Source organism: Melanotaenia boesemani, chromosome 23 (genome assembly GCF_017639745.1).
Source record: "Melanotaenia boesemani isolate fMelBoe1 chromosome 23, fMelBoe1.pri, whole genome shotgun sequence".
In the NCBI taxonomy this organism is placed as follows: Eukaryota; Metazoa; Chordata; class Actinopteri; order Atheriniformes; family Melanotaeniidae; genus Melanotaenia; species Melanotaenia boesemani.
Window position 1 is genome coordinate 11,533,874 of NC_055704.1, and position 110,875 is coordinate 11,644,748.

The 110,875-nt window shown below is 37.9% G+C and overlaps 6 protein-coding genes and 1 non-coding gene across 12 annotated transcripts; 1 reads left to right on the forward strand and 6 right to left on the reverse strand.

Moving 5' to 3' along the window:
* Positions 1–41,858: 41,858 nt before the first annotated feature.
* asb13a.2 (ankyrin repeat and SOCS box containing 13a, tandem duplicate 2) lies at positions 41,859–48,080 on the reverse strand. Its single transcript, XM_041977157.1, has 6 exons — positions 47,964–48,080; positions 47,218–47,405; positions 46,796–46,952; positions 46,566–46,700; positions 45,661–45,852; positions 41,859–45,195 (listed from the first exon to the last, which is right to left on the reverse strand). The coding sequence occupies exons 1-6, from the start codon at positions 48,004–48,006 to the stop codon at positions 45,068–45,070; spliced, it is 843 nt and encodes a 280-aa protein (XP_041833091.1). The 5' UTR covers positions 48,007–48,080; the 3' UTR covers positions 41,859–45,067.
* Positions 48,081–48,293: 213 nt separating this feature from the next.
* asb13a.1 (ankyrin repeat and SOCS box containing 13a, tandem duplicate 1) lies at positions 48,294–50,491 on the reverse strand. Of its 2 annotated transcripts, none has more exons than XM_041977155.1 (6): positions 50,360–50,491; positions 49,471–49,658; positions 49,105–49,261; positions 48,897–49,031; positions 48,624–48,815; positions 48,294–48,507 (listed from the first exon to the last, which is right to left on the reverse strand). In XM_041977155.1, exons 1-6 carry the CDS (start codon positions 50,400–50,402, stop codon positions 48,350–48,352), a joined length of 873 nt encoding a protein of 290 aa, XP_041833089.1. In that variant the 5' UTR covers positions 50,403–50,491; the 3' UTR covers positions 48,294–48,349. The 2 variants fall into 2 exon arrangements, with proteins under 2 accessions (XP_041833089.1, XP_041833090.1); XM_041977156.1 differs by having other exon boundaries at positions 49,471–49,677.
* Positions 50,492–51,061: 570 nt separating this feature from the next.
* gdi2 (GDP dissociation inhibitor 2) lies at positions 51,062–62,367 on the reverse strand. The gene is made up of 10 exons (XM_041977151.1): positions 62,211–62,367; positions 55,529–55,636; positions 55,242–55,341; positions 54,893–55,027; positions 54,611–54,809; positions 54,325–54,456; positions 53,431–53,530; positions 52,742–52,913; positions 52,418–52,617; positions 51,062–51,890 (listed from the first exon to the last, which is right to left on the reverse strand). The coding sequence occupies exons 1-10, from the start codon at positions 62,253–62,255 to the stop codon at positions 51,738–51,740; spliced, it is 1,344 nt and encodes a 447-aa protein (XP_041833085.1). The 5' UTR covers positions 62,256–62,367; the 3' UTR covers positions 51,062–51,737.
* ankrd16 (ankyrin repeat domain 16) lies at positions 55,992–67,009 on the reverse strand. Of its 3 annotated transcripts, none has more exons than XR_006009239.1 (8): positions 66,553–67,009; positions 65,475–65,695; positions 65,331–65,373; positions 65,118–65,226; positions 64,880–65,041; positions 63,435–63,513; positions 62,851–63,314; positions 55,992–56,002 (listed from the first exon to the last, which is right to left on the reverse strand). XR_006009239.1 is itself a non-coding variant. In XM_041977154.1 (8 exons), exons 1-7 carry the CDS (start codon positions 66,888–66,890, stop codon positions 63,154–63,156), a joined length of 1,113 nt encoding a protein of 370 aa, XP_041833088.1. In that variant the 5' UTR covers positions 66,891–67,009; the 3' UTR covers positions 62,414–62,995; positions 63,134–63,153. The 3 variants fall into 3 exon arrangements, 2 of the variants coding, with proteins under 2 accessions (XP_041833087.1, XP_041833088.1); XM_041977154.1 differs by lacking the exon at positions 55,992–56,002 and having other exon boundaries at positions 62,414–62,995; positions 63,134–63,314; XM_041977153.1 differs by lacking the exon at positions 55,992–56,002 and having other exon boundaries at positions 62,413–63,314.
* Positions 66,360–66,447, reverse strand: trnay-gua. Its single transcript is given in 2 exon segments — positions 66,360–66,395; positions 66,411–66,447. It is a non-coding gene; the product is annotated as a tRNA-Tyr (tRNA).
* A 682-nt stretch (positions 67,010–67,691) lies between the features above and the next one.
* Positions 67,692–75,860, forward strand: glt8d2 (glycosyltransferase 8 domain containing 2). 3 transcript variants are annotated; one of them, XM_041977777.1, is made up of 11 exons: positions 67,692–67,903; positions 69,244–69,286; positions 71,984–72,073; positions 72,192–72,393; positions 72,528–72,645; positions 72,748–72,832; positions 73,794–73,906; positions 74,085–74,251; positions 75,018–75,130; positions 75,328–75,518; positions 75,613–75,860. In XM_041977777.1, the coding sequence occupies exons 2-10, from the start codon at positions 69,265–69,267 to the stop codon at positions 75,504–75,506; spliced, it is 1,089 nt and encodes a 362-aa protein (XP_041833711.1). In that variant the 5' UTR covers positions 67,692–67,903; positions 69,244–69,264; the 3' UTR covers positions 75,507–75,518; positions 75,613–75,860. The 3 variants fall into 3 exon arrangements, with proteins under 3 accessions (XP_041833711.1, XP_041833709.1, XP_041833710.1); XM_041977775.1 differs by having other exon boundaries at positions 75,328–75,495; XM_041977776.1 differs by lacking the exon at positions 69,244–69,286 and having other exon boundaries at positions 75,328–75,495.
* Positions 75,861–95,749: 19,889 nt separating this feature from the next.
* On the reverse strand, positions 95,750–105,815 carry adm2a (adrenomedullin 2a). The gene is made up of 3 exons (XM_041977642.1): positions 105,739–105,815; positions 105,211–105,467; positions 95,750–98,899 (listed from the first exon to the last, which is right to left on the reverse strand). The coding sequence occupies exons 2-3, from the start codon at positions 105,306–105,308 to the stop codon at positions 98,503–98,505; spliced, it is 495 nt and encodes a 164-aa protein (XP_041833576.1). The 5' UTR covers positions 105,309–105,467; positions 105,739–105,815; the 3' UTR covers positions 95,750–98,502.
* Positions 105,816–110,875: the final 5,060 nt, after the last annotated feature.

Here is a 110,875-nt window from a genome sequence, read left to right on the forward strand (position 1 = left end):
TACTTTCATACAGTGACTTGTAAGCTTTACCAGAGCACAGGGTGCTGTCCTGACTCATGTGGGAACTCAATGTGCTAAGGATCATTCATGGCTGTCAGCTAAGAAATTCTGGTCTGGAAGTCATCAGTGAAGCCAGTCTAACTGTTTTGCAGAAGAGGTGAAGAGAATTTCCTCCCCTTACCCTGCTGCTTTTTAAGGTTTAACCATCCATTCTGTGCCTCTCATCTTCAGCTGTCTTTAGTTGTTGCCTTAGTTTGCAACACTTTGAGTTATTTGGATTGAAGCATGCAGAAAATTTAAAGGAATATACTTTATAAAAAATAAAACTAACAAAAAAATATAAGCCGCAAAATCCTTTTTCTTCTTAAGATTGAAGCTATAACAAACTGTGCAGGTGCAGGACTACTTCAAACACTGTTGCCTGACAGTTCTGCACGTGACTGTCTGAAGGGAATTAATGTGATAAGGAGTACTTTGCAGATCCAGGTTTTTTATGCTATTTTGTTCTTGCTTTTAAACAACAATTGGACCAGTTAAACATCTGAAAAGAGTACAGTAACAGATTTTAAAAGCAGTCTGCGCAGAGGTCACTAGAAGAATCTTTTACAGTAGATTAAAGTGTGTGTCTCAGGTGGTCTTTGATGTGGTGACGGTGTGACTCCTGCTGGGTTTAAGCCACAGGGAATTAGAGAGGAGAACAACAGCTGCTGGTCTCATCATGAGGATTGCTGGAACACACTGCTGCTGCAGATAGCCACGGTGTACATCGTGCTGTGGTGCATTAACATGCAAGCCCATGTTGTCATTGTAACCTGATTCAGCTGATTCAGTCAGGATTCCAGTCATTTTAGTTGGCAGGTAAACACTTCTGCAAGCTTATCTCTGATAAAGTAAACATCACAGCACTGCTGGGACAGAGATTAAATACTCATCAATCTGTTTTTTAAGTAAACAAAAATTGCTCGATAGTCTCTATTTTATCAACCAGCTTCTGTGATGCTTTACCTTAAATAAGGGGACATGTTTACGATTCAAACTCCATACACGTTGAGATGCAGTGTAAAATGTCAATTATAACTAAATGCAATGATCTGTAAATCTCATAAATCAACATTTTTGTCTTTATAAAAAAATATATAAAAAGTTTTACAATTTCATTGGCTCATTTTAAATTTGACAGCAGTAACACTTCTAAAAAAAAGTTTCAACATGATCATATTTCTTTCTTCTTTTAATAACAGTCCATATATATCAGGAGACTGAGACCTTTGTGAAAGGAATGTTGTTCCATTCATGTCCGATATGAGACATTGCTGCATACTAATCCTGGATCATGTTCACACATGGCTTCTTTTTTTTTTCCATGATAGAGCTTCAACCTCCATCTGATCTGTGGATGTTACAGTGAACTCTGCTCACAGACAATGATTTCCATGCAGTGATTTATATGACTGAATCATTCCTGGTTTTAATGCAGTTCTTCTTGAGGCCTAAAGGTCAGGATCATCCAGTACTGATTTCTAGCCAAGTCCCTTTACACACAGAGATGTTTTCATTTATGTACTTTAGATGATGGAAAAGTCAGTCTTCACAATTTTATGTTAAAGAATGTTATCCTAGAAATTGTTAAACAATTTCTAGGCATTGTTTTGCAGATTGCAGAACCTCTGCCCATCTTTACATCTGAGAGATTCTGCCAGCCCCTCTAAGGCTCTAAGGCTGTTTAACTTTGCATTTGTGTTGCAACCACCTGCATTTGGAGCTTAATCGTTCACACACATGCTTTCCTAGACTTCTTACCATAGGATACCACTAGGGGGTGCATTAGATAAACTAGACCAGATCGACTTGCTGAATTTATTTGACGTAAACAGGTTCAAGGTTATTTTATTAATACAGGTGGGTAGATTTGTTTTGTAGAAACAATGATAGCATTTGGCATTTCAAAACAAAACACGCACACATTAAACGTCACAAACAGGTACGTGATCGAGTGAAAAGTCAAAACAATAAAGTGCTCCATGTTCCACCAATATAACAAGAATAAGCGAAAAGATCCAATAAGGTACATGAGAGCAAGATAGATAAGAATAAATAAATAAAAACACAATAGAAAACCTATGGGAAATAAAAGCAATCTCTGGGATAAAAGAGGGGAAAGGAACATAAAGAATATCAGCTTGTTGCTGTATTTCGTAGAAACGAGAGAAGCTGTTGTTTGTAAAATGCTTCTCGTACTATTTTGTAGAAAGTTAGTTTAAGTAGATCAGTGGTAACAGTCGTAATTGTGGAATGGCCCTTTAAGGACACTTTGGTTGTCCACTAATAGTGATGTCATCAGACTGCACCCAGCAGATCGGGATGTGCCCTCATGGATGATGGATGGACATTTTATGAGCACGCTCTGCTCATGCCTGCCCAACCTCATTGTAACATGTTGGTTGTGTAGCTTCTATATTTTCTCATGTATGATAAGACAGCAGCCGTCCAACTGGGCTTCGTAAGGCTGACAAGCACTAATAAAACAAAGTACTGTGGAAGCCCTAGTACCAGTGTGTTCATGAACTAGTTTTCACCATCACACACGACCTGTACCTGTTACAAGTAGATGAGGGAATTATGGCGACAATGCAGTCATTTGATAATCGATAGTGTCCCTACTCTGTTCTTCATTATCTTTACCTCCGTGCACAAACATAATGGTCTTGGACTTGTTTCCACATCTTTTTGCACGTCTCCACATCAACATCTAAAATAGTTCTGATCTCTCTCCACAAGCATAATTGTTACTGTGTAGCAGCAATGATACATCATAAAGATGCGAGTAATTTCATACTTGGTCAGTAAGCTTATTTTTAATGTCCCTACACTGCCCCTAGTGGTTATTTTTATAATGCAGTTCGTGAACATGTAATATTAATTTTTGAGGACGTGTACAAATGAAGCTTCAAACAAATACAAAATATGCGTACACACAAACAACATCAAGTACATTTTAGGCCTAAAGTATTCTTTTTCAGTCTTAATCATGTTACAAACCTGTTCCAACCTAATTAGTTGCACTGATTAGTTAATTAACGGTTAGTTAATCACAGACTTTTCCAGCCTTTTCTTTTTTTCCTCCTTCTTAATGTTTATACACATGTTGCTGCCCTGAAATTCGAGATGAGCAAATATTTTGCACCAGTCAAATGTTTCACTTTTATCTTTTGTGTTTTCTGTACTGAACAAGACTTGCAAATCATTGCACGCATTTTTTTTTACAGTTCGAGCATCTCAATTTTTTCTTGTTTAGTACCGATGTACATTGGAATTAAAAACAAAAACAAACTCAAAAAACCTTCTGCACAACAAGGTGTTCCATAATTTAATAATCTTGAGCAAAAAAGGGCAGTAAAGACTTTCCATTTCTCTCATATGGGAGAGCATTAGGGTCACTGAAGAAAAACAAAATAGAATTCAGAGAAAAAAGTCAGAATTCTGACTTTTTTCTGAGAAATTTCTTTTAATTTTTTTTCAGTGGCCCTAAAACTCTTCTGTACTCTCATTTTATGGATGCATTTGCTATGTATTTCTAAAGGTAATAAAGTAATAAAGCCCAATAAGTACTGTATAATCTGATGAAAATTAAAAAGGAAAAGTAAGAACTCCAGGGACTGTGATGTCATTAATGTTGATGGAGCATCTCAAAGCTTTTTCAGTGTTATTATTCAGCCAGTAAAGAAAGGAAGTCACAACTTGAGAGGAAATTAAATTAGGCTGATAGCTTGTATCATACATCATCATTACTTCTAGCTTTTTCACTTTAGAATACAGCAAACAAAATACAAGAAACCTGATTGTAAATAAGGATTCATTCATTCATTAATCTGACAGTTGCAGGCATACAATGTGAAAAATGTTGGCATTCGCCTTTAACACATCTATGAAAACAAGGCAAACATAATAAATCTTTCCGGACGACCGTTGTCAGTAACTCTTACTGTTAGCAGCCGACCACAGAGTGTGGGCTTTGTGTGTTTTGTTCTGATAAAGCTTTAACACATAATACATCTCGTGTCCCCTAAAGACAGAGAACATACTCAAGGAAAACTAAACATTTGTATTAATAGAAATCAGTGATGCTTTGTCAGTCCAGGTGACCTATTTTTGGTGCCAGCAATTTGTAAATGTTGCGGTGTGTTTGTGTGTGTGGGTTGGATCTGTGTTAAACTGTGTCTAAAGAGGTAAAGCCACATGGATCATGGTGTCTCAGGTACAGGAGGGAAGGTGGGGGATTGGAAGTGAGCAAACTCTGACAGCAGCAATCTGATGCATACGAGTGGGTGATTAGTGTTGTGTAGTTTAAAATGACACATTAAATCCACAGTTGTGTCAGCTCTGTTTAAACAAATGTGTCATTGTGTATTCACTACACTTAGTGGATTCTCTGCTACCATATTTAGTCAGTTTGTGTGTGTGTGTGTGTGTGTGTGTGTGTGTGTGTGTGTGTGTGTGTGTGTGTGTGTGTGTGTGTGTGTGTGTGGTTTATCTTAAACAAGTCATACAACAATATTTTATTTACAGCAAAACACAGAAAACAATGTTGAAAGTTATTTATTTTTCATTGTTATGAAAAATAGCTCATCTCAAAATCCATGGCAACAACACATCTGAATAAAAGTTTGGAAGAGTCATGCTCACCAATCTGAAAACAGTCTGTAAACATCTAGGAACTGAGGAGACCAGCTGCTGGACCTATAAGAGGGGAATGATGGTTTCTCCATTTTAATAAAGGATTTAAGCAGTCCTGGTTATCCTTTTGGGGATTTGGGGTTTCAGAATGGATTAAATGTTTTTAACTGATGAGAGATGTGCAGGTCAGTCCAGCATGGCTTCTTTTACTTCAAAGTAGGGGGCTCTTCCTGCTGGGTAGAGTGAAGGAAGCTAACCCTGGGGCTAACTGCAGTTTCAGCCCAGGATGAGTCACCATCACTCTGCATCTTGACCTCAGTTTGGAGCAAGCGGCAACCTCTGGCAGTGAAATGTGAAGCCTATGCGGAAGTGCAAAAAATTGCAGTTCACCCCTCATCCGCTAGGGGCTAGCTCCAAAACAGAGCAAATCCCCAAACATTCATCCGTTTGGATGTTATTTAATCTTGAAATTTGGCATAATTAGGGGCGTGTCCTTTTGATTGACATGTCTCCTATATCTGCAGAAAGAACAGCGTGTAGCACAAATGCGGTTTTTAGCCGGCTAACAGCGCGCCCTAGCTTTAGCCAACCTACCTCCATTAGCCAATTAGCTCACGTTAGATCCGAGTTGGCTCAGTTAGCTCTTTGCTACAGGCAGCTCGGAGTTTGATGGGTGTCAATCATCCACCCCCACACTCACAGCCCCCCTCTCAGCTCCGCCACTTTGCCCATTTTTGTATTTTCCGGGAGCGTCAGCAGGCGTGACGCTGCCAAGATGGTGACGGTAGGAACCGCCCAACGAGCTTCACTTTTGCTCTTCAGAAACCTACGGCTGACGTCATAGAGGTTCTGTCCATGTTTTATATGCAGTCTAAGCAGGAAAGCAAATACCAAAGCAACATGGTCACTAAACCGTCAAAAATGTTGCACTTCAGGCGCAAAAAACAACAGACTGAAAGTTTCTGGTTTTGTTGTTTGCTTAGTGTTTAGTTTACCTGGAATAGCAGCGGCTCCATACACAGGCTACAGCCTCCAGATGCAGGCAGCTTGTGTGGAGAACACACATTACACAACATTTTACACACATTTTACAATTTCCCAATATGGATAAGGTATTTTTTATTTAATCATTGATGATGTCACAACTTTAATTGGCCTGACTGAACGACTTAAAAAGCAAATCCCTACAATGAAGCCATGCTGTTGTAATCGATGCAGTATGTGGTTTAACACTATATTGCTAAAATATGCAATGCCTTCCTTGAAAAAGACACAATATGAATGGAAAAATATTTTGCAGTAAAACCTGTTTACACCTTTTGGCATTAATTGTGCCTTCTCAAGAAGTCCAAGCTGCCAGTTCCATAGGTGCTAATGCACGCTCCACACCATTAGACATGTAAGCTTATAAAAAGCTTGATGACCCCTTCCTTAAGTTTTATTAAGTAACTTTTTTAACCTGCATTTGTGGATGGCATGGTAAATTTCCTGACAAGTTCATGTGTTCATGTAGTGATTTCCATGCCAGAATTACAACTTTTTTTAAATTATGTCCAAAGATCACAAGTAGGTCATACCAATCCCTTGCTCACAGGTTTCTTTCAAATATCTGAATCTTTTTTTAATCAATGAAAATATTTATTTTTTTACTAAATATTAATTTAGGCCATTGAAGGTGTCTCTGAGTTTGAAGCTAGAGTTTCAGTGTGTAACCCAACCTGCTGGTGATACATGTATGAAGTCACATGTTTGTTTTATGTGAACAGACTCCAATGACAGTCATAGCATATCAGTTATGGTGGCACCTGATGTGTTTTCTTTTAACTTTTTCTCATGGGAAAGATGATAGTGAATGACGCGCACAAACACACAAATAAGAAAAAATTTAAAAGAGAAAATACATGCCTCTAATCCTACAGCCCCACAGCAGGAGAGGTGATGTCATTTACCTGCGGTGCCTTTGGATGACAAAGCCTCTTTTGTGCTTGTGCTAACACACACACTCACACACACTCACTTTTCTTCCTGAGTTCAGCTCACGTGAGCAGAGCACATTGAATTGAATACACATGTGGCATCTCCCTGCAGGGGCAAACGGGGTATTTATCATTTGTTTGCTGTCTCATTCATCAAGTCTGAAACAGGGTGAGAGCCGTTCCTCTCACTTTGTAAGCTGAGCTAACGAGACAAATCAGGCCAGGTCACGAAGAGGTTGCCAGGTTTTCGTTTTCCTGACATTTGAAGAATTTGGGTTTCTGGCTGAAATAGCTGCCCCATCATAAGAGAACCTGGACAGTTGAAGAGCACACATAAACATTGTATTACTTGAAAATGTACAGAGGAAAACATACTTTCTTTCTATTTTAGAGTAAAGCTCTGCTAATGATTAGAGAAGATAATAAAAATTACTTTTGAATTCTTCAAAGCTGGAGCTATCAGGTTTTTAGGACGAGTCTCAGTCACACATGTAACATATAGATCTTTAGTATTAATAGTTAATTACTAACATTGTAACTCATTAGTTTGATTTTCTGTTTTACAGCTTTAGAAAGGCCAATAAATAATGTTTAATCTTATAAATCATTACCCCAAAAACCATATCTAATGAAAATAATACACCATGCGGTTAGAGAGTAGATATCTTTCTTAGAATTTTTAAGAAAACAAAACAGATCAAAGAGTGCTGAGCCTGTATTCAAAACAAATAAATATGAATAGGCTCTATTTATGTGTAAATTAGTAACGTTTTTGCCATTTTTTAATATTTGCTTTTTAAATTTTTGATGTATGAATTACTTCGGAGATGACAGCATTCAAATCGCTCTCATGTTGTAGAAGCATAAAAGATGATTAATGCATGTACAACTCAAAGTTCATACAACTATAGCGAGTGCCATTGTTGATTTTCCCACTGGTTCACTCAGGGTCTCAGACAGGTATTTACAGTGCCATTATATTATCTGACCTGTAGAACATCAGTCAGTATGCATGAACAGCTGAGATGACCTTTCACGTTGCAAGTACTGCATGCTTTGCTGCATGTTGTGGTGTCTTTCATCTTCATCGACTTTTGTGTAATATTGTCTAATTTCTGGGTCAAAGTCTAGGATGGGAACTACAAACAATGCACAAGAATACCGAAACTGGTTTAAGTCTAGCTGGGATAATGCATGCACGAGTAATGTAACCCCCAACCGCATTACCTGGGTGTGTTGGTCTGGGTTAAAAGCTTCGATTTGGGACTGTTGTTTACTCATATTCTGAAAGACTGGTTTTGATCTGACTGACACAATGATTCAGTTTGTTCAAGCATCTTGTAAACATGCTTCACTTTGCACTTAAAATGAGCAGACACGCTACAAACAGTAAATAGAACAATGACTGTACACTACAGGCACAACACACATGCACGTCATTCAGTTGAATAAAAAGTAGTGCCAAAGACAAACACTCGGTTAGATTATCAGCTCTCCTCCCTGCTTCTCCAAACTTAGTGCTCTGACTTCTGAGTACTCATAAATACTAGTGAATTATATTTAAAAAGCAAAAAATGTATCAAATATATATATATCCCCATAAAATCAGTGTTGCTTCACAATCCCATTTTTTTGTAATACAGTCTGCATGTGGATGTTTTTTTAAATTTCCTTTAAGATATTTGTTGATTTAACGAGCAGGAAAAGGAGGGAAATTATTCAGTTGGCTGCTCTTGGACGTCACAGAGGGTGTTGTAAAAGAAGTCACACCTGCCCAATCAAAGGTGATATTATAAAACAGATGCAAAGATAAGCGCAGTATTGTGTACAGTGAGAATGTGTGGCTGCACGTACAACATGGTCACACTTGAATATGCACGTCTACCAGGAGGTCAAGACTGTTGGCTTAATCAGAAAGCTAGAAAAACTGCAGAAGTTTTTAGCTTGTGAAAGAATTAAAGTGACACTCCAAGTTTACCAAATTCAGATTATCTGAATGTAAATAATTAGCAGTTTCTAAACTCAACTGTTAGAAATTAACCATGTGTATTAGTTGCAACACTGTTTATATATAATTTACTTTTTTACATTTTTTTAAATCTCTAATAAAAAAATGCCCTTGAGTCAATTTTAATTATTTGACAGCCCTAGTTTTATTTTATTTCAGACAGCATGAATCTAAGATTGTCTTTTCTCCTTTTCTTAATGTCATTTATCAATATACAACTATTTTTAGTTTTTCAGGCCTGCAGCACATGCCAAATTAATACAAATGTTTTTTAAATCCTTTTTAATCATGATCGGTACAAAAGTAGGCTCTATGATGAGCAGATCTCCAGTGTATCACAAATGTGTGAGAGAAATGGAAGGAATGAGCATATTATCTCTATTATGATACCTTTTATGGAAGAAATGGATGCCTTGTGCTCTGGACCAAAGACTTTTATCAGCAACAAGTTAAAATGCTAAGATGGTATCAAGTTGTATCAGTACTCTTGGCGAATGGTTCTTGCATTTTTGTGATTGTAGCATAATGACACTGAGGTGACACAATGCATTTTGCATGTATTTTTTTAACAAGACAATTCATTAATGCAATATTATTTTGGAAGGATGATATAGATAGTGGCCTGGCAGTCTATAAACAAATTAAATTGATAAGATAAAAAATGAAATATCTTCATCATGCACACATTTCAGAAGACCAAGCTACTGCAATCGGAGTGGCAAAGGTGGAGGAGTGAGACTGTATATAGTCTGCTATGGTAAATAAAGCCATCTACCATGATATAAATGTGCAGAGTCAGTGCATCTGTTAATGGTGGCGATGCCTTCTTTAAACAGTGATGATGTCATGTTTGTTAGTGCAGCGCTCAACTGCCCTCAGTACTTCTCACCCTCCTACATCTGAGCCAGCAGGTCAAGGTTTAGATCAGCTGAAAAGTATGAGCTCATGTAAACTGGAGCTCCATCACATTGTGTTTATTATCCTGAGCCACAGTAATGAGGGGTTAGTCCAAACACTGAAAGAGAATAAGCAGAGAGAAATGCCCCCTTTGTGTTCGAGTGCTGGTTAACAGGTTCACAAAGCTTGACTGGGTTTCAAAAAACCTTAAAAACAATTGGCCCAGTTAAAGGCAAAAAAAGGAAACAAGGGGAGAATTTAATGTTTCCATCAATTTGCTTTAACTTAACTTTTACATGTTAAAATTTCCCGAATGTTAGATCTTCACGGAAACTTAGATATAATAGATTCCCAAGTACTGGAAAAAGCTGAAGCCCTTTTTAGTTGGGCTATATTTAATGCTTGTATTTGAAGTCAAGAACAAAGACATGTACTGTTTAGTATTTTAATATGTCACAGAACCAGTTAGTTTGAAGCAGATCATTTTACTATCTGTCTACATGCTCACTGCATATAAATACCATGCAGAAGAATTCATAAGAAAACTTTTGTTGACATGTGAAGAATGCTTCTCACTGTTCAAGCACTTTGTTTTTACCTTGAGAGTATAAGGACAAGGTTTCAGTATCACAGAGAAACGAACCTGTTCGCTCTTTATCCTCTTATCTTAGTAGGCCAAAGGCAACCAGGTTTCACAGCAGAGGCAGCACCAGAGCTGAACTTTTCTTAAGGAGTCCAAATACCAACTGGAAGATATAAAGTTACAAAAAGGCTTCGTGGTTTTTTTTTTTGTTTTGTTTTTTCTTTCCAAGCTGTCCAGCAGTGATATGCATGTTATTTCACTTACAATGCATCAAAGTACTAAGTGTATTGTTGGCAATGTCTCTAATGATGTCAAATCCACATTGAGTTATCACCTGACTAAACTTTTTTATCTCAACCATGATTTTGACTTCTCATTTTGAAATACCCAAAGATATCTATCCAACAAAAAAAAAGGAGTTGTCTCAGGACTCTGGCAGTGAATTTTCAACAGTTTTTAAAGAACAGAAACACACGTGTTCAACTTTGTGAAGGGCTGTGGTATCTTATTTTTAATCTTGCATTGACTGTTTATACTTTTATAAATAGGGTGGCCAGAGGGAGATATGCCAAGACTCCATCTGGACTATAGACTGTATATCTATACTTAAACATATTTGATTGGTTCCCAGTCATCTGTTTGGGTTGATGAAAAGTGACTCTTCAGGTGAACACTAGTGAGGCTCAACATAATGTGTCAAAGTCCCAGAGCTACGATCAGTCAAGTGCATGACTGGGCTTCCCTATTTGAGTCATAGTGATGCACTGATGATGAAGTATGATGTTACCAAAGCAGTGGAGTCAGAAACATAGCTATTAAATGAAAAGACTTGTGAACACAGACTCCAAGATTCAATACTTCTGTCACTATAAAAGCTCAAATGTCACCGCTGTGGGTTTTAGTTTACATTTGTCATCTTTAAGACCAGATAATGTTAACATGTGTTTAATTTAAACATATTTCATTAAAGCACTTTAGTTACGGGTAATGCTTGTTCTCGTGTTAATGCACTCAGTCTTGGTCACATATTTGAGTGTGTTTTCAAAGAAATGACAGCAGTGGGTGGTTGCACATACATTAGCAGCCCTCGCTGTGATAAGCCGCAGGCTAATCATCCAGTGTGTTTTTAGGCACTGAGTTCACGGCAGGCTGCTATTGATAGAGTCTAAGCACTTTGGAAATGAAAAGTGCATTTGAAGCCCTCTTATGAAGCCACAATCCTGACTAAGGCCTCCAGATCTCTCTTGGCGAATCAGAAAAAAATAGAGACAGGGAGGTCCAAGCCAGAGGAAATCACCTGAGCAAAAGAATCATTCGCTAGTCATGTTTATATATATATATATAGTGCATGTTGTTGATATCAAGTAAGAGCATAAATCCAGAACTTTCCCTACAGCTAAAAAAAACACTATAATTTAACCTGACGACTGCATGTTTAAAATTGTCTAGCAGAACTGTAAAGGTTGCACCATGCTGTCTTTTCAGCTGTTGGAGTCTCATATTTGTGTACACAAAAGATGCTCATTTGTTATTATATTTATTTTCATTCATAAACACACACACACAACAGGAAATGCATTGTGTGCATTGAATTGTGTCATGTTGCCATATCAATCCCTCCATGTTTAGCTTCTTATCAGACCAAGCAGCAGATGCAACGCCTTAGAGATCCTTGTTTCATATCCTTTACCCTGCCATTTCTTTCAGCTCTTCCGGGGGTCACCAGGGCATTTCTAAACTGTATCAGACACCGAGGCATCCTGCCAGTAGGACTTGTCCACAACATGTCTGGAAAATTACCTAAACTAGATATCCAAACCACCTTAACAGGTTTCTTTGAATGTGGATTGACAGCAACTCACAATGAAAAAACTCTGAGCCCCTCCCAGGTGACAGAGTTCCTCACCCTACCCCTCGGCTAAGTCCAGCCTCTGTTCATAGCAGGATCATCTCCACTGGTTGTTTTCATGATTTCAATCAGCTCATAACCTTTAGGTAAAGACTGCAATACAGATATCCACATTTCGCTGTACAGACTAGTGCATGATCACATCACCGTTCCATTCCACCCCAAAACTCACTCTCAACCTGGAGAAGGAAATCCACCCCTTTCTAGCTGAATACCACGGCCTCAGACTTGAAGAATTTTCTTAAAACAAACTGTTCCACTGCTTGACGGAAATCTCTCCCTGCAGAACTGTTTGGTTCAAATAGGCTTTTCATGATGCAACAAGCAAAAACTTTAAAATAGACAACATCAAGGTTGATATAAGTCACCTCCAAATAAACCTTTTTATCTGCAGGACCATCAGCCAAGGAAGGTCTGAGACAGTCTTCCATCTAGGCCATTAAACAGAGACCAGTCAGGATTCTACACTAAAAACTGCTCAACAAATTGCTCATACCTTTTTTTTGTTTGTTTGTTTGTTTTGTTTTTTAAGGCCAAGTTCAGTGAACCATGATTTTGAATTTGTTCAAAAGAGCTGCCTTAATGGCTTTGACACAGGATCCTTGCTTTTATCTGTTCAGCTCATTCTTTCCATCTTGTCCAAGCCTAACAATGATACTCTTGCTGCCTGTGATGTTGACACAGCAAAGCCTGCTTTTGGTTTTCTGTCAAAGTGGGTGAAAGACAAGAAAGATTACAAAGACAACACAGGCTAAAGACGGAGGGGAAGGGTTAATGGGTTGAAGGAAGGGAGTGAACTGCAAAAGCGTCAGGAGGGTCCATAGAAGAACTGATAGAGATAGAGACAAGAGGAGAAAAAAATTGAGGTGTAAGTGCATTTTTATTGCCGATACCTGGGGGGCTTAGCAGTTGAACATGAAACCACCCAAGCAGCAATGCATAAAGCCCCAGAGTGCAGCTCGATTCGTTCGCAAACACATGACACTCCCTTAAACAAAGTCAGGAAAGACAGATGAACTTTTTTAAAACCCTCAAAGCCTGTAATATACAGAAAACTATGTAAACTGTGAATGAGGCTGTATCCAAAACATTCATCTGAACTTTAACCAGAGTGGTACAGAAGTCTAACTGTATGTTTCTAGACATATCACAGAAAACAAGAGAAGTATTGGCAACCAGCTTACCATATTCCAAATAAAGGATCTATAAATATGATTACCTCTGCAACATTGCTCCTAGTGCAAGGTGGGGATGCATGTCAGTTCAAACACATTAGGTTAGACTGACTGACTTTTTTTTTACAATACATGTGCACAATCAGACTTAAAGCTAATGGAGGGACTAAGCATTAGAGTTTTTACCTCATGCTTTCATATCAATCTGTCAAAACTGTTACTATGACTTGTTATCAGTCATGTCAATTAACATCCTAAAGCTGTGTAAGACCAGAGTCCTGCCGTTGCTGAGAGTGCTGACACAAAAGAGGAGTGCCAGATCTGAAAGTAGTTCAGTGCAGAGCTTTAGGAAAAGCTCGGTCAGCGTTTTTCACTAAGCCCTGTCTAAAAACCTCACTGGCTCCTGCACCTACAGAGCTGTTGTGTAACCTTTACGCTCACCAGAGCACAAATGCATACACACTCAGTGGAGCCATGTGATGAGGAAACCTTCGGGGTGGGGAAGGGAGAGAGGGTATTTTAAACAAGGGGAAGCCTATTTGGAGAGTCACCCACCACGGGACTCAATTAACACTTCATCTGAAGGCTGGAGCATGGGGTCAGCGTGCTCACTCCCTTCCCTTGTTTTCTGGGGAAAAGCTGAAGTAAGTTGACCGTGCAGCACAGCACTTTGAGCCTTTCTCTCAAGCTAGAGGATTTCTTCCTTTGCTTTTTTTCCTTGAGTTGTAAAGCCCTCACACAGTTGTTTGGCCTAACTGCTAGTCCTCTTTCAGCCTTGCACTCTAATTTCCTCCACGCTGCCATAAAAGTAGACCACATTTGGCTGACTGAGGTACTGAGCCTTCATCTCTCTGCTGTGCCAAAACCTCCATATATTTAAACTGTGCTCATATGTCTTAGATAATGGTTGTGATGTCTGACCCTCATTTTTGTCCACTCTGTGATGCTGTGAAGTCTGGCAATTGGTGGATTGTAATGGGATTCATACAAATATGATTTAGTCTGTATCAGGATTATAACAGGAATGAAACCCCCAGCATCAGATCTTTGTGTTTCAGGTTATACAATGACCATTCCTTCAATGGGCTGAAAGCTGAAGTTAACATGGTGGTGCTGAAAGCTGCAGCTATGCAAATGGACTTTTGATGTTGGCCTTAAAATGAGTTCATTTCCACAAAAACCAAGTTAAAGTGCTCAGCTGTATGGTAAAAATAAAAATGTAGATTGTTAAAAACTTTTTTGAAGTCTGGTTTAAACTTCTCTACATGACAGCTATACTTGGCCTAAATTTTTTTACAACTCAACTTTTAATTTGTATTTAAAATTAAATAAGGTTTCTTTTTATGAATTAACTTTAATTAAAAATCTGTAGAAGGAACAGGCCATCATGATGTGACAATGTGGACAAGAACTGTAGATATATGGTGGATCTGGTCTGATTGTTGGAAAAATATAGTCATTGCCCAGATTTGATCAAATCCTTTATCATTACACACTTAGCTTGCAATGTTGTCTACTAATAAAACATATAGGTTTAATCTTTTTGTTGTTGTTTCTACAAACCAAAGATGCACATGGTCTGAATCAGGGATCATCAACTTTTGTTGGTTCTGCAGGTTTTAGGTGTTTCCCTGCAGCAACATACCCGACTCAAATGAATGGGTCATTGAACAAAACTTGACAACAAGTTTTAAGAACCATTTAATTTGAATCTGGTCTGTTGCAGGAAGGAAACATCTAAAATCTGCAGGACAATGGCCATCAAGAACCAGAGTTGGTGGGCCCTGGAAATGTTTCTGTTGCAAAAGAGCCTCATTTCACTTTTTAACTCATCACATAAAGATGTTTTGTTAACAAGGCTGGTTGTTAATCAGATGGTCAAAACGTGGTGTCCAGTGTGAAACCAAATGAGAATCAGTTATGTTAAACATCGTTTGTCCTGATGTCTCCAGGAAGAAAGATTAATTTCACTACTACCCTTCCAACCTCTTGATTCCATGTTTACTTGGTAATGTGACAAGCATGTGTGCATGTTTCTGAAACATTTGTTGTCTCCAATGTCTTAAATACTGGAGTGCCTTGTGTTTACTGTGGTTTGCAGTAACATAGAATATGTTTATTTCACTTTATTGTAATAGTAAAATTCATGAATGAGCAAATAAAATGTTAAACTACAGAGTCGAACATGTGAACGTTCATTTTGTCCATTGTGGCTCTGAATTAAATTTTATTGACTTTTAACTGAATTTACCATACAGTACCCCCTTTATCTGGTTATTTTCCTGAAATTTTGGAAAAGAGGTCACGCTGAGCACGCTGAGGTAAGAAACTGCTTAAATAAAAGGCAAAAGCAAATGAAGATGAAAATCTTTTTAATGCAAGTGGACACTGAAGTTCCTTTTTGTCCTCAGGACAGAAAGGTTGAGGAGACTAATTTGTTCTGGCAACTTGCTCTAGGTGGGCAAGTTTGAGTTCACATATCCAGAAGCCTGAAGCATGTTTAGACTGCAGAGCAGTGTGAAGCTCTCCTCTCTATGCTGAGCATATCCAGATCCTTGTGTTCTGCGTTATTATGCCGTCTTGCCTCTCTTCTTTGTCACAGCCTGGTGTGTGTTTGACAGTTTTAATCCGGCCTAGCTCAGAGCTATGATATGTGTGTTTTTAGGATTCTACCTCTTTTTCTCTCACGTGCCGTTGTTGCAGCAGTAATTCACGTTTCCTTCTCATCTGCAGGAAGTGTGTGTGGATCAGCCTCCTCAACAGGTTGGGTAAACGTCTGCCCCCTCAGCTCTCTGACCTACCAACTGCACTCTTGGATTCCCTCATCTCTCCATGACCACAAACATAGCCACACACACACACACACATTGCCTTTGTTCACTCAGATCACAACCACTCATTTGCGGGAGCGTTTAAAAATTTTAGGCTCTGCTGCCTGTGATTTCCCTAAGGACTGCATTACAGGTTGTTTTCTCAGGTTTAACCCTCTCACCTCTGCCTTCAATCTTCACCGCACCTTGCTATCACTCCAGTGATTCACAGGGATATAATGAAGAGCAATTACCTCTGATTTATCAATTGCACGAAATGTAACTTGCCAAAAAAAAAGTCCAGGGGATAATGTCTGGATACAGCAGATGCAAAGCTCAGCATATTTTCTGTTCACTGGTAGCTCCTCAGTGGAAATTGAATAATTATATGTCAGGAGACTTTTTTAGGCAGGCTCCGTCTGAGCAGTGTTTTAGTCAGAGCTCATTATGGCTGTTCTTTTATTTGATTTGCAGTAGATTGTTCACAGATTATTTAGATTTTTAATATACAATCTACAATCTTTATTTAAGGCATGACCTTTTTTTTTTATATAACCTGGGAAAGCCATAGTCATCATAAGTCACAGCTCAGTGCCTGACCTCACTAGTTTCACATGGTGAGGCTACTCTATGATGCTGTCTGGTACATAAAGACAGACTTATGCTAATATTTTCTCTATGCTTGTGTTTGTAGGAATTTTTTACTTAAAAAAGAAAAAAAACTAACGAGCTTGGCAAACAAGCTCCAACTTTTCATTTGAATGCATGCTAAGCCTTTACAATGAACTTTTTTTTAAAAACACTGCATCAGCTGTTTTTTAAAAGGTGGGACATGGGCCTTTTTACAAATGCTTTACTTTATTAAGTTAGGTACTTTATCGGGTAATGGGTCAGGAGTTGATTCAGAATGTTCTTTCTCTTTTTATTCACCCTAGAAAGAGGAAGAATTAAGAGTCTGACTGATTCAACAAAAAGAAAACATGTTACTTACAAGGTATAGAGACGAAATTGTGCTCCTGTCATTTTCATTTTAGTGAGGACAAAAGTTAAAGTGTTGCAACAAATGTTAATGCTGACAAACATCTTGCTTGTTACGACGTTGTGCAGTGATATAGATATTTAAACTGCACACAAGATTAATAATCATTTTAAAAAACAATGATTAGAAGTATTCTGTTGCTTTGTTTTGGTTTCAGGGCTTCACATTATGTCACTGTGTTGTCTTGAAGCTTTCATTTTTCCCTCTTTTATTCCTCTCTATATAGAGCATTTGAACTTTTCCCCAAAATCAGCTGCTAGGAAGTTTGGTAGTGAACAGACTAACAAAGGCTAATAAAAACAACCTAATTTAACCAACTGGTATTGAGATCATGAAGGTTGTGTAACATATAGGTGTGCATTAAGTGGATATGATTGTTAACATCTTTCACTGTTAAAAAAATAACATGTAATTACAAAAGTATGGAAATGAGACATGATTGCTAACAGGCCAGATTAGCATTTTGAAGTGAAGCTAGCTAACCTTGCATGCAAGCTTTCTGAAAGGAATACAAACACAGCTCAAAACAGCAGTCAGGTAGAACAGGACATTATTCTATAGATATGTAGACTATTAAAGCTGATCAATGTGTCTCTTTATAGATTAGCATAAAGTATAAATACATTTTAAATTTAAATAAAAGTTTAATAAACCTTCTTCTAAGATGGCTGCTGTGCAAACTAAATTTACTGTAAATGTGTCTTTGAAGCTGATGTACCTAAGATTCACGTTAACTTCTTGAGCACAAGTTTTTGTGTATCTGTGCAAAAATCTGGCAGTCAGAAATTACAGCTTTATCTGATAAGCCACATTAGTCCATACCATTTTCCCCCTCTCTTGCTCCACTTTCCTGATTCCCATAGAGGTTGTAAATGAAGCAAGAAGCTCAACTCCCTGAATAAAATCCTCCCTTTGTGCACAGCTGAAGCAGGTGAGCCAGTGCTACCATTTGTCTGTCATTGCAGAGATTGTGGTCTGCCAAAATACCTTCTTCAGAGAGCTTGTGGAGGAGTTTGCTCCGACTTGCCTCAGCACATACAGCAGATCAGGCTCAGCTGTAATGTTATAAACCAAAACACGTGTAGAATGGCCCTTCTGTCACCAGTGAAGGTCAGTGTTGTTTTATTACAGTATTTAGAAGTGATAACATCACCTTGGAAACTGTCTTGTGCTACAAACTGTATCAGAAGAATCCAGGTCTTGCAACATGTTTTTTCCACCTGCCATGAAATGCTACCAATCACCAAGATAATCAGGGTCAGAAATATAATCCTACATCACCTGATCAGCAAATAAGCTGTTTCCAACTCTTCACCCTGCCATAGATGCATTCACCGGTAAATTTCTGCACCCTTTTATAATAGTTTTTTGCTTATTTGTTTTAGTTTATTTGTATGTTTGGAGACCATTTCAGTGCACAATTTTTTTCCATTACAGCTAGACATTTTGCAAATTAGGCTGTTGTGATTCATAAGATTCAAGACTGCGCTCATGCATTATAACATACAGGCTTCATAAAACCCTGAACTACATAAAGGATTAGCTTTGTGCTTTGTACACATCTGCCTTACCTCTGTTTTCAAGCACAAGACGACGTTATCAAACAGAAAGAGGGGAAAAAAAGACAAGAGGAGGAGATAAGACAAGAGTCAACATTGGACTGTCTTTCACTGGCTGGAGAGAGCTCAGAGTACAGGAATGATACAACATGGATGCAAAAAAAAAAAAAAAAAATTGTATACTCCCATATTTAGCTAGCTTTCGCAGGTTTGTAGTTTTTATGCTTTATTTTGTCTGTGAAGCACAACCATGATCACAGGTTGGTGCAGGAAGTTCTTTGTGCTTTTTGAGACTTCTATAAACAAATATCAAAACAGTATCCATGCATAGCTATTCAGGTATCATCAGCAAATGTGCACATAAGTGGAAAAAGTGGAAAAAGAACAACCACAGGTGAGTACAGTGAATTGCTCAGAGCAAGTATGAAGAGAAAGACTGAGAACTGTTTATTCAATGACTGCTTCCTGGTTAGGAGCCTTAATGAGCTCAGAAGGTTTGTGTCTGATGCAAAATTCTGACAAAGGACGACCATTTGGACCATTGTTTTCCATATCTGGTTTAACCCACTCTGGGTCCTGGGAGAGCTGAAGCCTTTCCCAACTGCCACCTGTCTATTTAATTTTACCAATCAACCTAACATGCATGTTTTTGGTTTTTAGGAGGAGGTTGACGTATCCAGAGAAAACATGCAAACTCCACAGAGAAAGGCCTGATTCAAACCAGGAACCTTTACACTGTGAGATGACAGCGCCAACCATCCTACCACTGTGCAACCCAAAGAAGAATTCTGTCATACTGACAAAGAATTTTGGGGATAGAATATATAAATGGTTTGTGGGGTTTCTCATCATTGTATCAGCCACAATACCCCCCAACCTACGATATATCCACTATTGATTCTAATAACAGAGTGTACTGTATGTTGTGTTGTGGTTTGCGGCCTCTAAGAAAACCCAAAATAAATCATTTTGGTCTTTTGAAAGAACAGTTTTGTAGTGGAATCTGCATCCTCAGGCTATTTGGAATAGCAGTCACACAGAGTAGTAAGATATCCATGTTAGCCACAACTAGGATCCAAATTAAGTTAGTCTGTTGTCCTTTTACATTGTTCATTTCAACTGCACATAGCTCAGCTCAGTGAAAACCTGGGAATCTTATTAAACACAGTACACTTAGAACTTCTGAGTTTGGTTTCTGGTTACAACAGACAAATCTCAGCCGGGACTCAGGCCTGCGTGTTGCTGTGTTAATAAGAGGAACTTTCAAGTAGTGTTTTTTTTTTTTTAAAAAAAACCTTCATGTAGAGATACTACATGAAGTTTCTCAATCTAAAAGAGCAACTTTGTGATATGTTGGAACGGGAAGATTTTTCATCATGCATGTGCAGCCAACAAATCTGTAGCAACTGTGTGATGCTATCATGTCAATGTGGAGCAAAGTCTCAGAGTAATGTTTCCAACACCTTGTTGAATCTATGCCACCATCAATTAAGGCAGTTCTGAATGTAAATCAAATGAAATTAAATCAAACTTTATTTATAAAGCACTTTTCATGCTGGGGCAACACAAAGTGCTTTACATGAAAAATCAATTTATGCATATTAAAAACAAAACGAGCCTTTGCACACATCAAAAGAGACTACATAATTTTTTTTTTTTTTTAAAAGTCAGTCTTTCATACATTTGCTTGCGCAAACATGCATATATACATATATCACTTTATATTTTGTGTTTTGCAGCATGCCAGTTGCAGATTATTTCAGCTTGTTTTTGCACTTCTCTTTGTTTTTCTTTCTGTCCAGCACACCCTGGATAAACACATTTTGCACTAGTAAGCCTGACACAGCCCCGTTTCACTGGTCTTCCATGTCCTCCTTCTGAGGACAAACACACACACACACACACACACAAATTCAGCTTGTTATAACAGGATTTTTAATTGGCCTCATTTCTAATGCATGCAGCAGACTGGTTTTAAAGGTCCTGGCAGTTCCACATGGTAATATGGCTTACAGCAGTCTCAGAGGTCTGGGTTTCCTTCTCCACTGACTGCTGCTAGTGAACCCACACTTTTGCGGCATTAAACACTCAGTTGACAGTCTCATGATACTTGCTGCCTGTTTGTCTTGTACAATGGGTGAGTGCCACACCGCAACCGCCGCTCAGAACTTTCTCCTCTTTTTACCAGCCATGCCTTTTTCCAGCGTTAGCTTCCAGTTGAGTTCAGTGCAGCAGAAAATAACCACAAAAACTTCCCTTTGCCACACTGTTGAGCCCCTTCCTCACAGAATGTCCTTGTCAGCTTAACAGATGTCCCTGGTTGTCACGTCCCTGAATAAAAGCCAACGTTTATACCCTTTATTTTTAGTAAGTGACTACCAATGCAAACTTATATCATGGACTTGACAGTATTTATTCTGTATTAGATAAATGCAGCTAAATCTACTGATGTGTTGTACACAAATCTTTCACCACTGTGATTATCTTATTCTTAACACCTTCTACTGAATCTTGTCTGATGCTGACAAATTTACAAACTTAGCTCTTCTAATTTAATGCTATCAGTAAGATTTAAATTTCTTAAACAAAGACTGGTGCAGACTAACACAGCCTGATTTACAGTATGTGTGCAGTATGTGTGTACTTAGTTATCAAGAGGGGCCTTATATCCATAACACAGCAGCCTGACCATCACTCTGCTTGCTATGATGTCGGACAGGACAAGTTAAGGGTTCTTAGTCTTGGTAGGCTGCAGGGCAATGAATGTGCAAATCAGAATCACAGAGTTTTAAGGTCGGAAACTTAAGTAGTATTGTTTTAAAATAATATTGTGTTGGCTATTTAGACTTTTTGCTGTAATTTGGTCTCTGAAAACATTTGTTGATAAATGCTCTATCCTACATGAAAAAAAAAAAAAAAAAAACAGACAGGGAACCAACAACTGCGCCAACACAACCAAGAGCAGCCCACAGCTCTAACTGTTTGACATGTTTCTGAGACTGCCCCCAAGGGGCTACAAAATGCCACAACATGTAGGCTTGCATCTGCAGAAGGAAGAGTTCGCAGAAGTGCCAAAAAATGGCTAAATCATTTAGGATAATCAAAATGAGTGGTTCCTTTAAATGAACAAATTGTAACCTGATTAACTTTTAGAGGAAGTCTATCAAGTATGCTCACTTTAACCCCTTAAAATCCTGTCATTTTAACCAAAAACATGTCTTTATATGTAAAAAACTTGTGGACAACCTGTTTTGCTTGAATACTTTTACTGGTCCTTTGCTGATGAAACAGGACTGTTTTTGTTGCAGTATCATCTGGTACTGGATCATAATATAATTTCAAAGATGAGATGCATATAATTTTGCTTTGCGACTGGTCTGAAATAGGTGTCTACTGAATCTACAGTCAGTACTTGGACAGGAGACAAAATAACTGAGTGTATGTCTGAATTGTTATGTCCCACCCACAGAATGTCTGGTACCAGCAGGTTAACCATTTCTTTTTTTTTTTCTTGTTTTTTTTTTATCTTGTACCGTTAAACATATTCTTTCTTTGGCAGAGTGAATATAGTTGCCATACTTAATCCCAATTAAACCTTCTTTTTACACTTGCATTTAAGTTGAAAAAACTAAAACAAGCAGTTCATTTACATTTAAATAAAATCACTTCAATTTCACACGTTGTTCTAATTATTTGCCCAAATGCTACGTAAAGAAAAACAGGGACAATATTCTAGTCAAATGCATCTTAAATTTCTATACCCTACTTGTTCTGACTGAATTTTCATGGTCATGATTGTACATTTCTGAGTGTATTCTCTAGATCACTGTTGTTTTACCATTGATGTTAAACTCTAGACAGAGGTGGAAGGTCTGAATAGCCTCCTTTGTCTCGCAGCCTCAGACCTTGACCAGCATCATGTTTCTAATGACATCTACTGAAAGCCAGTGTGTGTCTGACGTAACAAGTGAAATTAAATGTCTAGCCAAGGCAGATGTTGGACAGACGATGTGTGAGGGAGGTGTGAGAGAAGAGGGAGAAATGGGTGATTTAGCTTTTGCCTGGAAGTAAAAGGTTAAACAGGACAGGCAAGAAAATAAAGTGGTAGATGCATGCTTGTGCACAGGTTTGTCTAGCAATTCATCATTTGCAAGTAGACACATTTGTCTGCTGGCTGGAGGGCTAAGGGAGAGGAGAGTCATATCTGCTCTGCCTTTTTAACATCCATTAATCCATTTTCTATACCCCGCTGACCACAGACACTGCACAGTCCAATTCAGAAAGCATAGATGAAAAAGTAAAAGAAGTAAAGAACTGATAGTGGTTGAAGGGCATTGGCTCAAGTCTTCCCAGAAAACATTGAATGGATGGTCTTTTTTAGGTGTGGTACTGCCAGTTTGGCATAATTTTATGTTCCCTTTCAGCTGCAGCTTGGTCAAGTTTCTGCACCATAACCTGTGTTTGGATGAGTTTGGTCATTATCAGAGTTGGATAAATATTCGCAAACTATTTGGAGAACTATGATAAAAATCAGTGTCCAATCTCCTTCAAATGAATGAATCTCCATCCTTTATAAAGAGGTGAATGTTTTGTCATCAGCACCTGGGTTGGGTTACGTCACCCTGGCAACCAACCAGGTCACAGTAAAAGACTGTGACCTGTAAAAGACAGTAACTTGTTTTGTTCAGTGTAAGACATGCTTGGTTCCAGTACCAATTTCTAAATGGTAAATGGTCCATATTTATATAACGGTTTACTGTACCTATGATGATACCCAAAGCGCTTTACAATATACATCACATTCACCCATACGTTCACGGCGGAAGCTGCCATGCAAGGCGCTCGACCACGACCCATCAGGAGCAATTTGGGGTTCGGTGTCATGCTCAGGGACACCTCGACATGAGCTCGACAGGCCGAGGATTGAACTCGCAACCCTCAGACTACAAGACGGCCACTCTACCCACCAAGCCACGCTGCTCCCTTTAAGACATTATGTCAAAGGATGCCCTGTCATCTCATGTATCGATTTGAATCTCTGTTTAGTTCTTTGGATGAGGTGTAACTGGAATGATCAACGTTGAGGCATCCTGATCTCGGCTGTTTTACATAATTGCAACAATTTGTGGTTATTTATTTTTTAATATGCCATAGGTAATATAAATAAAACTTACATTCCTTACACAAACTAATTACTGCAACTCATCAGTATCACAAGTTGTTTTTTTTCCTGAAAATATTTTAGTTTCTAAAAATTTCCAAATGGGTATTATCATAAAAATGTTTTAATTACTTTAAAGTACTCATAGTGCATAGTTTGCAACCCTGTGTTGTAAGAAGGTGCAAGAATCAGACTGAGACTTGGCATTATCAAATCCTAAATCTTACACGACTTGGATCAGTATCTCAGACATAAATTCCTGTGCAGGTAGTCTCTAATTATTTCCCATCACTCTCCTAATTTTACATAATCTGTGGGATCTGACTGTGACACAGTTAACCCTCCTCCAAAAACCTGTCAAGTCTTCAAAATGAAACAGACTTAATCAAATTATGCAACAACTCACAAAGAAATGATAAAATAGTTGTGTCAGAAAAATCGTGCTATTTTACTGCCTGTCCGATGAAGTCAGATATCAAAACAACATTAGGTCTACGTGTGGATGTGGGGAAATCATCCAGGAAGAATTAGACCAGACAGCATGAATCTATAAATTAATGGGCAGGTGTTAATTCTCCAAAAAGAAAGTGCTATGTTTTTTAAAGCCAAGTTTCTGAGTTCATGTCTGTGTGTGTGTGTGTGTGTGTGTGTGTGTGTGTGTGTGTGTGTGTGTGTGTGTGTGTGTGTGTGTGTGTGTGTGTGTGTGTGCGTGTGTGTGTAGGGTCAACACACCTTGAGCATATGTTGTGTATTAGGTGCTAAATTCTGGATCAAAGGGTCCGGGTTGCAATGGATCTGTCTGCAGTTTGTCACTATTTCCGTCCAGACAGCAGAGATTGTAAAGCTGAAGTTGAGGCCTGTCGAACCAAGGGAGTCTCCCAAAAGTAATGGCATGCTGGGAAATTCAGGAGACAGCCAGCTGTTTTCCATCTTTAATGTATGGACACGGTGGAAAGAGGGCAGATTGAGCTGTGGAAATACTAGATCAGACAGAGTGAAGGGTGTGAGGGCCAGGAAGGAAAAATTAGTCCCAGCAGGCATTTGGTATAAGGTAGCGAACAAAGGAAGTTCAATGTAAACAACAGACAGCAAAAAATTCCTAACTTTTACTTGTTAGCTTGAAACAAGAATCTGAACAGACAGTAAAAGGGAAAACGATTAAAAGTATAAAAAACAGAAGGCTTAAATTTCCCATCTAGGTCAAGCAGATATGTTTGGTACAGTTGCTGTAGTTGCAAGTATAAAGTGTTTCCCTCAATCAAAAAGTTGAAAGTTGCATCCACTAAAATACATTTTGATTTATAGTATCAGTTGAAAGAGTGCATTTCTGGATCTGTAATGAATTTGCACTTACAGTCTGGATGTAGTTACTGCTTAAATTCTCATCACTGTCTTTACTTGGATCCTCCCTGATTGCATCAGTATGCTTTAGATAGCCCCACTTTTTTTTTCTTCTTTTTTAGAAAGTTTGCAGATTTAAGACACTGGTTTCACTTTTCAGAACCTAACGTTGCAGCTACCCTTTATGTATACACACTTTAGTTATCTTTTCATTGAAACTGTTATTGTACTTCACCATTTTGTGTTCTGTAACTTGAAATCTACAGTATAAGTATGTAAGGAGTCATATCACCAATTGTGTAAAAAAGAGAGCCAACATGACAATGTAGACCAGTAGTCTATGTGAACACTTTGGGATGTTGTTTGGTTTGAGGTGAATTAGCAGAGACAGTATAATGAATGTAGACTTCACCATAGGGGGTCATTAACTAAAAAAAGTTCATTATGTTCGTCTCTCTAACACATATACTAACATAACATGACGTGATCACTGTGGTTACATTAGAGAGACATGCTACATAAAACTTCTTTACATTAATAATCTGGATCCACAAGTGGTAATATCTGTAATACGCTCATAAGGTTAAAAGAAAGGTAAACTGTTTGTTTGACATAATATTACTGGTATCAATGGCCTCTCTTCCTAGCAGTTCTGGCTTACTATTAGGTAATCTTTGTGTCTGACCACAATCTAACCCAATCCACTTTATTTATAAAGCACATTTTAAAAACAAAAACATGTCAATATCATATTAATTGTCAATATCAATTAATAAAATAAAAACAATAACCAAGTGTAGCTCTTATTAAAACAAAAAAAACAAGTGAAAAGATCAAATAAATGAAGTTAAAAGATGAAATAAATAAAAGGACACAGAGGACCACACATCTCAGGTGGTGTTAAAAGCCAGAGAATAAAAGTGGGACTTTAGACGAGACAGCGATTTGCATGGTTAGCTTCATGTTTGGGCTGCTGACAGCAGGGTTGGGGTTGGTCTGGGCCTGAACTGTGCCCTTCCTCATTACCAAAAAGTCAAATATCTCCCTTATCTTCTCATACAAAATAAGATACTACTAATAACCCTAAGTCATTATTTAGCTTACCTTAAAATCAACTAGCAGTCTTGCTAGCCTCCTGTTCAAATTAAGCTTGATCATGTAGCTCAAGGTTAGTCAGCACTAAATAATTTGGATACCACAGTACCATTTAAGAATCTATTATAGTTTATTTTCAGTATCAATGTTAAAATCTTGATTAACTAAGTTGATGTGTAGTTGCTAAATACTCTTACTAAAAACTAAATATGACATGGTTTTTCCCCATTATCTAAAAAACTAATCTAGTGCTAGCATAACTAGTTTAGAACTGCTACGTAGCTTCAGGCTAACACCAGGTTAAAAGCCTTACATAACATTTGTAATTGTATTTACGCAGGGACAAAATCTCTTCTAGAACTGTGCAGCCAAATTTAAATATATATAATTTGAAGGATGACTAATTTGGTAACTACTTTGAAATTTATTTAAAACTGGTGTAGCGATACTAGTTATCCATGTTGTCTGGAAAGATGTTTCTGTCCACCTCCTCCAGTGAGCTGTCAATCACCTGAGGTGGCATGTGGGGTGTCCAATTAGATTTCCACCTTGGCCACCACCACCCTACCTCCACCCCTGCTCTAGACTGTTAGTCGTGTTATTTTTGGGACACCCTTGTGCACTTAGAGATTTGGCTAATTTTTCAGGAGAGCAACCCACATATTCAACAAAGAAATCATCAACCAAATACACATTTCCTCACTTTTTTGATGTGGCAGTCTCAGAAGCCATGCTAATTGCTTTACATTAATCACTAAGATGTCAGATCAGTATATGTTAAATGGTCATTTAGAGTAGGGGTATAAAAGTTGAAAAGTTTGGATTTTTCTGGGCATCAAATGGATCATACTCTGTCAAGATTATCCAACAACTTTATTCTTGTGGAAAAATTTAATTTGGCCTTGGCTTTAGTCAAAATAAAGCATTCCTTCTAATCACATTTGGTGGTTTAGCTGGAAGGTTGTTAAGATTAATTCACATACACACTGTAATCCATCAGATGTTGGCTTTGTCACAGTGTCTATGGAGAGATTATATAACCAGTGTAAAAGAAGATGGATGTGGTTGGAAAAAACAAAGTCTGTCATTTCAGGAGATGTGTAATCTAATCTCATCACCTTTAAAAACCATTATGAGCAGAAAACAAAGTATGGGACCTCTAACTGCAGGCAAGATACATCTGATCTGTAGCAGGTTTGTTACATAAAGTAAACCTCATGTTGACAAAGTGGTTTTCTGTTAGATGCCAACAAGTTAAAACATGTCATTTTCAAATATGTCACTTCAAAGGAAAACCCACACTGCACACCCTCCTGGAATGCCGTGTGTAATTAAAAAGAGGTGTTCTGCAGGTCTTTAAATATCAGTACATGTTGTCCCATTTCTTGCATTTAACAAGTTAATTCTATGATTAGGAAAATTGATCAAAGTTAAAATAAAAAGCAAATGCCAAAACTTTTTTTCAGACTTCTTTTGAAGTGTGTCCAGATGGATTTGCTATATTCACTTTACGTTCTCATTCTATTTAGGCTTGCGACGGATGTCAGCTGCACTATATCTGCAACTTTCTGACAAGCTGTCAAATGCCCTACCACTGACCTGCTTTATAAGAATTTGACCTTTAACCTTCTGTGACAGGATCTAAAACCCCTGAACAGCACACCTGCCTGCGACCCCCAACACATACCTTAATTTAGGTGACACATACACGGTGCCATCAAAATCTCTGTCAACAGCTTCTTCTTTGCAGATGAACTTCCCTGAAATTGATCTGCCCCCAGGATGCTGAAGAATTTTAACTGTCTTGTAAAATTTTCATAGAGGGTTTTCCTTCAGAAAGTTGACACTCGCTAATAAACTTTCTGCACCATTTAATAGAGCCAGCTGGCAAAACCTCCTCTGTCATTTTCCTCATAGATTCATCTTTCAGGCAGAACACCACATTGTATAAGCTCAAACATTGGCTGCAATGTATTTTAACAAGACTTCAAGAAATAGGGTAAAAAACGCACATGCACGGTGTCATATAAACACATGCAGCATTAAAGATGCACTACGTAACTTTCCGACCTTAAAACACTCCGTTCCAATCTCATTTGATGCAACAGTAACATCTGTTGTGTGTATTTCTGCCGTCGCTGTCCAGCAGCGTCTTGAGGCTGCAAAACTGCACTAATAAACTTTTTCTTTCGGGATGCTACTTGTTATTGTAGCCAAGTTTCACTTTAAGCAAGCATGACACGCTAGCAAAATAATTTAAACACACCAGCCATTTTGAACGCATACTGATTGAGCAAAGAAGCACAAGAACATTATCTGAGAAAAAGGCAGAGAGCAAGAGATAAGGTAAGAGCCAAATAAGATCTCACAGTACAGGTAAGATGCAAGATGGATGCCAAATTAGTCATTGATAGGGGCCATCACTAAAAAACTTTGCAAAAGTTCTGTAGCGCATCTTTAATATACTTCACAGGATCAGAAATGCCTTAATGGTGAATCACCTTAAGCTACTCTGGAACCCATGCTAGCGTGCTAGCATCTTTACCTGCAAACAAACAATAATATTTTTATTAGCATAATAAGATATTAGCTTGCATGTTAGCATTTTAAGACACAACTTAAGCTGGATTTATACTTATGTGGTGTCTGCATATGGTAGGGCCAGTGAAATGTGCTCTCACCATCAAGCGTAGGGTTACAGCGTTGTGTTACAGTTCATCTTCCAGTCAGAGGATTCCAAAACATGTAATCACAAACTGATCAATTGCAAGGGAGTAATTCTGAACCACGGGTGTACGTCAGGTCTGGAAGAGGTGTGCGTCACGGCTCCACTGATCTACAAAGAGCCTACGGCGGTGACACCACAACCGACTTCAGCAGTAAGTATGAATTCAGCTTTAGGAGTTGGGTGTAGCAACATGCTAATTTGGTAGCAGTAAATCTATAGTTGGTTACACTGAACCACTGCAGAGGATGGCTATGCAATAAGATCATTTTCAAAAAAGTTTCCACTGAAATCCAAACACAAATTTTCAAAGCGAAAAATGCTTTTTAAAAAGTTACTACAGAGAATGAGCATGCATCTTACTTTACACTCATTGTGCTAATGTCTGAAGTATGTAGCTGGGTGATAATTAAGAAAAAAAAGGATGTGAGAAAAAAAACATACAGAGAAAAAAGGAGAAGAAACTGGTGAGTGCAAAATTATGATAGTCATAATTAGTAGATGTCCACCATCTGAATGTCTGTGGGATACAGAACATGTAATAGTGCTGTCAGCCATAATCATCAAACCCCTGAATGAGGTGTGTTCATCCCTCCAGTATTGGCAAATCTATGATGAGGACTACACGTGCTTACTCTCTTATTACATGTGTCTGCTTTCCGAGCATTAGGCCCCTGTGTTCAGACAATCTACAGCCAGCCTCTGATGGAAAACTGCAGTCTACTCACATCATTAGCTCATATTTTGGCCGAACCAAACCAAATATCTTTCACCGCAGCGACAATTGTATTAGCAGACCGCCAGCACCGCCACAATGCAAGGAATCCAGACATTACCCAATATCCTGAGAGAGTCTGAAGGGATGCATGCTGTACATTTAAAGACGTGCCAACACACAGCGTAGCTGCTCAACGGGTCTGTGGTTTATGGTCACAGGGGACATTTGTCAAGACAGACATGGATGACACATTTGAAAGTCAGGTCAATATTTGCTCACTAGAACGGGAAAAACAATGGACAGAAATTTCCAGTTGGACACATATAGCTTTTAACATTAAGTGAATTCCCTGGGCTTATTAGGCAGTGATTAAATGTAAGAATTTAAATGCCTTTGCCAACAGTGAGGGTAGTTTTCCAGTCATTGCTTCTTTACATTCTAGTCTATTTTTAGATATTAACCATTTAATTTTAGAAAGTCATAAAAAAGGACTTCAGTTTATGCGTACAGTTAAAGTCTCAGTGGAGAGTTGTGTTTCAAGCTGCACTATTCAATATTCTTAAATAAACAATGAAATTAAATACCTTAAAAGCCTTTTAGTATCTTTAAGCTGGATATTTTGATTTAAGGTGTGTAATTTCACTTTGTTCTGTTTCTCTACTCTCATCAAGGCTTTTTTTAGAAGCACCTGCCCACCAATAAACAGAGACAGCAAGAGGAGACTTCTAAAAAGATGTCTTTCCAAGGAAGTGAAAGATAGTGAAGTTTGGACAGCTAATCCAGATGATTTACCTCCAAGCCAAAGTCCAATCTGCAGACAAGTACCAGGTGCTTAACCTGTTCTTACATCCCTGTATTTACATGGATCCATTTATGTCCTGATGAAATACAGCGTGAGAATGAATGAGTGTCAGCTAGCTTAAGGGCGAGGTAGGTAGATTTGCTGCAACTTTTCTTCTAATGCATACAGTGTGTGTGGAACTGGAACAGCAGATGTCTACCATCCTTTCTAACGCCTGACCCAGCTGCCTTGACCCCCTCAAAGGCTGATTTATGAGTGCATTTGGATAGCTCTAGAAGGAAGGATTACGAGAATTCCACCAAAGCAGAGGTTAGTTACTAAGATTTGAGTGCAGTCATCTTACAAAACAGGTAAGGTTGCATTAGTCAAATGCAGATTTGTTTCCAAAATGTGGCCACCAGAGCAGAGAAAATAGCATGTAAATCTTACAAAGTACGAAGTTGGTAACATGAAAAGAGCAAACAATGATTGCACAACTTATTAGGTTTTTTGTTTACCATGAAAATAATTGACTATATTTTAGGATTGTTCTACAACTGGGTTAGTGATACAATAGGACTGTTTTCAGGAATCTCACTTGTCCCCTTCCATGCCCTCTTATCTTGTACTGATTTTCCAGTTTTCACAGCATGCCTGGAAAGTGTGAGTAAGCGTTTCCTGTGGAAAGCTATATTTTTGGTATATAATTTGGCTGGTGCAGACACTGTTCATGCAAACGGATGAGAAACAGAAGTGTGAAAATGGGGGGAAATAAAGAATGCTGCATCAACAGAGCAATGATAGGTCTACATTTAGCTGTCCTTCGAGTTTTAAAAAGAGGGGTTACAGGAGGAGACTGATGGTGGTCGGAGGGACAGGAGAGGCAGTGGCAGGTGAGGGTCTTTTCAGCTTGAGGACAAAGGTCAGTGTTCTGAGGAAGCAGCGCAAGGTCTGGACTATAAAATAGATATTTATGGTGCCTTTGGCCTGAAAGCGGTGTTAGCTTTCAACTTAGAGCTCAGAGGTGCATTAAGGCATGTGGGTGTGTATACACACTGGGATATAGTGAGGATTTAAGATAAACGTAAAGTCTCATGAGCAGAAAACAAATCACTCTAATGTGCAGAATTTGGATATTCTGACTGTGCAATGCTACAGTACAAACGTCTTTTGGATGTTGCTTACATCCCCCTGGTCGCTGAAGAAAAAAAAACAAAAAAAAAACATTTGCTGTTTCTGGGAAATTGCAGATAGCCACAAAAATAATTTCTTTTGAAAGAAAGTATCGGATACTTTGAATGAGTACATGGTTTACATGCGCTGCAACCATAGTCAATGTGCACTGTGATTCAGTGTAGATCAACAACTGATAGCAAAACTCAAATTCTGTCCTGTGGTGAATTATTGGTTTTGGTGTTTGGCTCAGAAAGAAATCATTAATTTAATTTATTTTCTATAGCATTTATTGCAAGTCAGAGCGGTGAGAGGCAGGGTGCACCCTGCACAGGTCACCAGTCTATTGCAGGGCCAACATAGACACAAACAACCACTCACGCTCACGGTCACTCCTAGGGAGAATTTAAGGTGACCAGTTAACCTAACATGCATGTCTTTGGATGGTGAGAGGAAGTCAGAGTACCCGGAGAGAACCCAAGCAAACTCCACACAGAAAAGCCCCTGTTTGAAGCCCTCCCCAGCCGAGACTTTAACCAGTGACCTTGCTATGAGATATTTTGATGGTAATTCCCCACTATGATGTCAAACAATTTGAAGCCTTATCATTATCATTTGACTCACATTAATTAGATTTTTTGGAGTCAGAAGTGAGTTGAGTCAATTTATTAAAGTAAATAAGTTCAGTGATGTGTTTTGGGGGGGTCATATGCAGTGGGTTTTATCAGTCTATATTTATAATAAAGATGTGTTTAATCTAAAAAGTAATTAAGAATGTGTTGTTTTTTTTAATCACACTGTGGACAGATATGTTTAGAATTTGGTTAAAATTAATAGAAATGGACTCAGATTCTATCCTGAAATCAGAATTCAGGTTATTTGTGTTCAAAATAAAGCTTTACAACAATTTACCGCTGCACAGTTGGTCTGTAAATATTTTAATTTCTGCTGTAAAGTTGGCCATATTTACATTTGGAGGCGTCTAGACACACAAAAAGCCAACAACAGCCTGCAGAACTAATGCAACACATTTATTGAATGCTCACTGGCTGATAGTTAACTCTGGCCAGGAAGACCCAACTATGACCAGAAACAATACATTTCATAACAAATGTGATCAAGTTCCAGAAATTTCGCCCTCCTAAGTACAAAAGCACAATCTGTATTGATATTCTCAGTTTATGGCAATCCGTACTTTGTCATTTTACAATGCGTACTTTAACCTCAAAGCTGATGAGCTCTTTCGTTGTCATAGCAAGAACCAACACTAGGAACACCTTCGGTTCCCTTATTTTGAGCACTTTTTCCCCAACATAGCAGTGGAAAGCTAAAACAGGTAGTTGTATATTTGCATTTTACCATACCTTTTAAGAAGAACTTTACTTAAACTCATACTTGCAGCACATAACTTATCTCAGAGACATTTTGAACTTGCAAAAGCCAAACTACCTGTAACTGTTTTCACCCATGAAAGGCTGCTTGACACTGCAGCTGTTTATGTGACACTTGAGCTGCAGACAATCAACAAATGCTTCGTACTTCAATACTTCTGGTTTCACTGTGCTCTAAATTAACAGTAGCAGACAAAACGAGACAGTTAAATAAGTAGTTGGTGTCTCCCCCCAGCTAAAAATAAAAAAGCATGTGAGGTTTGAAAGTAGAACAAGACTTCCACAGGTGTAAACTGTGACTCCTCAGCACCTCGCAGGCGCCAGGCTGTTATGCTCATCTTCCTATAAACTATTATTACAGCTTAAAGAGTAGGAGCGATTAAATGTTAAGGGATTATGCTTTGTTGAATCAATTGTGAATCTTTGTGTTATAGCTGTCGGCATAGCAATGTTGGGGATGCATGTGCACTCCAGTTCCTGACCTCAACAACTCCACTGCTCAACTTAGCTGGTATCTAAAACAGGAAAGAAAAGCAGTAAAAACAATTCTTGAGAGATCTGATCAGTATAGAACAATGTTATCTTTTAAGGCTTGCCCTATAGTCATGTAGGTTGTTTCAGGCATACAGTGATAACATGTACAGACTCTGCTCACACATACAGTACAGATAAAATGGATACACTCGCTGACCACTTTATTAGGTCCACCTTGCTAGTATCAGGATGGATGGATGCATAGATTCAACAAGGTGTTGGAAACACACCTCAGACATTTTGCTCCTTATTGACATTATAGCTTAGCATCACACAGTTGCTGCAGATTTGTCAGATGTGCATCCATGATGACAATCTCCTATTCAGCCACATCCCGGTAAACTCCTCGTCATGTTCAAGAAACTATAGGGAGATGATTTGAGCTTTGTGACCTGGTGCATTATCCTGCTGGAATTAGCCATCAGAAGATGCTACACTGTGGTGATGAAGGGATGGACATGCCACGAATTGCTGTGCATGAAAAGTGCAACCAGCACATTCATGTTTGTTATTAAAAAATTGAATGGGTGACTACCTATTATGCAGTCAACAGGTTTATTAACTTTACATGTTTTTGCCAAATCTATTCAATTTAGCCTGTTATTATTTTTGTTGTTTTTAAATGGGTCACACAGTTTTTTTTATTTAGAGCTGTTACATGTGTAAGTTAATAAACATGTTGTGCCTTAGCAAAGGTATTTACAACCTCAACACACACCTCCTCCAACCCACTTGTCCTAGTATACAGCACTTCTCTGTTGGCACGGAAAACAGTTCACAACACTACACCTCTGTCATTGTACACGCCCTGTATGTCAGCTCTGTAATGAAAGGGGCAAATTAATACTTGTCAAGTAGAAAAGTGTAGCCTGAAAACAACACTACCTTTAGAACACCCTGTACTGTTCTTCACACCAGGTAATGGCTTTCTATTGTGCTGCACAGACAGACAATCTATTGGTAGATGGGTCAAATTTATCATTTCTAAATTACTGAACAAATGCATGGGTTTGAAAAGAATATCTACAAATGTCATCAATAATTACTGATGAGAATAGTGACATGTCCTGTTTTGGACATTTAATTTGGAGATTTTTTTCCAGACTGGACAACAAAATCAGTAAAAATACATTGTAAAACATCCAGAGTAAGCACTTCTTATAGTGTATTTACAGCCTGAAATAAAATGAATACAAGATGATCCGATCATATTGCTTATACTGTTAATCAAGTATCATTCCATCTATTGTTTTGGGCATCATTACTAATGCACCAAGAGGCAGCGGTTTTCATTTTACATTCCACAGATGTCTAAAAGTTGCTCGCAACAGATTTCCATTCCTTGGGCTGCCACACATTTATTTTGCAAACTGAGAAACAGTTATGTAATCTGTTTAGATGCTTTGCCTCTCGGTTCTCAGGGAAAGCAAATGTACTGAATGTTTTTCCACCTTCGGGTACTGAGCCCATACAGGTCTGACAGAAAATCGAAGTGCCATGGGTGTATTTAGAAAGACTGTGTTGGCAAATGCTGCTTCCTCAATCTTTGATGCTACATTTAACCGGAGGATTGCAAGTCCACCCATAGTTAATCTTTTGAAGACTGACTCATTGAAGTAGTCAGCTGAGATGGAGTCTCAGACATATTTAACCCAAAAGAATCTGCGATTAGAAAGAGGCCATTTTTAGTTTGGACACACTTACCTCTTTATTTTAAATGTGTAGATATGTCCAGGTTATGTTTAATACTGATATGTCTGTAATGACTTATTTTTATGTTTTATAAATGTCACTCCACATAACTACATAAAGATGGCCAGTCCTTTGCTGACATGCTGAACTTCCCTGAAAAAAAACAGGCATGCGTCAGCAGCTGAAAAGCAAAAGACTGAAAGAGAAAGCGTTTGAGAAGGAAACTCTGCTTACTTCATTCGCACTTAAGCAACTGTATTTGAGATTGGGCAACTCTGTGACTGGGGACTCCTTTTAGAAACTACAACCAGATGTCTTGGTCATCTAGACTGCTTTTGAAGTTTCCCTGTGTGTATGTGTGTATGTGTGTGTGTGTTAAAGTGCACATAGCCTTTGGCGCTATGATCCAGACAGATGTGAATGTTACTTTCTCAGACCTACACAGCGTGTTTGACTGTAAGTGTGGGAGCAGAATAAGGGTGGAGGCCCAACTTTAAATCTGAAAACAATTATAAAAGCTTTCATGTTAATTGTGTAGTTAGTGAATTATTATAATTAAAGTGTTAATCCTCCAACTTCTGTGCTCAGTTTTCCTCTGGTTATATTTGGAAGGTGTGCATTTCCTGGGCTTGTTTTGTCTGTTTTGCTCATTACTCAGCGGGTGGAGGAGGTGTAATGTCAACTTGAGTGGAAAGAATAGTGAAAAAAGGTTTGGTCTGATCTCTCAGTCCACCGTCAAACTCAGTCTTTTTGATTGCTCATGATGACGCTGCTAGAGGTCAGGAACTCATAGTCTTAACAGTAAGAGATAACTTTGAATGAGTCAGTGGTCCGCTGTTTAGTTTATAGCGCCATAGGGGTTATGTAATAATTCATAGAAAAGTACCCTGAACTTCCTCATATAGAGTTCATCTTTTTTAAGCGTATAGATTTGTACCAGTTTCTGCCTTTAAAAACCCTGAGAGCTCATAATTACACTGAATGTACTGAATTTTCTACTAATAAAAGTTACACGTAATACAAGACAGACACCTTTGTTTTACTAAATAAATTCCATGTGACCACATATGTTTACTGATAAATGGGAATATGTATAAAGTTAACCAACATTAAAAAAAAAACAAACATAGCATATAGTATATATATCAGAAAAAGAAATTATATAGCTGTGTTTTTATAGAGTATTCATATTTTATAAATATCCTCAATTAAATTATTGAAAACAATCACACAATACACAAACTGAAGCTACTCTTCTGCTAACTTAAGCTGGCTTTTTGGAGTACCACTTATCTGGCAATATGTTTTTTAATTTTCCTGATGCAAGTTCACTGCTGCACTACTTGGGTATAAATTAAGTACATTTCTAAAGGGGCTTCTAAGTGATTTTTAAGGGTTTGACTGAGCAACTAAGTAAACAAAGCAGTGGCTAGTCATCTGTTGCCAAGCTAGCTTAGCTTAGCTTAGCTTAGCAGCTAGCTCTGAAAAACCATCAACATTGACATTGACATTTGTAGATGCTGTTTAATGGAGTAATAAATCAATGTGGCCATCATTTTGGCTGTTTCATAATGTATAAATATCTATAAAGGCAGTTCTACATCAATAACCACAAATAGATCTCTCAGGCTTAAATTAATATAATATAAATGTGAATTTTATCTCAGTGTAGCATTTTTCAGAAAATGTTTGATAAACAAATTTTTGACAAGTAAAAGTAAGCATATTTATCCAAGAGAAGTCATGTAATTTTAGTCTAAACTAAAGCTGCACATCTCTCTTTAGGACATAAGCATTCATGTACAAAGCATATATGGCAAATATCTACTGATAGGACAAAGTATCCATTAGATAGATCAATAAATAGACAGTAATGATTGGTATGTAGTATAAAGCTATATCATATGTCTCTGATAGCTTACTGAATAATAAAAATAAAATATACTAATAATAAAATAGCAACAGTGAATGGATAGATTTAAGCAATCACTAATTATGAAATTTAAACATGAAATTGACATTTTTACTGAAAATCAAAGAAGTGCAAATGATACTGTAAAAAAAGCTGAACTTCTCATGTGCTGTAATAATCTTATTTTTTAGAGAAATGAAAACTTAATTTTATAACAGTCAAATAGCTTTGTCAGCTGAGTTATGATTACTTATGTGATGTTTATTGTTTTTGTTGCCAAGTGACCGTCATACAATACTGACAGCTGTTTGGTGTTCCCATTCCCAGCACTATATTGCTAATTGATGAGTCACTCTTTCGTTTTTCAAGACACAAAAAGAATCTGTTTTTGTTTTTTTTTCCCCCCCTGGCGTTACATTACAACATTGTTAGGAAACCCCCACATAGCTGGTTTTTGTTTTTTAAAACTGCATAATCACATAATCCAATTTTAGTTTTAGTTTCTCTTCATTGGCTTCCAGTGAGAAGAATTGATTTTAAAATTTTACTTGTTTCATCTCCGACATGCTCATTGAATACACACCAAAAAGATCCTTGATATCATCAAGTAAAGGTTTACATGAACTCTGGTCCACTACACCAGTTCTCAAAAGCTTTTAGTTTTAGTTTTTATTGTTTTAATCTGCAACATTGCCCTTTATTTAAATTTGTTTTTTATTCTTACTTGTATTGCTTATTTAATGCTATGCTATGTTGTTGAAGCACATTGAGTTTGCACTTGTAGTATGAAATGTGCTATATGAATAAAATTGACTACTACGATTAAAGTCCCCCCTTTCTCTTTCTATGGTTAAGATTCCAACAGTCCTGCATGAAATAACAACAGCTGCTGCATTGAGATCAGTGTTCATTCATTTATTCTGGGGATTTCCATAGAAAAATGAGGTCACATTACTTCTGTTTGTGTGCTCAAGAGCTTTTAAGAGCATACTTCAAATATTTTGTCCCAGTACTTAATTGTTAAGTATCTAGTCTGATCAAATCTGCTGATCTAGTTCTGATCAGCAGTAAAATTTCTCAAATTATCCTTGATCCCGATTCTGCAAACCAGCTCAAACATATCTATAAAATGTTCAAGTCCAGTCTTCTGACATATTTGTGGAAACCCTCTTAAATTCTGTATTTTAACATGATGTATATTGGTTTTTTGTTTAAGTCAGACAAAAAAATCTATATTGTTTTCTGTTGGTGTGAACACATGGTTAGGCTAGCATAACATTAGTCTGAAACTGGATACTGCAATTGAAACACTTAGCCAAGCTCTGAAAAGAGAAATCCAAACCTGTGATCACCTACCATATCTGGGGCTCTGCACAACAGCTGGATGTGCTAACTAGTGGTTAAAGTGATAAGTTTTAAACCATAAACATTTGTTTCTGAACCAGCTGAATACAAGACTTAATATCTTAAAAATGGTCAAGTTAAAAGGTGATTAGCTTAACATGCTTGTCTGTGTGCTAAGCTACAACTCACTGGTAGAAGTGCATTGGGTTGAATTCATAAAAGTGCCAAAAATTGTAGTGTAACAAATGAAAAACTAAGAAAATTACACATAATTGGTGACCCAGTTGTATGTGGAAACATTCTTAAGTGGAAGAGGTTTTCAAATGGTCTCCAACCAATCTGATATGATGTTCTGAAGTCCTGAAAACATATTTCCACTCCTCTTGTTCCAGACTGCTGTCATATTTAATTAACATAAAGTAGGTTACAAAACCATTTATAGTGACAGATCTTTCTGCAGAAAACAAACTTATTGTGCATTCTCAAGCTCACATATTGAGGTTTTATCTGTGATTTTATATAAGGCTTTAATGTAGTGTCTCACATCTGCAGCTCATTTGAGTGGTGTGTGTGTGTGTGTGTGTGTGTGTGTGTGTGTGTGTGTGTGTGTGTGTGTGTGTGTGGGTGGGTGGGGGGTTAAGTTGTACTGTCTGATTGGGAAGCGTAGCACTAGACCATCACGGCATCTAACTTTGTGTTTATTTCTGATTCTAAAACAAAAACTTCCCAGTTCTGTCTACTTAGTGCTTCAAATCCACAATCTGCTCTTCCAGTCTGCTCTTTTTGTGTTGCTTCACTTGCCTTAATGCCAACATACAGTCCCTTCTCTGTTTATGGCTGACTGACAGAGACCAAATTTCTCAGAAGGCATAGGAGGGATGCAAGATGTCAACAGGACCTGATCAATTATCCACAAGCTGAAGAGAGCAGTTACATAAGCTTGTTTTCTCTTTGCGCTTTGGGTCTGAACACATGTTGACTAAATTAACACAGCTTGTTGTAAGCTAGCTGCTAATGTTTGGTTGACAAATTATTTCTTTATAAATGGCGCAACCTGGTGGAAACAGAAAGCAACTGACCTCGCGTTGAAGGTAGGGATCTCAAACTCTGGTCCTCGCGGGCTACTGTCCTGCTGATTTTAGCTGTACACATGATTCAAATAAATAAATCCAGCTTATCAAGTTCTACACAATGAGCCATTAATTTGAATCAGGTGTGTTGAAACAGAGAAACATTTTGTAGATCACTGACATAGCCTTATTTGTTTAGAATTTTAGCTAATATTTCCTTCATATGACAAGTGATTGAAACACTTTAAATACTGTTTTTTTGGCTTAAATATTAAGTAAAACCATTTTAAAGCCAGAGAGTAAACCACAAAATTTGAAACACATTAAAATTGGAACCAATGGGAAATCAAAAAGTAGCTGATGTGGATCATAAACAACACCTAAACATTATAAAATCCTTTAAACCAGGGGTGCCCAATCCAGTCCTTGAGAACTATCCTGCAACTAGACGCGTCCTTTTACCAACACACCTGAATCAAATGAATGGCTTGTTACCAGGTCTCTGTAGAGTTTAATAACATGCAGATGAGAGAATTAAGCCATTTGATTCAGGTGTGTTGGACTGAATAAGGGACGCATCTACAAGTTTTAGGATAGTAGTTCTTAAAGACTGGACCTGGGCACCCCTGCTTTAAACCATAACCAGCCTCAGGCACTGTTTTTGGTTGTAGCAACTGTTTCCATGCCTGGGTTCATACTTTTTACTTGATAACATTGACCATCAAATTGCAATACGTCAGTCTCAACTGAATGTTACATCAAATCTCCATGGATGTGTTGGCCTGTACTGAACAATCAGGGAAAAATAAATGCCATTATCTACAGAATTTCTTAGAGTGCAAATAATGTGACTGGAGCTGGAAACAGAGTTGATTCTGTTTGATATCAGTCTCCACAGAACAGATACCACTGAATAAAGCATGGTCACCAACAATAAAATCAAAATAAAATGAAATAGTTAAAAAAAAAACCTAATAAACAATTAAAGAAATCTAAAATAATAAACACAATACTAAAAACAAATGGCTAAATAAAATGTAAAATAATGTGTTGAATTGTTGCCAACTCATGCAGACACATGACAAGCAGGTAAGCAGTACAATTTATTCAATAATCAACATACAAATCATATTCACAGAAAACATTTTGTACAATTTCATTAATATTAATGACAATTTTTTGCAGTTTTTAAAGCACCTTCACGTGTTGTGTATCTATAAATTCTAAACTTTCATAACACTTAAACTAATGTGACATCCAAGGAGAAATGTTTAAAATAACCTCAGGTTTAAGTCTCCTATAATGGACAGGGCATATTTCTCATCCTAGATAACTGGACATTCCTTCATATCTTTCCTCCTCTGTGTTTATTCTAGTCTCTTGTCTGCTCTTACAATGCTTTCAAACCCAGCACGTTTCCTATGGTTATTTTAAGACCCATTTCTATTAGAGTGAGCTACTTAAACCAGTATTAATATGAGATCTGTGCTTCAACATTATTTACAGACCAAGCTTTTAATGACTTGGACCCCATTTCCTTAGAATGCGTAACAGTCCAAGTATGTTGTTATGATGGAAGGTGAGTTTCCAGGAATTTTTATTTTAATTAATCAAGCTTTTACAGCTTGGCATGTTTATGAAGCACAGCAGACATATTTAGGCCAAAACTTTGCAGCCCAGGCACATTTAGCTCGACAGTCAAACAAGGGCAGAGAGACATGAGATTTGGAGGGTGATCTGAAACTACAAAACTATTGGGTTTGAATACTTGGTACAGATCTGTTAAGCCAGCTGTAAACACGCAGGTGCACATCTTCGTGAGAGCTGTCAGATGGGTTTAAGCTCTTTACATCTGGTGCGATGTAATTGAGGCTGCTGGCAGCTCCTCACAGAAGATTGAGGTTTGAAAACTGGGAACTTTAAACCCAAAAATTCTGACAGGTGATATCAATAAGCTGCATGTGGATGGTAATTTTATCCTTCTAAGTGAAAAGGGCAAAGAAGAAAACAAGAAATATAACCATAGTTTAACATTCCTGTTATGTGGATTTGTTTTTAAACGATAAGACCATTGATTAAGACTAAATAAATGGTAGAAGTTTTACTTCAATTTAACATTTCAGGTTGACAAATATAAAATATGATTTGCTTTTAACCTTTTAATACATAACCCAAGAAACAATAGACAACAGAATTATACTTTTTTAATTTATTTAAGTCTGTATTTGACTATTAAAGTAAAACTTAAACATAAATAATATGTCCATGTGTGCAGTATATAACTGTCCGAATTGTTTAACCAAGAATCTCAATCATAGTGGGGACTTGATGAAAAGTATCTTTTCTTTTTTCAGGTTTTTTTGTTATTATGTCTCACTTGAAAATGTGTTGTTTCAAATTCAAAATGAACAGTTTAAAAAAATAAAATAAAATAAAATAAAGAATTCACAGTCCTCTTGCTGGGTTCCAGTTAAATATAGATGTAAATACATATTAAGCATTTTGTTTTTATCTATATTTTACACAGCATTCCCACTTTTATCCTTCAGATATTCAATCATAAAAAACCTTAAAGGAGTGAAGATGAATTTATCATTCAAAAAAATTAAAAGATGCCACATAGTAAAATTCAAATTACAAAGAATAGGAGTAAATCTAAGACACTAAATGTTTAGTTGAGTATAAAATAAGGACTTCTACATATGAACAAAGGGTTTGATTACTGCAGATTTTCTACATATTTGTTCTTATCACCCACATATAAATGCAGTTTTGGAGCATGAAACTGAGCATTTTGGAAATTGTCGTTCATGGTGATGCTTTATTTTTGTGTATGGACTAAATTAAAAAATAAAAAATACCACGGTATTTTTGGCCGTATCAGTTCTCATAGGTTTAACATGAGAACTTCCTGACCTCCTTGTTTACAAGGCAACAGCGAACTTAGCTAGGCTAGTGCTAACCTTGCTAACAGAACTTCTTACATGCTTGCAAATAAATGTAGAGTTACCTGTCGACTAGAAAAAAGAGCTGAAGCATCAGAACATGTTACCGAGTACGCCACAGCATAAAACAGCCCTGGGACATTGCCCATCACGAGTTGCGGAGAACTGGGTGGTTTTAGCTTAACAACAGTGAGAATTTTTGTTGTTCCAGGATAAAAACTTCTGCTTTCAAAAAATTACTAAGCTATGGGACTAAAAAATATTAGTGAAGCTGATGTAGTGTAAGAGCACTGTAGCTTGCTTAATGCTTCTATTTTATCAGAGTGATATAAAAACAACACAGATGTAATGCCAGATAACCAGATGCTTACTCTAAAAATGTCAGTTCTCTTAAAATATTAAGTGAGTGTTGCTGTTTATAAAAAGCAGGCTGAAAGAATAAGAAAGTTCCAAGGAATATTTGCCTTCATGTCAGTCTGGGAGACACAGAGGCAGATCAAGCCAGAAGTAGAACACACACAGTGGTTTAATGTGTAATCCAGCATCATCTATTAAACTGATGTCAGATCATAAAGTGTGTGTATGACCTTATTCAACCTCGATGGATAAAACAGGCCATGTCAACTCTTGAAACACTAAAGTTTAGAAATCTAAAGCAATCTGAGGAATTCATAAACAGCTTTCTGCACCTGTAGCTAAGAATATCAAGACCTACAGTAACTGAGCTCCCTAGGTCAGTCCCTATAAGCAGACTTTATGGAGCAACAGGCACAAAGCTATAAATAGGCAGCCATGATCAGTATCTCCTTGCGAGTACAGTGTCTGTATCAATCAGAGACTGTGTGAATTACAAGAATCTCAGACGAAGCAAAGCAGAATCTGGAGAGCTTCACTTTAAAACACTGTTGCTTGGTATTCCTCTGCATCCGACATGTTTTCTCTTTTGTTATTCCAGGAATGCAAACTGTGTGTGCAGTCGATGTCTCATTTTATGTTAAACTTGACACTCAGCAATTAAAATCCCACCCCATAATCGACTAAATATGACATAATAAGCCAAAAAACTAAGTTACTTCTGTATTTAGCTAGCAAGTAATGGAAATAAAAGTCTCCAACACACACCTGTTTCTTAGCTTGGGCCCACCTCAGAGTGGTGTTTTTCAATTAGCAGTTCAGATATGCTGACAATTCAGATATCATTCTTATCGCAGATGCTCACACCTCCATGTTTATCTCCAAGAACACGAAGGTTGTGTTATTTTCAGCCTCTGCAAGATTTTTCTGTTTGTTAAAGTCACCATCTGTGATGTTTGCCTCACATAGAAGTTTTCTTGGTTTCTACGGTAAAATTAAAACAAAGGCAGCTAACTGATGGGTCACCAATGATTTAATTCTGTAAAAAGATTAAATGCTAATTTAAGCTTAAAGTTGTAAACAGTTATCTATTTGCTATCAGTAACAGCAACAGACTGAACTCTTGACTCTTATGTCCAATGTCTGATCTATGAAAACTGTCTGTGTGAGGGCATGATATTAATACTGGATCTGAGCCCAGCTCTAATTTAGACCAAACCACTTTACAGACACTATATTAAACCTTAGGGCACATCTTTCCTTTAAGCATCCATTTTCAGCTTTTATGTTTATGTGCAACTCTCAGTCAGAATCCTTTAAAACTGGCTTTGCACGTTTTAAAAAAGAAAATGTAAATTTGTTAGAGCTTAGAGATAGTAACTATAAATGTAGACATATTTTTAGTTTCCTTAAAAGCAAATTTGCCAGGGTATATTTTAACTAAATGTTGCGTCTTTCTCCCTTTTTAAAATGGTAAGTGCTATTAAAAACAAACAACAAAAAAACTGGAGTATTGCTATTTAGACTCCCCAGACATATATTCCAGTTGTGCTAGTAGGCCATTCTTACACTAATAACTGCTCGTGTTTTTATGACAGTATAGTATTTCTTAAGCTGGACTTATGACATTTGTTATGCTTCTATAGTTCAATTTAAATTATTCCTAAGGAGCATCAAGTATCCCACTTTTACCTATTAAGTCCTAGCGTCCTAGTACGAGGACATCACATTTTCGGTTGTCTGCACCATAATACTAAATTCTGTGGAACTGGAACCTGTTAAGCACTAACACTGCCATTTGGTGGTGCCAGAAGAGACTCTGTTTATCAATTTAAAATGACATTTATATCTACATCATATATAATAAAATATGTCTAATTATAAAAATGTGTATAATCACAAATCATATATTTCTATTTATTGGTTTCTCCTAACTTAAAAAGCTGGAAGAAATTGCTAACGTAAGTCAAGCTAAAGCTCAGGTCTCAGGAGGTTAAGTCACAGCCTTCACTGTGACTCTGGACTTTCAGGTCTTGAGAAAAAAAGTGCAGTTTTAAATCATGTGATGAGACTGTGTTTGGCACGATAACGTTCTCTCTGCTGTGGGAGCTTTGCTGAACTTGTGTGGGTATTGTGCATGTGCTCTGAGTTCCCCGTTGTTTCTCTGAGCGGTGATCGTCATCGTCTTGTAGCTGTGACACTCACTGATAGCAGAGGTAGCTGATGATGAGTTTCGGCATATCCAGTTGAGCTATGGCTTTCAGAGCAGTGGTGCCCAGCTTCCTCCTCACTGCCAGCCTGCTGAGCTGCTGCAGACTCATAGGGGTGGCTACAGACATAAGAACCAAGGCGAGAGGTACAACATTAACCAATAACATTCTTGTTAATGTCCATTAATTTTTGTCCAATTCAGTGTGGTGGGGCAGTTGTAGCCTAACCCTGCAATTAGCAGGCAAAAGGCAAGAGAAACCATGCATACACATGGACAACATGCAAACTCCACACACCGTGCAACCCATTCTTGTTAATGTTAAGTTGGATATTTGTCACGTGAGCCATTAAAATGTACTGAATGGCTCATAAACTGCATTTATGAGCATTTAGAGTATGGTCAGTAATTAAATTTAACTATGGTGTTAATAATACCATATGATAGCCTCCAGTTACAGTGAAAAAATTAGTTATGGGCGTGTAATCGAGCACTTTTTGGAGGAGGAGAAACCCATCTTTGGTTGCCATCTGCTGGTGCTTAACAGACACCACCACTGCACAAACTGATACACAGTTTACTTACTCTCATAAGACTGTAGGCAGGCTGCAGATGGAGAACCTGGTGTGGTGTAGTCCACAGGTTTCCTGTTGTGCTGATCTCTGGCGTAGATGTTGGCACCAAATTCTACCAGTATTTCAATCATTTCGACTCGCATGTTTTTAGCTGCATGGTGCAGTGGAGTCTCATGTAGCCTGGTAGCATTGACTTTAGCTCCTGAAAGGTAATGTGAATTTAAAAAAACATGTCCTTGTCTTTTGAGCTCATTAAATAACACAAACCAGTGTTTTGACTGCCTGACCCTGTCTATGCCTCTGAGTGGCAAAACCATTTATTTATTAGGTAACTACCCTGGCTGCTAATTCAAATCAAATTAAATTAATTTTTATTTGTAAAGCAGAGTGCTTTACCTAATGAAAACAATTTTGGCATATTATAAACACAAGTCTTCATTCACCCAAGTATATGACCTAACAATTTTTTAAAAACACACCTGATCATAATCTCTTCATCTGTCTTACATTCATTTTGAATTTGAAGCAGCAGCAATGTTAAAAAAAAAATAAAAATAAAAAAGTTGTAAGAGGGGCAATAGAAGGCTGGAAAAGTAATTGGCACAAATCAAAAACAACTAGAGGAGCATTTGGCAAATAATTTGGTTAACTGGCAACAGGTCAGTTATGCGTCTGGGAATAGAAAGAGCACATCAGAGAGGCAAAGCCTGTCAGATGTAAAGCAGCAATCTGTAACACAATGGATCTAAAAATTGTGGAACAAATAAAGGCTGTGTTACTTTAAAAATCTACTGAGATTTATTCACATTTCAGATAAGTTTGGAAGTATTCACCCTCCCTTTTCTTTTTGTAATATGCTATATTTTGCAAAGTCTTAACTGGTTCATTGCCTCATTGTTTTGAACCGATACCTACCTGCATTGAGCAGAACTTTAACACAGTCTGTGTGCTGATTGACGCAAGCCACATGCAGTGGTGTCCCGTAGTAAAGGTCATATGCCTCAAGAAAAGCACCCATGGCAATCAAAAGCTTCACACAGTCCGAGTTACCTAAAACCAAACAAACAAAAAAGTCACCGAATAATATTATTAAATGTTTTATATTAAAACAGCATGAAGTTTGAAAAAGATTGTGAAGCACTCACCTCCCATGCAGGCCTCGTGAAGGGGAGAAGCTGTGCGGGAGGTGAGGGCAGGGTTGGCCTTGGCACCATGCTCTAGCAACAGCTTCACACACTCCAGACTACCAGCTGAACAGGCATCACACAGTGGTGTGCTCCCATCCACATTCCTTGCATCTACCTGATTGGAGGGATAAAATGTTCGGAAAAACAGCAACCTTTTCCAGCATATTTTCTCCATCAAGCATTTAACTGGCTTGTTTGTTGGTAATGGTTCTGATAAAAATCAAATGTTTGCATTTCATTTACTTTAATTGATGGTTTTAAACTTCATGGTTGAGTAATTAATGTAATTATGAGAAATGCAGTTAAGTAAATTCAAATATTTTCCAATAAATATTCTCATAGCAAGCCAGGCAGTAATCTCTCCATCTCCCTGAATTCACCTGGGCTCCAGCTTCCAGCAGCAGCTGTACACACTGGGCTTGGCCATGTAGGCTGGCCTCATGCAATGGTGTGATGGAGTCCACGGCCACCATGTTGACCGAAGCTCCACTTTTAATGAGATGTTGTAATTGAGAGGCCTGGCCTAATGACGCTGCCTTGTGCACCTCTGTTCTTTCAGCCCAGCAGCCTGCAAGGCGACGGATCAAAAAACATGCATGCAAGTAGACTTTTAAATGACTTTTTCATTCATTTATTTCAATGTACTAAACACGGTTTATCAAAAAGGCCGTTTACCTTTTACAAAATAACCATTTTTTGGACAATGCTGAAATACAGTATTGTAAAAATAAAATAAAGTAAAATACTTGCAACCTAGCTAAAGCCCATTATTAGCTTTACTAGAACTGTTGAATACATTTTAAATTTATATCACATAAAACACCTGAAGACAATAATATTAACATGGCAAAAAGCCAAAAAAAATTATTTGTAAATGCATACAATAAACACTTACAAAAATATTATTGTCGTTTAGTGTGGTTATACAATAAATTCAGCGATGCAAATGGATAATATCATCTTATAATATTATTTGATATAATTTTATGTGTCCAAATCCACACTACCTGCTAGCTAAACTATGCTGCTATGCTAGCTAGCGGGTTCGCCAGGCTGTCAAACTGGGTCAAGATTTTTAAAAAGCGATCATGTCACTTGTCCTGCCTTGTGTGTGTTAAAAACTCACCGATATCTCCAAAGTAATACGGTTGAGAATTTTCAATTTCCATCCTGTTTTTTCTCCTATCAAAGAATAAGCAGGGTCAATGTAGAGCGAGTTGTTTGTAAACAGCCGCTTCCTCGCCGTCAACGTGCTGCAGGAGTCACGTGACACACCTGTAACTCGAGATGCACGCTGGTAATTGACGTTTTTATCATTCGTAGGTCGTCTATTAAACATTACATAGTAATTCATATACAATTATTATATATTATTATTAAATGCATATATTTATTGTGTTTAAAAATAATTATCCATTATACAGTACTTCAGAACAATGCAAGTACAATACAATCCTGAGTCAGAAAATATTTTTATATTTGTAAGACTTTTTGTTTAAAATCAGACACCATTTACAAGTCGCTCTGTAGTGATGTAGGATGATCACAGTACTGGAGGTAGCTGCGGATGCGGTGGGATAAATTCAGCTGACCTATGACCTCTGATGCCTGGGTACCCAGCATCATCCTCGCGGCAATCCTGCAAAGCTGCTGCAGGCTCAGAGGATTACCTATAAACGAAAATAGGTTTTTATGTCAGCTACAAAAACAGAACAAATCAAAGCGTGCAAGGGATTTGTTGTAATGGCTGCTTTTTCTGAATGGAACTGAGAAGCAATGGACTTACTTTCATAAAACTGGAGGCAGGAGTAAGAAGGAGATGAATGTGTTGTGTAGTCTACAGGCTTTCTGCCAAGGTTGTCACTAGCATAAACGTTGGCTCCAAATTCAACCAGCAGCTCAATCATATCCACCATGTGAGCTCGAGCTGCGTGATGCAAAGCTGTCTCGTGGAATTTAATTGAATTCACATTGGCACCTGCATTAAGTCAAAACAAGTTTAGACCTGTGATTGCTGTGACCAGAAATAATTGACTGATTGGCCATTTTTCCCATTCACCTGCCCTAAGCAGCTCCTTCACACAATCCACATGTCCTTTAGCGCAGGCGATATGAAGAGGAGGACCAAAGTGGACATCAAACGCCTCCAGCTTGGCTCCGTTGGCTATCATCAACCTTACAACTTCAGCATTACCTGAGAGGGAAAGTAAACCTTCATTAATACTGAGAATATAGTTTTTCTTAGTCTTATTTTCCTGAAGGTTTACCTTGTATGCAGGCCTCGTGGAGAGGCGAGGCAGTGAGAGCTGTGAGAGATGGGTTCACTTTGGCTCCAAACTGTAACAGCAGCTTTGCACACTCAAGGCTACCAGAGGCGCAAGCATTACAAAGAGGCGTGCTGCCATGGATGGTCCTTACATCTACCTGGAAGAACCAGAAAACAAATCCTATTTATTCTTTAAACTATTTCCAATGTTATAAAACTCGTGTAACAGCAATATCACAATAACACCTGTACTATCTTTGAATTTGTCTATTTTAAATTTTTAATCTATACATTTACTTTGAATCAAATAGTTATATATTTTTCTAATGCAATTAATAAGAGCATTTTATTATATTTCTTAGTTTACCTGGGCTCCAGCCTCCAGCAGCAGCTTGGCACAGTTTGGATGGGCTTGTATGCAGGCTTCATGTAGTGGAGTGATGTTATCCACGGTTACCATGTTAACAGAAGCTCCGTCTTCTATGAGCTGCTTTAATTGTAGGGCCCTTCCATGGGATGCCGCTTCATGCAGGGCAGTCCGGTCTGCCCAGAAACCTCATATACACAAATAGACCTTTAGAAGGTAAGCATTTTTACTTGCCCTATCATTAAAAGCAAAAGAAAAGCAAGTTTCACTGATGGTAGCTCAGGTCATTCATGTCTTTCTTAAGCCGTAAAACATCACGCACCTGGATTTAGTTTGCCTGAAAGCTTTTTCTGTAGTCAGATTTTTTTTTTTTTTTTTTTTTAGATCTATACAATGAGTTTAAAATGACATCCATAAAGCACTTCCACTATTTTTGCTGCCTTTACACCCTGGAATTATAATAGATTTTTCTGGGTTTGAATCATTTGTTTGAATTCATGATTTTGGATGTTCAAAGCATCGTGGTTTGCATCCTACACATTTTTCTTTTTGTCCAAAGGCAGGGGCACAGATTGGGAAACATGTAAATAAGACCTTTCAGTAAATAATTATCTGATTATTATAATTAAAGTGCTCCTCAAATGTAAAATGTAAAACTAGTTCAAAAGAGCAAATAGCCAATTATCTTTTTGGACAGCAGGTGGCAACATTAAAAAGAGTTTTTCTAAAACAACATAAAAATAGAAGAGTTAAATAAACTTATATCCCTATGTTGTCTAGTAGCTTATCCTGTATGCCAGTCATGTCACGCGCAGGGTATAATCTCAACTCCTATGACTGCTGACATTGGCAGTTCAAGTAAGCCGTTCGTAAAGGTTTCAGTGCTCACCAATATCGCAAAGAAACGACCGACGAGCTGCCGTCACCTCCATGAGTCGCCAGTAAACACTTTGTAACGAGCACAACACCACACAACCTCACGTACAGGGGTCCAGATGAGCTCCACTAGTGCGCTTGTTTCGAGTAGTCCGTCACAGCCGCGAAATATGGGGATTGTAGTTCCCCGCTATGATATTTGACGCGCAAATATCGCGATATTTCTGTGTATGTTCTGTATGAACTCTCCCATATTAGCCGTACTGACATTCAGTTCTCAGAACACGAATGGCACATGCTTATCTGCCACAGTGCAAAATAGCTTGTTCATTTTAAAAACACACTAAATTATGACAAACGAAAAATAAACCACACCATCAGCTTTTTTACATTTTTTCTTTGCAGTACAGAAATCATTTGAGCCCAGAAGTCTCCATTTCCTTTACAGTTGTTCAAGACATTCAACAGGGCTCTCATCAGTTCAATACTGCTGCAGTACACATTTGGTCCTTCTTAAGCTATTACAGTGAACCACATTTGCCATCTGTTGTCAATGCTCGACTCTTCCGTCATTTTTGCATAATACAGAAAGCTAATGCATCTCTTCTGATGTACTGTAACTCAAGTTGTTGAGTACAGTCCCCACTGAATTGACTTACAGTATTCTGTCTTGGCAGTGTTAAGATAGACAAGGGGTAAAAAATATATGAGAATGTCAAGCCCACACACTAAACCACTTTATTTCACAAAATCTGACCATATGATGCATTGGCTGAGATGCTAACTTGCAGAGCCATCTGCTGTTACCAGGCTTGTATTTTCTTTAATTACCTGGAGAAACACCCAGTTATTCACATGATTTAATACAAAAGGACAAAGCCAAGCTACTTCTCTCTCGACCCGACATGGAAAAAAAAAAAAAAACAAAACAAAAAGAAAATATTGTATTTGTTATATATTTTACAGCTTGCAGAACCTTAGACAATGACAGAAAAATTGGAGAACCCATTCCCACCTCCCCAAAGATACTTCCTGTAGGATACTTCTGATTATGAATTATTTAATTTGGCATCTTTGGACTAAGCATCATCTTAATATGATGACTCACAAGAATGTAAGGTATTACTGTCTCACTAAGCATAGCCCGTGTTTAGTGCAACATCCACCTGAATATGATCTGAAAAAGCATTGCTCCCTCCCTGAACCCTATCCAACAATACTATATCATCTCTCTATGTATCAGGAACTTTCTCAAAGGGCAAACCCTATACTTGAATATTTGTTTAGCCCACAGGTGTGTACATATATTTTTATAGATTTTCAATTTTCTTTCGTTTTTTGTAGGATTTCTGTTGTCTTTGATGATGAGAAGTGATGCAGATGCGTCGCCTCTACTCTGCACCATCACCAAAGATGTCCTGCTTCTTGCGCTCCATCTCAGCAAAGTCAAATTCTGAGCCAGTCATCCTCTGGTAGATGTCCTTGATGTCGTCGCAGGTGGTCTCAAAGTGGGTTGTGGCATCGTACGAACGGGAGATAAAGACCTAGGAGGGATAAAAAAAAAAAGCGTGCATTTAGCCCTCAACTGGTGCCCATTCAAATGTCTTGGCATGTTCAACAATGTTGACAAAGCTATTTGTTACATTTACTGTTAATTTAAGTAAAATACACACCAGTGCACACTTCAACTATTTGTTCAACTACTTCTGCATTATAATGGACACCTTGGATGGCATTTCAGCAGGTATTGGAGGGAAACGCAAAAAGCCAGACCGGTTCAGTAGAGTTTAGATTTAATTTAAAAGGCTAAATTACAAAATTTAATCCTTATCTCATTCAGTTGTGTTTACTGCAATAATGGAAATGATGACAAACTGCAGGTTAATGAAAACTGAATTTGAAAGCATCTGATATCAGACAGGTCTCAGTCTGGCTCCCGAGTCGATTCCAGCTAAACCCAATGAAGTAAATGGAAACTAAGGGTAGAAGTGCCACCTCATTTTATGTAATTATTCAACAACATGCCACCAGTATGGTCGTGCCATGTTTGATCACATCCCACTCATCATACCTGGCTGTCAGTGCCCATGTCAGTCGGTATATATTGGTCGCTAATGCTGACAAACTTCTGCTCGATGGGCTCCAGTAGGTCCAGGGCCGGCTTGATCTCTTTCTCTGGGTCACCTGTCTCCACTGTGGTGCTGGCAATTGCGATATATTTACCCTGTGCTGCCACGTTGTGAGCAAAAGAGATCATACAAACGTAGATGTCTGGAAAGAGAGAGAAAAAAAATTAGGTTTCAGTAAATAAATATCTAAGTTTTAATAATTAATTTCAATACATTGTTTTATTTTACTTAACCGGTGAAATCATATTTCATGTATGTGTGCTCACCATGCTTCCTGTTGACCTGGTTCTGGGGGATGATGATCTGGCAGGAGTTGATGTCACCGGTGTTGGCGATGGGATGACTCAAGACGCAGATGACTCTGATCACCTGACCCCGTTTGTTGACACGGTCCATAACGTAGCTGGGGTCGCAGATCAGCTGCTTGCACCTTGCAATCTGAGGTGGGAAAACAGGCGGGCAGGCAAGTATAATTAATAAGGAGAGGAATATCATGAAGCATTTCCTTACTCTATAATACCAGATAAAAGAAGCGTATTGAATGAAAGAGAATTATTCAGAAGTCTAGACCACTGATTTCAGTCAGCTAATCTAATCAAGTCACACTGAAATGTCCATAATAAAAGAACTAGCTGGTGAGGTTAAGTTTGTAGCTCCTGCATGCATCATGATTTGAGGTTACAGGGCATTCAGTTGTAGTGGGCACTAACTGTATATCTGCCATCAATTGAACTGGATCAATGGAAATATTGGATGATAATAAATATTCAAATTATGCACTGATTGCATGAGCTAATCCATATCTGTCATGTTTGTAAGCCAAGTGATCTGTTCCTACATTAAAATGAATAAACATAAGTAAGATAAAGGCAAAAGTGGGCAAAGTTTTCTAATAATCTTCACTTTGAAAGTAAAAAAAACAGACCCATGCTTGCATCTTGAACAACGTACTCACCTCTCCCTCCGACTTGACTCCCACCACCTTCCCGTTCTCCATCACAATCTCATCTATGGGCTTGTTTAACATGTACGTCCCACCATAGATAGCACTCAGTCTGTAATGGAATCACATCTTTTAAAAACATACTAAGAGTACACCAATCAGTCATAACATTAAAACCACTGACAGGTAACACTTCTGATCTTGTCACAGTATATCATTCTGGAGGAGAAACCGCATCTAGCATCCCACATCAGGCTTCTCAAAAACTGCTAAAGAAGAGCTCAAAGAAGCTGAAATGTTCACCCAGCCTCAAAACTCCCTAGACACCAATTTGATGGGACCTTGGGACACATATGAGAATCATATATCAGGACCAAATGACACTCCTCAGATATTTTTTGTCCATACAGTTTAGGACTTTGTCAGCTTCAAAAAAGACCTTCACAAAATTAGGCAGGTGGGATCAATAATCTGAGTACTAACAGCTGTAACAGGTAGTCATTTGAAAACCTTGTTTCAGTGATCCTTTAACACTCAGCGGTCGGGAAAAACTATTCAAACAGTAGCAAAAGGTCACATGATTAGTCAGGGAATTGGATTAGCTGACTCCTGCTTTGCCAGCTTGAAAGGTTTAACTATTCCCAACTTTTCACAGCAAACTATGCTGGCAAAGGACCCCAAATTTAGTTTAGCAAAGCAAAACATAACCCCATATAACCACTGCACAAGTTTATCACTTTTCCAAAAATTCTGTCTTTTGAATGAACACATTAATTACACTTAGCCAAACATCAGTATCTCCATCATGAAAGTAGCGTGTATTTATGAGCACTACTTGCCTAATAGTCTTACTGTCAATGCTTCAGTAAACTGTCAGATGTGTGTAACATAGGAACAGTCTCGCACCTTGCAAAGCCTTGTGGCAGTTCTCCCAGGCCATACAGTGGATAGAGATATGGACTCTTGCCGTATCTGGCTAGAGACTCGCTGTACAGCTTTATTCTGTTTATCGTTTGGATGCAAGGTTGATCCAGGTAACTGTGGGAAGAGAAATCAAGGCAATTTAGAACTCTACAAACAATGCTGGACTGACATATTCATAACAATGTCATGAGAAGCAACCCTAATGTGTACTTAAGTCATTAAGAAAAAAAAAGAAAGCATTATTTCAGGAACTAGAAGTTTCACTGACTCATCTGTGCGGTAGAGTGCCAGGGAGTGGCCAGTGAAGTCAATAACTTCCTGGCCCAGGCTAAACTTCTGGAAAATGGCCCTCATTGTTGTTTTGTTGGGATCAACTCCTTCCATGGTCTTGGGGTCGTTCTCATCAAAGTTGGCAATGAAGATCAAGAACTTCCTGAAGCGCCGCTTCTCAAATAACCCCATCAAGCCTTAAAAAGTCAGAGCGTGGACTTTAAGAGAACTAGCTGCACAAAATAAGTTTAAAATCTCTGATTACATTTTCTACACTTACTGGATGCCAGAGCTTCGGTCTCAGTGGAGGGGACTTTATAGATTTTCCCTCCCTTGTATACATAACTCCCTTCAATCACTTTGAAATCCAGGTAGCGAGTCACCTGTGTGATCAGCAGCATGCGGACCAGTTGACCTGAAACAACAGCATTACATTTATTTATGCAAACATTTCTCAACAGCAACACTTCTTTTTAAGTGCTGCTGCTTCATGAAGATACATGTAATATTTAAAACCATTTAAATGTTTTAATGAAAGACTGAAGGAAAATTGTTAACTGGGCACTTTTTTTTTTATCTTTTGCTCCTTAATGTAAGGTTTAAATGAAAACTTAAAGGTGCAGCCGTACCATTAGCCATGAGAAACTTAGGGATGAGGTCCACGTTCCAATCCCGGCCTTTTCCCATTGAATCGGGAGGGTTGCCAGGAAGGCTGAAACGCTTGTAGAGCTGCCAATGGACACAGAACCAGGTTTGATCCACAGTAGAAGCCAAATCAACTTTCAAAACAGAATTACTGAAACAGAATCAATAAGGCTTATATGTATTTAAAAATAAGTAGTAACCATAATTTTACATCTGTAGCACTTTCTTGCTCGTGTTATACATCTTATTCTTCCAGTTTAGATCAGCATACCTCTTCAAGAGGCGTGATGGAAGCACTCTCAGCTCCATAGTACGAGTTACGGTCCATGTGCAGAACCTTTTTCCCCTTCACTGACATGATACCTGATAAAATGCATTCCTGTTGGGAAGAGGGGAAAAGAAGGCAGAATAAGGCCAAAATCAGAAAAAAAAAATCGTAGCCAGTATCAACATGACAGATACGCTGATGGTTTTGTTTTTTCCTGTCATTAACAACATGAAACCAATCTGATGCAAAAGAAAAAACTAAAAGCTGTAGTTTTTACTCTTTGTTCACACATTTTATAAGGTCATTTGTGTGTGCATGCCAATAAAGTATTAATGGACAACTCTTTACACCCTCTACATAACACAAATCAAACTGTGTTCAAGTCGAGGTTTCTTTATCTCAAATCATTCCTGTCCATAGCTAAAACACTTAACAGATCTTTCAATTTATTGACTGAAAATGATTGATTTTCATGCCCTTTTTTGGGCGTAATCAAGTATAATCATCAAATAATCTGAGACAGCTGAAGAGAAAAGTATGAACTGTTCATCATTTGAATTGCCTATTTTTACACACACAAGAGTCTCAGTTCTTCTTTTGTCAATGTCAAAGACGTGGCGCTGAAGATGTCCCGTAAAACCAGTGTTAAATCTGGGGTTCACACATTCTGGCATGTGTATTCCTCCCAGCTGTTCAGGATAACAGATTTCCTCTGTGCAGTACACCATGTGAGACAAACATTTATAATCAGACAGCCCTTTTATTATTTATATATAATTTAATATTTTTAAAATTTCCCAAGTATTTCTGAAGTATTTTTCAATTCATCCCATGTCTGTTTGTGTTTCCACAACTAATATTCTAGAGAACCAGCTCCAGCCGCTGACAGGGCACCAGTGCATTAGCTAAAACACGCTAGCTGAGTCAGCAAACTGTACATGGCTTTAGCTACACCAATAACAGAATATGACAAGATCCTGGAAGATCAGAACTATTTACATAGAATACACCCTATATCACCATAATGCTTAATGTGTTTGTGTGGTGCTGGGAGAACGATGCCAGCTTTCAATGGGCTTAAAGTCTCAAGGGGCTTGGTTATGAAGGGAAATGTGGAGGCTTGACCCATCTGGAATTCTAGCACATCCTAGATCTTAATATGATTACAGCAGCAGGTTTATGAAATCAAGCAAACGTAGGCTGTGTCATGGGGTTGCAGACTTCATAAGTTACGACTCAACAGACAGTTAAACACGAGGGCTGCACTACAACTAGTTTCTCACATGACAAAAACAAATCCTACTTTTTGAGTGATGTCACAAATGAAAAAGGTTAGGCTCGTTACCACTCTTTTCTTTCTGGAATAGACGAGTCTGGCTCATAAGGGACTAAAAAAATTGACCAAAAAAAAAAAAATGCAACTACAATTAGAGGCAACTCCTTCTGAACACATTTAAATTTGGCTCAGGATTTGCTTTTGATTCTCCGAACCTGGAGCTCTCTGACCGCTTCCTACTGTACATATGGCACTAACTACTCATAATACACATGGGCCCTCTTCAAAAATAAACACAAATCAATCCATTTTATCTCTTGCAGTCATATTGGTCAAAAGTCTATGGAAAAACAAAGCAAGCAAATCATTCCATATCATTATATATATATTAAAATGCATTTAGAATGCATTTGGATGACTTTCTATCAATAATTTATGCAATGTAATCCACTGATAAACATGGACTAAACTCATGTTGCTTTTACATAAATTGAAAGGGGAAAAAAATGTTGGACCAAATGAAATTTCTGAATGATTTTCCAACACTGCACAATATGTGCCCAACACAAACAGCTGCTTCTACAGAAGTTCTCAGATGACGCTGCTATTGTCGGTCTAATCACTGAGTACTACTACGTGGAGCACAGAGGACTGATGCAGAACTGGTGTCAGCAAAACCAACGCAGGGAAAAACAAGGAGATGGTGACGGATTTTTGTAGACGCCTGTCTGCTGTCCTGTCACCATTGAGCATCCAGGGAACGGACATTGAGAGATTGGATTCTTATAAATACCTGGATGTTCTCCTAAACAATAAACTAGACTGGACTCACAACACAACACAACACACTGTACAGGAAGGGTCAGAGCAGGTCTATCTTCTGTGGAGAATGCGGTCTTTTGGAGTGAAGGGGACACTCTTGACCTTCTATGACTCTGTGGCAACATCAGCCATCCTGTATGGTGTGGTCAACTGGAGCAGCAGCATCACAGAGAGGGAGAGGGAGAAGCTGGACAAAGTCATCACGAAGTCCAGCTCGGTCTTCGGCTGTTCTCTGGACTCAGTGCAGCAGGTAGGTGACAAAAGGGTCTTGGAAAATCTGACATCGATGCTGGACCATGAGTCCCCTGCAAGACGCCCTGTCTGCTCTGGAGACCAACTGCTGTGGCAGACGGATCCATCCTCGCTGTGCGAAGGAGAAATACTACAGGTCTTTCCTCCCTGCTGCTGTCAGACTTTACAAAGAACACACGTAAACTGTCTTTACATATATATATATATATATATATATATATATATATATATATATATATACACATGTTTATGTACATATTCATGTACTGCACATACTCACCCTGTCAGACCACATACTGTACATATTATTACTTATTTGTGTTTTCTTTTTTTATATCACCTGCATGCTTCTGCTTACTGCACCTGTACTGTTACAACAAAGCAAATTCTCCACTGAGGGACTAATAAAGGTTTCTTATTCTATTATATGCTCATCCATTTGTGTGGACAGTCTCTGATGCAAATAGGCTGCAGTAGACATTGAATAAAGTGAAAGGTCATGCTCAGAGTTGACAACCACATATCTATATATATCTACAACCTGTCACTGAATTGGAGGTGCATTACTGTGTATTTGTCATATATATGGAGGAAACATGTCTTTGATAATGAAAGTATTTAGACCAGGACAAAGTGAATCAAATTTCAGGGGCCAACACCTGATACTAACATGTTTCCTGGTTGACTGGACCACAGGAAGACAGCTTTGATTACTCAGTCTGTTAAAAAAAATAAATAAATAAAATAAAAATAAGTCTGAAATATGGTCAAACGCTGTGATGGTAATCAGAAAGAAATTCTTTTGACCCGCTGTCCTATTTTAAGATCTGTCAATGCCACTTATCTAACAGAGATGTGGTCAGATAAAAAATAAAATCTGATCCTTTTCTTCTAATTCATAGAGTCTCTATGGGACTGAAGCCAACTTGCTGCCTGCATAAAAGCAGGGTTTGACAGAGCTGAAGGCAGCCTGATCATCACTACTTCAGCCAGACAGCTGCTGTCATGCTGACAGAGAGGAAAACAAATGGACACAGCAAGCAATCAGGCAGAACATTAAGCCAATATAAAAACCCTGGAAGCATGGTCGAAGTCCAAGTTACATTTTCAACACATTATACTCACATTATTGCTGCAAGTTTTAATTATACAGCAGGGAAAATATCCAACATGCTAAGTCACAAGCTGAACTTTAACCCACTGGGCTATATGAAGCAAAGAAATGACATAAAACAGCCTCCCTGAAAACCTTTTTAATAGTCGTAAATTGAACACAAAACTGAATTTTTTAGTAAATTGTGGGCCACTTATGTGCTTTTCTCTATTTCTTCTGGCTGACAAAAAAAATGCTTCTGGTTGACTGCAAGAAGTTATTAGTATTTGGTTAAATTTTACAATATCTGACAAAAACAAATACTTGAGAATGCTTAAGAGTGTACATTATATGATAATAAGATACTTTACAGCAGTGGAAAGTTAACCTCACTACAGCAACCTGCAGATTTTAATTCTACAAACGTGATATGCTCACACAATTACAGTGGAATGTGCTAGATACAAACCAGCATTTGGTTATCAAATCTTTGTGATCTTTTACTCTTCACTGGATCAGCAATTTCTCTGATTTCTACAAGAGGTGACAATCATTCATTATATTATTAGTTATCAGAGGAGAAACACTGTGCCCATTTCCCTTTCCTTAACATCACTTCCTACTGTTGACAGATAACAGCACCATTGTTTCTTTTGGAGTTTATGAACTAACAAGGACACTGCTCCACTGTGAATTTGTCCACAACTCATGCACAAGCAGAACAAGTCTCACTTGAATCTTTGTAAACACTATGCCGACTCTGGGTATGTTGGGAAGTTGCAAACCTGGGATCCCCTAAATCACCACTGACTGAACTTGGATTCAGTATAATATCTTTTGCCAAACCACTCCCCTTATGTCAGTAGTCATGGACAGATGGGGATCCCCACAACAAAAGGAGTTAAGCCAGATTTATAGAAGCAAGTTTTTATCTGTCAGCCTGAGCTCTTAACCCATGCAAAGTAAAGCATTATGGGAATTCAGCCAGTGCAAGCTTGCACGCAGTACTCCAAAAAACAAAGTGTGCCACATTTCTGTGATGGTAATTAGCAGGTAAAATCCTAATTGGCACAAAGTTAGCTAAAGACAAAAAGATAATGTGTCCCCCACAAAGACAAATAAGTATGAACATTTTTCCACGATTATGTCTATTATGACAGTAAATCATATTATTGCCTGCTAATAAGAGTGTCTGTGATCTTACTGTTTGCTGCTAATGTGAGCAGTAATACGCTGCAAAAGACTTTACCGGTGAATGTAATCCACACTGGAGAATGAAAACATCTAAATGTGACATCATCTCAGCAAGAACCGCTGATTTTAGACAGGTAACAAAGGAAACCAGTTGTGTGTGTGTATATATGCTAAGATCTCTCCGAGACTCGGAAAGTCACGCAAGAGTAGGGTCACGTTACCGGAAATGACATTAAAAAAAATGTATCTCCAAGTTGTATGAATCAATATTGGATTTATTTAATTTGACTCAATTAAAACAGATACATCCTTGATACTGCCCCCTTGTAGCAGCAAAGTGCAACAACTATGATTGTGTCTTCAGAACTGTGAACAGGAAAGAGCCATGCAGAGATTATTAAGAGCTATATAGTTTGATTTATTATCTCTATTTGGTAGCCTACAATAGATTAATAAATTTGACAATTTAGTATAAATATACTGTGTTCTAAAAATATTAAGCGGAAAGAAGTGTTTACATTTCACATTATTTTGCAAGTGTTTGTGTGTAAAATAAACAGAAAAACATAGCAGATGGAGGTAAAGTCAATTTTTGTATGAGGAACTAAAACTAACTACAAAGAGCCTTTTGCTTTATATTTTGACTGGCTAGAAAGACAGCTTCGTATTGAGCTGGGCTCCAGTGTACTTTCAGTTCCAGTCTTGGTGAAACCACACCCAAATGGGAGTTTAAAATACACAGTCTAGTAAATTTCATTCAGCCCATTCTGCATGACAACTTGTGTTCCATTACCGCTCTCTGCACCACGTCTACAGTACTTATTAACTGACTTATTTGCTGTGACAAACAAGTGACTTTACAATTATTACACCAAGATGGATTTAGTTATGAAACAATGGCATTAAAATTGGAAGGAGAGGTTCTGCAGCTTGAGGATAGTCCAGAAAATGCATTTTTGCGCCTCAGAGCTTTCATGAAGCTGTCCATTGACCGTAAAGCCATCAAGGGATTTCCATGACATGCTTCTGCCATATAAAACTGACAGCAAGTCAGGAGGCCTTCACAAGCATAATTTTCTGCATCAAGCAGGAGTATGGAAAAAAAAATCAATGATAATTTTGGGGTGAACACAGCCCACAAGAGAAAATAACTCACAAGAAATGACTTTTTGCCTTTCAGTATGCTAAATTAGTTGACGGATTAAATATATTTACGAGTTACAAGTTATCAGCCAATTGCTATTGACAACCAAAACCCATCTGTAAATGCTTAGTCTGCCAACTTTGTCCTAAAACATATTTTTTTATTTGACAATTTAACAACGTTACGACAGTTAGTGATATTTACCTTGTGAACGACTGAATTTAACTTGTCGGGTTTCGTGTTCACTAACAGGCGCAAGGCGGAAACTTCTGATTGCTAGTTCGGTTAAATCGTTTTGGTTGCAACTTCTTTCAAACTTATTTTTAACTAATACACATAAATGGTAAAGATTCAATAATTGTTTTAACAAGTACTGCGTAAAAAGCTTACTCGGGGAACCTAAGTAAGTCGCCACTCTGTCGTTAGCTAGCTAACTAGTTAGCTTAATGTAGATCAGCTAATGTTAGCAGACTTATCATCCGCCTTATAATCTTATCTCGGATGAGAAAAGCTGTCCAAACTGGCGCTTTGCTTTAGATAAGTGGCTAAATAACAGTGCAAATTCAATTCTGAGTCAATATAATACTAATTAACGACATCAATTAGCAGACAATTTAAACTGGTTTTGTGTAAGTTTCCCGTTTGAATCGTTAATCTTTTCAGACACGATTAACTTTGGTATATAGCATGGTGCTAACCGTTGGTTCTAGCTATTCGGTTTCAAGTGTCCATTGCATTACGTGCAGTTCCTGAGTCTCAGTTAGCAGCTAAGCTAGCTACTTAGCGTTAGCTCAACCTATTAGGCCCAGTTATCTCAGAGCCAAACTGTCAAGCGCTAACTGCGTTGGTAACAGGTTGCAAATCCCTTCCACGCTGCATATCGCATCGTCTGACGCTCTCTCACCGTAAGGCCGGTGCCCAGGACGATAACGTCGTATTCTTCATTCATTTTTGCAAATCTTTTGTCTTCTGCTGCTGGGTATGGGAAAGTAGAAAATGGAGATCTGAAGGACTGGGAGTGAGAAGGGGCTGCGGTTCAGAGTCAGGCGCCTCGAGGGGCGGGGCTTCTAAAGCTTGTCAATCATCAGTGAGACTGCAAAGTGTGATTGGCAACTTACTACCTGTGTAAAAACACCGTAACCAAGTGCAAAATTTAAAAATTAATAATTATAATTGAAAGATTACAAAATACTAGACAAGGTACTGTAAAAGACAACTCTTTTTGTATTCCTTCATAATCACTACTATTTCTATTTGCTTTTTACTGTATAAAAACCTTGATTTTACTCCAATTATACAGGAAACATTCTACCGAGTCAAGAGGAAGACTATGTAGTCTTGTACCACTATTTGTGTTGCCTGCCTGTTCATCACTGACACACCTGTTAAGCAAACCTTAAGACAAATAATAAAATGCTTCTGTGTAACTCATTGGATCATGTCTCACATTGGTCTGTGTAGGAATAGTTTCAAGTCATTCACGCAGACAACACATCGTTATACAGTTACTGTATTGTCCTGCAGGTTTAATCACCAATACCTACAGTTGCTGGTGTTCTTGTTTTTGTCATTTTATGGTTGATTCTCTGCTTTATTTTCTTACAGAAGCTGGAAAGGTATAGTTGTGTTCAATCTTTCATAACTTTGTCTTCTGTTTCTTTTCTTCACTCCCTCCTTCTCTTGTTCCCTCTGTCAGGTCCAGAAATAACCAAAACAAAGCAAATTTTTATTGCAATCTCCACAATCTGCTCAGCTTAGCCTCAGTCACATGAATGTGAAAGCTTCTTTTCTTTATTAAAATAAATTATAAATAACCAGTGTGCTCACATTCATGATAGTTTCGTGCATTAACTGTCTGGTAGGCTAGATTCAAATGCTTGCACTACGTCTGGTTTCTTGGCGAGCTGCCGTGCTGTTGTGCCAGATGCATCCTGAGAGTCCTTGAGCCCGAGCAACAGGAGTGTCCTGACTGCACCTGCATGCTGCCCGATGCAAGCCATGTGCAGAGCTGACAGGAAGAGAGAAAATCAGATTTGATTTCAAATCAAATGGAAATTAGGATACAAATAAAACTGTTGTAAATAACAGATCTGAAGGTCAGATGCTAAAGTGCTGCAGCACTGCTCACCAGTCCGTTCCTTTTTGTCCTGAACATGAAGCTCCGCCCCCAGCTCCAGCAGTGTTTTTATTATAGAAACGTGTCCCTCCTGAAAGAAAATATGATTCAATGCTCTAACTCATGGAAGAGAAATCACTACCTGTGGCTTTTCAAAAGGTTGTTCCAACTTGGTGTTATGATGTGTCCTGGGTGATCTTATCCTAAGTGGAAAGAACTAAGAACATGCACCACACCTCCTTGTTCTATATGCAGATAAACATGCAGCATAGATAAAAGACTGAGCTCAAACAAGAAATTGTTAGGTCTGTAAAACCTCATACAAACCCTTGTACAAAAAGGATCTAAGTTTCCATGGACAATTTGGTAATTATAGAGATAAATGTGGCATAATGTATGGATGGAGCTGCTAATTCTTAATTAATGAAAATGTGCAACCATTACACAGAAGTTGTCAATATAATGTTTTCATTCAATGAAAAAATACATAAGCAGACAGATAATCTGTTAATCTATTAAGATTTTAACATCAGAAAGCCAAAACCCACCAGGCGTTGTCATTTAAAAACTCCAGTTATCTATAACTTGTCTTATTAAGCAAATTCAGTATCAGCAAATTGGAAATCTCCTTCTGTTTATGTGTGATGGACATTTGATGGGACATATCAGGACTGCACAGGAGGAGACGTGCACAAATGGATCTCCCCAGACAGTTTTCACCAGACATACAGAATAGCCAATTTCTCTTTAGCTGCCATCAGTTCCAGCTTTCTGGGTTCTACAGTCCTTCATGTGGTCAATGCTTTGACATCACACTGCACACTTTATTTCCTCTTTTGCATTTACCATTGTTGATTCAATAGTAGGCCATAAAACGGGGATGGTGTACTTTTTTATAGTTATCTTTTTCAGAGGAAAGCAGGTTAACTGACAAGCATGTGTGCTCAGTTTCATATAAAGCTCCTGGATTTTAACCAGTCATTAAATTAAAATAACTTAAATAACTTAATGAGATTATAGCTAAATTCAGAAATAAGAGAGTTAACAATGGGATTTTCAATTTTCAATTTTCAATCCTTTGTCAGATATGCTGTTGATTTAAAGGTTTAAGACCTTGTTATGCTTCATTGAATTTCCCTTTGGGATTAATAAAGTATTTTTCATTCATTCATTCATTTAAATATAGTTTCCAGTGATCATTATATGCAGAATTACCATGCCAAGAAGCATTAAAATAGGCTGAGTTTAATCACAGAGCAATGCAACAAATCAGAGAGATAAAACTTTTATTTTTTTTAAATCATGACCAGATACATAAAACCTTTTAATTGAAGGAGGGTGTCTCCTTTTATTAGTGACTGTATATTTACATTAAAGCACCTATTTTTTTAAATTCCCAGATAAATACAGATTGTACCGCCAAAGATGCAAGTGCTCATCCTTGTGAATTGCCTTACCTTTGCAGCATAATGCAGAGCAGTGAGCTGGAGATCAGTCGCTCTCTGATTCACGTCTACCCTGAGCTCTTGCACCAAGAACCGCAGCGCTTCCTCCTGACCGGTGACGGCAACCTGGTGCACCGGCTGAGCTCGGAGTACATCAGCAGCCACTGGGGATGCCTACCACACACAGGTCAGGTCAAAAGGGCATGCACAAATGTCAACAAAAGCACTAAAGCATAATGTTTTATTCCACCTGGTGCTTCTCTAAAAGCAGCCTGGCTACAGAGATATGTCCATTCCTGACAGCATCCATGAAGGGAGTGACTCCACAGCTGTCAGTGTTGTCTGGGGTGTAGCCACACCTGGAGGACCAACAGTGAAGCTGAGCATTAGTCAGATTTTGGGCTGCAAACTATAAACTAATTAAACTTATTTTCTTCTCAAAACATGTCACATTTCAACTCACCTCTCCAATAAGATCCTAATAACTTCCTCGCAGCCATGCATTGCTGGATAACAGCAACATTAATTATTATTAATTCATCAATTAATCCTGAAGTTGTAATCAACACAAATGCATGCTAAAACTGTAGCTATGAGGATGCTTCACCGGCAGTGTGCAGCGGCGTCCTGCGTGTTTTGCTCTCCGTCTTCCAGATGTCTGGTGCGGCAAGAAGCAGGTGCTCTATGACCTGAGGATCGCCCTCCCTGCACGCAATGTGGAAGGCGTTCCAGCCATCTTTGTTTTGCAGTGTGGGGTCAGCGCCGTGACACAAAAGCTGCTGAATCACATCAAGGTTCCTCCGAGTACACGCCATCATGAGAGGAGTCCTGAGTAAAAAGATAGATACCATTTCTGATCATCTCTGACCAATGTTGCAGTTTGACCAGCAGCCTCCAACTTAAATGCCCGAGTTCTGTTTTTCAAGGAACTAAAAGCTTATTTCAGACCTTGGTCTACCACATTTCCACTGAGGTCTGAGATTTAAGAGTCCGCTGAGGAGTGTCACTCTACCCAGTCTATGCACAACAGCATCTTGCTACAACTAGTTAGCCTCCAGTGAAACCAGGATGTAAGCTGAAGCTGTTTTGAGTATTTTTGTGGAGTTTTGAGTATTTTCATTTGTGTCTAAGAGCATGATTGCTGAGAAAAATCTGAGAATGACGTTTCATTATTCTACACTAGACTGTGTTGTCAGTGATAGAGATACTCAACACATTTTTCAGCAGTCAGAAAGCATTTTGAGTGCTTGCTAATATTTCACATCATAAAATAAACTATTGGTTTTTGATAATACTTTTAAGTAGTGTATAAAAAATAAGCTGTCAACATTGTGATCATTATGATTATAATATATTTGAAATACATTAAAAAGAGTGCTTGAATGCTGTAAATTAAAAAACATGGGCACTATTGTATAGAAAATTAAAAGAAGATCATTTTAGACTTAATGTTAAGCTTTTTATGCACAATTTTATTTTAGCAAAAACACACTCCTTCGAGCCGGATTCGAACCAGCGACCTAAGGATTTCAGCAAATTGCCTCTACAGTCCTCCGCTCTACCAACTGAGCTATCGAAGGGTGGCAAATATGGCCACCGACAGTACGTTTACAAACCCGAGAGGACATTTTATGTTAAATTGTTTTCTTTCGTTAAGGATTGCACATTTAATGGTTTGTTCTCACCAGTCAGCTTTTTTCAGACTATCCACCTTGGCTCCTTTCCCGAGCAGATAGCTGACACATTCCTTGTGGCCCATAGAAGCGGCTTCATGCAGTGGCCTCTTATAATCATTATTGTATACTTCCACATCCACGCCCAGCTGCTTTATTAGATATTCCACAATATCAATGTGTCCGTGTCTAGCAGCATAATGTAGTAAGGTGTCTCCAGACCGGCCAAAGTGTTTGCTCCTGACTGCTTGTGCCGCAGTACAGCCGCCTAATGTTATTTGTTTCTCCAGAGAGCTTAACCGTCCGTCCTGAGTAAGCTTCAACAACAGCTTTAAAGTGTTTTCATCCATGCTAGTTGAATGTAAAAGACTGCTGCTGCAGCATAAGTTAATTTACCGACAAATACTGACTTATTAGTGCTGAAGGCATGCTCGGTAGAAGTGTACAAGCTTTTCCCACAGCCTGGAAATAAAAATAGATGGACAACCATGACGTTACACTGAGCCTTTCCCTAATGTACAATGAGAAAAAGCTTTCCATCTGTTAACATTTATCCATCTACTTTACTCATAAAGGTTGCATATTCAACGAAAAGAAAATACTGGCGCTAATTTATAAGGGTATATAAGACCAAGACTAAACTAAGCCAAAAGAAACCGAGAGGCATAAAAAAACAGGCCGATAGATTTCAGATTATTTATTTATTTATTTGTTTATTTATTTATTTGTTTATTCATTCAATCAATCATTCATTCATTCATTTTCTCCCTCGTTTACTTTTAGGGAATGTTAGCGAAACTTTATTAAATGGTATAATTTTGCTGTCCTTTACAACGGAACAACGCCCAATGACTTATGGGAAACGTAGTTTTAGCGAATTTTTTTTATAATTTAGACAGTTGAAAGAGTCCAAACTGTCTAAAAATATCTAAATTCCCAGAGGGCATGGATTTAACCGAATAGTAACAATGGTACTGGTTTTAACTAGCAGTGTACTCGACGTCACAGTTACAGCTACTACTTGCAGAGCAATCATTTTTATGGTTGCTCTGCAATCTCTCTTCAGATTGGCTCACGTAATTAAAGCAGAGATACTGTTATCACTCCAGCAAGTGTTCTGTAAACATCGGTCTCCGTGAATTGAGAATAGATTATCTGGCCTCTGGATAAATGACAGCGAGTAATAAAAACACTGGTGAACATGACGGGACACATCTGGACGGAAAAACAAGGGGGGGAAAGTGAGAGAGGTAAATAAGTCGGATTTTTTTGTGAGGGTTTAGTCTCAGTCCTCTTAGGTTTTACAACATGCAACATGAAATGGAGGAATGGGACTGACCATAAACGCAACCGTTTTTTCCTGGTGAGTAAAATTCAAAATATACTTTTGGGTAAAATTTTCGAAAATGAATAAGTACCAAGACGTGACATACCTCCTTTCTGTTAAACTGTACTTTTAAAAATATGAGGATAATATATTTTTCACATATATTTCTATTGAATAAGTATGTACAACATAGCAATATGGAATATGGCTTTCAGATTTTCATTAATTTGACAAGAGAACTTTTTGTCCTCTTACACTGAAAACAGTTCCAACTCTAAAAGAAATTACAATGTGAACTAAAAACAGCTGGAAAATAAGCAAATAAACTCCATGACAGAATATACTGTTATATCGATGTAATTTAGTACTTTTCTGAAAAGAGTTTTTTTATGCTGATGGTACATGGTGATCTTTTTTGCTTGATTCAAACACAGTTAAGAAAAGTTATATAACTTTTCTCCCCCTTATTAACTTAGCTTTCTTAGGTTGGGATTATTATTGTTGCTGGTGATGAATTAGTATATGACATCATTTTAACCCCCAACCCACATCCACCGCTCTCGGTTACACTAACTTTTCATACGTTTTTACGTGGAAACAAACTTTTGTTGCTATTTTTTTCCCACAAACTCAAAACTAATCAACTTTTTTCCCCTCAAACATCTCTTTAAGAAACACTGAAAGAAATTATTGTAAATCAGTCTGTCTGAAACCAATCAGTTCCAGATTTTTGGTTCTGCTTCAAATGGTGACAAACAAACCTGAAACAAATGCATGGCACATACTGCGCATCCCATTTCATTTCAGCTTACTGCTGTTGTTCAGTTTGAGTCAGCAGTTATAGTGTGCCATTTCTTGCTGTGGTTTTTACTCAAACGTCAAAGATGCCCTCAAAGAAACTCACCTATGAAACTGGATTCAAAGAGAAAAAGGAAGGAGTTTGTAGATTTACTATTAATATGATTTCTGTATTTTTATCATTCATTGTTACAGTCAAGTTACTGTTAATATGTAAAGGGTTAGAAGGCAAACAGATTTATTGCTTCAGCCCTGGCACCAAGAAGGAAGGAAGTGGTGGACCATAAATAATTTAAGAAATATCCACATCTGTTGGCCAGTTACTCCCAGTTTGGTGTATTTATTGCAGGCCAGGTCACAGTGGCAGTTTCCCTCATAAACATATGGAGTTTGCCATCTTCATGAATATCAAACACATTTTAAGCCCCTTTCAGCTGCACTGAATGGCGCCTCAACAAGGGAACTGACAAATCCATCAGCTTTCCATTCATCATTACAGCCAACATTTCATCCTTTCATTCACCGAGTGACCTCTTATGCTGCCTCTTTCTCTCTCTTTTTTATTCTTATGCTTGCAGATGTTGCTGGAAGCAAAATGAATGATGCCGCTCTTAAGAAAAAGTGAGTGCAAGTAAATAGGGACGCATGTATAACATGATGATGATGATGACGAACTTGTCTATTTGAAATGTAGCTATGCAGCTTCGCTCTCACATCAACTTTAGAATACGTTTTCCATTAAAAGTGAAGTTGAGCTTATGCAGCTGTTGCCAGGAAAGGAGCCCTGATTTTCCTCCTGAGATAGAAAGAGGAGCAGCACAAGCACTAAAAGCGTGGGGGATAGAGGGGGGGTGGGATGAAGTAACCAGATGACAGGATGAGTAATATTTCAGGACTCAGTCCAGTGGGCGAGCATCAGTTTGGAGGGAATTAGCCTGGGAGGGCATCCTTTATCATGGTCAATACCATACAGGAATGAGGTCTAAGTCTTCGCTAAGTTAGTGATAAAATTAGTGTTTTGTGTTTGTAATTTTGCATACAAATTGACAGAGGGAGACTCAGACAGCACCAGTTACATAACCCCACCTCAGCAGAGGCGGAAGGCAAAAACAGCTGGTATTTTCCTGTTTTTCACCTTGCAGATTATTAAATTATTTTCATCTGCTACTTCATATAGATTACCGTTTTGAAACAGCACCCAAAAAAAATCCCAAACACATGTACTTCACTGCATGTTTATCAAGTTAAAAAGGATTAATGACATGTAGCTCATCCTTGAGCCAGGTCAGTAAGTCCTGGATGCCTCAGTGTAACATCTGCTGGTCAGGTAGGGGGGAAAAGTGCAGACGCCATTAGTTACGCTGCTTAGTTTGGTGGCCAAAAAAAGGAGAGAGTGTGGGGGAGGGGGGTAAATGTTTTTCAGATGGTCATTTGACCCTCCTTTCTCTCTGGTCGTATACATGATTGGAAAAGAAACACTAACTTGCTGTCTAAAGATTTAATCCCAGTTTTAGCAAAAGGTGGCTTAATAGATAAGTAGTATAAGATTTTATACCTCCATCAAGGCTAAATTTAAAAAAGGATCCATATTCAAATCTAGATTAATATCAAAATGACTTCTTATTTGATGGCGTTAATAATACTGTTATAAACTTTACACAGTTGTATGGAATATAATTAATACCGAATAAGTAGATAATTACTATAATTAATCTATTGGTGAAATAAATCTTGACACATGAATTAAATCCATTTATAGTGGTATTATTCTATAATTCTACATTCTTTTATTTCAGGGAATAATTGCTGAGTCTATTATTTATTTAAGGAAACTGTACAATTTCTTTATTTAATGACTTATTTTGTTATCCTACATTTATTTATTTGTAAAAATATATCTATGAAAGTGGGCTTTTTAAATTCTATGTTTATTTAGAAAAATAAATATTTTTTAGCTGAATTTCTTACATTTGGATCTGTGGTGCGGTTGTGTAACTGAGTCAGCCAAAGCAGCGTCACACACTGATTCTGATGAGTCATGGTTAGTTAGACAGAGATGTTTTCCATTTGTAAAATACAGAAAGATGTTTTATGAATGGTTGAATGTGCTGTTTTATGTTGAAAACAAATTTATTTCTCCCATCTATTAATGAATTTCATCTGCATCTTTTTTTTTTATTCCATATAAAATAACTTTTTCATCAAATTTTTAAAACCTATTAATTTTAATTTGATTGAGGTAACTGTGAAATAAGTTACATGAAATAAATAAAATGTTTGAAGAGTAATTCTTCAAATCAATTCATTCATTCATTCATCAGGTCTATTTATTTATTTATTTTATTTTATAAATTTTAATAAATATTAGTATATTTTATGTCTGATTTTTAACATTTGTCCAGTACTTTTTAATTGATTTTGATCAGTGCTTTTCAAACTTTTTGAGCCACGACCCCTAAGATAAGCAGCATTGTTGTTCCTGACTCCCACCTTCATGTGACGATTTAGTGATTAATTGTGTGACATGTCAAATGGGCCATCCTCTAAATGTAAGGCTGCAAAAATGTCAGAATCTTTATAAATAAGGAGGATAAAATGGTGTTTGGTGTTACGTGCCCAAAATCTGCTTCTTTCGTGAAGATTATGTCAAATTCAAATTTTAATATGGCATGTGTACTGACTTTATTTATGCATTAGTGTTAAAAAAATAATGTGCTAATTTCAAAGGTTTATCAGGTAATAGATTTAAATCCAGGTCAAAGGCCCACCTGTTCTCTGCTGCATTTAAATAGCTTTTATTTAAAAGAATACTGTTTTATCTAACGTTCTTCCTTTTTCCTTTCTCTTTCATTTTAATTTTAAATTATGCTTCTTATTTTCTGACATTTAAATGTTTCTGTTGAATCGCCCTGTCATTGAGTTGTGCTATACAAATAAATTTGCCTTGCCTTCCTTATTCAACAATGGTTTAATTTTGACAGCCCTAGAGATAAGCTAGATATTTTTTACAACTATCTGGTGACCCCCTGAAATTATCTCATGAGCCATATTGGGGTCCCAACCCCCAGTTTGGAAACCAGTGGTTTAAATAGCCATAAAGGTTACATGATATAAACAAGATTTTAATTTCTAAAATTCTTTTAGTTGCATTTTTTTTCATTTGTATTATTTATTTATTAATTTTTTTGTCTAAAATTTTATTAGTTTTTTTTTTTATTATGTTGGCATCCTATAATTTGGGGGTGTTTTCATCATTTCCTGCACAAAGTGATTTATTTGCATTTACAAACACTTTGACATCTTCCATTTATCTTTTAGTTAATCAGGTCCTCTTCATTATGCTGGTGTTACTGGTGTGTTTGCTTCTTCATAATGCCCTGCTCAGAACTTCCACTCAGCCTCGATCAGGTAAATCTATCAAAGTTTCATTTAGATCATGACCCATTTTAACTTGTGAGGGCTTTATGTTTTAAATGATGACACACAATCTGTCTACTTGCAACTTTCTGTACTGGAACGCCATCAGATCCCAGGAAGAGCCACAGCGGCGCAGTACGACACTCCCACATGAGACCCTTGGAGGAGGATGATGTCATCCCTGTCATCATCAATTCATCCGAGGAACGTATGGGTGCAACCATGGCAACCATCAACAGCATCATTAGCAACACAGATGCCAAAGTTTTCTTCTATGTTGTTACTCTGCACGATGCTGTCAAACTCACAAGGTTTTTCTCTTTGTTTTTACTGTAAATGGCGTCAGTCTTTACTTTAGTTGTACCAAATATGGAGTGGAGTTTGCATTATTATTACCTGTCATGAAAAATTACATACCTGTAACACTTTATTTCCATTTGTCCAGGAGATATATAGAGAAGACAAAACTGAAACACATCCAGTATAAGATATTAGAGTTTAATCCAATGGTTCTTCTACGAAAGGTCAAGCCAGATTCATCTCGACCCGAACTCTTACATCCAGTGAGTTCTGGCTTTGTGGAAATGAAAATAAATTACAGGTATACGAAGCTCATGTGCTCCTGAGTTTCAGAGAGGTGAAATAACTTGGCTTGTGTTTTGCAGCTCAACTTTGTGCGCTTTTACCTACCCCTCCTCGACATAAGCCATAAGAGAGTGATTTACTTAGACGACGATGTCATAGTGCAAGGTATGTGTTCATGTATCCTTCAACGTATTTTTTAAAAAAGGTTATGTTACCATGCACCAAGTTCACATTTTATAAAAACCAGTTCAGTTAATTCATTCCCACATCTTTATGACCTCTCATTATGTGTTACTCAGTGTTATGGAGAGCTATGAAGCTCTGGTCCCATGACCATCTGAGTACATTTCTGCATTTATCTGTAGACTGTAACTGTGACCAAATAAATGACAAGAAAAAATATAAATCAAATTGTAATATCAATCATTACTGATGTGGGTCATGATAAATTAACTGCACTGTACCAGATCTGGGCATGTATTTAAAATTTCCTTAATTTAGCTTTTTTATATTTAATCAATACTATTTTTTGAAACCAAATATGATTATTTTGAATTAAATAATAAAAAAATACACAATTATATCGATCATATAGACTGTGGTATTAGGAGTAATAATAATATCATTTAAATGGTGGTAATAACTTTACATGATACCACCTCTACCTATAATTATAATTGAATTTATCTTATTAATCCCACAAAGAGAAATACATTTAGCAGCATATTGAATCAACAATAATTTTCTGTATTTAGTCATTATAAATATTATTACATACCTTTATTGCTATGAGCACAAATAACTTTCTTTACCATTCTGTTTAAAGAATGAAGAAGCCTCTGACTGAACACACTTTGTTCTGTGATCACTGTGTTGTGTAAAGGGTGTCCAACTTTTGCAATATTTTGTACTTTTGCATCTTTCAGTACCATATGAAATTAATTTCTGAACACTAAATCTATAACATCTACATTTTTTTGCTTTTGAAATTTTGGCTGTCAAAAATTTTTTTTTTTCTTGAAAATTGACTTTAGGAATATTGTGAAAAAACTATATTTTCTTTAAAGAAAGTGATAAGAAAGTGTAATTTATGTGTATGAATCGCAGCACTTTCTATTCTGTACAGGTGACATAAAGGATTTGTTTAATATTCAACTGAAAGCAGGACATGCTGCTGCTTTTGCCACTGACTGTGACCTCCCCTCCACACATGAGATGGTTCGAAGCATTGGCATGCAGGTGGATTTCCATGGCTTTTGTAAAAATGCACCACTAGTCCAAAAGGATAAACTTTAAACGTAACCATTTTATACTTTAAGGAGTATAGTTGGTAAAAGTGCTTTCTTTACAGCAGACTTTAAAAAAAAACTCCAATTTATTAACTGAAATTTGTTGTCCTCTGAGTTTATCCCCTTAGACAACCTACATGGGCTTCCTGGATTATAGGAAACAGCAAATCAAAGACTTGGGCATCAACCCCAGCGACTGCTCCTTCAACCCTGGAGTGTTTGTGGCAGATATTAGCGAGTGGAAGGAACAAAAGATCACCAAACAGCTGGAGAAATGGATGGAGGAAAATTTCAGGTATGGTCAGTTAGCAAAAACATTTGGAAACCTTTACATTGTACTTATTTACTTTTAACACTGAGTAACACCAGGTTGTTTCCTCACCTCTAGCAGCAAAGATTTTAGATTTGACCCACCAATTATAAGAGGTGTGTTGAAGAAAAACAGCATATCTACCAAGCTTGCCTATGATGTCACCCTGCTCTAGTTATAAGGTGCAGTGTATTCATTGTGTATGACAAAATTAAGGCTCAGTGACTAAAAATTTTTAATATATCATTAGAACTGTGTTTCTGTTGCTATCTAACCACTTTACCAAAAAAACAACAAAAAAAACATTTGTTTTTATTGACTTAAAATGAGCCATTTATATCTACATGCTGTGGCTCCAAATACATGGCAGCTGCCATATTAGTGTCGCCATTTTAAGTACGGTGTCTCTGAATGGACAAACAACTCTGTGGGTGAAGTGAGAACCATATTAGCTTTACCACTGCGGTACCACCCTTTGCTTTATAGTTGCTAGAGCACTGGTTAGGATAATTAGCACATTAAAAGGTACCAAAAGTAGTTACCTGTAGTACAGTCATCGCTGCAAGGATAATCCAGCTGTGCTGTTAATGTATGAACAGGATAAACATATTGCAAGAATGCGCAAGGGCACATTTTTCTTTGGAGGACAACTAATCTTACATACTTCCATTTTTGGCATTTGCTAAGTAGATTCAGGTGCTACACTTAACTTAAATTTCCAGCTTGCAGCATAATTTCCCCCTTTCTGCAGGGAGAACATATACAGCAGTGCCATGGCAGGAGGTGTGGCAACTCCACCCATGCTTATTGTCTTTCATGACAAATACACAACATTGGATCCTCTGTGGCATGTCAGACACCTCGGTAAGATCACCTCCACAATTACACATAATTTACACAGCAGTATATGAGATCTGTGATGTGTCAGAACATATAGTAATGCAATATGCATTTTAAAGATTAGAAAACTGAGAATAATGTAGTTTGCATTGTGTATAACATTACTATCACGTTGTTGTTTTTTTTTTGTTTTGTTTGTTTTTTTTTGTGTGTGTGTCCAGGATGGAGTCCAGATACCCACTATCCAGAGAGCTTCCTGAAAGAGGCCCACCTGCTGCACTGGAATGGCCCACTCAAACCGTGGAATTATCCTGCTGTGCACACAGATCTGTGGGAGAGGTGGTTCATACCAGACCCCAACGGAAAATTCTCTTTGAGACGACCTGATGGTGACAGCTAAGACCTGCAGAAAGTACCTGTTCATCGAAATATGAAGCATGTGAAGTTTACTTACTTGAAAGCTGATGTGAAGCTAATACCTAAGTTCCACATGTGTGCATCAACAGATAAGTTTCTCCCTGTGGGAACCTCCATGAACTCAGATGTCTTCTTAAAACCCTCCCAAGTGAGTCTTGAATAAAGAATGTGAACTGTTGCTGTGGATTTCAGAGACATCGCTTTATGTCAGAAAGTTGGAAAAATAAACTTCTAGGCTCATAAGATGCCTTTGTTGTAAATACACTGGTTTTAAGTGAGAATTTTAATTGCATATTGCTTTTAAATGGCACATGCAGTGATCCATAATTCTGCCAGAATATTTAATAAAACTTGCAAAACAAATGTCAGAACCTCTTCATGTGAGTAAATGTGACTAATCAAAATCCTGATGTATTAGCAGGAATATTAAAAAACAGAAAATGACTATTTGCAGTGAGTGTGAAGAACTTAGGAACTTCTAACACTGACAAGTGTTTGGTTTTTTAGTAATTGTCGTATACAGTGAAGTGCAAAACAAAACACTTTTACATTTTTGTGATACAAATTTACATCCACTGAAACATTTTTACAAGTTTACCAAAACACAATTACAAAGATAGGTGTTACACCAAAATCTGTGACCCATCAGAATCTGTGACAGCAGGGAGCCCTCTGCACATACGTCTTAGAAGACGAGCAAAGTCTTGAAAATACTTTTATTGAAGTCTGAGTTCATTGTAATGCAGGTACACATTGAAAACACATTTCTGATTGCTATCAGAAATGTGTTTTCAATAAAAGTGTTCAAGACTTTGCTCGTGTGACATATATGCAGAGAAATGTACACTATCCCCTCCTGTGGTCACAGATTCTGATGGATCACAGATTTTGATGTAACACCTATCTTTGTAACTGTGTTTTGGTTAACTTGTAAAAGTGTGTCACTGGAAGTAATATTGTTTTGCACTTCCCGGCCACTGTAGTTGTAAGCAAATGAACATACTAGGTCGACTAAAGCTCTCATTGCTAAACACATCTGCATAATGCAGTTTGGGGTTAAATTACCCCAGTATGTTTGTATTTATAGACAGCATGTAAACACCAGCATATAATATGAGATGAAGCCTTTAATCAGAACAGATAGTGTATCTTTTTGCTGGTGTTGTGTCCCTTTCTTAAAAGCATTTAAACATACAGCACTTAAAAATTTATGGAGCTGTTAAGCTATTTCAGTTCATCATTCTACATGTTATTGACTTGGTACTGATTTGCAGTCAGCCAATTCTTTTTTTTTTCATGATGCAAAAGGTCAACTAGAAGATAACCAATACCAAATTGAAAGCAGCCATATTGCTGCCTAAGAAATTGATCTTCCACATACTTGTATCAATAATTCAGTTTCCCTCCTTAGCTTGTTTCCTGCTCAGAAATGGTCAGATTTAATATCTATATCTAATCATAACTAAAACTGCAAACATACTGAGCTTCACATTTAAATACAAGACTCTCTTTCTAGTTAAGCTCACCTTTGGATTGTCTGGAAATAAAGATCCACATGGTCATAATGTTTTTTCTTTACATATAATAAAAGCAGTTTGTGATATTAATGGCCATCACGGTGAACAAAAGAATAACCACATCCAAGTACTAAAAAGTGATACTCTACAACTTTCTAGATTAGTTGCAATACATCTGTCTGGTCTCATTTAAACTGTGACAACAGAAACAGCCTTAACTGAATTGTTAATGTTCAGACTCCTGAAATTAATCAGTGGAACGATGAGCACTTGGCATATTTTAACTGATGAATTCTACTACCACAGATGCTGCTCAGATAGCCAAAGTGTTGTCATATTCTACAAGTTTAAAAGTATCTTGATATCCAAACATTTACTCCTATATTTAGCTTAGCTGGGAAATGTAGCTGGATAGTGAAATTTGTACATTACAGTAGATGGCCTGAAAGTTCATTCAATTATTCATTTTCCATAGCCGCTTCATCCTATTTAGAGTCACAGGGAGTATATGTATGTATATATATATATATATATATATATATATATATTGAAACTTAACCCAGCTACCATCTGGTAAGATGCGTAGTACTACTGGCATTGGCGGAGCTAGACTTTTATACATGGGGTGGGCAAGACTTTATCTGAGAGGGGATGTACTAAAAAAGGAAACGATTGTGTTTCTTTCCCTAACACACTCATATACACTGTTGTGATAACTGTGGTTACATTAGAGAGACATGAGAAATAAAACATCTTTACATTAATAATCTGGATCATCAAACTGCAATATTTGCAACAAGTTCAAAAAGGTCCATAGAAAGGTAAGTTTGTTGCTTGATGTGTTTTATAAACTCTGGTCCTCGAGGGCCTCTATCCTGTAGGTCTTTGTTGTTTCTCTGCTCTAACACACCTGACTGAAATTAATGGGTCACTGTAAAGAAGGTCTTGGATCCATTTGATTTCAGTCAGGTGTGTTGGAGGAGGTAAACAACAAACATCTGCAACATTGGCCCTCGAGCATTGAATTTTGACATCTGTGCCCCAGAAGTTCTGGTTTATTGTCAGGTGGTGGTGGTAGACTGAATCCTTGTGTCTGACCACGCTGACTGTGCTCCACATTTTTAGCTGTCAGGCTGCTGAAACTGGGGCTGGGCTCTGTCATGGTCTGAACTGTGTCCTTCTTCTGTACAAAAAAGTCAGAAATATCTCACTTTGTCTTCATTCTTATATCTTCCCATACAAAATAAGATTAGTTTTAGGCTATATTTCTTCACATTTTCATGCCATAGCTTATTTAAAATTAACTAGCAACCTTGCTAGCCTCCTACTTAAACTAGCTCATGTAGCTCTAGCTTAGTCAGCTGTAACTTGGGTGCTGAGGTACTCTTTGAACGTCTTTATAGTTTATTTTCAGCACCAATGTGAAAAACTACATTAAGTGTAGTTCCTAAATACACTCACTGTAAATTCAGTTTGACATGGTTTCCCCACATTATCTTAAAACTATGTGAGTTCTATTGAGACTTACAGTACATTAGCACTGTTACGTAGCTCCGGGCCAACATTATTTATACCTTTAAGAGTAGAAGTTGTATTTGCACCGGGACAAAGTCTCCTCTAGAAAAGTGCAGCCAAACATAAATATTTTTAAAGGATAATTAATAGGGAAATTAGGAAAGGACTTGGCGTAATGCCACCAGTGAGCCACATGTGTCTGGAAAGATGTTTCTGTCCTCCTCCAGTGGTCTGTCAATCATCTGAGGTTGGACCGGTGATGAAACAGATATTAGAGGTGGCCTTTGCTGCCCCTGCTACCTATCTAGGCCCACTCCTGCACCATGGACAGGTTTCTGGTCCATCATAAGGCCAACACTGAGACAAACAAGCATGCGGTGCTCACCTTCCAGTCAATGGAAAACAGGTGGCAGACCCAGGTGCAAGGCTATGAGAGGGGAGGCAGGTGGGTGAACTTGGGCTGGTATATAAAATGCACTTTATTTGGAAGCCAGACATTTTCTTGCATTTATTGACAGTTTATGATTTTAAACTAGAGCACATCCCTGTCTGGAGCCTCATTTATCAACCGTGTGTAGAAAAGTAAATTCTTGCGTAGGACTTAAATTTAGAATGTGTGTTAAGTACAAAAGAATCCTGATTTATCAAACGTGCATCTACGCTCATGCATGTTCAAGCTCATTTGCTTTCAGAAACGCCTCCAACCATATATGATAGCAGCAATCCCTTTAAGAATGCGTGGACTGATTTCTTTTCTCTCCGAAATCATGGCAAAGAGGGCGAAGAAGAGGAATTTCTCAAACACCAAAATTGAGGTACTTGTAGGAAAAGTAGAAGAAAAAAAAAAACAGAAAATACTGTTTGGAACACAGTAAACATGGTGAAGTGAGAAAAGCAAGATGTATGGCTAAGATTCTTCTTTTCTTTTTTTTTTTTTTTTTATCTTGGGCCTTGTGGAGCTCTCATCTTTTTTAACTTCTGAAATTGTTATTTATATTATATATGGGTATAGATTTTCTGCAGCTGGGGTGGAAAGTGTTTCAATCTCTTCTTTTAAAAAAATCATAATACTGTGAATATGCATGTAAAATTCCAAATGCAGGCTCAGTATAAATAGCATATGAGCTCTACAAGGTCAAAATGTCCTAGATTTAGAGAGGTGAAAAGAATATTCTTAATACTAATCTGTGACCTGATAACAGATTAGTATAAGACAAAGATCTAAATAATAATGTGAGGCGTGGTCGCCATTAACAAACATATCCTCCCATCTGCTGACTTGCTGTGTTAACATATAAAGCCTGCAAGGGACTTCTGTATTTGGTTTGCTAATAACTTGAGTCTCATCTCAACCATGCCAACAATAACTTAACTTATTTCAACAAAAAGCTTGAGATTGTACAAAAGTCAGCTATCAAACTTTCAACAAGAACCAAAAGAAGTCAGCTCATCACACTTGGTGTAGCCTTCTTGTTCTTTCTCCTATTGTGTTTAGAATTAAACTTTAGAATAACCTTTATGATCTACTTAAAAATCTGACCTTTATGTACCATTTGAACCCATATGTAGACTGAGATCCTCTGATGGAGAATTTGTGGTTGAAGACCCAAAACTATGGAGCAAGCTGCATGAGGTGATGCAACATGTCCACTAGAGGACACTATAGACTTGACAACTACACTGAAGGATCTGATGCACTGATAGTCATGGCGGTGCTTCAAAAGCCTCTGAAGTTTGCAGCGAAAAAGGAGCTCAGTTTTGCTGCAGTTATCATACTGTCATAGACTAAAAAGTAAGGCTGTTAAAAATGCCAATTTATTTTCTTTGATATGGGCAACCCACATCTCTCATCCCCTTTTCTGTCTGCTGCAAGTGAAGTGCATTCCTATTACTGTTACTTACAATTATATCTAATTATCATAATGACCCACTTTAAATACTTAGGTTAATGCGATGGCTTCACCACATTTTTTTAGGGATTTTTGCTATTTGCTGTCTTATGACCTGGAATTAAATGGATATTTGAGGGGAATATGATTTATGTACTGCCACTTTTTTTTTGCAGTGATTACAGCTGCAAGACTTTTAGGGTATGTCTCCATGAGTTCAGCACATCTAGCCTTTGAGATTTTTGCCTGTTTTAACTGCTAAAGCTTCTTCAAGTTGATGGCAGAGATGTCCAAATTCATTTTTGGCAAGTCCAAGTCAAGTCTCAAGTCTTTGACTTCAAGTCCATGTCAAGTCGGAAGTCAGTTTTAGTAGTAATGAGTAAACCACCATGCAACGCGTGCCATCGGGTCTGCTTAGAAGACTGCATTATAATATCCAAGGCATTTTAAATCTGTACTCACCCTTTATCTACCAGAATTTAGTAACAGCATTGATCTTTAGCTTTAGCTTAAACTAAAGACGTTCCAGTTTGCTGCTCTTATACTAGTTCCTTTTTATTAAGTTTTCAATACCCAAAAATTACAGCAGTGCTGCGGCAACAGCTGCATTTACCAGTGCTGTCAGTGCTTTGACTGCGGGCACGTCTGTGTGTGGCATGCTTAAGGTCATTGTCCTGCTGGAAGTTAAACCTCTAAGAGTCTGCAAAACTGAAAAAGATTGTACTCAAAAATTTCCCTGAGTTTAGCACCATTCATTATTCCATCCTTAATCCCTGCTAATAAAAAACATCTCCACAGCATAATGCCGCCACCACCATGCTTTGCTATGGAGATAGTGTTCTTAGTGGGATGAAAGGTGCTGACTTTGCACCAGACATACCATTTTCCTTAAAGGTCAGAAAGTTCAATTAAGTCTCATTTGACCAGAGGACATATCGCTTGCTGGTTTGAGGAGTCTGTCACATGACCCTTAGTGAACTTGCAATGCTTTTTTTCTTGGCTACTCTTCTGTAAAGCCCAGTTCTGTGAAGTGTTGTGGTCCTATGCACAGACACATCAGTCACTGCTGTGTAGCTTTCAACCTTTTTCAGGGTTAACTTTAGTTTCTTTATTGCCTCTCTGCTTAAAGCCCTCTTTGCCTGATATGTGAGGTTTGTTATTTGTTGTGGTGCCTTATTCTTTCCATTTCATGATGATGGATTTATTGGTGTTCTATTGGATTTTCCTAAGCTTTAGATATTTTTATGATAATAGAAACCTGATATGTACTTTTTTGCAACTTTGTCCCTGACCTTTTTGGAGAGTTTCTTGATCTTAATGGTGTCCTTACTTGGTGGTGCCTCTGGATTAGTGTTTCTGCAGACTCTGAAGTGTTTCAGAACAGGTGTGTGTAGGTGTAGACTGAGATCATGTGACACTCACAGTGCATTTACACCAGGATAGCCTGCTAGACTCTCTATGAATACAAAGCTTAGGTAATCATTAATGAACAGACTTGTTCCTTGTTAGTTTCTCATTAGTTGCTGAGAAACTAGTAAATTTTGTGGCCTGTATTTTTTTTTTTACCCTGTCCTATCGGGGGAGACACGGTGGTCTGTGTGCCATATTTTGCTTGACAGATTTGCTCTACCAAGGGAGACATGTTATATACATGGCTGCCCTTGATATTTTTATTATTTTAATTGTAATCTTATTTTCTTTAGTCTTTATATTTTAGTGCCGAACCTGACAGGGAGATAGAGGAAGAGTGAAGAAAAAAAAGGGAGAAAAGGACAGGATTAAAATGTGGAAACAACAGTTGTCTATGCTGCCTAAAACACACCACAAAAAAACAATATAAACTACCACAGTACTACATGATACATAAAGAAAATAGGAAAATGATGATATGAAAAAGTACTGTAGTCATCAAGCGTACCTGCAGAGAAACGTACCAACACACAAACATCAGCAACATCTAGTCAGAAGCGGATGGAGAGAAAGGAACGTATGTGAGCATGCACGTGTGAATGTGCGTGTGTGGCCATGCAGCAAGGAAGAAATGTGTGCTTGCAAGGGGCCGTGATCACGCTGCACCCCGAAGCATAAGTGGGGGACGGGGAGAGCCCGAGACCCCAAAGGCCCAGCAGGTCCACAGAGCACCAAGCCCAGGACAGCCAAAGCAGACAGAGCAGCGGCCGACTCAGACCAGAGCAGAGGGGCCCCCAGACTGGAGTCCCCAGACTGGAGCCCCCCCGGTGCGACGGGGCTGGGGCTCTGGGCAGCACAGGGCGACGGTGTATAAGATTTTAATCCAGTTAATAAAAGATGGTCCAAAGCCAGATCTGTTTAAAGTAGCTAGTATATATTTCCAGTTAACACGATCAAAAGCTTTCTCTGCATCTAAAGAAACAATTATTGTTTCCAGGTTATTGATGGTAGAATAATCTATTATATTAATTAGTCTCCGCATGTTAACAGTGGAATATCTGTCCTTTATAAAGCCTGTTTGATCAGGGTGTATAATGAGAGGAGTTACTTTCTCTAACCTTCCAGCTAATGCTTTGCAGATTATTTTAAGGTCAGCATTTACCAGTGATATGGGTCTGTAGCTAGATGGTATTGTGGGGTCTTTACCTGGTTTTAATAGTGCAGTAATGGTAGCAGAGTTTATGTTTGGGGGTAAGTAACCATTTTCCTTTATTTGTGTCACCATTTTGAAAAATGTCGGGGCCAGTGTTGACCTGAATTCTTTATAGAACTCTGCTGGGAAGTCATCCGGACCTGGGGCTTTTTTACAGGGCATATGTTTAAGGGCTTCATGTAGCTCCTCCACTGTGAGGGGGGAATCTAAGGCCGTGACTTGTTCCTGCTGTAAACCTGGAAGATCTATATTGTTAAGAAAATTATGGATATCGTTGTCTGATGGATCTAAGTGTGATGTATACAGAGTTTTAAAGAAATCTCTAAAGATGTTGTTTATTGCATCTGGCTCATGCGTAATATTACCTACTGAATCTTTAACAACTAAGTTGATAGATTTTTCTTTATTTATTTTCAACTGATTAGCTAAGAATCTTCCAGATTTATTCCTATGTTCAAATGTCTCCAAGCGTAATCTTTGTACCAGAAATTCTGTTCTCTTGTTAATTATTTAATTTAATTCAAGTCTAGCCTTCCTTATTTGGGTCATCGTTGGTTCATCTGGTGAAGCACTGTAAGCGTCCTCTAATGATTTAATTCTTAGTTCTAATTCTAATATTTTTGAGTTTTCTTTCTTTTTTCAATGTGATGCAAAAGAGATAATTTTACCTCGCATTACCGCTTTCCCTGCTTCCCACAGAACACATGCTGAGACTCCTGGTTTGTCATTGTTTTCTAAGCTGATAAAATCGGGATCTTTAAGCAACCTTTTACACACTGTAAAGCTTCATTGATTTAAACTAGATCTGAATGGCGTCATATATTTAAAGGTCTGGAATCTGTAACTTAATGAACAGTCTTGATCACTAAACTACATATTGTTGATAAAAAATATACAGTCTGGTAGGTTATCACCATGCTGACTCTGTTTTTGTTTGTTGTGCTGTGTAATCAACTTAGTGTTGATTACACAGCTACATAATGAATATATAACTATCAAATCTGTTTGAATAAAGTAAAAATAAATTAAAAAATCAAAAACACACCCATCATTACACATGCAATCACTGAGAATCTGTTGAGTCAGCTTCTTAATTCAACTGAGTTACAGACTATAGACTAAAACCACAGTCCAGTACCTTACAGTTTTTTTTTTTTTTTTTTATTCTTTCCTGACAGAAAGCTCATATCTTGATATGTAATATCTAAAAAATTATGCAAAATTCCCTGAATGCTTCAACACTTGGATGTGTACTGAAGAGGGAGACCTGGCTGATGTACTAACATTCTCTCTTACTGTGTTTATATTTGCAGAAGTGAAGGTATTCAAGCTGCGTCAAAGTCACACTGGTTTGAAACACCACTAAACATTCTAGGGTTGAGGTACGTGTGTTTGCATTGTGTTTGTGTGTATGAGTGTGTATGTGAGGAGACAGCAACAGCATGCCACTCTCCCCTCATACCTCTTGGTATCTGCTGAATGATTTTTGGATGTTTGGATGCTTGCTCTGAATGCGTCAGAGTTGGTGGTCTGTGTCGTTTCTCGTCATCTCGAGGTTAGAGATCAAGTTCAGCTTGTTGTGGGATTTAGTCCTTTTACAGTTTGGGGGTTAAAAGGGTATTATCCAGGGTTGGGATCATTATTTAAACAATGAAAGTTGAGTAAGTTAAAAACTTAAATTGGGAATGATACATTTTGAAGTTTACTGAACCAATGATGCTATAACAGGATTTGTTTGTGACATGTCACCATAGAGGAGCAGCAGAAAGTCACCAGGTCTTGTGTTAATAACTGGTGTGAGAAGAGGGCTGTGGCCACTGAGGAGACTATGTGTGAAACTGCACGTATGCTGCTCACAGATGGCAGCCAGGGAGGGAAGAGCAGGGGCTCAGTGTGTGTGTGTGTATGTGTGTGTGTGTGTTTGAGAGAGAGAGTGTGTGTGTGTAAGAGCATGACTGCATGTAGGTGATACAATAGTTGCATTTTGGAGGTCATAGATAACAGTGCATGTAAGATTATGGGTTTAGTGTGTCTTTATTAGTGTGTGTGTGTCTGTGTGTATAATAGGCGTGGATGTGTGTGTGGGTGGGCAGAGTGAGCAGAGTCACGTTTAGCTTTGCATGATGGAGGTTGGAGATTGTGTGACATCACCACCACCTGACAGCTTTTCCACTGCTCAGTTTCCTCTGGTTTGCTAAGATGCCAGCTATGAAGTTTCACACACACACACACACACACGCTCATGAATACTTCAAGGATGAGTAGGGCACCACTGGCCAATCTGCCAGTCCTGGTGTTCTCTGGCTAATGCCAGTTGGGTTGCACAGTGTGGGGCCGCTAGCAAAGGCCCCATTTGTAGACATCAGACCCTTGTACTACCCTCATGGAGTCTGTTTCTGACAGTTTGAGCAGAAACATGCACATTATTGGCCTGCTGGAGGTCATTTTGTGGGGTTCTAGCAGTGCACCTCCCTGCACAAAGGAGCAGATAGCGCTTCTGTTGCTGAGTTGGTGTCCTCCTACGGCCCCTCCACATCTCCTGGTATACTGGCTTGTCTGCTGGCACTGTATCTCCTCCATGCTCTTGACACTGTGCTGGGAAACATATCAAACCTTCTTGCCACATCGCCCATTGATGTGTCATCCTGAATGACCTGCAATACCTAAACAACTCATGTTACCTCTAGTGGTGAGGGCACTGTCGAAATGCAAACAGGACCAAAAGTCAGCCAGAAAGGACGAAGACAGGGAAGTGGTCAGTGGGTTCATTGTATTCCTTAGACCACAAATTTCTCCTCTAAAAGAGCCATTGTCTTACTGAGGGGCCCCTTTCCTGAAAACATTTGTTTTGGAGAACAGCGTTTACATTGATCAGTAAATCTGTTTTTGGCTGAGGGCTGTGCTCTCCATGTCTAAAATCTCCACAGATGCTTTCTGTGATTGAACACAACATGTTCATTAACCACCCTGAACATCAGCATGCAGATGTTTTACAATCCTCAGTGTCCACTTTCCTATCAGTTTTCCCACCTATTTTCCATCACAAGAAAATCTTGAATGCCAGAAATATAAATTAGTTTGTGGATTAGTGGCCAAATCTTCACACACCCTCATGCATCCCTAAAACCAGGCTGCCAAACAACTCCAGACCAAAACTACTATGGTATACATCCCCACATGACCCACATTATCTGTTATGTAACAAGTTTTTTAGGCAGTTTGTAAAAAGCCTCAGAGCACAGACACACTGACCCTGAAAACCACTAAACTAACAGAATGACTAAATTTATACCACCTCATTACTGTCACTCACCATCCAGCTGCAGAAATGTGGGGCAGCCAGTCAACTCTCTAAACATGCCCACTGTTGACTCCAATTCCAGTATTATATCTAGTTTTTCTTGGTGTGTGAGTGTGACTTACACTAACAGGCAGCTTTAAGAGGTACACCTATTCAATTGCTTGTTAATAAAAATAATTAATCAGCCAATCACATAGCAACACCTCTATGCATTTAGTCATGTAGACATGATCATGATGATTTGTTGAAGTTAAAAATGAGCATTAGATTTAAGTGATTTTGAACGTGGCATGGTTGTTGGTCTGAACGTTTCAGAAACTGCTGATCTACTGGTATTTTCACACACAACCATCTTTATGGTTTACAGAGAATGATCTGAAAAAGAGAAAATATCCAATGAGCAGCAATTGTCTGGACTCCAACGCCTTGTTCATGGCGGAGGTCAGAGGAGAATGTGCAGAATGGTTGAAGATGACAGAAAGGCAACAGTAACTCAAATAACCACTGATTACAACCAAGATATGCAGAACACTGAACACACAATACATCTCATCTTGAAGCAGATGGGCGACAGCAGTGGAAAAAAAGAAAATATGGGTGCCAGTAGAAGATGGAAAAATGTTGTCTGGTCTGATGAGTCTCCATTTCAGCTGCAACATTCAGATGGTAGAGTCAGAATTTAGTGGAAAAAATGAAAGCATGGATCCATCCTGCCTTGTTCAGACTGCTGGTGGTGTAATAGAGTGGGGAGTATTCTCTTAGCAAACTTGAGGACCCTTAGTACCAGCTGAGCATCATTTAACACCACAGCCTACCTGAGTGACCATGTCCATCCCTTCATGACCACAGTGTTGCATCTTCTGATGGCTACTTCCAGCAGGATAATGCACCTCCAACTGGTTTCTTCAATGAATTAAGAAAGAATTAAGAATTTTTCTGAAGGCAAAAGAGGGTCCAACCTGGTGGGAGAAAGAAGGACCTAATAAAGTGATCAGTTAATATCTGCCTTTAATGGTGGTATATTGTAAAAAACTTCGATCTCTCTTTACGTAAAAAGAAATGAGTATGTTTCTACACCATTCAAGCTTCTCTGTAGATGTGTGAGGCTTTGAAAGCATTTGTGTAACGGTGCAGTGGTTTACCGAGGACATTCATTTTCAAATCCCTGCCCTACTTCCTCTGCCATGCAAGCTCTTGCTCAAGCCAGTAACTCACTGTTTTATTCCTCTTTCATTGAGAACCTGCTAACACCAAGATAACAACAGAACGTGATTTCTGAAAGCAGACTCAGAATTTAACTGGGCCAAAGAACAAAAGGGCTCTTGATAGTTGATAATATTAAATTAGGCTACAGAGTGAAGATGTTTACATCACTACATAATGTTTCACTATAGTTTTGCAGTTGGACCACGGTCTACCATCTCATCTATCAAAACATTTTATTAACATGCCATAATTTGTTTTAAATAAAAGAGAGAAAATGACTCATTAATGCTTCACCTACCTCAAATGAAAGTCCATTCTGCAGGCATAGAACCAAGTATGTCATATCAAGATTTCCAGTAAGGACAAATAAAGCTAAAAATGTTAGCCCTGCTAGAATCCTTTATAAGATTGCACAATTTAGATGAACCAAGCCTCAGGCAGGTGTACAGCCCCCTCAGACTGGATTGCATGATGAGGAAACAAAAGCAGTAATCTTACACTGTAATGTTAGGTTTCTGGACTTGTTCTGTGATGTTAACACTATTTCTGCAGACTTAAAATAGTGTGGACTGCTGTTACTCGTTGCACGGCTCATGAGCTTCACGTGGATAAGCTACTAACACAGAACTATTACAACTCGCTCAAAACTGGCAGATTTTTGAAGCACAATGTGCTTTTTGGCAGGTGAATAAATAATACATGGTGTGGGTAAAATAAAGAGGCTATTAATATTGGAATATATATATATAATTAAAACACTGAATACAGCACACTGCAGCTGAGGCATGCAACATTTTCCTGCAATATTTAGGCTCATACATACAGCAATTTTTATTACTAAAAGGTGGAAACTATCAACTTAGCTTAGTTGCATAGTTGCCAAGTTTGGCCACTATAGCATCCGTTGCTAGCTTGTCTACTTATGATATGGACAGATTCTTTATTAAAACAAACAATGGAAAAATATGAGTCTTGCTGCAACTGAGAACATATGAAGGAGAGAAGACTAATATGTGTTACAAGGGGGGAAATAAAGAAAGACATGATATTTAAGGAAAAAATGGACAGAAATATTTTTATTTGTATCTGCAGGTATAGCTTTTTTATTTTTTAAGTCTTTTTTATTTCATTTTAATGTTTGTGTTGATGATTCGTCTGCACCCTGCTTTATTGCTTTTAATGTTTAAATTGTCTTGAACCTGAAATGTGCTTTACAAATAAACTTGCCTTTCCTTGCCTTGTAGTGTTGCTAGGTAACAACCCCCATCTGCTCATTGTCTATAAGTTTGCATCCCACGAATTACAAACGGAGGTTGAGAAGAGACGGAGCAGCTTGAAGACTTTGAAAACAATCTCTTGTTCATTAGTTATCTCCATGTTGCAGCCGAAACTGTACTCAGCTTTCAGATAAGGGCTGCGCATGCTGTTCTGCACATTGAATGATTGAGTCAGAGAAATTTGGTCCAGACAGCAAAGCACCAGTGGATCATTCCAAATGCTCTAAATAAGATTTTTACTCATTTTACATTTAGCTTTTACCCCAACAAGTCCTCTAACTGAAATAAGCATATTTGTAGTTTATTCATACTGTTAAAAATGTCTAATTTAGCTTGTTTGGTCTTGTTCTTTATTCTTAGTATTTGTCTTTATTCACTTGTGTGGTTTGATGCCATGAGTTGCTTTTCTGGTGTTTCCTGTGGCAAAAAAAGTCTAAAAAGTTCAACTTCACAAGCCACAGCAGAGAAAGCTGCCAATTATCCAATCAATTCGCTGATCTTATGACTGATATTGCGATTGATTGTTGCTGCAGTGCCAAACATCGGACAATCCTGCTGTGAAGTGTTAGCATATTGCTTCTGTTTAAATCCCAAAATTTTAAATAAGGGATACAAACTGACTGCTTTATAGGAACTCTGTTTTTAAAGACCAAGCTTACAGAAAATACCAAATCATTCCAGTATTCTTTGAAACGATGCTAAATGTACCAAGGAAGGTGTAAAAAATCCACTTAAAAATCTGTTAAATACTCAAGCATGATTTATTCTCAAACTAAATATTAGTTATTGCAACTTAAACTTAGAGGAGTCAGTTTTCATCCCAATTTACAAGATGTAATATGTATGATTGTTCACATTTTTAAAACATAGTTAGAAATTGAGATGGCAACTTATTTCTATTCTTGTGAGAAGAGCACCTAAACTGTGGGAACCCGGATCAATTAACACGTGTAACGACTAAATGTGTCATTTTCTAGTGTTAAAGGTGCAGTGTGAACCAAATCAAAGGTCAGTGACAGGAAAATTCAATATATCATTAAAAGCTGTGTTTTCGTAGGTATCTAATCACTTAATTAAAATAACTTATGATTTCATTTTGTTGGAATGAGCCATTTATATCTGTTTGCTGTGGGTCCACACACAACAGCTGCGATATTTGTGCCACCATTTTTACTACGGTGTCCATGAATGGACAAACCACTGTGTATGAATGTAGAATCATCTGAGCTTTAAAACCGCAGTACTGACTTTGTTTGATGGGTGCTAAAGGACCGTTTAGGATATGTAATGCCTGAGAAGGCATGTAGAAGAAGACAGTATACAATTTTAAAGTAGTTGCCTGTAGTGCAGTCATCACTGCAGTCACCGGATCCACTCACATATAAAAACATGTGTCTGGAAGAATTTTGGCCACTGATGGCCACTGTCCATTTACAACTGTGCTTTGTGTTTGAAATATTTGCTATACCCATCCTCACCACTAGATAAGATCAGTAATTCGCAAATACTGTAGCTTTAAGTGAGAAGATTTGATGGCAAAGGGGGCTCACTATGTATCTTATAAACTGATTTAAAAGGGAAAAAAATATGTTTGTAAAAGCATTCTTACTTTATAACCATTTCATTTCTGCCTAAAACATTTGCCCCATAATGCGTCTTTGCATCTTATTTTCAGTATGGATACTTTCTGCATTCCTAACATGCCAAATGTAAAGTACATACCTGTGGGTTTGAGCTAAACAGGTGTTTCAAACAACAAGTATGTGTTAACCCTGTAAAGCCTGACCCAAGAAGAAAAGTGGAGAAAGGTCTATTATTTTTAATCGGAAGCTTTATTTGGCCCTGTTATGCCTTTGCATAGAACCACACTGAGTTCAACACACCAACCAGCAAAGATCAGGCTACATCCCAGCTATTTCCTTCAGTTCAGTCTTCAGCATAAAATCTTTAAAAAACTTTTAGTACTGACCACTTACTACTGTAAAACTTTTATTTTAGAAAAAAGAATCCAAGTTTTAAAGTCTTGTAATATCTTCCAATATTATAATAACATTTTTTCTGTGGTTGAAAGTATTTAAATGACACGGACCCACTAAAGAGCAGAGAGATATAAAGAATCCCTAGGCGTTTAGTTGAAGTTTTGGAAAACACCTTATCAGTTCATCACTCAATGGTTAAGTTCAAGGCGGTCAGAAAGACTCACTCACATGAGTGGAGTTTACTTAAAATGGCGTTTTAATAGAAATAAAATGAATAAAAAATAGACCATATTTAACATTTTTAAAGATAATATTGTATTTGTACATGGGTGTTTTTTTAAAGTGTGATTTGATTGATTTTAGAAAAAACAAACTACACACACAAAAAAAGGATTAAATATGGTGTTTATTTTACAATTGTTATATTATATTGTTATATACTGTTATATTACAATTATTCAAAGTAAGTTTGGATGACAATAAAGGCAGTATGAATGGTTTGTATTATTGCAGTAGGGCTGAAGAAGCCTCTAACTGAACATGCATTGTTGTTTGATCCCAGTGTGGCTCATTATTTCTTGCAGCTTTTGCAATAGGGGCTCCAGACTAATCCCCTGCACAGAGCCAGCATTCCTCATCCGGTTGTTTCAGTTTGGTTGACTCACTGACTCTGATTTTGTTGCCCCAAATGAAGGTTGCAAAGAAACCTGCCATCCCTACCACAAATGTATGAGCAGTGTGTAAGAGCTTTCTGTGATTATTGAAGGACCTAAGCGACGAGTGTTGTATTTCCATTCCTGTCCAGGAGAACACCCAGATTTCTGCAGTCCTCAAATACCCCCACTCCAAGTTTAAAATTCAAGGTAATGTGATTGTTTTACACCATGCCACAAAGTTTCCTGCACTCAGCCTCTTGTCCTCCCCTTCATTTATGGCCTACAACTGCAGTGCAATTTCTGCAGATAACATGACTCTAAGCTTGCTGAGAGTCTGGGGTGAGCAAGGTCAGAGAAAATCCTGGCCCTTTCAGTACTCCTCTGCTACTGAAAATCCCATCAAACACAACCTCTGGGTCAAACACATTATGGTCTGTCTCTCAGGAAGTTGTTAATTCAGGAGTGTCTCTCTGGATCTGCTGGGGCATCTATGTAGGAGTGTGTGTTAAACACACAGCAGAAATCAAAGAGCATGATCCTCACAGAGCCGCCTGTTTTCTGCAGCATCTTAACAAAGAGGCATGTTAAGGATAGGGAAAGCTAGTTAATTTTGACTACCTTTATCTAGCCTGCAGATAACACTTCCCCTAAGAACCACTTCTTAAAGCTTGATAACATTACAAACCTTTCCCTACTGAATCCAGCTGAATCAGCTACAGAGAAACCACTTTTAGCTTGAAGGGAATCCAAGGCCAGTAAGTCTGTAATTTATGTAACCCTGTGGTCTGTGTCAAAACATAATTCACACTCAAAGCTCAGTACTTGGAGAAATCACCCAAAAGTAGATACTTCAGGGAATAAGTTCTTGCTCAAAAGCACTGTGGCCGTCTCCAACTGAGGTTAACTTGACTCACTAATAATACTGATAGAACATGGTATCTGGAAATGCCCAAGAATTCCTTTTTACTGGAGAGTGAGAGATCTCTTTACTGGTAAAGGAAAAGAAAGAAGAAAAGCTGCAAACTAACCAGCTACGTCATTACTTTCCTAGTATCAGGTTTTGACCCCTTTTCAACTTCAGAACTGCCTTAATTCTTCATGGCATGGATTCAACAAGGATAAGAAACCAGTCGATCATGATTTGAGTTTTGTGACATGGTGCATTATCCTGCTGGAAGCAGCCATCAGAAGATGCTACACCATGGTCATGAAGAGGATGGACATGGTCAGAAAACAATACAGACAATTACTGCTACTGGATATTTTCTCTTGTTCAGATCATTCTCTGTAAATCCTACACATGGTTGTGTGTGAAATTTCCAATAGATCAGCACTTTCTGAAGGACTCAGACCAACAACCGTGCCACGTTCAAAGTCACAAACAATCAGATGAAGCATCCCTGTGTTTCGTTTGAATTATGTTATTATTCATTAAAGCACAATAGTATCTTCTTCTTGACATTTTCTCTCCATGTGTCTCCTTCTCTCTAATTAGAGCTGATTAACAGTCTCACTCATTATTTTGTGGTCAAAGGATTGAATTCCACTGATTGCTGTGGAAAATTTCACCGCAGTTAAGTGGATGTTTTTTGTTTTTTTTTATTCTATCAGGCAGCGTGAACTACATCTGACTTCCTGTGAGTTTCCACTGGGTCAGAAATCTGCAATAAGTCAGCTATTTGCAGTCATTTGACTTGACCGTCACCCCTGTTAGCTGCCGCCACTGTTTATGCAATGTGCTTTTCTCCCTACTTTAACACCCTTTGGATGATGGTAGTTGCTCTGTAGGCTAGAAAATACATGCTTTCTTCAATCTGCCATTATAGGTAACTCTTATTCAACTGAAAACCCAAACTGTAATATGTGTGACACAGTTTTACTGGCTGATCATTAGCTGCAGGCAGGACAAAATGACATAACTTTTAGTGGTGTACTCTTTGGTATTTGGTATTTGGTATTTGCATAATGATAAACTCAAGAGCTGACATGATTATAAAAACAAAGCGAAGGGACGTGCATTTCTGATTTAAAATGCATTACAGGCCACATTAAAGAAACATTTCCAGCATTTATTATTCCTAGTGTTTCCTAGGTTTTCTCACAAAAAAACACCTACATGGCCATGAACAGGGGACTACAGAAGTCCTACTGTAGACCTTCTATAGTCCCACCCATATTGCATGTCCTGTCTCCTCCAGGCAATACAATGGCCCAGGCCATTAGTGGGTAACTTAGCCAATATAAAGTGTGTTTGAACCACAGTAATTCTTAAGAAAAGGAAGGCAAGGTTGCTAACAAATGTGTCAAAATGGAAATATTCTCATTATCTATAGCTGTCACCAACATGGACTTAGCTGTACCCCAGTGTGGTTGCTTTGGCTCCTGAGTGTCCTGTCCTAGTTAACAGCTGTGTAGCTCACTAAAATGTTACCTTTCTTATAATCAAAACTTTTAGCTTCCAGACTCAGCAATCCAGTCTCATCTAGTTTATTTTTATCATTTGATTCTTTATTTCAAAGTCAAGATAACCACAGAAGAAGACCGATCTGAGAATAAAAACCCATCATTACGGCTGGAACATGGCTCTGTGTGGTTTTTCTCAACAGTTCCCGCAAACATGAAACTGATTGTTATTGCTTTCCACTGCCACTAGGGGCAGTCTAGGGGCAGCTAATGTAGCTTTCTTGTAGAGCTAGATTAGTTTCAAGATAATGTGGGGAAACCATGTTATATTCAGTTTTCATCGGTGTATTTAGGGACTTCACATCAACTCAGTTAATCAGAATTTTCACATTAGTACTGAAAATAAACTACAAAAAGATGCTTAAATAGAACCTCAAAATCTAGATTACTTTGTGCTAGCTAAGCAAGAGCTACTTGATCCAGTTTAATTTAAATGTGAGGCTGGTTATTGATTTTAAAATAAGCTATATGATGATAATGTGGAGGAATGTAGGCTGTAACCAGTCTTATTTTGTATGGGAAGATGGAAGAATAAAAAGAAAGGGAATTATTTTAGATTTTTTTTGTAAAGAGGAAGGACATAGTTCTGTCCAAAACAGAACTCAGTCCCAATGTTGGCAGCCCTGACGTCTTCCGATATGGAGCTAGTCATGCAAGTCCTTGTGGTCAGACACAAGGATCTAGTCTACCACTGCTAACAGTCAGAACTGCTGGATCTCATGGCAGCTGCTGCCTTCTAAGTCTCATAGAGGCCTTACTGACAAATGACACAACCAATCTTAATTCCTAATTAATTCAATAAATTACTTAAACTGAATCAAATGATTAAAAGTGTATTTTTTGATATTTAACTTTCTTGACATTTGAAACTTAATGCTGTGTGACCGCATTTGATAATCCATGAATAAAATGAATAATTTGTTTTTGACAAGCAGCACTTTCTTTCCATCCAAAGTCCCTGGACCAATCAGATCCAGACCTGAGGCGTGCTATGACTTGGTATGACACGGTCAGATGGTAATGTTGAAGAACTCAGTCCTCTGCTGACACAGCAGCTTCACCTCCAAGAAATTAGTTCAAAATTATATATTTTTTTCTTGGTTTACTTTAGGAAAACCAATCAAGTGAAAAAATACCAAAAAAAAATCCAACAGTGCCCCCTTACCCTTCAACGCTCCTCCCTTGTTCCATACACTGTTTTAACCAATTGCTTGTCTGCTTTAGACCAAGCCCCCTCCATCACTCATTAACTGTGCACAATCATTCGACCTCTGCTGCAAACAGATCATGTCCTGATTTTCTTGATGTTCCTCTTACATTATCCTGTGTCCCCCATTAGACTTTTCTCATGTAATGATTGACTTCTTTGGCCACTGTTGCGTCAGTACAGTTCATTTGGTCAAGGGGATGCTAATATAAGGAGAAGTGGACATCATTTTCTGTGGATGTTTGAGCATTTTAGAGCCTCATGTGATCATTTATGACACATGTTTTTGAGCTTCATGTATGCACACACACAAACACTCTTAAATCATAGTCTATAGTCCGTCACACTACAGTACAGTTCTTTATTTAATACACTGAAGGACATGGTCAGACAGTAACATTTTAACTACAGTTAAAACTTCTTTTCCTACTAGTTATAAGAAGCAGTGGAAAAGTTTAGATAAATAGGCTTTAGTGACATAACGATATTAACATACAAAGATAACTTAAATACTTAAATACACAACTTTTCTTTAAATACTTTGGCTTATATATATATATATATATATATATATATATATATATATATATATATATATATATATATATATATACATATATATATATATTGACAGGTGCACACAATGTTCATCCTCACGTCACATGGAGTGCAATTACATCTCCAGACATTCGAAGACAATCTCAAAGGCAACATTTACATGATGGACCTCATCCTGTTTTCACAAGTTCATTACAATAAGTGAAATTCAAGTGGTGAGAAACTGTCAACATGCTTGCATTAAAGTGCTGTCCTGTGATCCTAAAGGAGATCATGTGACTTAAATGTAAAACCAGTGAAGACAAACCTCACGATCCTTAACAGAAACATTTTACGACTCATCCCTGCTTGTCTTTGCCGTAGGGAGCCTTGAAATGCTCCGGATGTTTTTCATTAGGGAGGTACTGGTGGTTGTGCTCACACAACTCCGTGTGATGCAACGTCTGACGTCCCAACATACAAAACAAGAAAAAAAAAATTGTCGCACACTTGTTCAGAGCGCAGATCAAACACAGAAGATAGGTGTCCTGATAGGCTAGCAGCGCAAACGCATGCACACACGCATCATGTGGAAAAATATTGAATTTAACAAAAAAGTAGAGAGATCCACCAGAGTTTTTTTTGTCTTTTAAGCAACTCAAAAGCTCTTTAATGATCCGTCACGAGACAATGATCAGCCCCATTACAGCAGAGAGAAAGGCATGATTCACCTCAGCAAGCCTTTGAACAGATTAGACTTAAAAACAAATAATTTCTGATTATTACCCTGTGACCCTATGATTATTGACAAAGCAGAAAAAAGACAAAAGATGAGGAAAAAAGACAAAAATACATCAATATGTGGGTCACATACTACAAAGTCACTCAATTTGTCAAGTATTACCAGGTATTTGGTGAGTTCAAACTAATGCTCTTTAAGGATTAATAAAAACTTTTCTCTTGTGAAGAAACAATACACAGAATAATTATAATTAAAAACAAAAATCTAAAAGAGACCTTATTCCTACGATGAGCCACTCAAACACTACACAATGAGGCACCCAGACATATAATTAAGGCTTGCAACTCAAGTGTAGAAGTATGCACATTTAAATTGCTCCTCAAAAATGTTTGGTAAATATACTTTAGTTATTCTTAGTCCATCATCCGCCCACCATTTCAGAGTCGGACATAAACAGAACACAAGGAGATGTTGGGGTATGTGTTTTTGTGCTATTTTGTGCTCACATTTGAACATGGGCACAGTTAAACCTAACATTTTGGTCACTGTGGTCTCTCATTTCAAACCCGCATTGTAACAGCATATTGAATGGGAAAAAGCAAATCTAAGGGCAAACGTGTTTTTATTAGCAGATTTGACTTATTTTTACATTTGTCAACTTGTTGGTTGCCTCATTTTGGCCTCCACTTGGCATGAAAGTGACGTAAGGGGAAAAAGAGTTTAGTTTCTGAACCACAGAAAATTGTGCCACAAACATTTTTTTTCAGTAACAAAGCCCTGCAGTAAAAAGAAAATGAAATCAGGGATTTACACATAAATGCACACCGAGACTTCTGGTCAATAAAGGTTAAGTAATTTAAGAGTAACCAATATTTAAGTGTCCATTTAATTCTCTGTAAACTTGTCTTCCTTATTTGTTGGTTTTCTCTTAAATGCCAAGTCTGCATGTGTGCATATTTGTGCAAGCAACATAATTAAGCATCGCAGAGTATGGAAGGTTCAGACACCCTCCCTTTGACCCCGCTGTGTCGAAACATATGACTGAAGAGATTAGGTCAAAGTTTATTAAACTGCTGTCAGCCCAAAGTCCTGACTTGCAGGGGAAACTTATGAATCACGTGAAAAGGCTAATATTTCAGTCTGATGGGGAAAATGCTGTGAAGTGATGGAGCACTGATCCTTGGCTCCAAGATTTGCTTTGCCACCAACTGTGTCAGCCAAGCAGCTACTGTAACACAAAACTGAAACTGATCTTCATGGGACTCAGTTTCTGTTTGCATTCCTTCCAAAGCGCTGCAGACTGACCCTCTTTATTTTCCTTCTTTTCCAGCGTGGACTGTATGTTATGAGGTCCAGACTCAGAATGTTCTCTGACTGTCCTGTTTGTCACTGTTGTGGATGGTTTTTTAATATAAACAGCATTCCTGAAACATAAAGTCTTTCTGAGTAATGAATTCCCAGTCCAAATTAAACCTTGTGTACTATTCCAGGGATATCACCACTAGTTTCTAAATTGCATTTTAACTCAAAAGATGAGAAAACAGGGAATGCAAGCCAGGGGTAAAAGGGTTCATTGGGTAATTCTTAAGGTTTTTGGGGAATACATTGGTTATGACAGGGCTCCAGCTTATAGTGCAGCTCAAAATCCACATTAAAGGCTTAAGTGTTTGATCAATGAGCAGCAGGATAACCACCGCTGGGGAGGTCAGCTGGCAGACGGGAACAGTTCGTTGGATGATGTTAAGGACAAGACTTGAGTCTTCCATTAACGGGATTAAAATGTCAGTCCAAGGCCTCTTGGTTTCCTTTGAGTATTCAGCAGGGAGAATCGAAAAGACGTCAACGTCTTTCAGAAGGCCAATGGTGGAGAATTCAGATTAGAGGGTTAAAAGTGGATTTGGTCCATCAGGATCCTGAACGATACAAACACTAGAGGCAGCAGTCTAAGATGAGTGAAAGTTGAGGGCTACGTCACTCTTGAAAGACTACAAGTAATAAAATACAAGATAAATAAATAGAGATAAATTTAGATAGACTTGCTGTAGGTGCTCTGAGGTGTTGGCTAACTCATCCATAACTGTGGGGACTCTTAGGGTTAATGGGGGACGAGTCTTCTCTACCCCTCTGGCCAATGAGCTGATACAGACGATGGCTGAGGTTCTGGACTTGGCAGGTTCCCAGAACACAACCTACTCTCATCAGCTGGGCTTGGTGAGGGTGGTGGTGTCCCCCTCGTGAGTGAGCCTGACGGCGAGCTCTGATCTGCGAAGACTTAGCTGGCTGTGCCCACGCCAGGCCAGGAGAGACAGTTCTCTCTCCTGATGCTGGTGGGTGTCTCAGGAAACCAGGCAGCCATTTTTGGGTTTGGCTGGGTGCTGAAGACGTGGCGACGCTGCCGGTCTGACTTGCAACAGAAATGGAAATATCCTCCTTCTGGTTGATAAGTTTGTTGAGGAGATCCAAACTGAGAAGAGAAGAGAAATCAGTTGAGTTTATTTAATTAATAAAAACATATTTGACCAATGAAGTTATGTGCTTAATGTAAATGGACCAGAAAGAGGCAAAAGACTAAGGAAAATGACCATTAAATAACTAGAGAAAAAAAGTGGAAAAAAGAGACAAGCCAAACAATAGTTGTACCCATGTCTACAAAATGGTGAACTAACAGACCAATTTTGCCATTCTTAGCTAGCTAGTGGCTAAAACAGCTAACTCTGTTGCATGCTAACATTTGATAAAGGTGGAAAGAGTTTAAAAAAGTCCGTTAGTCAAGTATACACTTGTTAGAAGTGTCTCTTCACTGCTAATGCACAAGCTAATGACCACTTAGCCATAATATTTACAGCCTACTGCATCTGCACACGATGTCACCATGCTCATGTTTTAATTCAAGACATAAACTTTAATGTTTTTTTTATTGTTGCCTGGAACAGCTCATGCTCTGAGTCTGCTTCAGTTATTGCATTAGGATTAAATGTTCATGTGTTTAAAAAGCCAGCTGGGTTTCAGCAAACAGTAGCTAATGAGATCAAACCAGCAATGTCTCTAATCTGCTGATGGACTCCAGAGGAAAACAGAAACTTCTTTGATGTAAAACAAGCCAGCAAGCCTAGATATTTCTACCTCATTTCGAGATATTGACTTTCAGTGAAACTCTTCATCCAAATGACAAAATGCATTGTTTTTTTGTCTGCCATGGGGAAACCTAGTTTACTAAATTATCTGCTAAGATGGATAAGGTGAGCAGCATAGCAGACCAGTGCATACCAGCCATACAGCAAACAGCAGCAACTGACTCACCATCTGTTCATTGTTTGGCAAAGACAGTTTTAACAACTTGACCCTGCAGCTCTTTACTTAACGGTTAGTGCTGTTTGTGTATGTGCAGCTCAGTTTGACTCAAGTCCCCGAGTCTTAATAGCACATAAAAAGTTATTTGTAGTACTTATATGGGGTCACACTGTGCTTTGTTTGGAGAATCACGTTACCTGGGTGAGCTAGCTAACAACTGCTCCAAATGGGAATAGTTGCGGGACAAAGTGTAGACAAATGTGAAGGTATTATTCTTGCTATGCTGTGAATCTTATTTGATTTAAGTTGTTTTAAATGATGAAAAATGAGCTATTCTGGTGGTCCCGTTCTGGCTAGCTTTTAGCTTAAGCTTGCCCATAGGAAAGCTTCTGATTCTCAAAAAACAGAAAGCACTCTGAAGACTTTCAAATGTAAGACACTGACTACTCGTAATTTTTTTTATTCAATCTCATAAAAAAAGAAAATCACCTTTAACCCCTAATAACTAATTAAAGGAGTGGACAGGAATATGATTGTGCACTAGGCAGTCGGGGAATAAATGGACAAAGAATGTTAAACGTTAGCTTTTGGTTTTATAATAAGTGTTTAAACACGCCATCTGGGCAAATAAAGCTACCATGTTTGATTTTCTTACTCATAGGGGAAATCTTTCCACGGGAACAGGTTTAGCACCATTTCCCCATGTTCTTGGAAGCAGACACCACAGCTCATGTGTATGCAAAAAGCCTGCCTGTGAAATGCTGACTTGTGTTATTTCACTATGAGCTCTCAGACTTTTCTTGTGCTGAGAGGCTGAGATGTGGTGAGACACAGCAGCAGATGGTTTGTGCTACGGTTGGTTCGGGATTGTAGGATTCCACTCAGAAATGTGAAGGCACTGATCTGTTCCAACCACTTTAGCAGCTGGCAGAAATTGTAACCTGCAGAGGATCTGCTGTCCAGCAGCAGCAATTGCTGAGTAAATAGTCGTGTAACTGTGCTACAAATGGAGTAAAGCACTATTTTCAGGTTGGGCTCAGTGTGCCATGGTGCCACATCACCAAGTTACACCCAGCTGGTTTACTGGAAAGCAGTGCAAAGGAGTTTTTCTGCTGACTCCGCACTAAACTGCCTAATTATTGTTACTGTACTGAATTTAAGAATTTTATTTCATACAGTTCAATTACTGGAAATACTGTTGCATCTTAGTATTCCTGGGCGGATGTAACCTTGGTGATCGTTTATGTGATTTATATCCTGATTCCACAACTGTAATTTAAGTAAGAGTAAAAAAAAGTAGAAATATTTTATATCAAGAACTGATGGAAATCAACCCTGTTGAGCTGTTACTTTAAAGATACTTAATTAAAATATGATGTAATGTAAGTAAAACTGATCTTCAAACTAAAGACCCTCACATTCAAATCCCCAGATCTTACAAATCCTAAGAAGGCAAGAACAGACAGCTAATTTGAAGTCTAAAATAATTCAACCTGGTTCAAATATCTACTATAAGTACTTATCAAATAGTTCTCTAACAGGGAGGTGAATTCAACTGTCAAATATTAAAGTATTGGCTGCACATGCAGCAGAAAGTAAAGCCAAGACCCAAACTTCCCAGAGACAACTCCAGCTACATCCTCTTTAAAAGGCCTTTTCACAGCCAGGCTTTTGCTCCCCTAACTTTTAAGAATGTAGGCGAATAAAAAATCCTTCAATCTGCCAGATTTGATCTCAAAAAGAGAAGTTAATTTGGCAATTAGATACATAATCTCATAGATTTCCACTCCCAACTCCGATTGGCAGAAGATCAAAGATAATTGAGCTACTTCATCCTTAATTGTTCAGTCTGCTGAGGCTTTTGATGTCTTGGTTTAGGGCTTTAGGTAAAGCTTCCATCTCGCTGAAGACGGCATCAGGGTATTTACTAGTTCAGTAAAATTTAGAACGAATCTTTTAGTGCCTTGTTTGGTTTTCTTCTATATGAGCCCTCAAAGCTGGCTGCAATGCAGCTGTCAGGGTGCAGAAACAAAGCTTGAGTCAACTATTTTTGATGACAAGGTTAAGCTAAAATACCCTCACCGCAGAGATAAAACAATAAATCCCAACTAAAACCCATCAGAGGGTAAGATTTACACACATATAATCCACATACAAAGGTTGGCTGATTATCATTTGCTCTTTCTGTTGACAGAAAGATCTTTGTAATGATTGAAAAAGTTGGTGTTTAGAGGTACTTTCGTCCAAGTACCATGCTGCTGATACACAATATGATTACCAAATAAGCTAAAACCTACCAAGGGCGGCCTTAATCAGCAGCACATTAAACTGTAATCTCCCACATGGGAACAGTGAGTAGCTTGTCTGCAAAAAGCAGGGTAAAAATAAAGAAACAGCCATTTATTTCTCATAAAGCATTGATTCTGGAGGTTCGGGAGCAGTTTTTGCTTTGAAAACCACAAACTTGTTTCTTCTTGAGACAGTTAAGAATAAGCAAGATGCCAAGACTATACAGTATGTCTGCTCTGACACCAACACGCTTGCAACACAATAAGGCAAAACTTGCAACCACATCACGTAACAACTGTAGGTGTCCTTTCCCTTAGATGCCACCCTTTTTTTTCCTTAATGCTTTCCGGTCGACACTCCTACTATAAGCTGCTCCTCCTGTATGCATATGCAACATGCAGGTACATTAATGTCTCTACAAACAGTGAGGCTTTCTGTGTGGAGTGTAAACCTGCCCTTTATGGATGCAAAGGTTGGAATTTAGGTCTTAGACATTAATCCACAGTGGAATTTTCTGCCTGCTTGGTCACAGCTTTCACCCTTCACAACTTCAGCCTTCCTGCTCTTTGAGCCATATGAAAGCTTACACCATACAACAATTTCCAAACTATTTATTTTGGTTTAAACCAAGATAAATGGGATTTTAATCATTCTACTGGAAAAAAAGGTGGTTAATTTGTACCTGATATTGTTCTCTTAATAAGGTGTAAACATGTCAGAATAGCGATACTAAGCCTATAGCACGGCCCCAAAGAAAACTGTATGCACAGATTCTCCTGTAATATGTATTGCCTCAATGCCACAGCCACATTTAAACTCTTTGGTGGCAGACCTTGACTATTTTCCCTTATGCAAAAGAAAAGTTTGTTATGTAAAAAAAGACAATGAAGGGTATGCATTGAATGCAGCTTGAGAAACATGTAATTTCTCCTTGTTTGGAAAGCGGCTGTTCAGCATTGTAACCAGCATCTTTGTGGGTTTCTTGCCATATCCTTATCAGGACACGGAGAGACAACATGGACACAAAGACGGAACATGGAAAGAATGACAGACATTTGAGCCCAGACACATTTAGTATCTAAAAAAAAAAAAAGACATGGAGTCGTCATGTCTGTTATTATCTTGCTGTCAGCGTGTGATGGTAACAGAACATGATGTGCTCGGTGAGGCTGAGAAAAGAGGGAGAATTTAGTATCTTAATAAACACTAGATGGGACATTTATGGGAGAAGCGAGACTTGTAAAGTAAAATGAGTGGCCAAGGAGGAAAATAAGGATGCTGCTGCATCGGTTTCTTAAAAACTGAGCGATTTAAGCTTCTTACATTTTCAATGGATAAGGGAGGGATGGAGCTTATAATACAAGGCAGGTGTTTTGGGATCAGGTATCCGATGTTAAGGGTTTTGAAAATATTATGATAGTCATTAATAATCCAGAGACAAGAATATCAAACATTTTTATTTAATTAGTTGCAGATTTAGTTAAAGTCAAATAAAGCACAGGACCTTTGCTCTACTTCTTAACTTCATTTGTGTTTGACTGTTTTATCTTCCCTCAAACAGATTTATGACATTTCCATCTGGAAGAATCAGCAGCTACGCCTATGTCAGTGTGCTTATTTAAGTAATGTGGAGGGAATGTATAGAAAGGCAGGGCTGAAGGAAAATGTTCTTGTGTTTGCCGTAATTTATAGCCATAATGCTGTATCAGTGCTACTGCTATGCCAGAAGTTGTGGATACAAAATCCACCAGAAGAGGGCATCCTATACACTAATTCAGGGGTGCCCAAGTTCAGTCCTCGAGATCTACTGTCCTGGAACTTTTAGATGCAACCCTTCTCCTATACACCTGAATCAAATGGCTCAATTCCCTCATCCACATGTCATTCAGCTCTGCAGATGCCTAGTAATGAGCCATTCATTTGATTCAGGTGTGTTGGGGAGGGGTTGCATATAAAAGTTGCAAGAGAGGACTAGACTTGGGCACCCCTACACTTATTCGTCCAAAATAAAAATCCACATAGCTTGCTTTACACATGGTTTGCATCGCAGGCAGACTATTGGACTAATTACACTGGCTGCTGTGCTGTTGCCCAATGTCCTATTGTAGGGCTTTGTGACTAATAATTCTGCTAAAAAGGGTGGAAAAGTACAGGTGCCATTCATTGCGTAACAAGGTAGTCCACTATGATTTTTCCTGCTGGTCCATTCATAAAGACAAACTGGTTTTCCCACCTTAGAAATTATATATACTACACATAATCACATGGTGGTCAAACCAAACAAAACTTCTAATGAATGGCTTCTCATGTGGTGATTATTAGGATTGTAAAGCAGAGGGATAAGACAGAAAACAGAAAAAAAAGGGAAGCTTGTGAAAAAAAAAGAGTTTAAAAACTTTAATGATACTTGGCACTTTCACAGCTGAAATTGAATTTAGGTCAGATTTTTCTGCTTTAAATGTAAATCTAAGATAGTCTGGTACAAAGAGTGATAGGTTTCCATAACAGATAAAACCATAAAACCAAAAGGTCACGGTGAACTTGCCACAGATTACAGACAATATATACAACCAAAATATTAGCTGTTGCAAAAATAAATGGTTTTGTTTGTTTGTTGCTTTATTCTTTTTGTATTTAAGCACTAATAAATGTTTATTTGAACTTTGCTCTAAACATTAGGAAAAAATAAACTTTTTTTTTTATCGTGTGAATGACCAGCCTTTAACCTTGTAGGTTTCATTATCTACTAACTGCACGACATAACAACAAACGTCTGCAAACATTGACCCTCATGTGACTTTGCAACCACAATCCGGATGAGTCAGCTGGGCACAAGCTAGCCAAATAAAGTGAAGAAATGTGCTTTTCAGTAAAGGACAAAAAATAAACTTTTTTAAACAAACTGTTAAAATCAGCGAGATTATTCAATTTGTTTAACGTAAAAAAAAAAAGCCAAGTGTGTCAAATCAGACATTTGTCATTACATATAATAACTATATAATAATATATGTAAACTGTAGGTTAAAGTGGCGAACAGTAGCCTACTTTAATTTAAATGAGGTATGCACTTTCACCGAACAGGTGCATTTATGATTTTATAAAAGTGATATCAGCCAATCAGAGGCGTTTAATTTGCCAGTTAGCTAAGCGTGCTGGGAACCAAGGAGTTGTAGTAACAGTAATTTTTGTTCCTACCTGTTTCTGTCGGGACGCTCCCCAGCCGGCAAAGCCAACAGCTGCTGGAGGGAGACCAGGCTGATGCAATACACAGTAAACGGCAAAAGGGACCGCATCTCCGGGCCAACTTTTACTTTACGCCCTCTCTGTGAGAAGGAGGGGGCGAGCTCGCAGACTGCCAAGGTTCAATCCCAGGAATGGAGGGAAAGAATGATGAATAAAAAGAAAAAGGGAGTTTGATGAGAGGTTGAGATATCCAAGCTTGGCAAATGAGACTGCAGGGGGAAAGGAGGGAAAAGGGGATAAATTGTTAAACTTTTTCTTAAGTATATTTAAGCTACGTAAATAATTTCAATAGTTATATATCTGTTAATTAATCTATATCACACTTTTTCAACTAATACAGCAGATGCTGCGTTCACAGTCTGCTAAAAATTCGTATTTTATTTCATTTTATTTTTAAGATAGAAAAAAATATCAAATATGCAAATCACTGTGTGAACTGTTACATGTATAAATCATGCTCATCTTTTAGGCTGGTCTCACCTTTTTGCTTGTCTGTGAGTGGAATCAGTCAAAAGTTTTTTCCTATGAATCCAGTCCTGTTGGTCAAGATCAAGTTCCAGTGTGAAGCTGAGCGCAGGGTGACATAGTGATTTAAATAGTGAGTGGGCGGAGTTCACTCCCTCAGGTCTGAAGCGACCAATATTCAACATCCTCATAAGAAATTACTACAATTAGTCTGTGTATTTGTGTGTATTCCTTTTTCAGAAAAGCGGGAAAAAAACGCCCCTGAAACTAGGCCAATGAAAACGCCCTTTATTGTTCCAAGTGAAGCTTGAAAAAATAAAAAAGTTAAATTAATATTCTAATGCACACCATAATCATCACAGTTTAATTATATTAGTTTTGAATAGTAAAAGAAAAACACTGCCCACAACTTAGAGCTCACTAAGCAAAGGATGCTTGAAAGTTATGAACAATTTAATATTTAAAATTCACTCCGATTCCTTTACGCTATCACAATCCACCATGCACATACTTGAGAAAATGCCCCACATTTTTAAAGAAATTCTTCAGCAGTAGTACTCTCCTCTTATCTCTTACCATTCCCCTCAGCCAAGTGTGTAAAATAGATAAGAAATGAAGGATTCTCCCACTTTGTTTTGCTTTTTTGTCTTGTATACAGTCCTGCTATGATGCATCACTGATAAATTTCTATAAAAATCACAGAAACAATTCCTTGGAATATTTCATTGCTTTTAGGACCTTTTTTTTTAACTTAGTAGTTCCTGACAGGAAGCAGGGTGTAGTTTGTATGACTCAGCAGAAATGCAAAAATGTAGAAGACAGTTTGCATTCATTACTGCCAAATCATTTCCATCACTTTTACTTATGTTTGTACGTGTTTTAAAACAGGTAGAAGCATCCTACAGGCCCAAACATGTATAATGACTCAAATCTGCATCTCTTTCCACCTCATCCTTGAGGATTTTTTGTACTGTGTCCAAGTTCTCTAATAAATATTCCTGATGCCAAATGCTTGGCAGTGACGCAACATTCATTTCCATTTCCAGGTAGTGGGATGAAAATGTGTATCCATGTAGAAAAACAAGCGAAACAGAGTCTCAAAGAGGACATACGGTTTTGTTTTTGTCCTTTAGCTGATGCAGAAAGCATCTTAGGCTCTTAAGTTCGCCATCTAAATAAGCATCAATCACCCTGCTTCTAAAAACTACAAACATGGCAGATGTAAAAGGATAGAGGTTCAGTTTAGGTTTCTTTTTTTGGATGAATTACTTAACTGAATTCTGTAGTTCTAAGAGAAAACCCAACATACAGTTAACTCCTCATCAAAAGGTTGTGTTTAATTTTCTTAAAGTAGCAGAAGAATGTCTGCAAACCTGTGCCTGCTCTGCAGAGACTGGTTGGTAGTATTTTCTCTGGTTTAGATCAGTGCCATAAAGCCATCTCCATGTCACAGTGGCATCCTAATCCAAGACTGAAAGGAACCTTCTAGTATTTGGTTTGGCACGAGTCAGTCCAGGTTATGCTACCAACTCATTACCTAATTTGTGTGGTGCAATGATTAAAAATACTGATCCTGTCAAAAGACCATGGCTCTGACCCCTGACCTTTTTCCAAGTTTCCTGATCAGAGCTAAATCATTTATATGACATTTTCTGTGTTTGTTCTGTAACTAACCTTCACCCAGGGCCTGAACTAGAACCTACTGATTAGTGATGACACATGAAAGAATTTCCAAACACACTTAGCCAATAGTAGCTCAGTTATAAGTCAGATTTGGCCGAGAAAACAGGTCGCCTTTTCGCTGGTTTTAGCTCGTTTATGTAAGAGTTCCCTGGCATGCGATGGCAACTAGAGAATCGGTACCCACTGAGCTCTGAACACAGGCTTCCCCCTTGGTTTGATCTCTCAATCATGCCCTGCCTTTACTTTTGTTTTGGGCGGCAATTAGCAAACATGAGAGCGTACTGTGTGGCGCTGGAAAGAATGGCAAAGAAACCTCCAGCTTTGGAGCTTGTCTAAAAAGGAAAAGTTGGGAGGATGTGGTTAAACGATCAAAGAGATCTTTGCTTGATCTTGCCGTCCTCTCTGTCGTGTGTTTGACCATACGAGTCCTCGAATGGCTGACAGTGGTACACAGTCTGCTGGGTGAACAGGGCAAATAAGCCCGCCTCATTAAGCATGATAAAGGAAAACACTGACCAGAGAGAAGCAAACACTCAGGAAAGCAGCATGTTTTCTGCCTTTACAGAACATATGTTGTTTGTTTCTGTTCATGCAGTAGATTGTCTTTCTTCTGCAGAAGTGGAGTCAGGCCTCAGTCGGGTGGGAAGTGATCATTTTTTCATTGTGCCAAAAATATACAGACCTACTTTTGTAATTTTACTCTCTTTTTATTGAATTAGTGACAAAAAGACAACACAGTTTTCTATTAAAACCATTTCTAAAAAATTACAAGTTACCATTTGTAGTTGTCAGATATTTTATTTTTAGTTCTGTAAATAAAATAAAATAAGTTCTGAGTCATGAAATAAAATCAATGGCTAAGAAGGAATATTTTCTATTTGAGTTGTTTATTTTATTTTGTCTTTCACTTTAATTTTATTTTATTTTTAATTCCATAAATATAAAAAAGAAGCTCTGAGTCATGAAGGGAGAAAAAGACAAGGAATGATTATTTTTATATTATTTTATAAATTAAAAAACTAATAAGTTCAGTCATGAAACAACTAAGTAAGAATATTTTCTATTATAATTGTTGAAGGTTCTCAGATATCTATAACTATGCTGAGTAATTCTTTTGTCTTAAGTTCAAATTTAGACAAATTTATTGTCAAAACAGAATAACACATCCATTTTGCAGATTTCTGCATGTTATGCAGAAATCTTCTGCATGTCTTACATTAAAACAAATTCTGCTGTTTTGTCCTAAATTTTGTTTTTTCTGCCAACAGAACCATCAAATGTACCAAGTAAAATTCTCTTAAAAACACCCTGTGAAGAGAAATAGCATATTTTACCTTAATGTAAAACATTTAATCTTATTTTGATCTTTTAGTTTACATTTTATCCTGCAGATGATGTAGAAAAATGCTGCTAGAGCCACAAATGAAGCATTATTGGAACCAGCAGCCTTGTAATCAAGATTCAGACTTCAAAAGTGGAAGAGATGAAAGTTTCCAGAACATTTTCAACACTATAACCAGTTATTCAAGTTTTGTTTCTTATAGACAGCACGTGTTGCAGTTTCTGATGCAATCATCTCGCATAGGTTGAAGTGAAATGTCTTTAAAAAAAAAACTTGATGATGAAGGGCCTTAACTCTCAATTGAAATTAGAGGGAAACAAAGAAAAGGGAAGAAAGAGATCTTTGAATGACTTTAATTTTCTAAACTTTTCCTCCTTACAACATCCAGTGTGAACAAAGAGAACATTCACAGGTCTAAACAGGCTGGAAGTAGCATGTGATCACATTTTTTTTTCTCTGTAATAAATAAAAACCTACATGACATCAGCATTTAAGCAAGATTTTCTTCTTTTTGACCCATTAGGAAACCGCTCCTTCTACTTCCTTCTTCCTGTTTCCACACAGAGTGACACAAGCAAAGATAGCTCATCATGCTGCTGTGAAATCTGCTTTAATATTACTGTTGCTTTGTCTTCTGGCTATCCAGAAACTAATTAAATCCAGTGTTTTCCCACAGATTCAGCTTTATTCCATCTGGAGCCAGACTGTGGTAGTCTAATGCTTGCTGCCCCCTAGTGAACCTCATGTTACATTAGCAAAAGACGGTGAATCTAATGCTTCCCATGAGGACCAGTCTAGAAAAACAAAAGTAAAATAAATATGATTTATCAGTATATTTGAACAGCTAATACAAACTCAATCATGAGAAATTGTCATGGATTTTTAAGATTATTGATGTACAAGTTCGCATTAAATCCTTGTGAAGAATGATTTTTCCCACTGTCACGCTGTTAGCATCAACTTCAGTAAATATTATTTGCATTGTTTGTTTGAGATAGTGTACAACTGGGTCGGTTTGAACCCTTTCAGTTGAGTTTGTTTGGGATGGCTACCCACCAACACTGTAGTTGTGCGTGGGAGGAGGAGGCTAACAGGACAGTGCTGTGGACAAATGAGGGATTGGATTTCATTGTGGGAAAGATGAGAGGGACCGATGCCCAGTAACAACAATGGAGACAGCATGTATGAGGCAACACTTTGGGAGGGAAAAAAAGGAGTTTATTTGCTCTAAACCAGGACCATAAAAGAAGCAACTGCCCAACTTTGCTGTGATGAAGTTCTGACCTCAGCCTCATGCTGCAATTTTGGGATAAAGTGGGACAACAGCTACAAGCCTGAGTTTTCTCTGAACATGAGAGTTGAGTGAACGGGAGTAATTCTACAATGAGGTGTGATAGCAGCAGATTAATGCCCATCGGTTTCATTATGCATCATTATCAGCTGTTTTGGCCGTACGGTGGTATTTTCATCTTCAGCGAGTCCATGCTTGAGCAGGAAATAAACGAGTAAATTACTCAGTTATTCCAGGATTTATCTGTGTCGTCACATCAGACATGTTGACCTAACTCATGTCAACCATGTGCTGCATGCACATGCTCCAATATTAGCAGCAGGTTGGGGGTAGTCTCATCTTTCTTGTGAGGTGATTCATAAGTCTGATACCTGATGTCTGAAATGTCACCTCATTTGTTAACCCTTTAGCCACCAAAGTTGCACAGTTGTGACAAGGACCAGACTACAGAACTTAAAACTGATTCCACTGAGGCTATGAAATTAGATGAGTAATTTTACTATCATAAAATCTGCAGTACATTTTTTTTTTCTTATTTACAGCATTTACAGTAAACTCCAGCACCTAAAGGGTTAATATTCATCCATTTTTTTCATTTGTTTCCTGATGACATATCGTCACAAAGCAGTCTTGATTATCCTCCTTGTTTTTGCAACTCATTTCCTCAAGGAAATAAGAAAAGAAAAAGAAAGAAAAGATCTGGAATAGTGATTCGTCTGACCAAAGTACACGTTTCCACCTCTTTTGAACAACATTGACACAATGCTTCTGTATTTCACACATGACAGATTTAAGTTGGATTTGTGAATGGAACTCCACATTATATTGCTTGACAA

Coding starts and splice junctions, on each gene's coding strand:
- gdi2 (XM_041977151.1), bottom strand. CDS start 62,255: ATGAATGAAGAATACGACGTTATCGTCCTGGGCACCGGCCTTACG. Junction 55,342..55,528: donor CCATCACGCCTCTTGAAGAG/GTATGCTGATCT, acceptor GTCCATTGGCAG/CTCTACAAGCGTTTCAGCCT. Junction 51,891..52,417: donor ACATGGGCACTGACAGCCAG/GTATGATGAGTG, acceptor TATCCCTCCTAG/GTCTTTATCTCCCGTTCGTA.
- ankrd16 (XM_041977153.1), bottom strand. CDS start 66,890: ATGGATGAAAACACTTTAAAGCTGTTGTTGAAGCTTACTCAGGACGGA. Junction 65,696..66,552: donor AGTCTGAAAAAAGCTGACTG/GTGAGAACAAAC, acceptor CTTTTTACTCAG/GACTCCTCTCATGATGGCGT. Junction 65,227..65,330: donor ATTAGGATCTTATTGGAGAG/GTGAGTTGAAAT, acceptor TTGGTCCTCCAG/GTGTGGCTACACCCCAGACA.
- adm2a (XM_041977642.1), bottom strand. CDS start 105,308: ATGCGGTCCCTTTTGCCGTTTACTGTGTATTGCATCAGCCTGGTCTCC. Junction 98,900..105,210: donor GAGCGTCCCGACAGAAACAG/GTAGGAACAAAA, acceptor TTCTCTTCTCAG/TTTGGATCTCCTCAACAAAC.
- asb13a.2 (XM_041977157.1), bottom strand. CDS start 48,006: ATGGAAATTGAAAATTCTCAACCGTATTACTTTGGAGATATCG. Junction 47,406..47,963: donor GTATTACTTTGGAGATATCG/GTGAGTTTTTAA, acceptor GTCGCCTTGCAG/GCTGCTGGGCTGAAAGAACA. Junction 45,196..45,660: donor CTGCCTACAGTCTTATGAGA/GTAAGTAAACTG, acceptor TTATGTCTGTAG/CCACCCCTATGAGTCTGCAG.
- asb13a.1 (XM_041977155.1), bottom strand. CDS start 50,402: ATGGAGGTGACGGCAGCTCGTCGGTCGTTTCTTTGCGATATTG. Junction 49,659..50,359: donor GTCGTTTCTTTGCGATATTG/GTGAGCACTGAA, acceptor TGTGTATATGAG/GTTTCTGGGCAGACCGGACT. Junction 49,262..49,470: donor TGCTGGAGGCTGGAGCCCAG/GTAAACTAAGAA, acceptor TGGTTCTTCCAG/GTAGATGTAAGGACCATCCA.
- glt8d2 (XM_041977775.1), top strand. CDS start 69,265: ATGATGCCGCTCTTAAGAAAAA. Junction 72,074..72,191: donor TTCCACTCAGCCTCGATCAG/GTAAATCTATCA, acceptor GAACGCCATCAG/ATCCCAGGAAGAGCCACAGC. Junction 72,646..72,747: donor GACCCGAACTCTTACATCCA/GTGAGTTCTGGC, acceptor TGTGTTTTGCAG/CTCAACTTTGTGCGCTTTTA.